General features: G+C 33.1%; 8 protein-coding genes, 2 long non-coding RNA genes and 1 pseudogene across 20 annotated transcripts; 6 read left to right on the top strand and 5 right to left on the bottom strand.

The window, feature by feature from the left end:
• Nucleotides 1-11879: 11879 nt before the first annotated feature.
• On the top strand, nt 11880-13046 carry LOC146924119 (F-box/kelch-repeat protein At3g23880-like). Its single transcript, XM_085710929.1, has one exon. It carries the CDS (start codon nt 11880-11882, stop codon nt 13044-13046), a length of 1167 nt encoding a protein of 388 aa, XP_085567055.1.
• A 15112-nt stretch (nt 13047-28158) lies between these two features.
• Nucleotides 28159-35318, bottom strand: LOC146924118 (auxin transporter-like protein 1). Of its 5 annotated transcripts, none has more exons than XM_085709143.1 (9): nt 34718-35318; nt 34344-34538; nt 33870-34055; nt 33499-33611; nt 33205-33388; nt 32567-32664; nt 30730-30937; nt 30198-30455; nt 28159-28714 (listed from the first exon to the last, which is right to left on the bottom strand). In XM_085709143.1, the coding sequence occupies exons 2-9, from the start codon at nt 34515-34517 to the stop codon at nt 28496-28498; spliced, it is 1440 nt and encodes a 479-aa protein (XP_085565269.1). In that variant the 5' UTR covers nt 34518-34538; nt 34718-35318; the 3' UTR covers nt 28159-28495. The 5 variants fall into 5 exon arrangements, with proteins under 5 accessions (XP_085565269.1, XP_085565268.1, XP_085565271.1 ...); XM_085709142.1 differs by having other exon boundaries at nt 34344-34522; XM_085709145.1 differs by having other exon boundaries at nt 34344-34507.
• A 5720-nt stretch (nt 35319-41038) lies between these two features.
• LOC146924116 (uncharacterized) lies at nt 41039-45747 on the top strand. The gene is made up of 3 exons (XR_015010039.1): nt 41039-41487; nt 43516-43836; nt 45508-45747. It is a non-coding gene; the product is annotated as an uncharacterized LOC146924116 (long non-coding RNA).
• LOC146924117 (uncharacterized) lies at nt 43304-45614 on the bottom strand. Of its 6 annotated transcripts, XR_015010036.1 has the most exons (7): nt 45475-45602; nt 45087-45117; nt 44815-44850; nt 44565-44721; nt 44339-44464; nt 44127-44248; nt 43304-44018 (listed from the first exon to the last, which is right to left on the bottom strand). XR_015010036.1 is itself a non-coding variant. In XM_085709136.1 (6 exons), the coding sequence occupies exons 2-6, from the start codon at nt 45105-45107 to the stop codon at nt 44205-44207; spliced, it is 384 nt and encodes a 127-aa protein (XP_085565262.1). In that variant the 5' UTR covers nt 45108-45117; nt 45475-45602; the 3' UTR covers nt 43304-44204. The 6 variants fall into 6 exon arrangements, 2 of the variants coding, with proteins under 2 accessions (XP_085565262.1, XP_085565263.1); XR_015010035.1 differs by having other exon boundaries at nt 43304-43807; nt 45087-45511; XM_085709136.1 differs by having other exon boundaries at nt 43304-44248.
• A 16152-nt stretch (nt 45748-61899) lies between the features above and the next one.
• Nucleotides 61900-64818, top strand: LOC146924115 (large ribosomal subunit protein uL10-like). Its single transcript, XM_085709141.1, has 5 exons — nt 61900-62328; nt 62775-62843; nt 63814-63912; nt 63997-64389; nt 64480-64818. Exons 1-5 carry the CDS (start codon nt 62071-62073, stop codon nt 64624-64626), a joined length of 966 nt encoding a protein of 321 aa, XP_085565267.1. The 5' UTR covers nt 61900-62070; the 3' UTR covers nt 64627-64818.
• A 20044-nt stretch (nt 64819-84862) lies between these two features.
• LOC146924114 (uncharacterized) lies at nt 84863-89484 on the top strand. Its single transcript, XM_085711828.1, has 5 exons — nt 84863-86239; nt 86620-86866; nt 87314-87947; nt 88080-88847; nt 89004-89484. Exons 1-5 carry the CDS (start codon nt 84863-84865, stop codon nt 89458-89460), a joined length of 3483 nt encoding a protein of 1160 aa, XP_085567954.1. The 3' UTR covers nt 89461-89484.
• Nucleotides 89485-93021: 3537 nt separating this feature from the next.
• On the top strand, nt 93022-94659 carry LOC146924113 (nematode resistance protein-like HSPRO2 pseudogene; annotated as a pseudogene). Its single transcript, XR_015010034.1, has one exon. The product of XR_015010034.1 is annotated as a nematode resistance protein-like HSPRO2 pseudogene (transcript).
• Nucleotides 94660-102891: 8232 nt separating this feature from the next.
• LOC146924112 (auxin response factor 17-like) lies at nt 102892-105575 on the bottom strand. The gene is made up of 2 exons (XM_085710928.1): nt 104627-105575; nt 102892-103486 (listed from the first exon to the last, which is right to left on the bottom strand). The coding sequence occupies exons 1-2, from the start codon at nt 105563-105565 to the stop codon at nt 103049-103051; spliced, it is 1377 nt and encodes a 458-aa protein (XP_085567054.1). The 5' UTR covers nt 105566-105575; the 3' UTR covers nt 102892-103048.
• A 4931-nt stretch (nt 105576-110506) lies between these two features.
• Nucleotides 110507-113050, top strand: LOC146924111 (uncharacterized). Its single transcript, XM_085709134.1, has 2 exons — nt 110507-111900; nt 112738-113050. The coding sequence occupies exons 1-2, from the start codon at nt 110882-110884 to the stop codon at nt 112991-112993; spliced, it is 1275 nt and encodes a 424-aa protein (XP_085565260.1). The 5' UTR covers nt 110507-110881; the 3' UTR covers nt 112994-113050.
• A 1657-nt stretch (nt 113051-114707) lies between these two features.
• On the bottom strand, nt 114708-119498 carry EPC1 (Nucleotide-diphospho-sugar transferases superfamily protein). Its single transcript, XM_085709135.1, has 5 exons — nt 118910-119498; nt 117182-117578; nt 116338-116501; nt 116149-116219; nt 114708-115194 (listed from the first exon to the last, which is right to left on the bottom strand). Exons 1-5 carry the CDS (start codon nt 119113-119115, stop codon nt 115034-115036), a joined length of 999 nt encoding a protein of 332 aa, XP_085565261.1. The 5' UTR covers nt 119116-119498; the 3' UTR covers nt 114708-115033.
• Nucleotides 119499-122277: 2779 nt separating this feature from the next.
• Nucleotides 122278-123064, bottom strand: LOC146924109 (uncharacterized). The gene is made up of 2 exons (XR_015010033.1): nt 122586-123064; nt 122278-122554 (listed from the first exon to the last, which is right to left on the bottom strand). It is a non-coding gene; the product is annotated as an uncharacterized LOC146924109 (long non-coding RNA).
• Nucleotides 123065-144179: the final 21115 nt, after the last annotated feature.

Below are 144179 nucleotides of genomic sequence, written 5' to 3'. Positions count from 1 at the left end.
AATCTATCACACTTTAGAATTTAGTTAACATTCTCATATCTTTACCATTGAAATTTTTTATGATTTATAAGATAAATTTCACCTTAGTTGAAAAAATAAAAATCATGATGTTGTCGAAAGAAATAAGAAAAACATGAAGCTCCAAAATATACATTGCAGGAAAAAAAAAATTGTTGCAAGTGGGTAAATGACTAGTTTCGGTCATTGGAGATTGCATTCTTGTTGAACAATTTGTTACTAACCTTTGAGACACAAAAAGTGTTTTGATTTGAAAAATATTAAGGTGAGAGAATGCTCCCTTCAATCTAAGATAAGGAAGATCTTAAAATATAAAAGATCGTTGACGAAAGTGTTTATATTTACCTCGTTTCAAAGATAATAGAGGAGCTTGAACCAAAAAAAAGAAAGATCAAAAACATGTATTTTACTAATGGATTAAACTTTTTTTTTTCTTTCTGAAAATCATAAAGTTAAGAAAAAAAATATATTTGAATTATATAATTTAAATTGTATCAGCACAGAGACAGACAATTATAAACAGTTTAAAGACCCTATTAACAATTCGGACTCAATGCTCCAATGTGGTTCTTGTGTTTCAGGTCTTGAAAGTGCACATTTATAGTTTAAAAAAATTACCAGTTTTTGGGCGATTGTGTCAGTTTCTTTGAAACTTGCCAATAAAATCAGGAAGGAAAAAAAAAGAAGGAAAAAAAGAACAAGAATCTCTTAGAAGGGACTTCTTGTGGGACTCCCTCGTTAAAATCCAAAATTACAAATAAGGAAGAACAACGTACAATGTTGCCTTCTTTGTGACGTTTTTGAGTATGAGAGAGTGTTATTGCTTTGCAAACATTTCGTGCTAACAAATGATCCTTGACACTTTTTAAGAATTTTAAAATAATAAATTATTTTATTTTATTTTTAAAATAATAAATAAATTATTTTATTAAAGAGTCAAACATTTCAATTTTTAATATATTGATTACACAAATTTTAATTAAGAATTATCATTTAAAAATCTTAATAAATATTCCGGACACTCGGTAGCATTTCCCTTCTTTAAAATCCACAGAGTTTTTTTTTTGACAAAAAAATCCATAGAGTTGGCATATACTATTCTTCTGATTTGGATGGGTTAATTTACTTTCATAAAAAAATAGTCATCACTTTTAAGTCGATAAGCATTGACCTATTGGTGGATAACATTAATAGTTTTTCCTTTTTTAAAAAAATCACAATTTAAATAGTAAATTTTTTAAGCATTGACCAATTGGTGGAAAGGATTAAAGTTTTTTCCTTTAAAAAAAATTACTATTTAAATTAAATAGTAAATTTTTAAGCATTATTGGTGGATAGGATTAATATTTTTTTCCTTTTTAAAACATTTACTATTTAAAAAGTAGATTTTTTAAGCATTAACCTATTGGTGGATAGGATTGATATTTTTTTTAAAAAAAAAAATTACTATTTAAATTGTCAAAAGTTTATTCTTATGCTATGTTTTTTTTAATGATATTCTTATGCTAATTTAAAGGCTAAGTAATTTCAATTTTCAAATCATACATTATTATCGAATAGAAATTTTTTGTTTTGTAACATCATTAACTTTGTGTAAATATGTAATGGGTATTGCTAGAAGCCACCAACTCAAAAGTAAGAATGTGTGTTTTAGCAAGCCACACCTCAAGGTGTGATTATCAACTTTTTAGTTATAACTTGATAAAAGACACCTTCATAAAAATTAGTTGGTGTCTTTTAGCAAATGTCTATAGGATAACTTGCTAAAAGACCCCTTCATAAAATGTGTCTTCTAGCAAAACTCATATGTAATTATGTCTTAATAATTGTGATATGATACGGCAAAATAGAGAATTTGTTTTGGAAGATCGGCTTAAAACAATTTTACATTTACAATATGCTTTTTTATACACTCGGTGTCCGATTTGCAAGACGAAGGATTGAAAAGAAAAAAAAATAGAATCATTAAAATAAGAGATCAGCTTAATAAAAAGAGAACTTAATAATTAGTCACTATATTTTGCCGTTTGATCCTCTCTCTTTATAACTTTCATTGTCTTAGGATCAAATTTTACTTATGCAGAGAACTTGTTCCTTTTGTCACATTTGCGACACACTTGGATTCCACATTGCTCTTTTCAAGTAAAGCCACCAAGCTTATGTTCTTTTGCAACTGTACCTGCAAAATTAGCATAAGAGCCAATTCTTCATTTGCACGACCAAAATTGGGTGGATATGCATGTTTCTTGTAGCAAGTTTCTGTTGTGTGTCCAACCTTACCAATATGCATACACTCTACTATTGCATCTTTCTTGTGAAGCCACATTTTGATAATCATCATTCAGTCTTATCCAATCCAGAATTGAATTATCCTATCCTCTAATCCTCGCATATAGAGATCCTAAGATTGTTACACAAGTCAAATGTGTTCTCAATGAAAACAATGCTTTCCGAAACCAAAGGCGTTTTTGAATTAACAATCCACGAATGCACCAGATTATTGCAACTTTCCCACAGAGCAAAATTGAGATCTCTTTCCTTCCGAATTTTAATCAAACCATCAACTACCTAAACCTGTTCTTCGTCGTACGAGTAGTACAACACATCTTTATCGCCCAAACGTGATAATTGTCACTGGACAACGACAACGAAACACACACCGTCCTAGCGTTTTTCGGCTAGTGATTAAATTCTGACTAATTAGATTTTTTTCTTTACCTTTAATAAGTTGTTTTATTTTATTTCATTTTGTATCTAATCATTTGATGCTATTGGGTCTCAATCTCATAAATGGAGTCTTACTGTGGTGGTTAAGAGGGTTGTCGTAGATGTTTATTTTCATGATTCGAATTTTTAAAATTAAGATTTGAATGAAAGAGGAAGAGGGTGTAGAAAGAGTTTTGTTGATTGATTAATGAAATTTAAGTTGAGAATCCTCCCAAAAATAGTCTTTTTGAAATTAATTTGAGGATTTTTGGATTTGGGAAGGAAAAATACGATGAAGAGAGAATATGATTTCAAAATTTGATGTTGGAGTTTATGCTTAGACTGATCGAAGGAGGGAGAGGAGGAAGATGAATTTTTCGATAATTTTTGGTTTTTTATGAAGTTGTGAATTTTTTGATGATTTATTTTTCGATTTTTGGTGATGTTAAATTTCACTATCAAACTGGTCCCTGATAAGTTTCTCTATTAAATTGATCCTTGCATACGTGAGAGGTGATGTGAACGAACGCGTCATCGTTTAACAGTGCATGTTAGCATGTCTAACGTCTCAACTTGATGGAGGGACCTATTTGATAGACGAGAAGCAAATTGAGGGACAAATTGGCTATTTTATAAAATTTGAGGATCAAGTTGATCGATGGGTACAAATTCAAAGACCAAACAGACCTATTCACTCCTCATGGTTTGTTAATGTTTCGATGTGGGACTTTTTTTTTTTTTTTGAAAGGATTTCTATGTGGGACTTGAACTTCACTTATACTATGGTATACCTGTTATACCCTAATTTTGGACCTAAAAATACTAGCTCAATTCTTCTTTTCTTGCATTTCAAGTCATTTGAATTTGTCTCTAATCAATTGCATCTTTCTCTGCATTTTATTTCAATGTTATTTGCAAAATTCATGAAGAAGGGTATTTTAGTCATTTCCTGTATCCAAACTCATTTTAGTCCTCTAAAAAAATTGTTTGAGTCTTTCCAAATGGTTTGAATAAGTCTTTATTTCAATTCCCTGTCAAAATCCATTTCAAAAATTACATTTGAAGTCATTTTGAGTCAGTTTAGCCCCTAGGGGCATTTTAGTCATTTCCTATGTTAAAATTTCTTTCAATCTTTGAAAAGTTGTCCCTGAGTCCTTTCAATTGGTTTGAATGAATTTTTGTTTAATTCCATGTTAAAATCCATTTCAAAAATCACATTTGAAGTCTTTGAGTCAATTTAGCCCCTAGGGGGCATTTTAGTCATTTCCTGTGTTAAAACCCTGTTTAATCCTTAAAAATTGTCTCTGAGTCTTTTAATTTTGTTTGCATAAACTCTTGCTCTAATTCCATGTCAAAAAACCATTTTAAAATTGCATTTGAGTCGTTTTGAGTCGTTTTAGTCCCTAGGGGCATTTTGGTCTTTTCACACGAAATTTTGACAGAGAGAGGTTACTTTAAAGTACCTCATTTAAGTAATTGGTTCGTTTTAGTCCGTTTTTTCATTTTTAATCGTTTCACTTTACGTTATTTTCAAATTACATTTTTTACCAATTTTATTTTAATTACATTTTTAGTCCTTTTGTTATTTTTGCATTTTAGTCCTTTATTTTTAGTTAATTGCAGATAGGTCCAAAAGTTTGTTACAAGTCCAGTACAAGTGGCAGTGTCTTATTGGTCCAGAGTGCACAAGTGGCAGCCTATAAAAGGCCACCTCATCAGTCAAAGTCACGGATCCATTCACTTTTGTACAACTCATCACAAACACTATTACTCTTTCTCTCTCTACTTTTCACAGATCAAACACCACCAAAAGTCACAAAAATCTCAAGAACATTCAAGAACACTCTTGAATATTCATCACAAAATCCTAACCGAATCATCTTCATCAATCACATAGAAATCCAATCCAAACACATCACATCGTCACTGATTCACCACTGGTTTCACAAGTTTCGTTAATAACACAGATCAAAAAAACGAAAATCAGCAACCAATTCTCAAGAACTTGCAACAAATTCTGGAATCTTCATCAATTTCATCACGAATTCCAGCATATCAGCTTCGCTGCAATCATAGCAAAAACGAACAACAACAAGAATCAATCAAAGCAAATCAAGGAGGAACAGATCGGGAAGAAGCAAGAAGAAGAGGTAACTGTGCTAATCTCTTGTACTTCTCCTTTTCTTTTTCGTTTTCATTTGAACAAAATTTTCGAACTCCAAAAGTCTAGATCTACACCGATCCACAACTTTCCTTTGAAAACAAACTTTAAAATCAAGAAGAACGCAAAAGGACGAGTTTAACGGTGTAAGAAGATTGTGGATCGGAGCAGATTTCGTTTTCCGGCGACGGCGACGGCACCGGAAGGTGACCGGCCACCGCGCCGGAAATTTGGAGAAGATGAAGATGCTTGCTGCGTTTTGAGGAGAGAGGAGAGAGTTTCTCTCTCTAAGATAACCTAGAGAGAGAAACGTATGTGTGTTGTGTGTGTCTCTCTCTGTAAATTGCTTTTATACCATGCCTGTGTGTCACACGCGCGCGCGTCCATGCCTCCTGCCATGTTCCCCTACGTTCTGAAGCGTTGGATCTAGGGTTTTGGCTTCCTGGATCAATCCAACGCCCCTGATGCGTTTGGATGATCCAGGATCCATCTCCCTTTGGGCCTGGACATTCTTTCTTTGCAGTTTTTTCGTTTTTGCTTGTTTCTTGCTATTTTGTGCATTACTTTTGATAATTGCACCTCTGATGAATCTAAAATCTCTTACAAAAATTCCATAAAAATTCCTAGATACTTCTTGATGTATTTGTGATGTTTTTGTGATGATCTTGCATGATAAAAATTGATAAAAATGTGTGTAATTTTTTTCCTTGCTTATGTGATGTGTTTGTGTTAAATTTGTGAAAGTTTTACACGTTCTTGAGTCTAAAAATCTTTTAAAAAACTCTAAAAATTTTCATGTATATTTCTTGATAATTTTGTAGTGTTTTTGAGATGATTTTTGCATATTAAAAAATGATAAAAAAAATAATGTGTTGATTTTCTTACTATTTTGTGATGTTTTGTGTTAAAAACTTGTGAAATTTGCTTGATTCTAGATCCAATCTCTTGATAAATGTTTGTGATCTATTACCATATGATTTTGTGGAGTTTTAGCTACTGTTTGTATGTGTTTTTGCTGCATGTGTGTGAATTTTGCTTAATTGCTTGGTTTGCAAGTTACATTTGTGAATAAATAATGCAAATATGCCTAAATTTACTTTAAAAATGTCAAGTTCGTCATATTGCCTTAATTCTCATTTTAAGACCTGATTCTAAGCCTTTGAAAAATGTATTAGAATGTGAGAATTTTAGGCAATAGGATTCTTGCATTTTGTGAGTAAATTTTAGCTATATTTTTGCATTTTTTTGGCTTTATTTTGTGAAGTTTTCTATGCTTTTGTCTTAATATTTTACTTGCTTTGATATTACCCTATGCTACTAACATTTTCTTGTTTCATGTTTCATACATCATAAGCATATTCTCCATCACACTTTCTCATCCCATTTCTTTACATTTCTTTTGCTTTTAATTCATTTGTGTGGGATTAAGTTCTCACAAGGAAGTAGTGTGTATGTAGGCCAATGATGTAAAGGACAATGGACTCTAATGATGTACACCGACACATGCACACACATCACATAGATATTTTTAGATGTATGGCTAGGATATGCATGTTTAGATGTATGTTTAGGGTTTGAATGCTTTAGATGTATGCTTAGGATTTGAAACTTAGCAAAAAAATCATTTTCCAAAAAAATATGAACAATATCACTCAAATCACTTTCTAAATAAACATTGGGATCAAAATCCCATTGTATTTTCCTTTTATTTTCTTAATAGAATTTCAATGAATTTTAATCATACCTTGACTTTCTTTTGCAAAATAACTAATTCAACCTCACAATTTCACAATCTTATGCCCTTGAGGCCTCTCTCTCATTCTTCAAAATTCCATTTTCCAAAACTTAAAATCAACCAACAAAGACAAAAACATTTTTTGGAAGAGAACTACGGTGGATTTGATCCCTTAAAAGGGTACGTAGGCAAGGAACCAATATTCCTTCAATTCAAATAAAATAAAAATTCAAACGCTTTCTTCTCCCTCCAATTCTACATTTAGAAAACTCTTAGACTTAAATATCACTTTTCAAATAGCATTTAAAAATAAAGCGCGCGCGTAGAAAGTAAAGACAGTTCCTATAGGATACTATAGTCGTTATGGGTGTCTAACACCTTCCCGTAGCGAAAACAACTCCCGGACCTCGATTCTCAAGGGTTTTGCTTATTTTGTCCCTTCCCAAGAAAAAATGAGATATCACCAGTTAAAAAGGTTCAAACGTAATCAATGTTTGACACCCAAAAACCAAGATAAAACAATACCGTATCGTTTTGACAAGTCACTAGGCACAAACATGATGTAGGGCATTAAAATTGTTTGTTCATTCTAAATAGAATCCTCTTCTTTTTTTATTGAATGACCACTAAGGGTGTTTTGGTGTAGCTTTTTTCTGATAGCCATGGTATTCTTACGGAATATTAGCATATTGTCTTTGAACTCTTTAATTAAAGTGGAGAGTTTTTTAAGTGTGAGATTTTTAAGGGTTGAATATATCAATGTTGTAGAGTTCAGAACATATCAACGTTCAACAACAAGAAAAAATAGAAACTCTAGCATCATTGTATAAAAAGAAGAAATTTACTTACTTATATGCAATAGAGTAAGGATGAAAAATATTTTGATTCACTCTTTAATCTTTTATAGAGATTGATTGAACATCCATGATTGTTTGTGGGTGAAAGAGGGTGAAATTCTAGAGTAACAATGAATGAAATCAATGTTTTAAGAAAATTTATATAAAACGACAATTTTGGTATTATTGTAAAATTTTAAGTAAATTTGAGTGTAACTAGGGTGTGAGGAGAAAAACTCTATAACTAAATAGCTAACTTTAAGCAATAACAATTTTATTTACCTTCTCTTAAAAAAAAAACAATTTTATTTACTTTAATGGTATTCAAAATAATTATAGACTTTGTTTATAGCATTTATGGGACACAATTTTATTTTCAAGAATATACTTAAGATATTGTCACAAAAAATAGTTAATTTGAATAGTATAAATGCAACTTAGACACTGATGAGTCAATAATGAGTCATTAATTAGTGTCTTTTAATTAATATTTAAGTTTATTTTATTTAGATTTAATATGTTTTTATTTCCTAATATTTAAGTTTATTTTATTTAGATTTAATATGTTTTTATTTCTTTCTAGAACTATTTTACTTCAATTGCAAGTTATTTTATTTTAGGAAAAAATATTTGAAAGATGGAGTCTTGAGCAAAAGTGAGAAGAATTGGAGCTGATTCATGCCAAAAATATGAAGATCTCATATAAAAATATCTTGTCCAAGAATTCATGTCAAAAAAGATTGTTCCTTTCCACTTTTTGCAACTATAAAACCTAAAATTGTGGCAGGATTTTAGCATCCGGCTTTCAATTCAATAAAAAAGGCAGCAGCGTAACAAATTGGAAAAATAATAACCAACCCTACAGAGATATCGCTCTCATGAATCTTTTTCAGCTTCATTAGATCCAAATCCTATAACGGATTTGGACAAGTTTGTTAACAGATTGTGAGTTCAATGTAGAACTCTTCGACTTGAGTTCTATGTAACAAACGTGAGTGCAAGACTACTAATACTATGTTTTTATAAATGTAAACAATTCAAATTAAAAGTTCATTTGATCATTTTTGTCCCTTACAAATTTCATATGCATGTTTTCCAGGGTGCACTTATGTTGCCAAAAACATTTGTCTCTGATTTTGGTGCATCGCTAGGTGATTACGCAACTTTTATCGACCCTAACAACAACCAGTTTGAGGTTATGGTTGAAAGGATACGTGATAGCGTGTTTTTAAGTTCTACATGGTATGGCCCGTGCGGTAGCACGTGTCAATAGTCTAGTTGATTTAAAAGCCAGATTCGATGAAACCTAAAGCTACTATTATAGAATCTAAAAACCCTATTCAAACCGTTGAGAGTAAATCGAATAATCTTATCTCTAATTTGAAACTTCACTTGATTACTTTAATTTGTTAATTAACATTTAGAAATCGAATTTGCAAGACGAAGGATTGAAAAGAAAAAAAAATAGAATCATTAAAATAAGAGATCAGCTTAATAAAAAGAGAACTTAATAATTAGTCACTATATTTTGCCGTTTGATCCTCTCTCTTTATAACTTTCATTGTCTTAGGATCAAATTTTACTTAGGAAAATGCTACTTCTCAAGAAAAATAGCTTCAAGAATTTTTCAAGACACAGTTGGCAAATTTTAATTGGATGATTTATTTGTCCACTTCCTATTTTTCAGCCACACCTCCTTGAATTGTGGCAAATAGTGCATTGTGATTGGTTATTCTTTATTCTTGAAGAATTCTTGATGTTATTTTTCTAGAGATATAGCATTACTCTTTTACTTATGCAGAGAACTTGTTCCTTTTGTCACATTTGCGACACACTTGGATTCCACATTGCTCTTTTCAAGTAAAGCCACCAAGCTTATGTTCTTTTGCAACTGTACCTGCAAAATTAGCATAAGAGCCAATTCTTCATTTGCACGACCAAAATTGGGTGGATATGCATGTTTCTTGTAGCAAGTTTCTGTTGTGTGTCCAACCTTACCAATATGCATACACTCTACTATTGCATCTTTCTTGTGAAGCCACATTTTGATAATCATCATTCAGTCTTATCCAATCCAGAATTGAATTATCCTATCCTCTAATCCTCGCATATAGAGATCCTAAGATTGTTACACAAGTCAAATGTGTTCTCAATGAAAACAATGCTTTCCGAAACCAAAGGCGTTTTTGAATTAACAATCCACGAATGCACCAGATTATTGCAACTTTCCCACAGAGCAAAATTGAGATCTCTTTCCTTCCGAATTTTAATCAAACCATCAACTACCTAAACCTGTTCTTCGTCGTACGAGTAGTACAACACATCTTTATCGCCCAAATGTGATAATTGTCACTGGACAACGACAACGTAACACACACCGTCCTAGCGTTTTTCAGATAGTGATTAAATTCTGACTAATTAGATTTTTTTCTCTACCTTTAATAAGTTGTTTTATTTTATTTCATTTTGTATCTAATCATTTGATGCTCTATTGGGTCTCAATCTCATAAATGGATTGTTTATCTACGTGGATCTTACAGTGGTGGTTAAGAGGGTTGTCGTAGATGTTTATTTTCATGATTCGAATTTTTAAAATTAAGATTTGAATGAAAGAGGAAGAGGGTGTAGAAAGAGTTTTGTTGATTGATTAATGAAATTTAAGTTGAGAATCCTCCCAAAAATAGTCTTTTTGAAATTAATTTGAGGATTTTTGGATTTGGGGAGGAAAAATACGATGAAGAGAGAATATGATTTCAAAATTTGATGTTGGAGTTTATGCTTAGACTGATCGAAGGAGGGAGAGGAGGAAGATGAATTTTTCGATAATTTTTGGTTTTTTATGAAGTTGTGAATTTTTTGATGATTTATTTTTGGATTTTTGGTGATGTTAAATTTCACTATCAAATTGGTCCCTAATAAGTTTCTCTATTAAATTGATCCTTGCATACGTGAGAGGTGATGTGAACGAACGCGTCATCGTTTAACAGTGCATGTTAGCATGTCTAACGTCTCAACTTGATGGAGGGACCTATTTGATAGACGTGAAGCAAATTGAGGGACAAATTGGCTATTTTATAAAATTTGAGGATCAAGTTGATCGATGGGTACAAATTCAAAGACCAAACAAACCTATTCACTCCTCATGGTTTGTTAATGTTTCGATGTGGGACTTTTTTTTTGAAAGAATTTCTATGTGGGACTTGAACTTCACTTATACTATGGTATACCGTATCTTTTTGACAAGTCACTAGGCACAAACATGATGTAGGGCATTAAAATTGTTTGTTCATTCTAAATAGAATCCTCTTCTTTTTTTATTGAATGACCACTAAGGGTGTTTTGGTGTAGCTTTTTTCTGATAGCCATGGTATTCTTACGGGATATTAGCATATTGTGTTTGAACTCAATTAAAGTGGAGAGTTTTTTAAGTGTGAGATTTTTAAGGGTTGAATATATCAATGTTGTAAAGTTCAGAACATATCAACGTTCAACAACAAGAAAAAATAGAAACTCTAGCATCATTGTACAAAAAGATGAAATTTACTTACTTATATGCAATAGAGTAAGGATGAAAAATATTTTGATTCACTCTTTAATCTTTTATAGAGATTGATTGAACATCCATGATTGTTTGTGGGTGAAAGAGGGTGAAATTCTAGAGTAACAATGAATGAAATCAATGTTTTAAGAAAATTTATATAAAACGACAATTTTGGTATTATTGTAAAATTTTAAGTAAATTTGGGTGTAACTAGGGTGTGAGGAGAAAAACTCTATAACTAAATAGCTAACTTTGAGCAATAACAATTTTATTTACCTTCTCTTAAAAAAAACAATTTTATTTACTTTAATGGTATTCAAAATAATTATTGACTTTGTTTATAGCATTTATGGGACACAATTTTATTATCAAGAATATACTTAAGATATTGTCACAAAAAATAGTTAATTTGAATAGTATAAATGCAACTTAGACACTGATGAGTCAATAATGAGTCATTAATTAGTGTCTTTTAATTAATATTTAAGTTTATTTTATTTAGATTTAATATGTTTTTATTTCCTAATATTTAAGTTTATTTTATTTTGATTTAATATGTTTTTATTTCTTTTTAGAACTATTTTACTTCAATTGCAAGTTATTTTATTTTAGGAAAAAATATTTGAAAGATGGAGTCTTGGAGCAAAAGTAAGGAGAATTGGGGCTGATTCATGCCAAAAATATGAAGATCTCATATAAAAATATCTTGTCCAAGAATTCGTGAAGAATTCATGCCAAAAAAGATTGATCCTTTCCACTTTTTGCAACTATAAAACCTAAAATTGTGCAGAATTTTAGCGTCCGGCTTTCAATTCAATAAAAAAAGGCAGCAGCGTAACAAATTGGAAAAATAATAACCAACCCTACAGAGATATCGCTCTCATGAATCTCCCACCACCTAAGTTGCAGCTTCTGCCTAAGACGGCATCATCGCCGATAATCCTCCCTTACGAACTTATCATAGAAGTGCTTTCTTTCCTTCCCGTGAAATCTCTAATGCAGCTGAAGTGTGTGTCTAAGTCATGGAAAACCCTAATCTCCAACTCTTTCTTTATCAAATTGCACCTTCAACGATCTATACAAAAACCCCAGCTCGTAATAGTGTATATCAATAAACAATATATAGAGGGTCGAAGTGTTTTACCAATCTCCTTGAGTTGTTTGTTGGAAAATTCGTCGATCACCCTTACCGATGATCCTTACTATCAATTGAAGGATAAGAATTGTCACGAGGTTGTCGGTTCCTGCAATGGATTGCTATGTTTGCTCGGTCATTCTTATACATGTAAACTTATGTGGCTTTGTTTTTGGAACCCTGCCACAAGGACAATATCTAATACATTAGGGTATCGTTCTACTGTCTCATTCGACCCTTTTGAGTTTACATTTGGTTATGATGATTCAACAGATACTTATAAGGTGGTGGCCTTACAAGAGGGGAAAGTTTTTAGTTTAGGCGATAATGTTTGGAAAAATATTCAAAGTTTTCCGGTGAATTATAAACATCTGAATAAGGGAGTGCATTTGAGTGGTAGTATTAATTGGTTGACACTTCACAATTACGACAGACGCAGTTATAATAGCAAGTATATTAGTGTTGAACGATTTATGATTATTTCACTTGATCTGCATACGGAAACATACAAGGAGTTACGTCTCCCTCAAGGTTTTGATGATGTTCCATTGATTCAACCATCTCTATGTGTGTTGATGGATTGTCTTTGTTTTTCTAATGTTGTTAAAGTAACTCATTTTGTTATATGGAAGATGACAGAGTATGGTGTTGAAGAGTCTTGGACTCAACTACTTGAGATTAATCTTCAAATTATATATCGTAAATTGGGGAAAATAATAATTCATTTTCGGTGGATGCCATTGCACGTTTCTAAAAATTGTGATACATTGATATTGGCAAACTGTTTTCAAGACCTACTACTTTATAATTTGAGACATGATAGTGTAGAAAGAGCTAGAATTACCAACCGTAAATACAAGTCGCAGGAGGACCATATAACAAATCATGCTGAAAGCTTGGTTTTGAGTTATTGAAAGTAAGATCCTTTCCAACTAATAGATTGAATTTTTGTTAATTCTTATATGTTGTATAGTATGTTTTTTGTTTTGATTTGATTTTTTTTTTTGCTACCTATTGGTAAAGGTTTGATAGTCTTTCCATCCAATGAACTTCTTTTGCTTTTGTATTTAAGCTAATTTGTTCCCCTGTTCGTAGGGGGATATGGCTGCCTTCCCTTTTGAGCATTATGCAACTTCTTGCTTTTGATTTATTTGTGTTTTGCTATTTCACTCTCCAATCTAACACAACTCATTTTTGAATTGTAGGTCAGAAATCTCAACTTCAAAGATATAAACGTTATTGATGGTACATGGGTGGAATGAGGAAATGACAGGAAGAAAGACATGAAGAAAGAGGCTTACCGTAGCTACAATGGATTCAGTTATAATACTCATTTTATGTTTTACTACTCTACTCTTTGTTGAACTTCAAGTCTACTCTTTTATAGCAATTTAAATGCACTTTTTTTTAAGACCATTTGGGTATGATATGAATTTTGTTGTCGTTGAACAAGAAACACTTGGTAATTAATTAACAATAAATCTATGGCGGGTGTTGATAGATAATTAGCAAGTGTACTAATTAATATCGAAGTAATAAAATAATTCGTATCCACAGGGACTGTTTTGATTTCGACTAAACAAGAATGCTATTGTTAAGATGTGTAAATATGGGGTTGCCCTAGGCAGTCGGGTTGATTTCAATGATAATTTGAAATAACAAAGTAAATAAGTTTGGTTTAAAATCAATTTAGAAAGATGACTAGGTCATTCGATTCATCTGTATTTCACTTACTAGCAACCTGATCCTTATTTTTTTACGAATATTACAAAGTAAACGACAAATTAACACATTAACTTAGGTCAATCCCTTGATCCTAAGTTCGCTTATCTAATCATAATTCCCTAATTCCTTAGGTGAACCTACAATCATCAAAGGCTATTGAGTCCGTTAATTCAACTATCACAATCTAACAACTTTCCATCCCTAGATCATCCGTTAGATTGAACAATATAACTATGTCCGAGTTTCAAGCTATTATCAGTAGTCAAGTAAACCCTAGGATCGATTATATAGTGTCAATATCATAAAAACATTAAGCACAAGTTATATTGAATAAACTAGATTAATATTCATAAAACGACAAGAGTTTCAGGTTACATCAGTGAAGCTAATACAGAATCATCTCAAGACCTAGTCACAATAGATCTAGCTACTCATGGCTAAAGCACAAATAACTAAATACAAAAGAGAATTCATTACATGTAAATGATGACCGGCTATGAGTTTTGGTGGGATTCCACCGTTTGCTCAGTGATCCAGCTCCAAAAGTGTGATTTCTTCTCCAAAATTTCGAACCCCTCTCTCCCAGAAAACAACTTGGCTTTTATAATAAAAATTCTGGGTTCGTCAAAATCGGAGCCCGATCTGCCAAATCGGAGCCCGATTTCTCATTAAAGCTTGGTCAACCAGGTCTGACGCTCCTTCATCGGAGCCCGATGTGGTCTCATCGTAGCCCGATTTTTTACGAAGCAAAAGCTTTTCAATTCCAGCATAAATCGGACTACGATGACATAAATCGGAGTACGATTTCCTGCTTTCCTTAAACATCAAAATTGTCTTTTCTAGCCTCAAACTCATGCTGAAAACACCTGAACTCAGCTAAAAAATTACATAAAAATAGTTCTAAAAGTAATGTATGACCTAGTGTCATCAGGTGTTCTTTCATCTTTATTTCTATTTTATTTGGGTTGTCTGTCAAATAAATGTCACATTTTATAGTGGTATTTTTATATTTTTTTAGATTTTATTTGATTGAGTGAAATTACACATGAAAGAAATAGAATGGCAAAATTGTGTTCCTTCTATTATAAGGCTCAACAAAAACTCACCAAGAGTATTGATCTTGTCACAATTGATTTAAAAGCCAGATTCGATCAAACCTAAAGCTACTGTTATAGAATCTAAAAACCCTATTCAAACCGTTGAGAGTGAATCGAATAATCTTATCTCTAATTTGAAACTTCACTTGATTACTTTAATTTGTTAATTAACATTTAGAAATCGAATTTGCAAGACGAAGGATTGAAAAGAAAAAAAAATAGAATCATTAAAATAAGAGATCAGCTTAATAAAAAGAGAACTTAATAATTAGTCACTATATTTTGCCGTTTGATCCTCTCTCTTTATAACTTTCATTGTCTTAGGATCAAATTTTACTTATGCAGAGAACTTGTTCCTTTTGTCACATTTGCGACACACTTGGATTCCACATTGCTCTTTTCAAGTAAAGCCACCAAGCTTATGTTCTTTTGCAACTGTACCTGCAAAATTAGCATAAGAGCCAATTCTTCATTTGCACGACCAAAATTGGGTGGATATGATGAAAGTTTTAGTGTTTAGCCATAGATCACTAGATACAAATTATAGCATATCATCAATTACAAAGAAGGAACAAGAAATTGTGTACCTTTTAATTAGGTTGATGAGGATAACCGTAGACAACGCTAACAACTATGAGAGGGGTAACTACCCTCATTCCGTCTAGCTCTAGGTTTTCACCATGACATTCAGAATAATTAACCGTCTAATGGGATGACGTTTAAATAGCTAAACGGCTGAGGGCAGGGACCTCTCATTGGGCTTATCTAGATGGTCCAACCCATCACGGTCCATTTAGTAACAAAAGCCCAATCACTCAAATTCATCATATAATTAGTGCTTAACACAATAGACCATAATTTATATTATGACACCGACTTATAATAATTGATTATTGTCAATCCATAATTGATTAATTAAATAATTAATCCAACAATCTCCCACTTGGATGACAATACTCAATTACTGAAAGAATAAAAATTCACTTGTCATAAAGAATTTAAAATTTAAAATTACATGTATGGTCAAAGCACTAATCATTCAAAAAGAGAAGTAAGCTTTAATGCTGCAGAAATTGAATCCGATAGGGAAAACAAATCATACAGATCAAATACTCACTTTTCTAACAAATGATGAATCTATAGTGACACGTTTGAATTAAAAAAGAATATGTCACTAAATGGCCCAAGCATTTTAAAAAATGCTGTAACAAACTCCCACTAACGCAAAATAACATAGACTTAATCAAATCATTATGAGTTACAATACTCATATATATAAGTCTGTGGTTATATATGAGTTACAATATGAGTTACAATACTCATATTGATATGAGAATCATATGTTCTTTTAAATCATGCATTCTTTAGATTTGAGTCTAAAATATAACACTTATGTAAATTATTCTTTTAAAGTGTTAGTATTGTGAAGAATCTTTAGACTCAGTCTTATATTCTTGTCTCAAATATCTTGTATAAACTAATATATTTTGAGAATTGTTGATATTGTATTTTTGATGCATGAATTTCAAAATTTTGTCAAATCTTGTAAGGATTAGATATCAATTAAATTGAGAATAATTTATTTCAAATCATGTATTCTCAATATTTGAGCTTAAACTATTGTGAATTTTTAGAAGGTTCAATTTTATTAATTCTAATGCCAAATATATTGAATTTAATATATTCTTTAATTCATATTGTCTTAGCATAAAAATCCAAAGTTCACTAATTGATCATTCTTTTGGCGACATATTTGAACTTAGACACTTGTGCCTGATTCTTGTCACAAATTGATTTAAAGGGTCTTGATAATATTTTGTTTTCAAAAGGAGTATAGTAAGTTGTATATTATATATGTCATTTATATTAATTGAATCTAAAATTGACATATTTCTCTTTAATATACATTATGTTTTCTGCTATACTCTCTAATCTAGACCCTTAATTTATTACTCTAAATTTTGTGACAAACACCATTAACTATCTAATTATGTGTCTTGTCGCAATTAAATATTTGGATCACAATTATGTTGAACCATGAATGAGGCGTGGTTGCATTTTTTTATGCTAAAATTCTAATGATGAATTAAAATTTGTAAGCCTATTTGTTGTTTATCTGTTAACTATTATCATAACAACTTGTTAAGAATTGAGGCAATTTTGAAAATATGTATCATCCTTATATCTGAAGTCTTATAGAAATCATATTGATTTATAATTAGAGTCTCACATATGTTTATTTACAATTGCTTATTCTCCATTGATGAATATTTTGAGATGACTATATTATAAGATATTCTCGTTAAGTCATCAACAGTCATTGACTCTAAGTATAAGGATGAATGTCACACTCTCCGAGGTATGTTGTGATTTAATTATTTTATCCTCTTGTGACTTATTGCTTATTATTGCATATATGAAGAAACTTAGTCTTTCTTCTCTTTTGTTGAGCAATTATGATATCCTATATAGAAGTGAAATCCTTTTCCAGAATATTCTAAACAGAACTCTGTTGTTATATACTATTTTCTTACTATAATACTCCATTTTGTATTTATGTTCTTTCTAATTTATAGTGGGAGTATTGAAAATTTTATTCTAAGAGTTCTATTCTGGATAAATTAGAAAACTATTTGACACACTTCTATTCCAAATGACAATTTTTGTTATTATACTACTTCATATAAAAGAAATTCTAAAGTCATATTTATGATGTGCTAATTTAAAATTTTGTTAAGCACATTTTTCTATCGTTTGAATATGACCGAAGTTGAGTAAATTAAGTACAATTGTTTATGCATGATATTATTATATCATATTCTCTTAAGCATAAAAATTATTTATTTGTATAATTGTAATCTCACCTATCGTGGGTACAATTATGCGAATTTTGTTAAATAGATTAGCATTATATTGGTAACAGTCATACCCTATCGGTGTGTTGTTATTAATATAATTGTTATTATTCAATGTACCTAAAATGTTTATACTTATGTCAATTATAATTAGAATACTTTATCAATGTTTAAATTTTGTAAGACATAAGAATGGTACATTGTGATGATATAGTTCTTACTTATTATCCTTAAGATCCTTGAATGAGAATAATATAAGTAAGTTATTTTTGTTAAAAGACATGTAGAAAATTGTATAAATTTTGCAATCCAATATTATTATATTTTGAATTAAATTTATAACTATATGTGATTTTTTTTTATATATATAAATATTTTGGATTGCTACTATCCCTTTGTTATGTGAGTGACGGACATACCCTATCGGTGTGACGTTACTTAACATATCATTTTGTGATAGAGAAATAGTTGAATATTTTATTTAAAATATCTTTCAAACTTTTTAATTCAACTATCATTGTCTATTCTCTATCAAGTGGGAGAATCATTGCTATGTATTGTGTAACGTGATGGACATACCCTATCGGTATGACATTACTTAACATAATCATTCTTTTGTGGGTAAGATAGTTTAACTATCATTCTTCAACAAGTGAGAAAAATTCTACATGTCAACTAACTATATCTCATAAACAAATATATTTATTTGTTTTTCATATTTTAGATATGAAATTTTTTGTAGAGACTTATATTGAGGATATTAGTTATGTTATTGCTATTCTTTAATACTTATGGAAGCTTATGACTATTTTCTCTTATATCCTCAATAATAATAAAATATAAGTCTTGTGTATTTCCGCTGCTTGTAACCTAATTGTTTCTCAAATTTGTGTAAGTATAATTATAACATTTGAATTTTGAGTGAGTTATTAAAATTGTGAATAGAGTCTCATATCCTATTTTATAATAATAGAGACTTATCTCACTCATATGATGATAAACCTTTTATATAATCATCATATTTTGTCGTATAGAGGTTACTATATTTATAAAATTCTTTGGAATTTTAATTGTGAAAAAGGAGTTTTTATGTTATAAATTTCTTAAATGAAAATTTACATTCTCCTTAATTCTAAATGCAGAATATGTGGTTAACTACGAAACCCAATTCTTGATAATATCTGCCATTGATAAAATATGTATTTATGGGGTTTCATATTATCTTTGAGTTACCACTTGTGTTAATAATTCTGCTATGCTCATGTGCAAAATATGTGGTTGAGTTCATGAAACTCTATTGGCTGAAATTATATAACCACTTATGTTGATAATCTTGCACTAGTAATTGAGTATCCCACTGTTGAATATTACATTATTATAATATTTTGTATCAGTGATCACTAATGAGAATTCCACTTACTCTTGTTTATATATATGTGGGATCAGTGGTGGGAGTGTGTACACAATATTATATATTATGAGCTCAAATGAGAAATCTCACTCTTGTTTATATATATATGTGAGATCAAGAGAAATGTGTACACAATATTATTGTCGTTATCGCCATATACTCTTGTGCACACTATAAAATATGGCATAGCTTAAGAGACTTTAAACTTTAGTCTTATTCTATTATATTGAGATATAGGTTAAAATTCTATCGATCTCAATGAGCATCATAATTGGATGCTTAAGTCAATTTTGTTGGAATATGCACAATAATTTCTTGGCATGCAAATATACATTGTGCTTCTGTTTTACCAACATTCCACATTTTATGAGGTCATAAATAGTAAGTACAATGTATAATATCAATACTCCTATCGAGTATGATATTGTGTTTTTGTGGTACTTATAATTTGAGATAATCATAAATGTTCTTTTGTTAATTGACATTCTAGTGGCCACATTAATCCACATTTTTTTCTTTAAACTAAGTGTCTATGTTAATCCAATTTGGGGATTATTGAATTTCCTATTTTGCTTTTATGGATTTTCATAGTCACGTTTTTTTATAAAACTTGGATTAATTGAATGTCGTAGAACATTTATTGATTTTGACTATATGTAATTACACTCTCTTAATAGGCTATCCCTATAAGTAATTACTATTCGTGTACCTATGTGGATATATGACTTCTGTAATATTGAAAACTCATTGGCAGAACCACTAACCACAGACTTATATATATGAGTATTGTAACTCCATAATTGATTAATTAAATAATTAATCCAACAGGATATGCATGTTTCTTGTAGCAAGTTTCTGTTGTGTGTCCAACCTTACCAATATGCATACACTCTACTATTGCATCTTTCTTGTGAAGCCACATTTTGATAATCATCATTCAGTCTTATCCAATCCAGAATTGAATTATCCTATCCTCTAATCCTCGCATATAGAGATCCTAAGATTGTTACACAAGTCAAATGTGTTCTCAATGAAAACAATGCTTTCCGAAACCAAAGGCGTTTTTGAATTAACAATCCACGAATGCACCAGATTATTGCAACTTTCCCACAGAGCAAAATTGAGATCTCTTTCCTTCCGAATTTTAATCAAACCATCAACTACCTAAACCTGTTCTTCGTCGTACGAGTAGTACAACACATCTTTATCGCCCAAACGTGATAATTGTCACTGGACAACGACAACGAAACACACACCGTCCTAGCGTTTTTCGGCTAGTGATTAAATTCTGACTAATTAGATTTTTTTCTTTACCTTTAATAAGTTGTTTTATTTTATTTCATTTTGTATCTAATCATTTGATGCTATTGGGTCTCAATCTCATAAATGGAGTCTTACTGTGGTGGTTAAGAGGGTTGTCGTAGATGTTTATTTTCATGATTCGAATTTTTAAAATTAAGATTTGAATGAAAGAGGAAGAGGGTGTAGAAAGAGTTTTGTTGATTGATTAATGAAATTTAAGTTGAGAATCCTCCCAAAAATAGTCTTTTTGAAATTAATTTGAGGATTTTTGGATTTGGGAAGGAAAAATACGATGAAGAGAGAATATGATTTCAAAATTTGATGTTGGAGTTTATGCTTAGACTGATCGAAGGAGGGAGAGGAGGAAGATGAATTTTTCGATAATTTTTGGTTTTTTATGAAGTTGTGAATTTTTTGATGATTTATTTTTCGATTTTTGGTGATGTTAAATTTCACTATCAAACTGGTCCCTGATAAGTTTCTCTATTAAATTGATCCTTGCATACGTGAGAGGTGATGTGAACGAACGCGTCATCGTTTAACAGTGCCTGTTAGCATGTCTAACGTCTCAACTTGATGGAGGGACCTATTTGATAGACGTGAAGCAAATTGAGGGACAAATTGGCTATTTTATAAAATTTGAGGATCAAGTTGATCGATGGGTACAAATTCAAAGACCAAACAAACCTATTCACTCCTCATGGTTTGTTAATGTTTCGATGTGGGACTTTTTTTTTTTTTTTGAAAGGATTTCTATGTGGGACTTGAACTTCACTTATACTATGGTATACCGTATCGTTTTGACAAGTCACTAGGCACAAACATGATGTAGGGCATTAAAATTGTTTGTTCATTCTAAATAGAATCCTCTTCTATTTTTTATTGAATGACCACTAAGGGTGTTTTGGTGTAGATTTTTCTGATAGCCATGGCATTCTTACGGGATACTAGCATATTGTGTTTGAACTCTTTAATTAAAGTGGAGAGTTTTTTAAGTGTGAGATTTTTAAGGGTTGAATATATCAATGTTGTAGAGTTCAGAACATATCAACGTTCAACAACAAGAAAAAATAGAAACTCTAGCATCATTGTACAAATAGAAGAAATTTACTTACCTATATGCAATAGAGTAAGGATGAAAAATATTTTGATTCACTCTTTAGTCTTTTATAGAGATTGATTGAACATCCATGATTGTTTGTGGGTGAAAGAGGGTGAAATTCTAGAGTAACAATGAATGAAATCAATGTTTTAAGAAAATTTATATAGAACGACAATTTTGGTATTATTGTAAAATTTTAAGTAAATTTGGGTGTAACTAGGGTGTGAGGAGAAAAACTCTATAACTAAATAGCTAACTTGACAGGTCTAATTCCACAGCCTATTTACATGGGGCTCATGTAAAGTATGACTTAGCTATGTTTGGACATAACTTTGTATGGGTTTGCAGAGGGCCAATTGAAAATATGCTTGTTTAACTCTATTTTATTTAGGGAATATTTATTTAACTCTTTTGCAAATGATCTATCACACTTTAGTATTATGTTAACATTCTCATATCTTTTTTTTAGTAACATTCTCATATCTTGACCACTGAATTTTTTTAACGATTTATAAGATAAATTTCACCTTAATTGAGAAAATAAAAATTCTGATGTTGTTGAAAGAAATAAGAAAAACTTGAAGCTCCAAAATATACATTTAGAAAAAAATATGTTTGGAAGTAGTAAATCACTAGTTTCACATTGGAGATTATATTCTTGTTGAACAATTTTTTTACCTACCTTTGAAGCAAAAAAAGTGTTTTGATTTGAAAAAATTTAAGGTGAGGGGATGCTACCCCTCAATCTAAAATAAAGAAGATCTTAAAATTTAAAAATCATTTACAAAAGTGTTTACATTTACCTCATTTTAAAGATAATAAGGGACTTGTCAAAAAAAAAAAAAAAAAAGATAATAAGGGAGTTCGAACCAAATAACTTTTGATAAAAAGGATGTCTTTTATTAATAGATTAACCTTTTTTCTTTCTTTCTGAAAATCATAAAGTTAAGACAAAAAAATCATGTAAAGCATATGTGGCTTTTGTCATTCCAATTTGAGTATTGAAAAAAAAATTCCTACCTTGCTCATAATTTAAAAATGTCCTCAACTTTTATAATCTGAAATGAGATTTTTTCCTATACGCTCTACTTCGAAGCATGTATAGGATGCGGCCGGATTATAAAATTTGAAATGCTTGTTTTCTCGGGTTTTAAAATCCGAACATCTTCTGTACACCTCTCTTGTGCGAAACATTAAGGGAAAAGTAGGTCCAGATTATATAATCTGAACTTTATCAGCACAAAGACTTTGCTTGTTTTGTGACAATGATAAATAGTTTAAAAACCACACTAACTATTCTAGCTCAATGTTCCAATGTGTTTCTTGTGTTTCAGGTCTTGAAAGTGCATATTTATAATTGAAAAACAAATTACAGTTTTTTGGTAACTATGTCAGTTTCCTTCGAAACTTGTCAAGAAAAAAAAAATAAGGAACAAGAATCCTTTAGAAGGGACTTCTTGCGGGACTCCCTCCTCAAAATCTAAAATTCCATCTTTTAGATCAATATTTCATTGTTTTTTTATTTTTTGTTCATATTCTTTAAAAAATTCAACAAAAAAAATTGCATTACCTTGATTTGATTTTTAGAATTTTATTGTGGCATTTATATATTTTTTTATTTTGTTTGATATGTTTTATCATTTTTCACTTTGTTTTTGTGATGGTTTTGAGTGAAAAAGTCGTAAGTGCCGAAATGAAATGAGATTCTGATTGTTATTTATATATAGCTATGTTTTAGATTATATAATCTAAACTTCTTTTTCAAAGCTTTATATAATTCAAATAATACAAAATAAACCTCTTAGTAATTAGACTTTGTGCGGCCTAACCATAAACAACAACCATTCAATCTTTTCCAATTGAGACAACACACAACTTTTTGAACTTTATTTCATTTCTACAAACCCAACAGCTGTTGGCTTTAATCGAGTTTATGGTTATATCCAAAATGATTATCAAAAACCAAATTAAATTATAAAAATATTGCCTTGCTACACAAGGAACACCAGCATTAACAATAGGCTTAATAGCAGTTTTGGCCCCCTATGTTTACAGAAGTTGCGATTTTGGTCCCCTAACTAAAATAATTTGATTTTGGCCCCCTATGTTTTGCCCCCTTTGCACTTTTGGCCCCCTAGGCCAATTTTGACCAAGTCAATGCTAACGTGGCGCCACATGTGTAATTTTTTATTTTTTATTTATATTTTTTTAATTAAAATTTTTTAAAGAAAGTATTTTTTTATTTTTTAATTAAAAAATAAAAAAAAAGTATTTTTTTTAATTAAAAAGTATTTTTTTATTTTTTTAATAAAAATAAAAAAATTACACATGTGGCGCCACATTAGCATTGACTTGGTCAAAAGTGCAAAGGGGGCAAAACATAGGGGGCCAAAATCGAATTATTTTAGTTAGGGGGCCAAAATCGCAACTTCTTGAAACATAGGGGCCAAAACAATAATAGTGTCTCTATTTGCTCTTGCGCCTTGGTCTTTCAGGAGCGACACTCTTCCCGATCAACTCCTCTATATGTTTAGGTAATGGTGGAGGTGGAAAGTATATGAGGTCCACATTGTCATCATCACTGCTAATCCATCCATGGCAAGGTCTGTACCTACTTTGTGGAAGCTGGTCACTTTTTTTTTAGGATTCAATCATAGAAGGCTTCACAAAAGTGGTTTCAACAGTTGTATCCTAAACACCTACAAACATTTCAACCATTAACATAATAATAATAAGGGTTAATTATGTTTCTAGTCCCTATAAAATAGCGACCTTGTGAGTTTAGTCCTTATTTAAATTTAATAGCATTTTTAGTCCCTAATTTTGTTTTTCTGCACTGAGTATTAGTCCCTACTCAATTCAAATTTGTTTAATTTATGCTTAAACTCTTAAATTTTTGAACAATTTTTTGCAGACATGTTTAGAACATTACTAAAAGTTCCTCCGCAAAAAATTATCGCAAAATTTGATTTCTACATCCAGATTTTATTACTTTTTATCTTTAACTTTTGTCGTTTTAAAAAATTCATATTTAATTCATTTCATGTCAGAAAATTCTAAATTTTAGTAAACGAACCTTTCATAGTGTTCTAATCTTGTCTTAAAAAAATCGTTCAAAAATTTAAGAGTTTAATGATAATTAATCAAACTTTGTTTTAGCAGGGACTAAAATTATAAGTAAATTTTTTTTATAGGGACTAAAAATGCTATTAAAATTAAGTAAGGACTAAATTTACAAGGTCGCTATTTTATAGGGACTAGAAACATAATTAACCCTAATAATAATAATAATAATAATAATAATAATAATAATAATAATAATAATAATAATTACTCTTGAAAGAAATCCAAAAACTAAATCAAATCGAATATTGGCATTGTTTAGAAAAACCGAACGGTTTAACCAAACCGAACCACATTGAACTATGATCGACACTGAATATTTAAGTTATTTAACATATAATTCAGCATAAATTTAAAGTAAAATTAGTATATAAAATTTTATTTGACGAAAAAGTTAAACTAAAAATTTATAAGTATTATTGTGTAGTTTTTGCTAAATGTGTTTATATACATACCTATACATACATACATACATACATACATACATACATACATACATACATACATACATACATACATACATACATATATACACACACACACACACACATATATATATATATATGCATACTTTTCTTTGAAGGAAATATATATATACATATATATATATATATATATATATATATATATATATATATATATTAGTTGTATTAATATGTTTGGTTTTACGAATAATATAAAGTATATATATGTAGTGTGTGTGCACGCGCGTGCGAGCGTGTACGTAGGTTTACTACTAGTTTATAGGCTTGGTTTTACTACTACTTTGTTAAAAGTTGCATAAGATTTACTACCAGCAGTAAACCTTTCAAATTAAATATCATCTTAAACAAAATGTCTTTTTATGTTTTTATCCTACTTTGCTTATATAGTACTATGAGGAAAGTTTATAAGAACCCCTTTCAAGTAATGATAAGTTTAAAGATCTAGAGATATTTGGGATCTTAAAGTCAATGAAAACTTCATCCAAGTAGGTGTGGATTAAGTTGCCAAAGGTGAACTAATTGGCAATAATTTTACCAAGAAAGTGTGGAAATATATATTGCATAGGTACAAGTATATTGGTATCCGGTATGATGTGGGTATCGATACCAGAATACGACAATTTAAAAAAAAAAAAAAGGTACAGATACGTCAATAAAATCATAAGTTTTGTTATATAATATAACATGACAGCTAAATTCTTTAACTTACAAAAGAATATCATGATAAAAGTTTAAAAAATTCGAAGACTAAAGTTGATTAGAACAACAAAAACACTATGCACGCATGATATTATATTATCATATTAATATTATAAGAGAAAATCATAGTTTTCACTCAAAATAGAATAATGAACAAAAATGAAGTACCACAAGTACCGTACGTGTACCAGTATGAGTACTTCACCATTTTACAAGCACCTCAGAGAGGTGGAAATACTTTGTTTTCCAATTTAATGGATATTTTTTTATGGCAGGACAAATTTAGGAATATTAAGGAGCTATTGAAGGACAATACTTAGGTTAAGAATACGTTTGAAAGCACGAAAAGGATTTGAAGATGATAGTATAATTTAAATGTAAAACACAAATATGTTCCTTTGGTGAAGTGAAAGAACAAACAATCAATATGTGAGTAGTAAAATGAATGTTGAAGGCATTGAGAGTACGAAGAAATGGCTTCATAGTGGTTCAGTGCAAACTTTCCATAGTGTGAGGTATGTACCTTTTGTTGTTTCCAATATTATCTATTTAGGGAAGATGACAACAAAAGGGTGCAAGTAAGGTTTAGAAAGGAAGAAGACACTTGCTGTTGTTAGGGTATAAAAATGAGTAGAATATTTGCTATTTTGAAGGGCAATCTATGCGAAAGACAAGTGGAGAAAAGAAAGAAAAAATTTCTAATGATTTGTTTGAAAATTTTAATTGAAGGATGATTTGTTGGGAATCAAACAAATTTCCAATAAATAATTTAAGTGTGAAATTTCAATGCTTGGTAAAAGGGTGATGAATATTTTATTTTCTTAGAAGTTACTTTCTTTGTCCCACAATAACTATCGAATTTGACATGTGATTAAAAAATATGCAAAATGAAAGAAAGAGAATTAATGAAGATTTTACTATATTCTTTTTATCAAACATTGGTGTGTTTTTCATTAGCATAAATGCAAAGTAAAAAAATTAAACAAATTGTAAGTGATACACATAATAATTAGATTGTACACTTGAAGAAGGAAAAAACTACATTGAAAAAAATACACGGAACACTTTTTTTGAAACAACTTGTTTACAAATATGACAATTATTATGGGACAAATTAAGTATATTATTTGAACATTGTGACATGCGCAATTAACTTAGAATATTGAATTGGGAGTTTCTACAGCTTAATGAAATTGTGGAGATCAATTAACATCCCTCTAATCACTTTTTTTGGAAAATGTCACTCTCTTCTCTAAATAAAGTATTTTGAAGTGTTGAAGCATCTCATCCAAGAGCAAGAGAGGAGAGCAAGTATGTGTGATTTCACTTGGTTGAGATTCTCATCTAGCGAGTGTGTTATTATTTTCAGTAACTACGTGAGAGTATTCAATTCCATTTTTTTTGTTTGTTAAAACTTAGTATTCGGTTCAAAACAGACTAATATGAGGGATCCAATCCACCATCCACTTGCGGGGGTCATTTAAACAAATACAATCCATATTATGTTGTTAATATGGAAATTTTGTTGATAATTATTCTGTAAATACTTTACAAACGTGTTTTTGAGTCTTGAAGTTGAAGATTGTTTGACTCCAATGAGTACCAAGATTCAACTCACATAAATTTTACTATAAAAAAATGTTATTTGCACATTGTATCCTGTTTTTCTATTTGTGCTGCGTGTTTGAGGTATAAAAGTACTTTCAATCCTATTTATATCAAATAAAAAGAGAGGAAGATTCTTTTGCATGCATTTTTTATTAGGAAGAAAATAAGAATATTTTTCTGTTTTCCTCTCAATCAATCTAAGGTCCACTTTAGGATTCTATATTTCTAAACAATCCTCAAGATTTAAGGAAAAGATAGAACTGAAAGGGTCGTGACAAACACTGGCTAAGATTCGGGGAATAGAGATAAAGGTGAAAGATACAAACACCTAACTCAAATAAGCCTTTACAAAACCTTCAATTATTGCCAATCAAATTCTATAACTTTCCATGTCACACACACCCTAATTTCCTTTGACTAGCTAGTCAATCATATAATATATATCGTTATAACTTTTTTTTAAGGAATAAATCATTATAAACTTAGACAACAATTCATGCAGTCCATTTAAATTTGGTGGATCCATATGAATTTAAACCAATCAAAAAGGTGTTGAAAAATGTGTGTTAAAATGTGTGTTGCTAGCATTTCTCTTATAATCTATACCAACACATATGTCTACTATAATAATAGTTGATATGTTGAGGGAAAAATATCAAATGATTGTACATAGTCTTATGTATTGGATAGTGAACTATTAGGAAAATGCATGCTTCACTTGATGTTGCTAAATGCCAATTACCAATCACCAAACCCAACATTTGTTGGCTATAATCAAGTCTATGGTTATATCCAAAATGATTATCAAAAACCAAATTAAATAATAAAAAGATTGCCTTGCTACACAAGGAACACCAGCATTAACAATAATAGTATATCTATATGGTGATTAAACAAAAAAAGAGGGAAAATATGACTCAAACAAAGAAAAGACCACAGTTTTTTTTCCTCACTTTTCAGTGATGCATTGTGTGGTTGGAAGCTGGTAGTTTTGGTGGACACTGGTAGCATTTAGCAAATAATCCAAATGTGTCAACTTGTTTGATGAAGTTTGTCATACTAGCCCACCCTCCAAATCCAAAGCCTACAATAGTAACCCATATCACCACAAACGCATTGATCACATACATTAATGTCCAGCTTGGAATAACTTTGGGCAATTTCTCTGCAGCATTCTGAAAAGAAAAAAAAAATTAATCAAGTAAATGAATAAAAACCGAATCAAATCGAATATTGGCATTGTTTAGAAAAATCGGACGGTTTGACCAAACCGAACCACATTGAACTATGATCGCTAGTGCACAAACGGAACCAAACTGTCAATCGTAGTTGATTTTGGGCGCGGCTCAGTTCAATTTAACAGATCTGTTTCATTTTTAGTTTACTAAACAGACCTATAAAAAGGCATCAACCATATTTGACTAAAATTCTACACAATATCAAAGATTGTGACCATTACCTCAATTTTAAACCTTGATGAGGAGGTTTTGAAATATTGTTATGGTTTGAAGTTTTTGAACATTTAGTAAGACAAAAAGTTCACAGTTACAAATTGTTGACTAATAATGAGAACATGTCACTTAGGATTAAGAACATTAACAAGAACAGTGTTTTGATCACTGAGTACTGTGTAAGGATACTTGAGTTGATAGTGTTAGGTTGTGTTAAAATGTGGGGCATGTGACTTAAATAGTACCAATGGTACTATATGACTATAGCATATAACTGAATGACAAAGAAGTGGCACCAAACTAATCATGTATCATAAAATGTCAATTTGAATGATTTATAAAATTGGTGGGACTAGAATTTATACTGCCATTAATATAGGAAGTCACTTCCAAGCAGCATATAATTCGTTTGTTGTACTACTATGGCAGCATATTAATAATTTAATTGTCTAAGAGTAAGTTTAGATAAAAATTTCAACAAAAATTAGAGAAAAGTAAACAATGATTATGAATCTTCTAACTAACAAATTATAGTATAAGTTGAAATTAGCTTATCAATCTCAATATTCTCATAAGCTCTCCCATCTAACCTTTCCATAACCATCAACAAATTTATGGTGGGTTCTACGGTGTACCATATTGATAGGTAGTCCAGGGTGGACAATTATTTAATTATTGTCTGAAATTTTAACAATGATTGATGATGCCCCTTTGAAGTAGAAACTCATAGTCCTCCTCGTCTTTACGGCTAAGAAAGTGATTTGGTCGGCTTCAATTCGACAAAAACATGGGAAAACAATCACGAGTTGAGTTTTGAGGCACATATGTTCGGTTTTCCATGTTTTAGTCAAACCAGTACTGATCAAGTCACCGTCTCAACCGTGAGGACAAGAAGGACCATAAGCTTCTACTTCTAAAAGACACTTGAAGTTTCAAACAATTATCAAATATTGATGAGCGGTGTACCACCGTCCTATCAAAGCATTTCACAATACAATTTGCCTAAATTTTTAATGGTTTCATTTTAGCTAAAAATCAAATACTTATATCAATTGAAAAGCTCGTATATATACAAAAAGTTAAACCAAATTGGACCTACAACATGTCAAAATAGTGATTATTATTGTATCTTATGAGTAAAATCTCAGTATGTATTGGATATGTTATAGGAAAAAAGACAAAGATGTGGAGAGATTGGACAGTTTACCTGTCTTGCTGAAGCAGACCTATAAGTGAGCATATGAGCAGAAGCAGGGATGACATAGACAGTGAAACTAACCAAAAGAGCCCCTACAGCTGAGTTAATGGGACCAAAGAAAGGGAAGATTATAGCCAAAAACCATATTGGTATTACCACAGGTAACCTTGCTAGTGCCCTCAAAAATATGCTCTTTGTGTCATGCATTCCTATCACTTTCTCCCATACAAAGTACAATGGTGTACAAGCAAATCCAAAGGTGATAAACTGCAATTTACATTTAAATAAAGCAGGTCATTAGTCTCTAAAACAACATTTATTTTAGCATCAAACATATGTACAATAATACAATGTAGTGTCACACAATTTGATTATGACATTAACAAAATTTTAAAATAATCTCCGGAATGGAAAATACTTTAGGCTTGTTTGTTACACTTTTTAATCGTAAAAAAAACACTTTTAAAAGTTCTCATATGTTTGTTGGCTTTTAAAACAATTAGAATCGAAGGGGGGGAATGGCAAAAATATAAATATGAACCTGGTGAATGAGCATCAAGATTACACCAGCATCACGCCATCCATTACGAGGAAGAAGAGAGAAAGCATTGGAATGGTCTAAAAGTTGGTCACCAAAGGCCCAATAGACAGCAATTGCAGATGGTAGGGTAAGTGTGAACACATAAAGAGTAGCAAAAAAATAGATAGCTTTGAACTTCTGAGGTTTCCACATTGCATGCATGATTTCCCTGTAATAATAGTCACATGGTCCATGTTAGTGTATGCTCAAACATCGTCAAATTGAATATGCAAAATCACCCATAAATATATGCTCTACTTTTTCAAAATCAAAATTTTGACTGTTTCTTTTTCCACCCTATGAGTTTCTCACGCGTCCTATGCAGTTCGTATTTTAAAGTCCGAACTGCGTAAAAATCCCGTAAAACCTCCAAAAACATGTTGAAATATTTCAAATTTTAGAATCCGAATAGAACGTACGAGAACCTCATAGGGTGGGAAAAGTAATGGCCTCACATTCCTACTATTTTTACTAATATGCCTCAAATTTAAAATAGGTTTTCATGTTCATGTGATATGTCCAAATGAGTTGGAATTGTTTTCTAGAATGTTTTGTACCCTATTTTGTTTTTTAGTCAAATGCATTGTATTACCCTAAAAGGTTAAAATATATATACTAAAAAATATGCAAGCTTGCCTAATAGAGAAGTTTCCCAATAAGGCAAAGAACAGTGTATTTTTAGTACTATGCATTTTTTTATTTATTTTATAAATCCATGGTCCCATGCATGAATCATCTGAGCTGTCCAATTTCCTCATAGATGATACCTTAAACAAGAACCAAGTGCATATGTAAAAAATATTCATAAATGTGTAACAAAAATTGATAGAAAAATGAGTAAATATTTTAAACTATGCACTATCTGTCTCATTTTAAATGTAATGCGCTCATCTTAAAAGAATTTGCATTGTACAAATTGTGTTTTGACTATAATATCCTTTTGTTATCATTTATAACAGACCATCCTGCATTTCCAATTGTTTTAATCAAAATAAGGTTAATTTTGGAAAAACATTTCAATATTTCATTACCATTTTAAAGTGGCAAACAATGAGACACAAATATTTTAAATGTGTCATTTACTATAAAACAGATGAAAGTATAGATAATAATAAAGTAGTCCCTCCGTCCCATATTACTTGACCTATTTAGAATATTTGCACTATTTATGTAACATGTTTTGACTCTATTTTTCTATTAATATATAAAAACAAAATATAGCATATAAGATGTTGTTAGATTCGTCTCGAGTAATATTTTCAAAATATCAAATTTTCGTAATTTTTTCTACTAGATTATTAAAGAAATTTAAGTTTAAAATTGTGCATTGGCATACGTGACAGAGTCAACTAGGTCAAGTAATATGGGACGGAGGGAGTATGATACAAAATGCCCCTAGATAGTAAACAAATATAAATATAAAAATAAAAATTAGTACACACATCGTGAGGCAAAATGTCTCTTAGGGGGAAGGCATAATCTTAATTCAGAGCTTATATTAAAAAATTAAAGTGTTTGAAATATTTTAAAGCTAAAGTCAGAGAATAACCGTTAGCCAAGACAATAGTGTAGTGGGTGTTAAAAAGTGCCAGATTTTACTGTTTTGTCTTACATAAGAAGTCCTCATTAAAATGGAGGCAAAAGCTGCAACCATAGTATAGAAAATATATTGTCCGTGCAATAAACTTCTCTTAATAATCTTCAATGTTTCATTGTATTGAGACAATAAACAAAACTATGATGATTACTTTGTCTAAATGAATAAGCAAATTAGATTAAAAAAGATTTGGTGGATTACACTGTCACTGCGTGCCCGCCGAAAGTATAGAGTATGTTTGTGGCGCCAGTGAAATACCAAACCATTTTCTTTGGGCCCGAGTGAACCACATTTTCAACCTGCAAGAATAAACCAAGGTTTTTCTTAAAATAAAAAATTTTCAAAGAAGAGAGACCCCTCTTCCTTAACCAAAAAATGGACCCCACTTGTTGAAATTCAATTTGAATGAGACTTTTGGGCTATGGTTTAATTTAATCGGTTCAACTATGATTGAATCGGATAAAAAAAAACCGATTGAATCGACTGTGGTTGAACAAGGTGCAACCTGTTAAACTTTAATTTAATCAGATTCAACCAGACTACGATATGATCATGCACAAACCAACTAATGAACTAGTTGATGCTAATTTTTGGTTCAACTGATTGAATTGTGCTCGGTCTAGTTTATAAGACATCGTTAAAACTATTAATATTTTAAAATAATACTTAAAATGAATATCATCGTTAGTCATTTTAGTACATGTGAGTTGGATTTATTCTTGAAATTGTTAGAAAGACACTAATGTCATAGATGAATTTCAATTCAAATTATACCACTCCTACAATTTTAGGGACTAAATTAGTAATTTGACTGAGAAAATCAAGACATATGTATTTACCTGGCCATGAACAATGGCTGCAATGGTCATATACCAAGCTGTGTATGTGGTCATTCCAAGGCCAAGGAAAGACCAAATCCTATAGTTATGGAATGAAGGTATGAACACTGTTGTAGCACAACAAGCTCCAAAAATGTAAGTCCATGTCCTCTTGTCCAAGTGATCATTTATGTAGTATATGTTACTGCATAATGAATACAAAAACCAAAAACATGTTATCAAATCCACAATTCAATATGGTCCTTCAATTATCTAATCAAATAAATAAATGTTATAAAAAAATAAAATTCATACCTTGCACAAGCTATGAGCTGGATAACAGATCCAAAGAGAAGGAAAGTGCAGTTGAAAGCCAATCCAATTGCTTTCCAATAAGGACCAAGTAAACCCTCCAACACTTCAAACCACTAGACAAAATGAAATTTAACCATCAATGTCTTTCTTCAAACATTTTAACCTAAAATTTTTAAAAAATAGTCTGCAACTGCAATAGCGGCCGTGACCATGAGACTTTTTATGTCTCCGCTACAATAATTCCGATCACATCGATTTGACCAGAATATTTTGAGATATCAAAGATTACGATGTGACTACAATTAAAAACCTTGATTTGATTTTATTAGAATATTTTTTTTCTTATATTATTTTGGGGGGTGTGGTCTCACCTGAATGACATGATTTTTGAAGCTGACATTCTCTTTCTCCTTTCTGCTTCTGTACTCAACATACAGAATGCTAATCAAATAAGCAGTCCAACTACCCATCAATCCATAGAAGACTTGGAATATGATGCCTGAAATCATTCCTAGCTGAGAGAATGAGTATGGTAGTGTCAACAGAACCTGAGCAACCTGCACAACACAAAACCAAAAATTAAATTAAAAAATAAAAAAAAGAATCAAATTCTCTTCCACACACCAAAAAAAGGTCACAGTCAAAGAATCTTAGTTCCAATGATGAGACTGATTGGATATGGATGTACAGTGAGTTTAACGAAATCACGGTGACACTGTAAGTCTCGAACTTCATTAAAGCTTTATAGCGTAATTTCTGCTAAAATTACAGTGACTCACCGTGATCTGCTAATTTCACTGTGAATGCAAACATGCGTCGAAATCTAAAAACTCATATTTCTTTACCTGATTTGAGGCACAGCTAAACCAAGCATCATAAACAGAACCACCATGCCAAAGAAAATTCTTGAAACCAGAAGCAGGACTTCCTCCTTTCTCTTCCTCTCTTTCTTCATTCAGCTCAGTTGTTTCATTAAGACTTGACATCATTGTTTCTTCACCTTGTTTCTCTGATAACATTGTTTCTGTGATTATAAAGATCTTCAAAATTCAAACAGATATACATAAACAGTCACATCAAACTATTGAGTTAGACATTTACCAAACACAAATCAAATCAAATCAAACTCAAAAAGAAAACAATTTTAACATGAAAAAAAAGAAGAGATTTTTTTACCAACCCATGAAGAAAAAAAGCATAAAGGGTCATCAAAACTCACCTAACCTTACTCAATTTTCTTCTCTTTTGTGATGAAACTCAATAGGCTTTCTCAACAAGATTTTATAACACAAAAACAGAGGAAAAACAGAGTATATTTTCTTTTCTTCCTTTTTTGCTGTTTTTAATGAGGTTTGTGTGTCATCATGTGAAACTTTCTCGTAACTGCTACTATACACAACACGTTACTCTTCTCAATCAAGGCAAAAGAAAAGAACCAAGGTAACAAAACCACACTATAGGTCAATTGTTGCGGTAATTTTTTTTTGAACTTTCACTCTCTCTTCTATTTGTTGTGTTATTCACCAATAGAAAGAAAAGAACAGTGTCTTAAATATGCTTGTTAAGGTAAATGAATCAGAGTCTTAAATGCTTGTTCTGTGGAAAGAATTGGCAGAAAATAACGGTTTTCAATACATAAGATATGATACTTATATACTCCAGCATGCAAGAAACAGCATTAAGATCTGACAAAAGGTAGTATAGTTGAGAGAGAGAGAGAGAGAGAGAGTTGAAGAATGGTTGAGATATAAATAAGGGAAAAAAAATAAAGGTAAAAATGGAGAAATGAAAGTTGAAACTATGTGTTTGGTTTTATTGTTAAGAGTTCAAAGAGATGTTTGGTTTTTATAGAGTGTACTTGTCTGTTTCATCTCCTTTTATCAGTTATGAGTTTGTGTTGGTTCTGTGCTGTGTGTTTTCTGTTTGGCTGTAAGGGCTATTGAAAATGTGTAGTGTACGAGGGAGGGACAGTATAGTATACTGTATGAGTATACTATAATCAATAGTCAAATTACCATTATGTTGATAGTATTCCTTACTGTATAGTATAATGTTGATAAATTATTGGTGGGGTGAAAACTGAAAAAGGAAATCAATAATAATCACGAGTAAACTCTAATCAATAGTCAAATTCCAACCTCCCTAAAAAAAAAAAAAAAAGTCAAATTCCAGCTTAGGGAGATATTTATATTTGGCATATATGACATGATAATCGACCATTTGAAAAATGTAAGGAATACTATTTTTTTCAACATTCATTCTAATATTAATTTCATTTGGGTCCTGCTAACCGGTGTCCCCGGGGCACTGGTTAAGCATATCATAAAAAGGAATTATTACCATAAAAGGAAACTGTTTTTGACTTTATTATAAATTAATTACACAATTTCAATGCATTAGCTACTATATAATTTCCTTTTCCATATCCTTAACCAATGCCCCGGGGGCACCGGTTAGCATTTCCCATTTCATTTTAATACTCTCTATGGTCTTTATCATGAGAAAAATTTCAAAAAAAAAAAAATTTGGTCCAATTTATAAGAAAGTGTTACAACTTTTGAGGCGTAGTTATTGCTTAAAAGACTTTTATATCCCTCATTTGATCTTCTCTTTTTAATATTAGTGGGTGTATCTAATGTTTCACAATTTTTTATGAAGGTGTATTTGTGAAAATAATCAAAACGTTACATTAATTAATGATTCTATTGGTTTTGATGTTTTTTGATTTTTTTTCTTATGACAAGGATCGGATGGAGTACTCACTAATACACGAGGCAGTACTCACTTATATACCGGATGAAATCAATATGGATCTCACATTTTTACGTAAGACTTATTTATAAATTAGAAGACTCATATAGTCGTATTGATTTCACATAGTAAAAAAGTCAAAATTAAAAAGATTTCAAATAATAATAATAAAAAAGTCAAAATTAAAAAGAGAGTGTTATTAGTAATCTTCTACAATTAAAGCTGGCCTAAATAACCTAAATTTTTTACGTAAATAAATTTCCCTATTTTGAAAAAACAATTTTTAAAAAATAAGTAACTTGTTCCAAAAATAATATTTTTACAGAAAATAGAATATTTCCATAAAGGAAAATTTGTTTTTTGAAAACTTTGTTTCTACAAAATTACCTCAAAACATTATCGACTAGAAAAAAATGGGCCATGAAATCCTCAATCTAGGCCCACAAAAAGTATCTGAGAATATGAGGTTATATTTAAGAAAAATGCTCTTCTTCCAACAAGTTCCTTAGAGAAATAGTATTTATAAATATATTTATATTTGGTATCTGATATGATAGTTGAGCATTTGAAAAATGTAAGGAATACTCTTTTTTCAACCCTCATTTTAATATTAATAAAAAAATCTAATTTTAATATTCACTTATACATCGGTTCTTCCAACAACTTCCAACTTAGAGAAATAGTATTTATAAATATATTTATATTTGGTATCTGATATGATAGTTGACCATTTGAAGGAATGCTCTTTTTTCAACCTCATTTTAATATTAATAAAAAAAATCTAATTTTAATATTCACTTGTATATCGGATAAAATCAATATGGATTTCACATTTTTTACGTAACACTTACTAGTAACAAACCCGTGCTGACGCACGGGTACAGTAAACGTTTGTTATTTGTTAAAAATTATGAAATGTTTATAAGAGTTTTGATGCAATTTAATTATTAGTTTATGTAATTAATTTGGATGTGATGGCCAAATATTTGTGTATTATATTTTTGATTCAACAATAATATCCACTTATATTTTTTTTTCTCCAAATAAAAAATATAATAACATGTCTTGGAGTTTTTTCCTCAAAAAATATATAATTTTGGAGTAGGTTTGCTAAATTAAAATATTAACTCGAAAAAAAAAAATTAGTAATGAAGTCTTGTCTTTTGTATAATAATATTTTTGTAACTTTTCAGAAACGACAACTCGTCTTGTGCATTTCTTTTAAAATTCAAACTTGTCTTATGCGTAATAATTATTTCAAAATATCATTAGCAACGACTTGTCCAGTGTATAATCAATGACGATTTGTCCCGTGTATAGCAATAATTTTACATTTTTAGTAGCGACAATTTGTCATATGTAAAATGTTTATTTTAAAACTTGGATCACCAACAACTTGGCTCATGTATAACAATTACTTTAAAATTTATATCATTGATGACTTGTCTCGTGTATAATAATTATTTTAATTTTTTTTATCAATGACAACATGTCATGTGTATAATAATAATTTTTAAATTATGAGCAGTGACAAATTGTCTCCTTTATAACAACTATTTTAAAATATGTATCAACGACGATTTAGCCAATGTGTAATAATAACTTTTAAATTTTAACAATGACAACTTGTCATGTGTATAATTATTATTTTATAATCCATATCGCTGATGACGTGTCATGTGTATAAAATACTAATTACTGATAATTGTTGTGTGTAACTAATTTCCACTAATAACTATACACTAATTTATTTATTTTGATGGACTTAGATTTTTAGATATTGTTAGTAAAAGTAGATGCTGGTGGATTTGTATCAGTGAAGATTTCGCCAGTGTATAATAATAATTTTTAAAGTTAACAGTAACAACTTGTTTCGTGTGTAACAAATATTTTATAATTATATATCAGTGATGACATGTCACATGGTTAATAATTATTTTGAAATTTATATCAGCTATAACTTGTCTCCTTCGTTATAATTATTTTTAATTTGTACTCAATGGTAAAATGTCCCGTGTATAATTCTAAGTTTTTAAATTTTTAAGTTAGTTTTTCACTTATATTATGGTTAATAAAAAAAGGAAAATGCCTGTTATAGCGAGTTTTTTCCTCGCGAACTCATCACGACTCGTTGATATATATTATAGCGAATCTAATTTATTTGATTTTTAAAAAGCTAATTACGGATAATGGTCATGTGTAACTAATTTCCAGTTCTAACTATATACTAATTAATTTATTTTGCTGGATTTTGATTTTTAGATATTGTTAGTAGAAGTAGATATTAGTAGATTTGTATCAGTGACGATTTCGCCCATGTATAATAATAATTTTTAAAGTTAATCTGATCAACTTGTTTCGTGTATAATAAATATTTTACAATCTATATCAGCGGTGACTTGTCACATGGTTAATAATTATTTTAAAATTTACCCTAAAAAAAAATTATTTTGAAATTTATATCTGTGACAACTTGTCTCTTATGTTATAATTATTTTTAATTTCTACTTAATGATAACATGTATCGCGTATAATACTGGTTTTTTAAATTTTTAAGTTAGTTTTCCACTTATATTATGATTTAAAAAAATGGTGAATGCATGTTATAACAATTTTTTCCTCATGACTCGTTTATATATATATATATATATATATATATATATATATATATATATATATATATATATATATATATATATATATATATATATTATAGCAAAACTGAATTATTTATTTTTTAAAAAATTAATTGCGGATAATGATCATGTGTAACTAATTTCCACCTATAACTATACACTAATTTATTTATTTTGATGTACTTAGATTTTTAGATATTGTTCGTAGAAGTAGATGTTAGTAGATTTGTATCAGTGAAGATTTCACCAGTGTATAATAATAATTTTTAAAGCTAACAGTAACAACTTGTTTCGTGCTTAACAAATATTTTATAATATATATCAGTGATGACATGTCACATGGTTAATAATCATCTGAAAACTTATATCAGCTATAACTTGTCTCCTTCGTTATAATTATTTTTAATTTGTACTCTATGGTAAAACGTCCCGTGTATAATTCTAAGTTTTTAAATTTTTAAGTTAGTTTTTCACTTATATTATGGTTAATAAAAAAGGAAAATGCCTGTTATAGCGAGTTTTTTCCTCGCGAACTCATCACGACTCATTGATATATATTATAGCGAAACTAATTTATTTGTTTTTTAAAAAACTAATTACGGATAATGGTCATGTGTAACTAATTTCCAGTTCTAACTATACACTAATTAATTTATTTTGCTGGATTTCGATTTTTAGATATTGTTAGTAGAAGTAGATGTTAGAAGATTTGTATCAGTGACGATTTCGCCCATGTATAATAATAATTTTTAAAGTTAACCTTATCAACTTGTTTCGTGTATAATAGATATTTTACAATCTATATCATCGGTGACCTGTCATATGGTTAATAATTATTTTAAAATTTACCCTAAAAAAAAATTATTTTGAAATTTATACCTGTGACAACTTGTCTCTTATGTTACAATTATTTTTAATTTCTACTTAATGATAACATGTATCGCGTATAATACTGGTGTTTTAAATTTTTAAGTTAGTTTTCCACTTATATTATGATTTAAAAAAAATGGTGAATGCATGTTATAACATTTTTTTCCTCACGAGCTCGTATATATATATATATATATATATATATATATATATATATATATATATATATTATATAGCAAAACTGAATAATTTATTTTTTAAAAAATTAATTGCGGATAATGATCATGTGTAACTAATTTCCACCGATAACTATACACTAATTTATTTATTTTGATGTACTTAGATTTTTAGATATTGTTAGTAGAAGTAGATGTTAGTAAATTTGTATCAGTGAAGATTTCACCAGTGTATAATAATAATTTTTAAAGTTAACACTAACAACTTGTTTCGTGTATAACAAATATTTTATAATATTTATCAGTGATGACATGTCACATAGTTAATAATTATTTGGAAATTTATATCAGCTATAACTTGTCTCCGGTGTTATAATTATTTTTAATTTGTACTCAATGATAACATGTATCGCGTATAATCCTGGTTTTTTTAAAATTAGTTTGCAGGACTTTGATTTTTAGATATTGTTAGTAGAAGTAGATGTTAGTAGATTTGTATCAGTGAAGATTTCTCCCGTGTATAATAATAATTTTTAAAGTTAAAAGTAACAACTTGTTTCGTGTATAACAAATATTTTATATTATATATCAGTGATGACATGTTACATGGTTAATAATTATCTGAAAATTTATATCAGCTACAACTTGTCTCTTATGTTATAATTATTTTTAATTTGTACTAAATGATAACATGTTCAGTGTATAATTATAATTTTAAAAATTTTCAAGTTAACTTTTCACTTATATTATGGTTAAAAAAAGGAAAATGTCTGTTATAGCGATTTTTTTCCTCGCGAACTCATCACAACAAATAAAAAATATCAATGGACACAGATAGTTCATGAACGCTTCACGATAATATACTGTGCGACAAATAACAATATTCTTAAAAAGATTCATTTAATAAAAAATTCACAAAAAGTAATATTCATTTGTTACATAATAATGAATAAATATGATTCTTCAAAACCAAAACAAAATTATAGATGAAAAAAATAAGAGGATAACTTGTTATATATATATATATATATATATATATATATATATATATATATATATATATATATATATATATATATATATAAAGGATATTGTCATGGTTAGGCCCAAGGCATGTAAAAAATTGATCCAGTATATTTCTAAAATAAAAAAAACCAATACATAACTTTTAATAACAAAACCCTAAATAATATATTCTCTATTTGCCAAAAGTCACCGAACTCTTTCTTTATTTCTCTCTGTGCCTGTTCCACCGTTCTTCTCCTCTCCCTCACAAACCACCACAAAACCCTCTTCTCTCTTCATTTGCAACAAACTCCGACCACCATACACATAAAATAAAACCGTCATCTTTATCCTCTCATCATCCTCTACAAAACCCACTTATTTATATTTAGATCAAGGGAAGTAACAATTTTGAGTTCAGCTTCTCTCTCATCGTACGGCCACCATGATTCATCTCCACAATAGAAATTCCCTCTATCTCGCCGTCATACATGCAACAACAACAATCAAAAGATGAAATTAGATGTTCAACATGCTTATTTTCAAGAGATGTAAGAAATTTTGTTGTAGATCAACAAATGTGTTTCTGATTTTTTAGATCTGACACTAATATTATTCTTTTTTGTTGTTAGAAATAGAAATTAAAACAAAGAATGTTGTTTTTGGTAAATCATAACTTTTTATTTTCTGTTACCACGATATGGACTGTCTGTTATTTTCTTTTTCTGTTAATCTTTTTATTAAATTAAAAAAAAAAACTAATCAGGATGCCATCTTTCTCACCTTTCCTTTCAAAACTGATTTTTCAATTTAGTTATTATTTCTTTATTATATAGATAAAGAGAAACAACAGAAAATTAATTTTAGATATGACTTTTCTATCTGTTTTATCATTTTAGATCTGTCTTTTTGTAGATCTGAAAAATTGGTATAATAATAATAATACTAATAATAATATTCATAATTTTTATTTTGTTCCAAAATTTTTTCTATGATTTGAAATGGAAGTAACATTTTTTTTTGTCAAGAGTAACATTTTAAATTTGCTTGTTTAATGATCTGGTCTTTTTTGTACACATTAATTATCTTTATGAAACAAAAAAAATTGTCAACTTCTATTTTTAAATATGATTTGGTGTTTTCTCTGTTTTATTTGTACATCCTTTTTCTTTATTTTGTTTTCCAGCATCAATGGTACTTGTATACAAATTGGGATCATAGCTATACATATATTATAGTATATTTTAAAAAGAAATCCAAAATTGATGAATCTATATAAATTCAAATCATCTGAGTTTATAAAAAATAAAGTAAATCTAATCTAAGAGTGGAGTTCAGTCTAGTGGTGAGTTTATCCATGTTATTTCTTCTTAGATGTACTTTTTTTCTAATAAGATTGGCCTTTTTCGTTTTTGTTTTCTAGTGGTGAGTTCAGTGTAATAAGATGTACTTTTTCTTTTTATTCCTCATTTCATTTATATCATGTTCATTGTAATAATGATGAAGAAAACAAAAACAATGTTGATATTGATTAGCTAGTTGTAGAATATACGATAGAACATAACATATATGTATATTGTTTCTTATGCATTCATGTAGAATCTTACAAAAAAAGAAGCTTCATTTAACATGTTATAGTTTGTTAGAGATTTGATATGTAGAGGAAAAAAATTTAAGACAATGCACAACCAAAGAATGAGTTCATTATCATCTTCATACCTTTATGAAGATAAAAGAAGTTTCATTTATCTTTCATGTGTTCACTCTTTTTCTGCAAAATAGAGATGATGAAAAATGGTTGTTAGAAAAAATTGAGAAGAACAAAAAAGTATACATAAAACCAGTGAAAGAAGAAAAAGGGAGAATGATATAATAGTGAAGGAAAGTTAGTTATTTGCAATATTTGGTATACTTAGTGTAGATTTTCTTTTTGGTTGATGATGATAAAGTTGAACAGACTAAGTTGTTTGCCTCTTTCAGTTGGTTCTTTATTTCATTTCTTTCTCTGCATCTGTCCTTCACATGTTAATAGGTATTGTATTTTAAGGAGCAATGTAAGAGAGGGATTTGAAACATTTTATTATTAGTCAAAAAATGGTCATGAGGCATTTTACTTGAGTTAACACTTTATAAGAGAAAAATGCAATGCAACAAAGTGCATAATTAATTTATATAATAGAATTAAGTGACTCAAATTTCAGTTTTTGGAATAATTGGATTAAAAATTAAGTGTTATAGTTAAGTAAGGAAGGGTTGCATAACAATGTTACCTGAAATGATGTAAGATGATCATGTTCATTATATAGTAGTTTATAAGCATAATAGCATGATTGACCTTAGTATTGTATAAAAGAAGATATAAAAAGGGAACAACAAAGATAATTAAGAAATTCAGATTGCAGATTAAGAGTAGGCCATAACCATATAAGTTTCATATAACGTAAAAGGAGACGTAGTTAATAAGTAAAAGTCTGGATTCAGTTGGCATGAGTGATCAAACCAAACTGAACTGTATAAAGTTAAGTCATATTACACAACTTTGAAGAATCTAATTAAACATCTGTATGATCGTTATGCAGGTTCCTTTATTTCTTCTCGTTTGATAAGCTTCACCCTCTTGGATGAAGAGTGTTTAGCAGGCGTGATCTCGTTATGGCCACAAGCATATGCAGGAACATCAGTTGGAGCAAACTGATGAGGAGTACTTTCATCAGCATGAGGTTCAGCTGCAGCAGCATAATTGAAGGAACCTGGTGTGAGCTGAGAAAGAGTCTCGCAACTCAAAGAATGCCCAGCATTTTTTCAGCCACTGATTGGTGTAAGTTGGCTCAAATCATCAGGGTCATACTCAGAAGATGCAGATAGGTCGTGCTGTAAAGACAGATATGACAATAAACCAGGTTAGTATAAGAACTGAATACTCACATTACATGGTCATAACACAAAGTAAATGTTTAATTCATTTGTTAAACAACTGAAATACAGTTGTCATGGTAACATCATCATTAGAAGAGGATGGATTAGGAATTATGTTGTCCATCATAGCATCTGTGCCGAGATTTGCAATTTCTGGTGCAGCTTCCTTATACGATGGAAAACACAAACAATTATAGTGAGGGGAATAAAGAGTTGAAAAGATACATCAAATATAATAGTTTAACCTATAAACAAACTTATATAATAGTCGTACCACAATATTAGGGCAACTGAACATGATTTCCACCTTGGCTGCCATTTCACCTTAAAGACCATAGTCTTTTCAGCAAGGTCATCCATCATGAGAGGAAATTCGAAGCGATTTATAATACCAGCCTGTTTCGACATAAGTTTGATTATTGGACATTGTGTTAAGTAGGAAAACAAATAAGTTTGAGATGGGTGTGATAGTGCTTGAAAGTTAACCTGTATCATGTTCATGCGAAGTTGCGCACCGGAAATACCCAACCCAACATTTGAGTAACCTCACGGTCCCATACGACAAAAACAGTTTTGTCATCATCATAGGAAACATCCATCTCAAGTTTGTACCTACAAAGATTGTATAAATGGGATAAGTAATTGGATAAACCAACATAACTGTAAAAATTAGTACAATTATTACGAAGATAGTGTAAGATATTTAACATACCTGAAAATCTCGGTCTCAGTGTTATGACCATCTTCACATGTATAAGGAGGTTTGTCGCCTTTAGCAATCTTAGGACACTTGTGTCAACAAAGTGATACCATCCATTTTTGGTCGAATTCACCTTGTCAATTTTAGCAATTGTGACACAGTAAATGATCTGAATAATGCAAAAAAAGTGTATAGATTAAAATGGGAAGTTAAGTAACTATGTATGACAGTAGGTGCTTAAAGGTGTTTGCAATAATCCTACCTGGTCAAGCTGGATAAGCTGAGAAAGTGGCAGAATCTGGGAATTAGATAGAAGCTCATATTCAGTAGCCACTTGGTTAGAAAAAGTTACATATATAAGAAAGCAATAACATATCTATAGAGAGCAATAATTCATCAGAGAACAATTCATAAGAGACATTGTCTTGATTTAATTTATAGAGCAATAATATATTTTTTTGGACCTCTTATCTATATAGATCTATAAAAGTATGTTTGTAAGAAATACAAAACCATGAATGATGTTTTGTATACCTTGGATGTAGAACATGTCATGTTGAATCAGCTGAAAAAAAGTGTAGTTAGTTTTACATGATAATATGAAGAAGAAAAAAATGAAAATACTTTTTAGCTAAGAAAAAAAGTTTATTTTAAAAAGAACAATGAGTGAAATGGAGTATTGAATCTTAGATAATAGTGTGTTGAATCTTGTATAAAAAGTGTGTTGCTACAAAGTATTATTTCTGTTTTACTTTGATGTATTGTGACAAAGTTCATAGTTGTGCAAATATATATTTTGTAGTGAAAAAGATTAAAAATTTGTTAAAAATGTTGAAGATAATTATTGTAGCAAGGTGGAAAATTTTGTTTTGGTATGTTATATATTGAAGTTGTTTGTATTTGAAACAAATATGTTGCTTACCTTTTTTTCTCCTGTTTTCGGTGTTTATTGCAGATGTTGCTCATTTTGTATTTGAAGCTTGAAGATGATAGAATAGAAAAAATCTTCATGATTTCTTCTTTTTCTGTTACCACTTTTCTACTCATGTGTAGAACATTTTTTGAAATGTGTTGAATGAGAGAAGATGAAAATAAGAGAATGGTGAGAGAGATAGTATATGAGGATTCATTTGTATATATATTCAAACTAAATTTGATTGAATTTGAAATTTGAATTTGAAAACTTGCCCCCAAATTTGGTTGGTAAATGTGTAGAGTACACAAAATATATTTATTGATTTGAGACATGACTCAGTTTGCTTTTTCAAGTAAAAGCAAACTATCCTCAAAGTTGTTTTAGTCAGCTTGAAACCAGGAAAAGAAATTTGAAGAGCAATGAAACCAAAGAACATAACTTGGTACTTAGATGACATCATGTTAGTTAATTGTGGTGATTTGGTTGAATAAAGTAATTTATGGACAGACTTTACCCTTACTTTGATGATTTGTCAATAAACCAGGCTGGGGCAATAAGAGGTTTTCCACAACATCTTCTCTTCTTATATTAAGAGAGATTTATAAATTAGAAGATCGTATAGTGTCATTGTGAGCTTAGCTCAGTTGGTTTGGACAATGCATAAAATATGCAAGGTCCGGGGTTCAAATCCCGACCACCACAAAAAAAAATGACTTGTATAGTCATATTGATTTTACATAGTCCCCGTGAGCTTAGCTCAGTTGGTAAGGACAATGCATAATATAATATATACAAAGTCCGGGGTTCCAAACACCACCAAAAAAACAAAGTCCGGGGTTCCGAACACCACCAAAAAAAAAATTATTGATTTCATATAATAAAAATGATGTCAAATGTCAAAATTAAAAAGATTTCAAATAATAAAAAGTCAAAATTATCCGGGGTTCCGAACACCACCAAAAAAAAGATTTCAAATAATAAAAAGTCAAAATTATCCGGGGTTCCGAACACCACCAAAAAAAAAAAATTATTGATTTCATATAATAAAAATGTCAAAATTAAAAAGATTTCACATAATAAAAAGTCAAAATTAAAAAGATAGTATTATTAGTAAATTTTTTACCTAAATAAGTTTCCAAATTTTTTGAAAAAACAAATTTCTAAAAATATGTAACTGATTCCAATATTAAATTTCCAAAAATAATATTTTTACAAAAATAGAATATTTCCATAAAGGAAAATTAATTTTTTGAATTTTATTTTAAAACTTTTTTTCTACAAAATTACCTAAAAACATTATCGACTAGAAAAAAATGGGCCATGAAATCCTATATCTCGGCCCACAAAAGGTTTATGCAAATATGAGGTTGTATTTAAAAGTTTAAATCTTATTTAAATTAAGGCCCCACTAAACTTCAAAATATAGCGTCACTCACGATCATTTTACAATTATTTCAAATAAGATTTAAGCTTTGTTACAATCTTAAATTCACACCACCAAACTAACACATCACAGGCTATAAGAATAACACTATGTTTTTATTAATAAACCGAGATTAGTAAATTGAAAAACTACAGATTGTATGATAAAAATGTGATATTGTTTGTCTTGATCATCAGCGTTACAGAAAAAACAACTAGTAATCTAGAGTTTGTTAGGGTACGATTAAAATCTAATGATAAAAAAAATTGTTCTAACCAATGTTCAAATTCAGATACATCTAGAATGATTTAAGAATAAATTATAGGAATTTTTTTTTTGAATCATTGTAAATTTGACACTTGTTAATCATTTGCATCCAACTAATTGGTTATTAATTTTATTGTTACATTTTTATAAAACATGTGTCTAAGCATGTATAGTATAGTGTAAGTTTACTTTAAGAAAACTTATTTTGTTACATTTTTATAGAACGTGTGTTCTAACTTGCTAAAACGTTGGCTAGGGATGATGTGTTTTTAGAAGGAAAAAAAGTACAAATAGTTCCTATCACATTTTTATTATTTATGAAAATGCAAGAAATTTTATCACTTTAACAGCACTTGTTAATTAATTTTTTTTAACGGAAATGTTAATAGTTAGTTGTTAGACTAATATCCACCCTTTCCTCCAAGTTTAAACCATAAATCTCTCACTACTTATCTCTTTGATCAAACCAGTTGAATTATCCATTTCTCTAGTCTAAATAATAACATATAAAACTAACATAAATTTTAAAAATGGAAATAAAAAATATTTTCACGATATAAACGAGACCTAATAGAAATATTTTTTTAATTTGTTCTTTAAAGAATGATGTCTATATCATTTCATTACCAAACAAATAGTTATACATGTTGGTATATCAATGAAAGTATTAAAGCTGGTTAAAAATGTGGCTTTCCCTAATAGCGCATGAGCAACCTCATTTGTTTGTCCTCGATTAAACTCAACACAAGAGTTTGTAAACTGAGAAACAAAACTACATTCACAATCTAATAAAACATAACTAAACTTCATATTGTCCTCTCTCTCTTTTATTGAATTCATCCACTATTGTTTCTGTATAACACTTAACTCAATGTTAACAAAATGTAGAATATGGATCCAGTTAATGGCATGAAGTAGACTGAGTACTTCACCAGGTCATCACTACACGCTGGTGATATCCACGTGGTTTTTGTGAGCACAAAAGCACCTTCATTATCCCTCAAGCACATGCCAATACACGTCAAATTTTGTTGTAATAAAAATGAAGCATCTATATTTCATTTGTACCTTCCTTGTTGCGACTTTTGTCATCGAACATTGTCTACTTTGTTTGTTGCACTATCACGGTCTACTACTACAACAGATATGTGTGAGCCATGCCTACCTATATTGGGTGTGACATTGGCTATCGACTAGTCCTCCAAGAGGCAAGCAGCTTTATCGACGACATGTGCTCTAACTTATTCACATATTGCCAAACCTTAATGTTGTGATGCTTCTAAAGACTCCATAAAGTAATGGTCGTGTGCTTAGCATGAGGTGAAGAAAGTTGTAGCAATAATGAGAATATAGTTGCGACTGTTGTGATTGTTTTCAAGACTGCCTCACTAATCTCATTCCATAACCTAAATGCCCACCAAACTTTGATAGAAAAAGGACATTAAAAAATAACATGTCCAAGATCTTCATAACTATAGTCACAACTTACACAATTAGAGGGGCAATGTATACCTTTGAATTGTAAGTGTGCTCTCGTTGGGAAGCACCCTCGACACATGCGCTAAACAAGATTATTGACTTTGAGAGGAACATTTAACCGCCAGATACCAGACCAATATCCATATCGCTATAAATGAGACGTGTCCACAAACTCTTACACATAGTCTATAAGCACTCTTAACATAATAACGTCCTTGCTTTTTTGCTTTCCCTATCAATTTATCATCGGGTACTTGGACAAGAAGATGTGTTTTTAGAATTATAGGCGTCATAACTTCACTAAACACATGTTACACAACCTCTTGATTTCAGGTCTTACTTGCATGAGCAATCAAACTATGGACCATCACATTGTCCAAGTCAAAAGCACTTGTTGTAGAGCTTGAAATTCGACCTCTATCAATTAACCAAGGTTCATCTAGAATAGAAATATTTTCAATACATAATTTCTATATTTGCTATACTAACATATTCTCTAAGAGAAATGTGGGATTCAGCGACAAATTCGTTCACGATGCATTCACAACATGTGGTGGCAATTTCTAATTGGCCCTTTAACAACGATCTTCCTTGTTTTCCGCCAAGGTAAGATAGTAAAACGGAAAGCAATTAAAAAATTTACACGCTCGGGATGTTTTCGCTATGAAAAATTCGCTATATATAACACTCGTGATTCTCTAATAACACATGTTAACATTTTTCCTATATTAAAATAAGCAACCAAATTTATTGCAAGATAGTCTATTTGAATTCTCACTTGACAACATTGTCATCAACTTAATTGTTACAAGGACATTCAACCCTTTTGTCACATCATCAAAAATCATACATAAGTGAAATAAAGAGACATTTTAGGAGAAAAAAGGGTATTGTAACAACCCTTACATATTTATATTTTAATTCCTTTTCAATAGTTTACCGTAAGGTTTTTTAATCAAAGAAACGTGGAACTTTTAGTTAAAAATACTGGTGAACGAATTAATTAATCCTTTGATCGGTCAAAAGAAAGGAGATAGCATTGGATGTATTCTTTTGTTTATATATATACATTTATCTATCAATATCAACATTAGCTTTCATTATCAAATACACTAAATTAACATGCTTAGTGATTGGAGGGACCACTCTCCCTTGTTCACTCGGTTTCTAACTTTTCCTTAATATGCTCCTTGTCCCCCTTTTCCTCTCACTATTGACTCATTATTTGATTCAAGATTATTATTAATTTGCACATAGTTGAGTGTTATCGTCTATCATATTTCCTATTGAGCATGTCAAATCCACCCTCTTTCAGTGGAGGATAATTTGTGCATCTCTAGGTAGTTCCAATCACCATTACTAATTAAGAATATCTGATCATTAGGTAAATATATATGAACTTGTCTTTTTCCTCCTAGTATATTTATAGCTACTATTTTCCAACTATGTATCGTAGTCCAAACAGTAACATCAAGGCATTCATGCATTCAATCATGTAACCTAAGTCATACAATTTTGATCGGACGATTTGTATTTTAACTTGTATAGAAATCAATTAGAATTTCAAAATAATTGACCTTAATAGTGGTGAGAATTTAAGAGATCTTTTCAAATTAAGGTCATGAGTGAATTCGAATTTTCCTCGACACAACTTTACAAAAACAAATTTGGAACAATATATTGAAACATGCTTAATCGGAGTATCATGATCTGTATTTTTTTTAACCATGTTATAAGTGTAAAATCTTCAATGATTTTGTTGAAGTCTAATGTTTATTGGAGAATGTAAGTGACCACCTTTAATGAATTAATTTCGTCTTCAAACAATGTCTTTTCTCTATTCACAATTTTCAAATTTAAGATTTTGCTTAAAAGATCCAAATTCAATTATATACTCAAAACAATATTTTTTTAAAAAAAAAAATATAATGTTGGTATATATATCTACCGTATATATGCATAATAAAATAATACAGGTAATTGATTTTCATTTTTTTAAATATATATAGGTAATCGATTTGTGTATGATGTATGAAGAAATTAAATATTATTGAGTACAATTAAAGTATCGAAGCCATGCATTAAGTAGTATACATATTCCTCTTAAACTTGATCACTTATTATTGACAATAATGCAAGAAGGTTAGGTAACAAAGCAAAAAGAATGGGAAAAAGAAGAAAAGTTTCCACTTATCTATATTTTCCCTAAAGTTTCAAACTAAAGATTTGATAATCCATAATGCTTGGTAAACATTTCGTGTGTTCAAATCAACAACTATTAACATTTCATGGATAATAACCTAGTGAGTACCACAACTACAAATGGGAAGAATGCACTACCTTTCTAATCAATATACCAATCAATATGACAGTATAAGATACTTTGTATGCCGCCGTTAGATTTTGTATTTGAGTAGCATAGTGAGAGTAATCCATGAACCATAGGGTCCAAGCATAAAATGATGATTAGAAGGAATTTTTTGAGGTACCCACAAAGAGAACAAAAAAATTCATAGAAATACCAATGATCTAAAAGGAAAATATTGGATTTATTTGGCTTTCTCTTATCTACAAAAGCATCTTTTTGAATGTTATCCCTTAAAAACATTTATCATATATATGCAACCTTTCCTTTGCTTTTTGGAACTAAATTAAACCTCATTTCTCTCACTTTCCGTCTATGGAATCGACTTTATTAAGATTAGAAACAAGCATCCTAGGACACGCTTATGGTCTTTAGACCCCACAATTATGTTAATTAAGGGTTCAATCATGCATCTCATTAAAAGAATTTTTTGAGGGAGAATTTTTTTGTTAAATGTCTGTCTATTTATATATAATGTGGGTGAACAAAATGAATACGTTTCGAATTCATATAGATTAGTATATTACATCAAATTATTATATCAAGAAAAATAAAGTATTACCTCAAATTATTATGTCAGGAAAGAAAACCTAATAAATTGATAATAGATCATACAACTTCAAAAAAAAAAAAAAAACAGCTCTAGGTGTATGGTAACCGACCCTAGTTTTTTTTTACTAAGAGAAACTCCTCATTCTCTCTAAGTTTTCTTTCTCCTGGGTGATTTTATGTCATTTTTAACCTAGAATCACCCATCTGCATCTTTTTCCCCTTTCTTTCAATTTAAAAAAGTGATTTTCACACGTATCAAGTTTTTTATTGTGTTTTTTGTGATTTTATCGTCTGAGTGCGGTGTTGTGTTGTTCGTCGTCCTGTGCGGTGTTTGATTTCGCGTCTTGTTGTGGTGTTCGTTTGGTTCATATTAAAAAGATTAACTTCAGTCAATTACATATTCAATCAATGATATTCGGAAGCATGAGTATTTCGATGACTTAGAATTTATCATACTCCCTCCGGTCCTATTTACAAGAGAAATTTTGGTCAACAAAAGTTAATGTATCTGGTTAAAAAATTGGACCAAATACATTCACTTTTGTTGACACAAATTTCTCTTATAAATAGGACCGGAGGGAGTATTATTTGTAGGCATTTTGTCTTTGTATGCTATTAACTTGGGTGTTGTGAGCTTGTTCGCAGATCCTCCCTTTACGTTTTTAACGATGTTGAATATAGTATTGTATCTGATGTACTGTCAATTTAAATGAATGAGTATCGTTTTCTTTTTTTAGAAAAAAAAATCATACAACTTCGAAATAATTAAATGTTAAGTAAATGACCTAAAACTCTTTTTATTTATTGACTACACTTATGAAACTTGTACTATAGTGGGATAATAATGACCGTAGGACCATGAATTATGAATGTCGAGCATGGAGCTTGTATCATGTATGTCTACCCTAAATTCCATAGCCACTAATTAACATTCTACATAGTGCTCAATCCAAATTTTGGATGATGCATGGTAACAATATGATTGATTCTTGCTTTTTCTTGGGATGCAATTCAAAGTGACAAATGAGTTGGACTATATGTACACAATCCATTAAATGAATTAGGTGGCTAAGTTTAGGAACATCGTCCTATACACACAAACTTTTTATCTCTTTCATGATTTTTTTTGGCAAAGAGGGGTTGTAAATTTATTTTTTTCCATTATGTTAATGTGGTATATGCTATCATTTTCGTTACGGCAGCATGACTGTCAAGTAATCACTACTTTACTTATTGGAATTATGCCATCTTTTCTTCTTCTTCTTCTTCATTTTTTTTGGTCAACATATTCATTCTTATAATCTACTAATTTGAACTCGATTGGTCCTACGATGTGGGTTCGGAAAATTATGGGATTTTGGGTCCATTCATCATTGCTATAATTGGTTTGATTATTAGGGGCTGTTTAGTGCTATTGTAAAGGAGGGGAAAGCGTACACTAGACTAGAGAGATCATTATTATTTCATAAAATCTTACAAGAGAATTACAAAGGGGGAAGCGAAATATATACCGCTTCAAACCAGTGAGAATGTTCTTTTTCATGTTAGTAGTGATTACATGCACACACCTTAAGTGTGAAAAAAATGTATAATTTAGAGTTCGAATCCTAACTTCTACGTATCAATGGCTTTACAATTATTAACTTAGTTGTATTTACATGACAATATTTTATATATGAGGAACAAACGCCAGCCTTTCTAAGTGTAATATTGGAGTACTGAAGCCAAAAGCCCATGATTTACAATCAAAAATAAATAAATCAAACAAATGAGAAATTGTTATTTAATTCTGTGGGTGGGGTCTACTGCTTTAGTTCACAATACCCAGCAATAAGTTACAACAATTACCAGGTCACAAATCTAAGCCATCCAAATAAAAAACTATTAAATCTATGGTTGTGGTTCAACTTTCCCATGATGGGAAAGAACTTCCCTTTCCCATGCTAAACTCCACCATAAACATATATACTTGAAATTTTAGTCACTCTTTGTTGCCATCATGTCATTCAACTCATTAGATGGAGCTGCTTATAGACAGAATTGCGCTTAGGTGTGAGAATAATAGGTTGTGAAAAATCAAATCATTCTAAAACTTTAAAACATTTATCTATGCTTGAATAATTTGAGTTGAAATTTAAGTAATAGCAGTGAATCAAATTATCGCATCTTATGTGAAATAAAGCTAGATACTATTAACAAATAAGAAATTACACATATTAGGTAGGTACAATTGAAATTGAGTTCGAATCATTTAAATATAATCTCAAGTTTAAGTTTTGTGAATGAAAAGCGTAATTGGAATGAGAGATCTGGAACAACTGAGACCCCACTTAAGATAATCAATCAAAATTCTTTAGCTAAGATTATACTATAGCTGGTCATCAACAAAAGTCAGTTAGTACGTTGCACCAATATAATAGTTAAAACAAAAGAAGAAACCCCATTAAAATTATAGTAACAAAAAAACTAATTTTTGAATAGCTTTATCTAATGTTGAGAGTAGGAGAAACTTTAGAAAGATTAAAGTAAATTTAACTCAAGTGTTATTTTGCTTTTGATCAAACCGGTGCTAATGCAACGGTAGCAGGAACGGTACATTAAGGTATCACCCTCATATATTCTGGTAGCACTTTGGTGCCATTAATGGCACCGTGCCATTAAATCTGGACCACAAAAACACATTATCATTGCATCTAGACCACACAACACATCTATCTTGGTGCCATTAATGACCCAGATTTAATGGCACGGTGCCATTAATGGCACCAAAGTGCTGCCCCATATATTCAATAACTTTATGGTACAACTACCCTAAGATATTGCTAGATTTCTTATTGACTATTGTGTGTGACCCAATGACAGATGAACGCCAAACTACACTTTTTTTACTTCAAAATTGAATCAACACTACATTTATGTGTTTAAATAAAGTAGATATAATCAACAGAGCACACAACAATTGACTAAAAACCTAGTGTAATGTCCCCATCTTCACAATTAAATTAGAAAATGAACTAGATATAAATTTAAAAATAGAATGGAGGAGAAAGCAGATCAAAGTGATTTTTTTAAGGAGTATAATCAGCATCCTCTTTGCTTCAAGGGAAACATTTAGATGCAATCATACACCCTTTCAAATAACATTTACCTTTTTTTTTATATAACTAGTTTAGAGACCCGGCGTTGCCCGGGTTAGATATTAAATAAGTTTTATAAGTTTGTGTGCACGAATAGACGTGTCAGTATATTAGATTGAATTTATTTAAATTTACAATTATAATAATATCATAAAAATAAATATAAATGATGAGATGAATGTCCAATGCAAGAATAAAAAGCGTAACAAAATCAATAATGAATTAGTCCAAGTGGTAATAGTTTTGGGTCCCTTTAAACATGTGGTCATGAGTTTGTTTCGTGGCCCATGCGTATGAGAGAGAAAAATTGACTGAAAGGGAAGAAAGTGGTTGAAATATATATATATATATATATATATATATATATATATATATATATATATATATATATATCAAAGTATATGTATGAGAAATAATAAATTTGGTGTTTGGCAAACCTGAAGTAGGAAAAATGTTAGATGAAAAGAAGGTTTGGAGTTTCTGCTTGTGCTCAAAATATGTAATTAACGAAAATTTATTTATTTATAGTTAACATTTGCATTAGAATATGCTGCTAAAAGATAACATAATAACTAATCGGACCTTTTTTATCAAAAAAAAAACTAGTCGAACCTTTTTTTATCAAAAAAAACTAATCGAACCTTTTTTATCCTCAAACATAAAAACTAATTGAATGATATAATGCTAAAAGATTAGTAATAACTAATTGAAGCTTCTTTTCCTAAAAATAAATAAACAAATTGGAGTCTTTTAATCATAAAATAAGATCGTATATGTAAACTTTGTTGAAAGAATTATGAGTAGTTTGTTGAGATATTTCTGCTACATAAAATATTAGAAATTCAATAAAAATTTAAAGAAAATATTGAGTGGATAAGATCAAAATGTTGTTGAGATATTTATGTTAAATAAAATATTGGTTTTTAAAAATAGAAAAAAATAATAAAAATATTGAGAATGAATGTGGAAGTGACATGTGGCCAAAAAAACCTTACTTTATATATATACTATTGATTGATTTAGAAATACTAACGACTGTGATTGGTTTGTTATTTAGAAACGACTGTGTGTTCCTATACACTATTGGGTTCACGGTGTCCGCTATATTGGCATGCACCAATTATGAATGGTGCCAATACCTATTGCTATAACGGCACACACCAATTATGAATGTCCGTTATACTGGGTTCACGCACAAAACAACATAAAAGATCAACATAAGCAAAAATACATATTGCTAAACTGCGGAACTGGTGAAATAATAATAATAATAATAATAATAAAATAATAATAATAATAATAATAATAATAATAATAATAATAATAATAATAATAATAATAATAATAATACAAAATAGGAATGGATGCCACAAACTCAATTATGAATTATGAATAAGAATGGAGAGAAGAGCGGTACTGTTGAATCGGAAAAAGAAAAAGAAAACAATAGTATAGGTGTTAGTTCAAGGACCTGAAACAGAAACAATAGTATAAATGTTAGTTCAAGGACCTGAAACTCGTAGGTGTTTGTAATGGATACCAGAAACAATAGTTCAAGGACCTGAAAGAAAGAAAAAAACAATCAGTAAACTCACTCGTAGATGTTAGTTCCATCTTATATTATATATATAAAAATAAAAATCTAAGCATAAGTAGAAGAAACGATAGTATAGGTGTTTGTCAAACATGAAGAAAAAAAAGCTTAGATCAAAAGAAGGTTTGAGTTTCGATTTCTGCTCAAAATATGTGATTTTGGTGATTAACAAAATCTCATTTATTTATAGTTAAAAAAAACAAACCGAAGCCTTTTTTTCCTCAATGAAAAAACTAATTGAATAATATGGTGCTAAAAGATTATATAATGTAACTAATTGAAACTTCTTTTCCTAAAAAAAAGAAGAAGAAAAAAGGAAGATTTAATGGATAATATTGAAAGTATTATATATAGTTTGTTGAGATATTTTGGCTACATAAAATATTAGAAATTAAATATAAAATTAAATAAAATATTTAGTGGATAAGATTAAAAGTTTGTTGAGATATTTATGTCAAATAAAATATAAAAAAATAATAAAAATATTGAGAATAAACGTGGAAGTGACACGTGGCATAAAAAACCTTACTTTATATATATACTAGTTTAGTCCTTGTTGTGGGTGGTTTTTTAAGGGGTTTTTGTTCGAGCCACACTTTTATGGCAACCGATTTCCCCTTTTGTAATTTTTTTTCTCCACCCGAGCTTATTAGTGCGTCTTGCACGGGCTCGTTGGTTAATAATATTTGCCATTTCAAAAAAAAAAAAACTAGTTTAGAGACCCGGCGTTGCCCGGGTTAGATATTAAATAAGTTTTATAAGTTTGTGTGCACGAATACACGTGTCAGTATATTAGATTGAATTTATTTAAATTTACAATTATAATAATATCATAAAAATAAATATAAATATTTCAAAAAAAAAATTAAAAATAAATATAAATGATGAGATGAATGTCCAATGCAAGAATAAAAAGAGTAACAAAATCAATAATGAATTAGTCCAAGTGGTAATAGTTTTGGGTCCTTTAAACATGGACTATTACTTTCCCACCCTATTGCCTTCTCCCGCGCCCTGTAAAATTTCTAAAAATGCCCTTGTGCATTTCGGATTTTAAAATTTGGATTCATGTTTACTATTTCGGATTTTATAATACGGACAATTCTTATGTATAATCAGCCATCACACTCTCTCACATTTCAATAGTTTTGAGTTTTCCTTTTAAAAACAACAAAAAACTAAGTAAAAAATGCTAAAAACATGTCAAATAAAATCATAAAAATATAAAAAAAATAGTACCACAAAATTCTAAAAATCAAATAAAACTAATGGAAATTTTTTTGGATTTTTCTGAGAATATGAAAAATTAATAAAAATGAAAAATGAGTCTAAACGATGGAATTTTGGATTTTGAGGGGCGGAGTCCCGTAAGAAGTCCCTTCTACGGGAGTCATGGTCCTTGAATTTTTTCTGATTTTCTGGGAATGTTTCAGAGCAATCCGATCAAGTAGTCCGAAAACCCGATTTTTGTTAAATAAAATATTGGTTTTTAAAAATAGAAAAAATAATAAAAATATTGAGAATGAATGTGGAAGTGACATGTGGCATAAAAAACCTTACTTTATATATATACTATTGATTGATTGATTGATGTGTAGTTTGTTGAGATAAAAAATACTGAGTGCATAAGATCAAAAGTTTGTTGAGATATTTATGTTAAATAAAATAGAAAAAATAATAAAAATATTGAGAATGAATGTGGAAGTGACATGTGGCATAAAAAACCTTACTTTATATATATACTATTGATTGATTGATTGATTGATGTGTAGTTTGTTGAGATAAAAAATACTGAGTGCATAAGATCAAAAGTTTGTTGAGATATTTATGTTAAATAAAATAGAAAAAATAATAAAAATATTGAGAATGAATGTGGAAGTGACATGTGGCATACAAAACCTTACTTTATATATATATACTATTGATACTATTGATTGATTGATTGATTGATTGATGTGTAGTTTGTTGAGATAAAAAATAATGAGTGCATAAGATCAAAAGTTTGTTGAGATATTTATGTTAAATAAAATAGAAAAAATAATAAAAATATTGAGAATGAATGTGGAAGTGACATGTGGCATAAAAAACCTTACTTTATATATATACAATTGATTGATTGATTGATTGATGTGTAGTTTGTTGAGATAAAAAATACTGAGTGCATAAGATCAAAAGTTTGTTGAGATATTTATGTTAAATAAAATAGAAAAAATAATAAAAATATTGAGAATGAATGTGGAAGTGACATGTGGCATAAAAAACCTTACTTTATATATATACTATTGATACTATTGATATACTATTGATTTTCTCATAGAATTTATGAAAATTATAATGGTATAACATGTTTTTGAGCTTTTAGTTTATGTTTTATAAGTTCATTTGATTAAAAGAGACTCATTTGGTAACCATCACTTTCTCACGAGCTTATAACTTATTTTACTAAATTATAATGGTTTTTGATAAGTTAATTCAAATAGCTTAGCTTATCATTCATTTATCTCAATTTTACCCTACAATCTTAATTGAAAAAACTTAAATATTCATTTTTTTTAAAGGACCATCAATATTAATTAAATATAGCATTTTTACATCATTTCATATTTATAATATACTTCAACCATTAATTTTATCAAACACTACCAATATGAACAATTAGTTTATCTGCTATCAACTATAAATTAGTTTATAAGTTATCCGCTGTAAATTAGTTTATCAATTATTAACTATTTTTTCATTGAATTGAGTCTAAATGTTGCCAAAAAGTATAATAATAATTATAATAAAGTATTTTTTTTGAAGGAAATAATTATAATAAAGTATTATCATTTCAGTTTGTTTACTCTTCTGAAGGTACGTGTCAACGCCGTAATTTTATGCAGTTTGTTTGGCTTTGTTGTGTGTGGATTCTATGGCACGAAAGAAATAATAGAATCTTCAAGAATAAGGAAGCGACATTCATCATTTGTTATAAAAAATAAAGATATATACTCTTTTAGGTGGATGAAGGTCGATAATTTTAATGTTAGCTTGAATTTTCATACATGGTGGTCAAACCCGTTTGTTTGTCTGGGTATCAGATAATCACTTTGTGTTTCGGCTCCCTTATGACTAGTTACCTTGTATACTTTTGACGTTTTTATTGGCACACCTTATGTTGATAAGAAGTCTTTTTGTTAGTAATATATTTCATTTTGCCTTGTTTAAAAAAATAAATAATAATAGTAATAAAATGAAATACATGTTACAACCAACTTTCCTAGCTTCTTCGTGCACTAATCCAATTTTCTTTCTCCGTTACTTTTTTACCTTTTCCATTCTAAGTAGCATGATAGCATTGCATTGCCCTGGTCTTATCCTGCCATCTCAACCAACCTTACAATTTTAGCACCATCTTCAGCCTGTTTTTTGGTAATTTCCTCCCCATACCTAAACCTAAACCAATTTTGACTATAAATACAATCACATTTCACATCACATAAGAAATTCACATTTGCCTCTTTCAAAAACCCTAGAGATCAGTGTGGAGCTTGCACGTATGCTCCTAATTATGGTGAAGTGAAACTTTCCATAATTATGTATAATGGTTTTTTCTGTGAACCATATAGTGTAAATGTAAACAACCAGTATGCTCCTAATTCAGTTTACTACACTTAATTAGTTGAGTTTGAGGCAAAGTAATTTGTGTTTGGAGTTTGGACTTACTTTCTCCGTAAATAAGTATGAAGTGAAAAAGTTCAACTTAATCTATAAATTTTTTGTTTCACTTCTTGTGAAAGACAAGAAATTCTACTTAAGTCATCTAATTAAGCATTTCTAGAAGGGTATAAATAATTTTGTGATTTCAAAAACATGTTTGACTGTAACAATCAATCACAAATTGGAGTACCTTTAATTACTTAAGTGTTCCACTAAAGCATATGGTTGGCTATTGAATACTGTACTAAGCATGGACAGTTGCCTGTTGTAGCTCCTAAATTTTATTCTTGTACATTGTTTTACATTCTCTTTTTGTTTATTTTCCATCTTTACTACCTAATATAATATATTTTGGTTTCAGTATTTTATTTTTTCTGGCTCAATTTGATGTTTTAATTTATTGTCAATATCATCATTCTAAATCTGAATTATGACAATTGCTGCATCTTATTTGTTCACTAGTCCTATTAATTTATAGAATTGTGTTTTATTAAAATTTGAGTAAGCTCCATGTTTATGTCTTCTCTCATCTAATGTGGATTCTTTAACACACACACCTCCCACACATGACTGGATATCTCAGGCGGGACTAGATTGGTTTGATAGCAGTGACATGATAAATGGTGATCAAATGAATCTTGATAGACTCTGATACCATATTAGAATTTAGATTATGCTTAATTAATTCAACTTTAACTTACAAACCCAGCTTGACGATTACAATCACCTATAGGCTCATGTTCATGCGAGTCTAGATTGGCATCTAGTAACTATTATTGGTTCATTAGCCCTAAGTGCATCACCATCAGCTTCCCAAGTCAAGCCTTCTTCTCATGTGACCAAATAATCTTCCAATATTCCATAATTATCCTCATTTTGTTGCAATCATTCATAACAATTATCAATATTGTTGAGGAGAATAGGATCAGTTAAATCACAACTATTAGTGAAGAACGTGACGAACAATTTTGTTAAACGGTGTCGTTTTCATTTTAAAATTCGTTTGTTGATTCATAGTTTTCATTAGTTTTGTTAAACATTAGTGAAGAACCGAATGAACATTTCTTAGAGAACTTTTTATTCAAGTATTTTTCCCCCTTTTTTTTAAATCATTCAAGTTTTTTCGTAGAAAATTCATTCTAGAATACTAGTTATCCACCACTTTTTTTTAATATAAAAACTTTAATGATATGTATTTGTAGAAAATGTCTTCTTCATGGCAAATGCATAAGCATAAAACTTGATGGGTTCCATATAGTCAAGTTCAGATTTATTTTTTTTATTTTCAAAAAGTGCCTTCTTCATGACAACTATATGAAAAACATAAGACATAAAACTTTAATAATGTTTATTTGTAGAATAGAAATGATATTTCAACAATCATTTTGTGACAATTTTTAGGATAGTTCTTTCTCATAATTACATTATCTTATAACTTTTTCTTTCTATTGCTTTAGTTTTTGTACATAAACCTACGTTTCTTTGTATATATTGGTTGTTTGTCCCATAAATGGTTGTTCAAATATCATTCCTCTTTAAAAAGAGAGATGTTATTTGAACAACCACTTTCGTCGGCAACTGGGACAACCTAAATATAAAAAAATATGAGTGTTGATACAAAAATTAAAGCAATAGAGAGAAAGTAAAACATAACGTAAGTATGAAAGCAAAGCAATCATTAAAATTGTCAAAAAATAATTTTTCAAATATAATTTCTCTTCTAGAAACTGCGCTTCAAATCTAAAAAATATAGGCACTTTTGGTACTTTTGCGGTGTTAAATAGCAAAAATAAAGATGAAATGAGCAATATTTTGGGCCTTAAAAAATAACCCACCACCCACAAACTCAAAACCCTAATTTTCTCTTCTTTCTCTCACCACTATATAAACATCTTCTCACTCTTTTCTCAATTCTAGGGTTTCCAAATTTTCCACACTCTCTCTCCCAAAAACCAACGAACCTCCACAAAACCAGAGGTTAAAGCGACGGCGCTGCTGCTGTCCGCCTTGACGTAAACCTTCGTCTTGGCCCTCAATTTTGCTCTCATCAAAACCCTAAGAAAAAAAAACTCAATCCTCATCATCAATGGCACCAAAACCAACCAAAGCCGAGAAGAAACAAGCTTACGACGTTAAGCTTTGCCAGCTTCTCGATGAATTCACTCAGATTCTGATTGTTAATGCTGATAACGTTGGATCTAACCAACTTCAGAATATTCGTGGTGGTTTACGTGGTGATTCGGTTGTTCTTATGGGGAAGAATACTATGATGAAGAGATCTGTGAGGATGCACGCTGAGAAAACTGGGAACAATGCGTTTCTTAACCTTATCCCTCTCCTTGTTGTAAGTTTTCCAATCTCTAGTTTTTGTTGATTTGATGATATTGAATGATTTTGATTGATTTTGAGATATATTTGATTAATTAAATTATGTTACGATTTTATTTTGTCAAGGGCTAATTTGTTATGATCAAAATTCTGATTTTTTAGTTATTGGTTATTATATTAGAATAGATTTTAAGTAGTTTTTATCTGAAATATGTTAAGGATTGCATAATGTTTTGTGAATCTTGAATGAATCATTGGTTAGTTCTGAATCGGTATTATTGAAAAATTTAGGATTTTAATTTAGGTTGTTTTTGGGATTATTAGTTATTTGATTTTTTTTTTATATTTGGTTATTATAATATTTATTGAAATTAATTGGTTGGTTATACTGGATTGAAATAACTATATTTATTTGAGATTTTTTTATAGATTTTAATAATAGTGCCATGTCCATTGAAACAGGGAAATGTGGGTTTGATTTTCACCAAAGGAGACCTCAAGGAGGTCAGTGAAGAGGTTGCCAAGTACAAGGTAAACTTACCTTTTTGTAATTGTCATGTAAAGCTTGGATATTAAGCGTACCATATGCAATGCTTTTAGTGTAATGCCACTCTTTTTCATTATGATTTTTTAATTTATATGACAGATTTGCTACTTGTAGTATTTAAGTGTGTTTGGGTGGATGTTTGTTGGAATGAATTTGATGGAGTTTTAGTTTGCAAAATATGATTCATGATTTGCTTAAAATTGATTTTGATATAAAAGTAATTTGTGATAATGGGTTTTCTTGATAAACTGGTGGTGAAGTAAAAACTAAGTTAAGTTCTTCATACTCTTAAGGGCCTGCCTGGATTGACTTATTTGAATATATTGACATTAGTTTTGAAAAACTGTTTGGGAGAACTTATGAAAACAATTTATGACAATTTTTTTTATCAACATTTTGTCGGCTTATTTTCATATGTTCTTCAATATAGGTTGTTTAAACAGCTTTTAGTATTTATGGAAACTGTTTAACCCTATGTTATCTTTTTCTATGAAAGTAGCTTATATAAGCTTTTGCATAAGTGCTGATCATGATAAGTGCTTCTGCTCTATGCTGTGCCCGAAATGTTATTTTTTTACTACTGCTAGTAAAGCAACTTAAATATTCATGGTCAAAGTCAACTTATGACTCCCAAACACATGTTGGTCTCCACAGGATCTAAACAAGCACAAATTCTATTACTTTCAATAAATTATATGGTTGGCTATTTAATTTATATCTAATGCAGGGGCAGTGGGTCCAAAGTTTTGCTCCTAATTTTTATTCCTACAAATTGTTTCAATTGAATTTTGAATTTTAATCTTTGAAACCCTGGTTATTCTATTTTTTTGTTCCTTGGTTGTCAATATGCTCATTGTGAATGCTGTTATATTTTAGTATGATGAATAACAATTCAACATCTTATATGCTAACTATTCCTATTAATTTCATGATATTTCCTTTCAATTGGAATAGGTTGGAGCTCCTGCTCGTGTTGGTTTGGTTGCTCCAATTGATGTTGTTGTCCCTCCTGGCAACACAGGGCTTGACCCCTCCCAGACCTCTTTCTTCCAGGTGTGTCATCTTGTTCCATTGGTATATGAGTATTACTGTAATGGATTTTATACTCAATACTGATATTTAACTTTGAAATTTTAGGTGCTCAACATTCCCACAAAGATTAACAAGGGTACTGTGGAATTCATTACCCCTGTTGAACTCATCAAGAAGGGAGACAAGGTTGGCTCTTCTGAAGCTGCACTGCTTGCCAAGCTAGGCATCAGGCCCTTTTCATATGGACTTGTGGTCCTCTCTGTGTATGACAATGGCTCCGTGTTTAGCCCTGAGGTTCTGGATCTTACTAAGGATGACCTTGTTGCGAAGTTTGCCATTGGTGTCTCAATGGTTACTTCACTTTCTTTGGCCATCTCTTATCCAACACTCGCTGCTGCACCTCACATGTTCGTGAATGCATACAAGAATGTTCTTGCTGTTGCTGTCGCAACCGAGTATTCTTTCCCTGAGGCTGACAAGGTTAAGGAGTTCTTGAAGGTATTGACTTATCTTGGACTCTTAAATGATCGTACACTTAGAATATTCACTAGTTCCTTATTTCTTACTCCTTAATCTTGTATAATGCAGGACCCAAGCAAGTTTGCTGTAGCTGCTGTTGCTGCCCCAGCCGATGCTTCTGCTGCTGCGCCTGCTGCTGCACCTGCTGCTGCCAATGAGGAGCCCGAAGAAGAATCTGATGAGGACATTGGTTTCGGTCTTTTTGGTGATGACTAGATCTAGCAAAATTTACCATCAAGTATTTTGGTTTGTTAGATTTGCTGAACCATCATTTGTTCGATCTTGAAGTTATTTAGTTTTACTTAATTCCTATTTTGTATTTTCCATTATGACTCCTTTTGGTGATGTTATTTATAATTTTTGTTAACTTTATATTTGAATGACAATTGAACCCGGAACTTGTGCCTACTCTATCTATAATCTGCTATGTTATATTTTGATGTTCAAATATACAATTAAAGTAGAATTACTCTATTAACTCAGGGTAAACTATAATTTTTAACTTTATAAAGCCAAAACCTGTAGTTTTTTATCAAATTTTTTTCATCTTCCGCTTGGAAGATAAGTTTTGTAAAATTTTTGGTTGTCCGTCATTGTCTGTCAATTTGGTCACGTACCTACTGTTAACCTTTGGGTAGAGTAAGCAGACCCGTTTGATGTTGTGCCCTGGTTCTCTATCTCTGTTGACTTGTTTCTGCGGTTACTACTTGGTCTTGTTTGGATTGCGTTTGTGTCGAGTTGTTTGTTGAAAAAAATTCTGTTGACAGAAAGGAAGAAAAACTTTGTTCACATTTAGTTAAAATGATTCTAATCTGATATTGTTGTTGTATGCTCCGACTCCTTGTTTACTACCATGTTTTAAAAATAGGTATATTACAACTTACAAGTAATCTTTGTTTTTAGTTTTTACTGAATGGCTCACTCTAATGCACCCCTACCTCATGCTTTTGCCTCACGTGATAACATCTGCTGTAGATGCTGTATGTTCATATGTTCATCTTCTTACCCCTCACGCTCAAATCCTAAAACATGTTGTTCACATCAGATTAACACTACTTCACATTGAAACAGTAGGATCTTTTCATATTTTTCCTGATAATAACCATCTTAACATGATCTTCAAGTGAAATCAAAAGGGTGTGTTACAATTTCATCGTGTAAAACAAAATTTGGAACCATTGGCTTAAAGAAGAGGCTTGGTGATGATGAACAACTTCAAAACAAAATTGAAAACTTGGCATGAGTAAGGGTATAAAAACCTTCTTATTAGATAACTTTTCCAATATATTTTAAACAAATTAAAGTGAATAGTTATTTTTGGAAACAAATTAAAGTGAATAGTTATTTTTGTAAGGAAACATGTTAATTTAGATATTATCACTTCATAAAATTATATATAGGCATATTTGCAGAGATTAAAAAAGTAGGGATGGCCATGATCACACCTATGTGACACGCCTTGCCTACGCCCTTGCAAGTTTTTTTTTAATATCAAAGGTTAATATTTATACGGTTTTGTTAGAAGACACTCATGAAGGTGTCTTTTAGCAATCCACATCTCAAGGTGTGATTATCAACTTTTTAGTTATAACTTGTTAAAAGACACTTTAATAAAAATTAGTTGGTGTCTTTTAACAAATGCATATAGGATAACTTGCTAAAAGACACCTTCATCAAGAAGGATATCATCTAGCAAAACCCATATTTATACATGTACGTTAACATTACGCCCCTGCATGTAATGTATATATTTCACTGAAGAATCAATGATTCATTATCTTCTTTGAGAGAAAAAAAAGTTAGGACTCAATTTTGTTATGGAAAAGTAACAATTCAACCTATGGCGAGTAATAATCTATGGCCAATTCTACGTCTTCAAGGTATGACGTAGTCTGAACTATTCCTGTTCCTACATGACAATGAATTTAAGGGACACTTTGATCTCTAGCGATAATTATAAAGAGACATAGATTTAGACATTTTCATAACTCGCTAATCACATTATGAATTAGTGTAGGTGCTTCAAGTGCTACTACGCATGGAAATGGTGCCACCCCATCTTTGCAAATGTGGGGAAAAATGTCATTTGTTCATATTGTAGACTTGGATAAATCTAGACATATATTTCTGTTGTAATTTTTGAGATCATTTTTATTTCAAAAGTATTTTTGTGTTAAGTGATTTGACCACGTGAAACTATTAAACTCAAATATTAACTTGCTTACTTGTTAAAGAGTTATGTGGCCTTTATTAACGTCTATAATATATATTATGTACATGCTTTAAAGTAGGAACGGTCACTAACTCATCAAGTAACATGTTATCCTTATTTTTCTCTTTAGAAAAAAACGGTCATGACTATATATTCTTGCAATTAGTAACACAAGATAATAAGAAAACACACGTACTCCTCAAATAGAAAAAAAAATTGTTTTCTTCTCCTCGATTTTACCTCCTGAGATAAACATCAGCCTGATAAATTTGTGATTCTTGTTGTTATGTTACCTCCATAACTGGGAGAATAACCTGTTGAATACTTGGGAGTTTGTGCACATTGAGGCGGATAAATTCCAAGGACAGTCCTCATGACGCCTCAGGTTAATACTAATGTGTTCAATTTTGCAGGTTTACTTTCTAGTTCGTCTTGCAAAATCTGGTTCGTTGTTATTTGAAGTTGCGGTTGCTGTTTGCGTTCAAATCAATATTACCGACCCATCAAGCAGTTGTTATTTGAATTTGCGGTTTCTATTTACGTTCAAATCAATATTACTGACGCATCAGGTGCAACACCTCGATAATATTTATTTGAAATCCTCGATAATATTGATTTGAACGCAAACAACAACTACAACTTCAAATAACAACTACTTGATTCATCAGTAATATTGATTTGAACACAAACAACTACCGCAACATCAAATAACAACGAATCTGATTCTGCAAGACGAACTAGAAAGTAAACCTACAAAATTGAACACATTAGTATTAACCTGAGGCGTCACGAGGACTGTACTTGAAATTTATTTGCCTCAATGTGCGCAAACTCCCGAGATTCAACCGGTTCTTCTCCTAGTTATGGAGATAACAGAACAACAAGAATCACAAATTTATCAGGCATATGTTTATCTCAGAAACTAAAATGGAGGAGAAGAAAACAAATTTTCTTTTTTCTGTTTGAGGAGTACGTGTGTTTTCTTGTTTTGTATCTTGTGTTACTAATTTCAAGAATATATAGCCATGACTGTTTTTTCTAAAGAGAGATAAGAATGACACGTTACTTGATGAGTTAGTGGCAATTCCTACTTTTAAGCATGAAAGACATGTGCATAACATATTATAGACGTTAATACATGCAACATAACTCTTTGACCAAATAAGCTAGTTAATCTTTGAGTTTAACAATTTCACGTGGTCAAAAATTACAACAATTTCTAATTTTTTTTTTTATAAGGCTCCAATTTTTGTTACGTACATTTGTGTTGTTGATGCCAAAAGATGGGTGACACCGAACCTAATTGAGTTTGGTGTGAAGGTTATGGAAAGGGTGAAGGTTGTAGAAGAAAAAAGAGTGCTAAATAACTGAGTGATGATAGTGGTGGAAAAAAGAGACATTAAAAAACGCCAACATTGCCCATACCATATCAATCGGGATGCATTCGTGATAGAAATTGTCGTTGTATTTAGCATTATTGTTTATTATATTTGATGAAAATATTTCTCTCTAGTAAATACAAATGTTAATTAAATGGAGAGAATTAATGTAAAGAATCTTGGATTATTGTCTAGGTGTAAAGTTTCTTAAGCAAACACCTTAGGTCTTTCGAGAAAGAAAATTCTACATGATAAAAAGGTTTAATGTAGTCATGTCATTAGTCCATGATCCTTTTTTTTAATAACATGTTGGTATGCTAATTATCAATGTTAGGTTTTTTTTTTCTTTGCTCAAACTTTACCCTGATTTCTAATTCTTAAAACCTTAGTCCTCAGCTCAAACTAGTTGAGCTATCTAACCCTTTGAATCTATGGCCCTCTATATTCCAACATTTCACAAATATAGATTAATAAAATCGTATTTAAAATAATTCAAGAATTATTATTTTATAGTAGTCTATTATGCACTTTTCCAATATATTCCAGACTTATGGGGCATCAAGATTCATACCAATCTCTATAAGAAAGGGATTGATATTATACACACACATTGAGGTCTAGAGGGATGAGTGAGAGAGAGTGGAGTCTCGAGAGAGAAACAAAGGGGGGGGGGGGGGAAGGGGTGGGTCCACTTGGGACAAAAAGAGAGGTGGTCCGGCAGCATGGAAACAGAAAAGGAAACTAGCGGAGATGGATAGGAACTCAACGTCCTTCTTCTTAATTGAGTTTCCTGAAGATGCTGTGTTGACAGTTCTATGGAGAGTGTTTATGAAGTTTGGTAAGATCAGGGAGGTGTTTCTGGCTAAGAAACGAGATCAGAAAGGGCGGAGGTTTGGGTTCGTGAAATTTCTGGAGGTGGCCGGAGTGGAGGAGTTGGGTCACCGGTTGGAGGATGTGTGGTTAGGTGACACTAAGCTCAAGGTTAATCTGGCACATTTTGGGAGGGAGAAGGAGCAGGCTAAGGGTTTTACCAGCAGGAAGGAGGTGATTGATGTGAGTGGCGGGAATGGCGGTGGTCCGACAGTGGTGACGTTTAGAGATGTGGTGGCCAATGTTCGGATTCAGAAGCCGGCTTTAGCTTCCATGACTTCAAAAGTGGTGTTGCTCCCATCGGAAGATCGTTTAAAGATGCTCGAACGGTGCTTTGTGGCGGAACTGCGTTTCCTAGGGAAGTCGATCAGATCAGAGATTGTTTAGTGATGGGTGGTTATGCAAAGGTTATGGTTATGTATATAGGGGACAATATGGTGCTCCTAGAAGAGGAAAACCCTTTGGTGATTGAAGAGGCAGAGACGAAGCAGGATGAATGGTGGAGAGGCATGTTTAAGAAGGTGGAGCGTTGGTCCCCTAACAGGCTGGCGCGCAACCGGAGAGTGTGGCTCAAGGTGGCAGGTCTTCCTCTACACGTTTGGGAGGAACAAACCTTTAAGCTGCTGGGTAATGTTTTTTGGTCCTTCTTGGACTTTGATGAAGAGACGATTGGCTTCAAGAGACTAGATTTTACCAGGATTCTTGTTAACACTTCAAGGATGGCCTTTATTAGTGAAGTGGTGCAGTTAGAGGTTATGGGTGCGCAGTTTGCGGTTTTGGTGGTGGAGGAGGCTGGGTACATGGCGACGGTGAAGAGGTTGGACGGACATGACTGGGAGGTGGCCTCGTCGAGGTCTTTCCATGGTGGTGGTTTGGGGGAGCCGGTTGTTGTGTTGGAAGAAGAGAGTGATGTCAGTCCTAGGGAGTACACTTCAGTACACTTAGGGCCTGAGGAGGGGTCTGTAAAGGCTAATCTACTTTTAAGTCTGAAGGGTCCTTTGGGGAATGAAGATATGGATGATCTTTTGGGTCAGGAATATGTGTCTCCTTCAAAGAAACCTTGTTCAAACTATCCTATGGATGCCTTACATGTGGAAAGTGAGGGTAACACAAAGCAATGTCAGTCTGTGGGTAATGGGGTAGAGTCAACTCAAGTGCCTCATTTGCCTTTGGATGTGCAACATGTGGCAGCCCAGGGAGCTAGGGAAGAGGAGCACGTGGACTCGCCATCTGGGGAGGGAGAGCAAAATGTGGAGATTCAGCCTACAGAAGTGGAGCGCTTGGCTTCTTCTTTTCCAGGAGAGATGGAAATTGTGGTAGGACCCACAACAGTACAGGAAGTTGGGCCAGATTGTGGTAAACCTCTTAATGGGGGAGGTTTTGGGGGAGGATCAAGAAAGAAGGGCATTGCAGAAAGTGAAGAGGAAGTCCAGGAAGAAGGCTGTAGGGGGAGGGAAAATAAATCCCTTGGTGTCATCTAATTTTTTGCAAATGGCTGAAAAATTTAAAGGTAATAAAGGGAAAGGGAATAAGATTTATAAAGAGCGGTATTCCCCGAAATTGGAAGGGCCAGAGTTACCTATAGGCGTGCCGGAAGTGGAGGTTAGTGCGGCTACTCGTGGGACTAATGTTGTGGGACTAATGTTGAGGCCGTGTATGTTACGCCCTCCCCTCCTTCCGGTTTGCACTTGATTCTTGAGGAGGATGGGTTGAATGCGAAGGGGTCCTCCATGGTGGCGCCAACTGATGATCCATTGAAAAAGTTGGAGGCTAAATCTTTGTGTGGTATTCAAAATGTGCTTGGCTTTTCATTTTCAACGCCGATTCAAGATCACATGGAGATTTTGGAAGTGGTTGATGTCAAGAATAAGGCGGTGGGGGTTACTAGTTTGGTGGATCAATGATTATTTCAACCTTCAATATTAAAGGCCTAGGGGGTGCGATCAAGCGGAGGAAAAATAAGGAGCTTGTTCGCAATCGTTTTGTAATAGTCTTTGGGGAGGGGAGGATTGCGATTGGGCTTATCTTCCGTCGAAGGTAATAGCGGAGGTATTCTTTCTCTTTGGTCTAAATCAAAGTCTTCCTTTAATTTTTTGTTTAGAGTTGAAGGGTATGTGGGTGTGTGTTTGGATTGGGGTGTTTTGAAGCATATGTGTTTTGTGATTAATGTTTATTCCAAGTGTGATCTTCCGGCAAAGAGAAGGTTGTGGGATAATCTTATTGCTTTGAGGAGAAGAATGGGGGAGGGGGCATGGTGTATTTTAGGGGATTTTAATGCCGTGGGGGGTAGGGACGAAAGAAGAAGTGTGAATGACGAGGTTTCTTCTTCTCAAAGGGAAGAGATGTTTTGGTATAACAATTTTGTGCGGGAGGTTCAATTGGATGATTTGAATGTTTTGGGGAGAAGATTTTCTTGGTATCATTCAAATGGTAGATCCATGAGTCGTATCGATAGAGTGCTTATATCCGAAGAGTGGGTTTCTTTTTGGGGAGACAACTCTCTTTGGGTGCTCCCTCGTGACGTTTCGGATCATTGTCCGCTTATCTTTAAAGAGGAAGGTTGGGATTGGGGACCGCGGCCGTTTCGGTTTAATAATTTTTGGTTGGAACATCGTAACTTTAAAGAGGTAGTAAAGGGTGTTTGGAATGAATTTCCTAGTAATGGATGGATGAGTTTTGTGTTGCGGGAGAAACTCAAGGCTTTGAAGTTTAGAATTAAGGAGTGGCATAAGGAGGAATATGGTGATATGGAAGCGAAGGTTGATAAGTTGGTAGAAGACATTCATGTGTTAGATGTGAGGGGGGAGGAGGTTGGTTTGAGTGGGGATGAGATCTTAAGGCGTAAGTCTTTGTTTGGTGATTTATGGAGATTATTGAGGGCAAAGGATGCTAATATGGTGCAAAGGGCGAGATCAAGATGGCTTAAGAATCGAGATGCTAATTCCAAGTATTTCCATAAGTGTGTGAAAGTGCGACATAACCGGAATGCTATTAAGGCCTTGAAAGTAGGGGATGAGTGGGTTCAATCTCCTACGGCGGTTAGAAGAATGGTCGTCGATTTCTTTACTAATCATGTTGAGGCCTTGGAGTGGGACCATCCTTAGCTTGATGGTGTTCCGTTTGAAAGGTTGGGGGCGGAAGCTAATGAAGGCTTGGTGTTTTCCTTGGAAGAGATTGAAGAGGTTTTAGAGGATTGCGATGGGGATAAAAGTCCGGGTCCAGATGGGTTCAATTTTGCCTTTGTTAAGAAGTTTTGGTACTTGTTCAAGAGTGAGATTAGAATTATGTTCGATCAATTCCATGGTAATGGGAGGCTTCCTAAGGCTACGTTGGCTTACTTTGTTACTTTAATTCCAAAGATTAATTCTCCGATGGAGTTGAAATATTTTTGCCCTATTTCCATATTAGGGCTTCTTTATAAACTTTTGGCGAAGGTTCTTGCAAGGAGGTTGGCAAGGGTGATGAGTCCAATCATTTCTAATAATCAATCAGCTTTTTAGAAAGGTAGGAACTTGGCGGATGGTGTTTTGGTCATCAATGAAATTGTTGATTTTGCAAAGAAGTCAAATGAAGAATGTTTGATTCTTAAGGTGGACTTTGAAAAGGCCTATGATTCGGTAGATTGGGACTTTTTAGTGTACATGATGAGGAGACTTGGTTTTTGTGGTAAATGGATAGAGTGGATGAAGGCTTGTGTGTGTGGGGGAAGCATGTCTATACTTGTGAATAGAAGTCCAACAGAGGAGATTAATATTCAAAGAGGTTTGAAACAAGGAGATCCTCTAGCACCTTTCCTTTTCCTAGTGGTGGCCGAAGGTTTTAGCGGTTTAATGTCTAATGTGGTGCGTCTCAATCTCTTTCAAGGTTTCAAATTTAAAGAGGATGGGAAGGTTTATTCTCACCTTCAATATGCCGATGATACTATTTGTGTGGGGAAAGCAACGGTAGATAATTTGTGGACCTTGAAGGCTTTGTTAAGGGGATTTGAATTGGCCTCCGGATTGAAGATTAATTTTCACAAGAGTAGTTTGTTGGGGATTAATGTGACGTCGGAGTTTATGGATATGGCGTGTAATTTTTTGAATTGTGCGCAAGGTAGATTACCATTCATGTATTTGGGCTTGCCGGTGGGGAGGAACCCGGCTAGGGCTATCACTTGGGATCCTTTATTGGAAAAGATCTCCAAAAAATTGTTCTCTTGGGGAAATAGATATCTTAGTCTTGGCGGAAGAATCATTCTCCTTAATTCTGTTTTGAATGCGGTTCCTATTTTCTATCTTTCCTTCTTTAAAATGCCGGCTTGTGTGGCAAAAAAGATAGTAAGAATCCAAAGGAAGTTCCTTTGGGGTGGTATGGAGGGGGGAAGGAAGATTAATTGGGTGAGTTGGAAGGTAGTGTGTCAACCTAGAGAAGTTGGAGGTCTAGGAGTTAGGGATGTTTGTAGGGTGAATTTGAGTCTTCTTGCGAAATGGCGATGGAGATTGTTGCAAGATAATGATGTTCTTTGGAGAAACGTTTTAGAGGAAAGATGTGGTGTAAAGGTGGGAGAGTTGTTGGAGGATGGTGTGGATTCGTGGCCGAGGAATGCATCAAGGTGGTGGAAAGATTTGGTGGTGCTATCTAAACGGTCGGGGGCGGATTGGTTTAATGAGGAGGTGGTGCGTAGCGTGGGGAATGGATCTAGTACAAGTTTTTGGAGAGTGGCATGGAGAGGAGATGTGCCTTTTGTGGTGAAATATAATAGACTTTTTTCATTAGTATCTAATAAAGACACAATGATTCATGAGTTGTGGAGGCCGAATTTCCAAGGCGGGGAGTGGGTTTTTAATTGGAGAAGGACTCTTTTTGTGTGTGAAAACAATCTTTTCACGGAGTTGTTAGGAGATTTGGAAGGTTTTGTGGGGAGTGAAGTCGATGATTCTTGGAGGTGGAAGTTGGAGAATGATCACTCCTTTTCGGTAAAGTCAATGTACTCGAAATTGGAAAGGAGGGAGGTTTTGGAGGTTACTAGTCCGGAAGGGGAGAGGAGGGTGTTCCGGCAAATTTGGAAGACCGCGACTCCTTACAAGGTGAGTGCTTTTGTTTGGAAGGCTCTCCTAGATCCAATCCCTTCGCGTGTTAATTTGGAAAAACGAAATTGTTTACCTATTGATGTTGGTAATAATTGCGTTTTGTGTGGGGAGTTGCCCGAATCTTCTTTGCATCTCTTCCTTCATTGTGACTTCGCAAGGAACGTTTGGTTGAATTTGATGATGTGGATAAATATCAATTTTGTAATACCGCCAAATTTGTTTATTTATTGGGATTGTTGGTGTGGTGGAAACGTGAATAAAAAGGTGCGGAAAGGTTTGCGAATGATTTGGGAGGCCGGAATTTGGGTGCTTTGGAAGGCTAGGAATGAGCGCATTTTTAATAATGTCATTGCAACTTGGGAAGAGATTGTGGAGGAGGTGAAGGTAATGACTTGGAGGTGGATGCTTAGTCGAACCAAAACTCCGGCGTGCATGTTTTATGAGTGGAGTTGGAGTCCACGGGATTGCTTAGCACGTTAAGGAGTTGCTGCCTCCTTGGGTTGTTTTGGTCTAGCGGTGCTGGTTGTCCACTGGCAGCGCCTGCTGTCATGACAGTCCAGTACCAGTTGTTGTGTTGTGCAGGCAGTTTTTTGAGGCTGGCCTGGGGTCTTTTGTGGCAGTTTTGCAGGGCTGTTGGAGGCGGGACTATGGGGTTGTTTTTTTGGTCGTTCGAAACATAGTCACATAATTCGTAGTTCCATTGGAGAACCGCGAATTGGTTCGCGCGAACCGATTCGCGGTACTTTCGCGTACTGGTTCGCCGGAATTCGCGTGAAAATTCGCAGCCGCAAGCGTACCGGAGAATTCGAAGAAAATCTGGAAAAATAGATCTAGAAATAGGGAAGAGATAGTTTCTGAAAGTCATGATGAAAAGGAAGCAATAGCGATTTTGTACGAGAAGAAGGCAGAGGCAGAAGATAGATCTTGAATCTGGAAAAAGAGGAGCCGCTGCTGTCAGGAGGAAGAAGATGACTTCTGATTTCTGAAATTAGGTTTTTTCATTGGATCTCTGGAGTCAGGACATTAAATGGGCCTTTGTTTGGATTATTTGTATTAAAATATAATGAAGTTGCAATTCCTAATCATACCCCCTTTCACAACCAATTATAATCTTACCCATAATATTTTATTTAAGTAAAACTCAATTTTTTTAAGTAAAATATTTTATTTATTTTTTTATAAAAATTCTAGTAAAAATAATTTATTGATGGCTTACTATATTTAATTAGGAAATATTAGTATTACGAACCGAAGCGTACCGAAGCTCTATACCCCTACACGTACCGAATTCTTCTAATGTCGCGTACCGCGAACCCGTACCCGTACCGCGTACCGAGCGAATTGCGAATTATGTGACTATGGTTCGAAAAGTTGTGCAGGGCTGTTGGAGGCAGTGCTATGGGGTTGCATTTTGGTGGTTCGAAATTGGATTTTAGGGCCATAGCTCAAGCCTTTGACGTGTTTTGCTTGGTTGCTTTTTGTGTTTTTAGACTTCAACTATTGTTAGGTTGTGTTTTTGGGTGATGTAACGCCTATATGCGGCATCGTTGTTTTTTGTCACCGTCTCTTAGGTGTTGTATTTTTCGGGGTGGTTTTTTTAAGGGGTTTTTGTTCGAGCCACGTCATTACGGCAACCAATTTCCCCTTGTTCTGTTTTATTTTTTTTCCACCCGAGCTTATTAGTACTCTTTGCACGGGCTTGTTGGTTAATAATATTTTGTCATTTAAAAAAAAAAATACACACATTTTTTTAGGGGTGATAGACACTTTTATCCTCATCGTTAAACGGCTGTGTTGCCCAATTAATTGAGTAAACGAAAGAGATTGATCAAAATAGAAGTGTGATATGCTTTTGCTTCCCTAAAAGACACTTTGCTCGAAAAGACAAGCAACAAAACTAAATGATTATTTTTCTTATGACATGCCACGCTTCATATAGATAGATTTTTTTAAAGGATATATATAGATTTTATTATATAGTTTTTATTTTGATAAATCATATATATAGATTTATGATGTTAGATGGATGCATGTTGTTTTGACAATGACGAAATCAAATGTCAAATGACCCAATTTATTGGGCATCATGATTCATACTAATCCAATATCCATATATTCTATAAGAGTGGTAATGGGACAAGTGCATGTCACTATATTCCTTTCTTAGATGCTCTCTCACCTTCACCTATGTTGTATCGTTTTCACTTCTTTTTCTATCAAAAGTGTAAATTCATTGTGAAATGATGAATTCTATAATTTTTTTTTTTAATGAAAATGAATTCCAGACTTGAGTTGCACGCTACTGCCTCCATCTTTCAGTATAAGCTTATTTTGCACTTTTGCTTAAAACGACCAATATGTTTTTTTTTTTTGAATTAAAAACGACTAATATGTTAATTTGTTAGTTTTTCTTGGACGTGAGAATCGAACCCGATCACACTTTTATCGCTTCACTCATTAACTATTCTACCCCAGCCGCCATATCAACATTATACCTTATCCACCTAACTATTTTGGTCCATGAATGTGTAACAAATATCCACAAGAGTTCTTTAATGTATCAAAATTTTAAAATAGTCCATAATTATGCATGTGTTAGTCAAAAGAGTTAATGTCAACACTGAAAAACTATTTTAATGCGAGAGACTATTTTGACTAATGAAGTGTCAATGATCTTCTCTAACATGAGAAAAGATGAAAACTGAAGAAAATGATTATCATTGAATGAATGAATTCAATTACAAAGTGTAGTATATATACAAGCTAGAACCTAGAAATGACAGCTCATCATAACTAACTTGTAACTAAATGTATGTAAATGCAAATGAAATATACACTCAAATGATATAGCTTGCGCTCTAAGCTAATTGTGGCTTATATTGCAAACTTGTTCTTCCTTCTCATTTTTATTGTGTGCTAATAAAATGCACAATCATTGACTATTTTGTAATTTTGATCAATAAAGGAATATTGTGGCTATTTATTAAACATTCATGGATGAAAATGACTATAAGTATAACCCTATGTTTTATTTCAAAAGAAAAATATGTACCGTTTGTTTAAAACTATAAATTATGGTCATTTATGCATGGATGTATTTATTAGTAATTCAAGTGCTTCATTGATATTTTTTTTTTTTTAAAGGAGTGCTTCATTGATATGAACAAAACATTTTGACAACATCCATTTGATTTTGGCCAAGACAAAGCCACCATTTTCATCTCTAATACACACGCCAACATCAATCTTATTACTATTGAACTCAAAGGATGCATCATAAAAAGCAGTTTTTCTCCGAACATTGCAACTGTTAAAGCACCTGAAAAAAACACGTAGAGAATCCTCAAGTTGGAAATCACATAACACACAATTGGTTTGACAATCCACACTTGTATCATTAATAAGTTAAAATCTAGTAGGAATGAAATTCCTAAAAATGCGCTATAAAATAATTTTAAACTTCTGAGGAGCTTGAATTCTCCAAATATTATGCCATTCACTAGAGACGAGTTATTGAGTGCAAAAACGCCTATCATTGTCAACTGAATCAAATAGTGATGTAATAAAAATCCTTGCAGCATTAGCCAAATAAAAAACTATTGTAATAAAAGGGAATATTTCAAGCTTTTTGATTAGGGAATCAAATCAGCCACACAAAGATCATCAACAGATAAATTAGATTGAGTAGGTGGCATTAAGATTGAACCATCACCAAGCCACTTCTTATTCCAAACAATAATATGTAAAATTTCTTTCAGTACTCTCAAAATTAAAAATATATATTAGTCAGAACTATTCATTTCTCATTCTCTCAAATAATATGTAAAATTTCTCTCTATTTTCACCTTCTATCCTCCAAACTTCTAAACAAATACATAGTGTAATTAAGCACAATTCCTTTGAACCTATAACAACATAGAACCATGTGTTGTTTTACAATGTGCTATCTTATAAATAAAATAGAGAAAATTATATTTTATTAAACTGCTCTTATAAAAAAGTTAATGTATTAATCATTATCATAAACGTAAAGTAAAATACGTCGTCTTAAAAATAATGCAAGTAATATGAACCAGAGAGAACAATTGAATTTTTTTAATAAAATTATATTGCATTAGAAATTAAAAGAGTCAATTTAAAAAAGGAAGGAGAGAAATTTGTTATTAATGTCAATTTAAAAAAGGAAGGAGAGGAAGGAGAGGAAGGAGAGAAATTTGTTATTAATGTCAATTTAAAAAAGGAAGGAGAGGAAAAAAAGGAAGGAGAGGAAGGAGAGAATTAATGTCAATTTAAAAAAGGAAGGAGAGGAAAAAAAAAGTTAATGTGTTCATTATCATAAACGTAAAGTAAAATACGTCGTCTTAAAAATAATGCAAGTAATATGAACTAGAGAGAACAATTGAATTTTTTTAATAAAATTATATTGCATTAGAAATTAAAAGAGTCAATTTAAAAAAGGAAGGAGAGAAATTTGTTATTAATGTCAATTTAAAAAAGGAAGGAGAGGAAAAAAGGAAGGAGAGGAAGGAGAGAATTAATGTCAATTTAAAAAAGGAAGGAGAGGAAAAAAGGAAGGAGAGGAAGGAGAGAAAAAAAAGGAAGGAGAGGAAGGAGAGAAATTTGTTATTGTTTTTTTTTTTGTGGTGGTCGGGTTTGAACCCCAGACCTTGCATATTTTATTTTTATTTTTTATTTTTATGCATTGTCCAACCAACTGAGCTAAGCTCACGAGGACGTTATTAAGTTAATATGACACTAATAAATATTTTACAATATCATCAAAAAGTTTAACACCATACTTTGAGATTATATGACTAATCAACTGATACATCTGTTTCAAAATACATGTCGCAGTCAACCACTTTCATATTTCAATGCACAATTTTGATCATTAATATCTTTAATTATTCAAAGTAAAGAATTATAAAAATTTAATATTTTAAAAATATTTATCAAGACAAATCGATCAATATCTTACGTGTTAACATTTATATTTATATGTTAGGTCTTGTTAACTAGTGTCCCACGAACAATGGTTAAATAATCTATAATTAGAAAATATATCTTGGAAATATAAATTTTTACGTTTGATTAAGTAATGATTACATCACTTTTTATAAAAAAGTTACTCCCTCCGTCTTATTTTAAATGACCTAGTTTGAAAATGTGTAGTGTCGATGTAACATGCTTTGATCTTATTTTTTTTTACTAATGTATAAAGACAAAATATAACATATAAGACGTTGTTGTATTCGTCTCGAAAAATATTTTTAAAATATCAAATTTTCATATTTTTTCTAATAGATTATTAAAGATATTTAAGTTCGAATTTGTGTATATACGCGATAGAGTCAACCGCGTCATTTAAAATGGGACGGAAGGAGTACATGTTTTGGTTGTGTAACCAATGTCCTAGAAGCACTATTTAACATTCTCCTTGTATATAGAGTAGTTAAAAACTACGGTTAAAGTAAATTATACAAATTGTACACACGGTAAAAATGACGCATATTTTAAAATGGAGGGAGTAGTATCTCATGTGCAAAAAATCATTCATTTTAAGACAAGTTATTTTTACATATGGGTTGTTCATAGTGAAATGCAACAAATATTTCTATATGTTGGAAATATTTTTTTTCTATGAAAGACTGCAGAGGCTCAAGCCATTAGAGGACCTCTCATGTCTCCACCCCTACCCTCACCAATGGGACATAAATACTCGTACATATATTCATTATTATCCACACTTTAACTAAGATAAATAATTACAAGATTAAGATATCATATGCATGTATTTTTAAAATCCAATCTTAAAGGAAATATACTAGTATAAGCTTACAACAACGATAAATAAATATCTCTTAATTTCATATACTCAATAAATAGTGGTGTATCCAAGACCCTGAGTCAGGGGTGTATAATTTTTAATTTTAATAATTAATATTAATATTAAAATTATAAATTTTTATATATGTGTATATATGGTTACCAAAATTTGATCTAGTCATATTTTTTAGTATTTAATAAATATGTATGAGCCTTAATACATTTATGGAAAACTAAAAGTCTACCAATTACAGTAAATAACATTAAAAGTCATTTTTATGGAAAAATTAACAGCATTAAACACGTCATTCATGGAAAAATTAGTAGCACTAAACACACCAGCTAAATTGGCATAGTCTTGTGAGGAGGTGCAAAACTAAAATCTCAGGGTGTGCATATAGCAATAAAACTAAGAGTACTGGTGCAAATAACAAAGATCCAGGGTTCTGCACACCCTCAAGCATAGCTGGATCCGCCCCTGTCAATAAACACTTCACTTTTTTTTAACTCTCTTCCTATAAAATCATCAAATGTTACATATATCACATCGCTCTCATTTTCTCTTTATTTCAAGATGTACACACTCACACAATGTGTACACAACATTTTTCATAAGGTTATCATTATCAAAAACATAAATGAGATTCATAGTGATGCCATTTTCGTTCCCCATGTGGCAATATGTATGGGCTCGGTAGTATCTTATGTTGTGGCTGTGCACCGCCAGTGCAACCTGATCTGTCCACCTTTGGCCGACAGGGTTTGGTGCAACACGTGCTTTCCACGGTACCTGTTTGGGTCTGTACAGATGGCCATAAAATCTTTGCTGATTTGGACAAACAAAGATATGTAAGAACAACCATAAAGGCTAAAGCACAAAGGGAAATTAATTGAGAAGGAATATAAGTTTCTCTCTTCATTACTCCTTATCTATCCCTTATTCTTTATCCTCTTCACCGCAGCCTTTAAGGTTTGAAAGGGTTAAATACGATCCAAAATTTAAGATATAGTTTTCAAATAATGAAAATATTCAAGTGTTACAATAATAATATAAACTTCATTATATTTTTGTATAGATATAGTTTGAATTTGAATGGATGGATATGTACCTTTCATTTAATCATTCAAGTTTTTTTCTAGCACATCTTGCACAAAATAATTAGAGGACCAAAATTACACAAGTGCAAATTAGAGGACCAAAATTATAATCAAACCAAATAAAAAATTTAAACTAATTTTCTTATAACATTGTTTTGGATAATCCAACAAAATATATGACTAGACAAAGTTGCCACTGTTTTGGAATACAACACAACATATCAATCTTCTTCAATGTATAGATTTGATTTACTTTATGTTCCTTGTCGTTAGGAAACAAAATCTTTTAGCACTAAAAATATCTGAATAAACAATGTTTCTGTTCTGCTAATTTTGATGGCTTTTGCACCGTTTGCTTTTGCATTAGATTGCTACAATGGATGTGATGTGGATATGGTATGTGAAACAAAACAAAATAAAATAAAGCCGCAGAAATGGAACAAACCTTAGCCTGAAAAGGTAAATTAAGCTGATTAAATTATTAATGCTACAGTATATTTATAATATATTATTTTTGGAAAATAACGTTTGAACTTTGAACATCCATATACCCATTTTACACTTTGAGAAAGAAAGAAATAAAGGAAGTAATGTGATATATTTGTGATGTAATAAAAGTAAGAGATAGAGCAAAAATGAAAGGTTAAAGAGTGTAAGGAAAATTGGAATGTTCAAATATCCTTACCATTTTTTCTTAATAGCACATATAGGCGGTTAGGGAAATGGATTTTCTCAGAATTATGGCTCTATTTGTAAGTTGAAACTCCAACTTATAGTGAATATTTTATAACATATAAGTTCATATTTTTTATTTTATGTTTTTTTTTATAGATAGATGAAAGGGTTAATTAAGTTTTTAGTCCCTATAAATATTTACAGTTTGGTTTTTAGTCCCTACAAAATAAAATCACACTTTTTAGTCCCTGTGACATTTTCCTTAAGCATTTTAGGGACTAAAAATGCTGATGGAAAATTTTATAGGGACTAAAAATACTGATGGAAAAATTTTATAGGGACTAAAAATGCTGATGGAAAATTTTATAGAGACTAAAAAGTGTGATTTTATTTTGTAGGGACTAAAAACAAAACTGTGAATATTTATAGGGACTAAAAACTTAATTAACCCTAGATGAAATGATAAAGATAATTGAAAACTCACACAGAAAAGTGTGAAATGATAAAGATAATTGAAAACTCACACAGAAAAGTGAAGAAGTCGGGTTCTTAACAATTATCTTTTCATGAACGTATATTTGTTTTCACAAAAGTTTATAACATTTTTTGAGATATTACTTTAAATGACGTTTATCTTATCACAAATTATTTTTTTCTCCATTACCTTAAATAAATAAATAAAAAGTACGCTTAATTGAAACTTTTTAAATAAGAATCATCAATAACTTTTATATCATTTATAAATAGTTCAAACTTTAATTCTGCCAAGTTTATAAGCTGACAACTAATTTATTAATTTATTATCCTTTATTAGGTCATCTCTTCATTTGTTAGTAGCTAGTTCTACCATTTTTATCGAATAGAGCCTTAGTGTGTTATGTTAATTAGTTAGGGAGTTAAATCCATAATCTAAATGTTTTACTGCATTCTTTCCTAAAAAATACAATATTAACTAATTTCAGAGAAAATTGATAGTAGTATTAAATATGTTCAAAGTTGGTACTAGCTAGTATTGTTTTTATAAGTTTATCCTTCAAAAGATAGAGTATGTCATTCTCAATTCATAACAGTAGGAACAAATTATTAAGAGAGCATCATGAGTACAAAGTGAGACATTGGAAAAATTACCGGAGACAATGAATTGATTTTAGGTTGTGAAAGGTGAAAATATAAGCGATCGTGATTAAACAAAAGTGTACTTGACACTGAAGGTTAAGGCTGCGTTGTCGGCAACCATGTCATAAGCACACAAGAGACAAAGTTCCAAGAGAAGTCATGAAGGAGACAACCACAACGTCATTGTGGTCAAAGTTGGATTCGTTGTATATGACCAAGTTGTTAGCTCATAGACAACTCCTGAAACAACAATTCTAATCATTTAGGATTGTGGAGTCAAGAACTATCACAGAGCAATTGGCGGAGTTCAAAATCCTGGTCGATTTAGTGAATATTAAGGATGAAGAAAAAACTATACTCTTATGTGTGGGGCTCATGAAACCATGCATGAGACGCATGAACTGTTGTCGATCGTTGTATAAAAAATGTACGAGGCACACAAAAGGATTTTTATTAGTGGTTGCTTTTGTCTCAGGTGCGACTTACATGAAGCCAATCACAAGGCGTTGGGTCGCAACCTGTTTTATAAATTTGTGTTTTCATCACTGTTTTGAGAGGTGCAAGGAACACTGTGATTTATCGAAACAGGGGGTTCATAGGAGATAAAAGGCTAAGAATCGAGTACTTTTGGAGTATCTATAGGGTTGTGAAACAATCTAAACACTTTGGTGATGAGGACATAGGCCATCAAGACATAGGTGATGCAATCCAAAGCTTAGGAGGTCCTATGACAAGGGCACGTGCAAGAAGAGTCAATGAGGCTCTAAACCAATTCATTACCAAGTCACTAAAAGGCCTGGAACAAGTGCAAGGAAATGAACCAAAGTTTATACTTCTCATCCAAATACATGACCAAGACGTGACATATGGGCTTGCTGCCCCATTTTGATGCTTTTATTTGAATTATGATGTAATAAAAGTGTAAGGGACTAATTTTGGTCCAAAAACACTAAAGTTTGAATTTTCTTTGTGTTAAATCCATTTTAAAGCCTCCAAAGCTTTAAATGGCGTGTTTTTTTGTTTGGTGTGTTTCTTTTATGGAAAATAAAGGCTGAATCAAGAGAGTCAAAATATGATAAAAGAAGAGCAAGAAGTGGGCGTACAAGAGGAGAGAGGGAGCTGCCAAATATGGGAATAAATGATTGCCACTACTATTGCTATTCAATATGGTATTCAATTCTGAAACTTTCCTTTCAGCTCTAACTTCTCCAATTCTGAAACTCCTCTAATCAACAATCATCATCAATGGCAGCCCATGAGTTATTCTCCATTTTGTAACTTTTCTTGTAATTATTCAGCCTCCAAATAATAATGGCTAAAGTCTTTTTATTTTCTAGGAGTTACATTATGCTTAAATCAGAATCAAAATGCCATTCCTATATAAGGGGGGCGTGTAACTCACATGAAAAATAGAGAATTTTGCTAAATTTTTACACTTTGTGTAATTTGAGAGTATTTGCTCTTAGGTTCTGGATTGGACCATTATCTGATCTTATCAAGAAACCACGTTTCTTGTGACGATCATATACTAGGCAATCATATTCCTTGGGTTGGGAATTTGAGTGTCTCCATCTTCTATCTCTTTTCCATCATTCTGAGTCTTGTTATCTCTAAAGCGTCACTTTCTGTCCAGTCCACATTTTACACGAAAATCCATCAAATTTTCATTAAATTTCGTCATCCATAAAAATCACAAGTTCATATTATCATTCAAACAACCAAGAATTGAAAGAAATCAAAGCAAGACCAAGTGCCCAAACTGGTTGGTCATCACGTGGTAATCAGAGCAAGGTTCGAATTGAACCTTTGTTCAAAAATTGTGATTTCAGGTTCTTCATCACTTTTTATTTCCATTTGAGTTATTAAATTCGAAAAAAAAATATTAGAAAAAAAAATTCGAAAAAAAAATCAAAAAAAATATATTGAGATTCTGGTTGTTTAAATTGTGATTTTTCAACAAAAAAAATCATTGTTGCTGCCACACTCTAGTCCTTTTAAATTTTGTGAGCTAATTGTTCTTATCTCACATTTTTTTTTCTGTTTCTATTTCTCTTGTCTTTGTGAATTTTGTTTTTTTTTCCTGTTATTTTAATTGTTTTGTTTCCTTTTGGTTGTTTAGTGTGTGTTTGTCATTTTGAAATTTAGTTTCTTGTGTTGATTGATTTTGGTTTCTTTAAAGAACTAAAAGAGCAAATTGAGTGAAAATGAGTGAAGAGTTTAATCCACAAAATAAACTGCTGTTAGATGCTCTCATGACTCGTATGACAGCAATGATGAGAGAAGAGACTCAAGCCATTCATGAGAAAATTGAGAACTTAGAACAGGCCCAACAAAATGGGGCAGTGATAAATAATGGAGGACCTAGGCATGATGATAATAGGCTGAGTGGTATCAAAATCAAAGTACCATCTTTCATTGGGAAAAGTGACCCTGAGGCATACTTAGAGTGGGAAACGAAAATTGAACAGATTTTTACTTGTAACAATTATACTGATGTTCAAAAAGTGCAGGTTGCTTCCATTGAATTTACAGAATATGCATTGGTGTGGTGGGATCAATTAGTGAAAGAAAGAAGGAGGTCCAATGAACCATCCATAGAAACGTGGGAAGAGATGAAGAGGCTCATGAGAAGAAGGTTTGTGCCGTCCTATTACCGTAGAGATTTGCACAACAGGTTACAAAGTCTCAAGCAAGGCAACAAAAGTGTAGATGAGTACTATAAGGAGATGGAGGTTGCAAAAATCAGAGCCAATGTAGAGGAAGAAGATGAAGCAACCATGGCGAGGTTCCTTAATGGCTTAAACCGTGACATAAGTGACATAGTGGAGCTGCATCACTATGTACAATTGGAGGATTTGGTACATCAAGCTATTAAGGTTGAACAGCAACTCAAGAGAAAGAGCCAAATGAGAAAGAGCACTACAAATTTTAATTCTACAAATTGGAAGAGTAGTGTTAAAAAGGAGGGTGCATCATCATCATCATTTAAAGAGGCCACGGTTGAAAACAAAGGTAAAATTGTTTCAACCAATCCTTCTCAAGTTGTTTCAACTAACAAGGTTGTTAAATGTTACAAGTGCCAAGGCCTAGGCCATATAGCTTCTCAATGTCCAACAAGGAGAACTATGCTTGTGGAGGTGGTTGAGGAAGGTTACAATGAGGAGTTTGAAGGATATGAAGAGGATTGTAAAGAGGAGGATGAAGAAATACCAAGTGGAGAATTTTTCATGATTAGGAGGATGTTGGGGAACCAAGCCAAGGAGGAAGAAACAAATCAAAGGGAAAACCTTTTTCATACAAGATGTCTTGTGCAAGGAAAGGTATGCTCTCTAATTATTGATGGAGGTAGTTATACTAATGTTGCTAGTACACGCTTGGTGTCTAAAATGGAGTTAGAAACAAAACCTCACATTAGGCCTTACAAACTTCAATGGCTTAGTGAAAATGTAGAAATGCTTGTTGACAAACAAGTAGAGGTTTGTTTTAAAATTGGGAAGTATGAAGATGTTGTGTTGTGTGATGTAGTACCAATGGAGGCGTGTCATTTGCTGTTAGGGAGACCTTGGCAATTTGATAGAAGTGTCCATCATGATGGTCGTACCAATAAGTACTCTTTTGTGCATTTTGGCCAAAAGATCACTCTTGCACCATTAAGTCCTAGTGATGTTAGAGAAGATCAAAAGAAAATGAAAGAAAAATATGAACAAGAAAAAGAAAAAGAAAGAAAAGAAAAAGAAAAGAATGAAAAAAAAGAAGAAAAGAATGAAAAAAGAATGAAAAAAAAGAAGAAAAGAATGAAAAAAAAGAATACAATGAAAGTCTAATGGCAAAAAAAGGAGAGATAAAAGATGCCATTGCTACTAAACAGCCCCTATATTTGGTATTTTGCAAAGAGGTGGCCTTGTTGAATAACACTCCTAACACTCAAGATTTGCCGAGTTGTGTTGAATTTCTTTTGCAGGAATTTGAGGACTTGTTTCCTAAGGAGATACCAAATGGTTTACCCCCTATACGAGGTATTGAACATCACATTGACCTCGTTCCAGGAGCATCCTTGCCTAATAGGCCAGGCTACCGAAGCAATCCACAACAAACTCAAGAGATTCAAAAACAAGTTGCTGAATTGGTAAGTAAAGGATGGGTAAGAGAAAGTTTAAGTCCATGTGTTGTTCCTGTTATTTTAGTCCCCAAAAAAGATGGTAGTTGGATAATGTGTACTGATTGTAGGGCTATTAATAACATTACCATCAAATATAGACATCCAATCCCTAGGTTAGATGACTTACTTGATGAATTGTTTGGTGCATGCTTATTTTCGAAAATTGATTTGAAAAGTGGGTATCATCAAATAAGAATTAGGAAGGGGGATGAATGGAAAACTGCTTTTAAAACAAAATATGGTTTGTATGAGTGGTTGGTTATGCCTTTTGGTTTAACTAATGCACCTAGTACATTCATGAGATTAATGACCCATGTTTTGAGAGAATTTTTGGGAAAATTTGTTGTTGTCTATTTTGATGATATCTTGATCTATAGCAAAAATTTGGAGGATCATTGTTGTCACTTAAGGTCTGTTTTGCATGTGCTAAGACAAGAAAATTTGTATGCAAATTTGGAAAAATGTGTCTTTTGCACCGATCATGTGATTTTCTTAGGATTTGTTATAAGCTCTAAAGGTGTCCATGTTGATGAAGAGAAGGTTAAAACAATACAAGAATGGCCAGCACCCAAAAATGTAAGTGAGGTAAGAAGTTTTCATGGCTTAGCTAGTTTCTATAGGAGGTTTGTAAAGGATTTTAGTACCTTGGTTGCACCTCTTAATGAAATTGTCAAAAAAGAAGTTGGTTTTAAATGGGGTGAGAAACAAGAGCAAGCCTTTGCTGCCCTAAAAGAAAAACTCACCCAAGCACCAATACTTGCATTACCAAATTTTTCTAAATCTTTTCAAATTGAATGTGATGCTTCCAATGTTGGAATCGGTGCTGTTTTGATGCAAGAAGGTCATCCAATTGCTTATTTTAGTGAGAAAATAAAAGGGGCTGCCCTAAATTACTCCACTTATGATAAGGAATTGTATGCCTTAGTTAGGGCATTGCAAACTTGGCAACATTACCTACTGCCCAAAGAATTTGTCATTCATAGTGATCATGAATCTTTGAAACATTTAAAAGGGCAAGGTAAGTTGAACAAGAGACATGCCAAATGGGTTGAATTTCTTGAACAAATTCCATATGTGATTAAGCACAAGAAAGGCAAAGCTAATGTGGTTGCGGATGCACTTTCAAGAAGGTATGTTTTACTTTCTACTCTTGAAACAAAAGTTTTTGGTCTTGAGCATATTAAAGAGTTGTATGAAAGTGATCTTGAATTTTCTTCAAAGTTTTTAGCTTGTGAGCATGCTGCCCTCAATGGATATTTTAGGCACAATGGTTACTTATTTAAAGAAAAAAGACTATGTGTGCCCAAAAGTTCCATTAGAGAATTACTTGTGAAGGAGGCGCATGAGGGAGGGTTAATGGGGCATTTTGGGGTTTCTAAAACTCTAGAATTTTTGCAAGAACACTTTTATTGGCCTCATATGAAAATTGATGTTCAAAAATTTTGTGAAAGATGCATTGTGTGTAAAAAGGAAAAATCAAAAGTTATGCCTCATGGTTTGTATACTCCTTTGCCTGTGCCTGAATTTCCTTGGATTGACATTTCCATGGACTTTGTTTTGGGGCTTCCTAGAACAAAGAATGGAAAAGATTCTATTTTTGTTGTTGTGGACAGGTTTTCAAAGATGGCACATTTTATCCCATGCAAAAAAGTGGATGATGCTTGCCATGTTGCTGATTTATTCTTTAAGGAAGTTGTGCGCCTTCATGGCTTACCAAGAAGCATTGTCTCAGATCGTGACACCAAGTTCTTAAGCCATTTTTGGAGGACCTTGTGGGGTAAGGTGGGAACAAAGCTACTATTTTCCACTACTTGTCATCCCCAAATAGATGGGCAAACTGAGGTAGTGAATAGAACTCTTTCAACTCTCCTTAGGGCTGTTCTTAAAAAGAATTTAAAAATGTGGGAGGAATGGTTGCCTCATGTAGAGTTTGCTTACAATAGGGCTGTCCATAGCACTACACAACATTCACCCTTTGAGATTGTGTATGGTTTTAATCCTTTAACACCTCTTGATTTGTTACCATTGCCTAACACATCTCTTTTGAAGCATAAAGATGGAAAAGCTAAAGCTGAATTTGTGAGAAAATTACATGAGCAAGTAAAATGGCAAATTGAAAAGAAAAATGAAAGTTATGCAAAAAATGCCAACAAAGGGAGAAAGAAGGTTGTGTTTGAACCCGGAGATTTGGTTTGGGTACATATGAGAAAGGAAAGGTTTCCATCACAAAGGAAGTCGAAACTTCAACCTAGAGGAGATGGACCTTTTCAAGTACTCTCTAGGATCAATGACAATGCCTACAAGATAGAGCTTCCCGGTGAGTATGGGGTAAGTGCTACTTTCAATGTCTCTGATTTGTCTCCTTTTGATGCAGGTGATGACGAGTTCAATTCGAGGTCGAATTCTTTTCAAGAGGGAGGGAATGATGAGGACATAGGCCATCAAGACATAGGTGATGCAATCCAAAGCTTAGGAGGTCCTATGACAAGGGCACGTGCAAGAAGAGTCAATGAGGCTCTAAACCAATTCATTACCAAGTCACTAAAAGGCCAGGAACAAGTGCAAGGAAATGAACCAAAGTTTATACGTCTCATCCAAATACATGACCAAGACGTGACACATGGGCTTGCTGCCCCATTTTGATGCTTTTATTTGAATTATGATGTAATAAAAGTGTAAGGGACTAATTTTGGTCCAAAAACACTAAAGTTTGAATTTTCTTTGTGTTAAATCCATTTTAAAGCCTCCAAAGCTTTAAATGGCATGTTTTTTTTGTTTGGTGTGTTTCTTTTATGGAAAATAAAGGCTGAATCAAGAGAGTCAAAATATGATAAAAGAAGAGCAAGAAGTGGGCGTACAAGAGGAGAGAGGGAGCTGCCAAATATGGGAATAAATGATTGCCACTACTATTGCTATTCAATATGGTATTCAATTCTGAAACTTTCCTTTCAGCTCTAACTTCTCCAATTCTGAAACTCCTCTAATCAACAATCATCATCAATGGCAGCCCATGAGTTATTCTCCATTTTGTAACTTTTCTTGTAATTATTCAGCCTCCAAATAATAATGGCTAAAGTCTTTTTATTTTCTAGGAGTTACATTATGCTTAAATCAGAATCAAAATGCCATTCCTATATAAGGGGGGCGTGTAACTCACATGAAAAATAGAGAATTTTGCTAAATTTTTACACTTTGTGTAATTTGAGAGTATTTGCTCTTAGGTTCTGGATTGGACCATTATCTGATCTTATCAAGAAACCACGTTTCTTGTGGCGATCATACACTAGGCAATCATATTCCTTGGATTGGGAATTTGAGTGTCTCCATCTTCTATCTCTTTTCCATCATTCTGAGTCTTGTTATCTCTAAAGCGTCACTTTCTGTCCAGTCCACATTTTTCACGAAAATCCATCAAATTTTCATTAAATTTCGTCATCCATAAAAATCACAAGTTCATATTATCATTCAAACAACCAAGAATTGAAAGTGATCAAACAATGAGTGAAATCATTGAATCTCATGGGAAAAGATTCGGAAAAATATTAGAAATTAAGGATTATTTTTTAAGGTTAATTTCTTGTAACACTTGTATCTCTTTGTTACAAACTCTTTGATGGTGGATTGCAGAGATATCTCTTTTATAGAAATGGATGAAATTTGGGTCATGTTGAGTGAACATATATAATTAAGTTTTTCCTTCTTCTCCTTTGTTTGTGTTTTGTTTGATCACATTAATTTTTTTGTGTGAGTTTTAATCGAACTCACAACATTTGTCATCCGTAATATTTTGTGTAGGTTTCAATCCTCTTGTCCACGGCCAACCAACAAAAGGACTTTTTTATTTGTATCATTTCATTCTTATTTCGAAAATACAGAGAATAAAAAAAATTAGGGACAAAAATAGAGAATATTTCTATCCAACACAACTCTTTGAAGTCGATAATACTTTTTTGTTCACTTTATTTTTTTAGGGAACTTATTTTTTCACTTTTTTTTCCATTTGATTTCTTTTTGTTCAAGTTTTTCCATTTGACTTAACTTACATGGATCAAGAAAATACACAAAAACAGAGACAGTGTATTTTTGTCAATTTTATATATCCATTCAACATTTTAATATTAGTTTAATTTGTATATACGAATAATGTAAAACTAGTTTACACATGCATTCAATCAAGTCATTCTATTACACTATATTCTTAGGTTAATTTCTAAAACACCTCTACAAATATATATTTGTTGTGATTTTATGGGATGCATGTGCAAATTAAAGAGTTTTCATAGAAATTAATCTCATTTTTTAAAGGAACATAGAAATTATCTCATGTTATTATAAAAATGTTTAATAGATTTTATTTTTTGTTGTGGTTAAAAAATATTAACAACCGCTTTGGTTAAAACATAGATTTTTGTATAAAAAAGTGAGTCAATCTAGATAAGTTTTAATGGGATATGCATAAAAGTATAAAAATATGGGTAGGAAGGAGAGAAGTATGGTTGTTATCGTGTACGTAGAGGAAAGGGGCAAAATGTTCGAGTAGGATTCCACATGAGAAATGTCACATATGAATCCAAAACCCCAAAAACTATACATTTAATACATGTGATACTAATGCAATAATATATTTGAGTGAAAAAAAGTACAATAATATATGCAATATACTAATTACATGCGACACCAGATAAGTGAATCTTTTAAATATGATGTTATGAGTTTGATCTCTGACATATATTCGAAAAACCAAAATCGGCTCAAGGGTCAAGCTACCCAAATATAGGTTTTAGGCCTCAAAATTTTCGGCCTCTAACATATCTCTTATGTTTAAAGTGATAGGTCTCTTAAATGAATTTATGTACCTCGAATAATTAGTCTCTAACTTTCGTTTGCGATACCTTAAACAACAAAATCACATGATACTAATGTGTAACGTGGCTATTGGGGAACAGTAATTGGTAAGTGACCGGCCACAAGGTTTTGGAGAGGTAGGAACCGAAACACCAAAGGAGCTTGCAAAACGTTGGTGTACCTAAATAAGAAGGTTCAACTCAACGACTCCACTACTAATTTTTTGGATTCCAAACAAAGAAAAACGGACTTCTTCTTCAACTTCCTTTCTTGTCCTTTTACGTTAGGTATTTTTGTGGATAAGATTCATGTGCTGCTTCCTTTCCACCATCTTCCCTACTTTTCCCATTTCATTTATTAATTCAATTCAATTTTACCGTCAACATATTCTATTCAATTCAATTCATTTTTTTTATTATAAATAAATACACATATTCAAGAATGTCCTTTTGTTGCCCCCTCAAAGCTACTTCTTGTTTATTGGAATAGTTTTTTTTTTTTTTTTGGTTCAATAGCCTAGTGGCTAGATTACACTTTTTTTTTTGGTTCAATAGCCTAGTGGCTAGATCACACACTTTTTAAAGTGTGGAGAAGTAGGGAATCCGGGGTTCGAACCCCGGCCCCTGCAAACATTGTCCCTGGTAGCTACCAACTGAGCTACACTTACGGGACGTAATTATTTTCTTTTAAATGTTGATAAATGAGTACAAGTGTTGTTTATAAACTATATTTAATCTCCATTTTCAAGTAGTATATATCTTTTTGGTGTACCAAATTATAGTCCCTCAAACAAGGTTAAAGAGCTAAAAGGTCAGTCGGTCTTTGTGCATAACTTAAACTCTATAAACACTATCAAGTCGATATAATGATTGAGATTTATGAAAGATTTAGAATGAAGCGTATATTCATAGAAATGATTCAAGACTTGTTGAACAAATGATTTTGGATCTGAGTCAATCCTAAAGTTATTTTCAAACACGATAATATATGATAAAGTTAGAGTTCAATGTCGATTCACTTTTAGTCCGTATAAAATAATTTTACACCAACATTCAATAAAACTCATAATATTGATGGTGAACATATTTTAATTTTATGATGCATTTGATTTTTTTTTCATACAATATTGACCTTACGTATTTTAATTTTTTGATCCATATCCCAATATTTTTCTTTTAAGAAAAAAATAGTGCACCCATATTTTACGTTTGAAATTCAAATTAAAAATCATGCAACATCCCACACGCCGTAATTTTCAAATTCCTCGTTCTTCATTTTGTGCTTTTGTCTGATTCCTTCCCAGTCCACACGTCTTTTTTCTCCTAAAAAAGAATTCTAATTTTTTTCTCTTTCACATCCATATCCACATAGAATTATAAATACCCTTTTTCTCTCCCTTGCCTTCTTCAAACCAGCACAACTTCAACAATTCAATTCATTCTTTCATTTCATTCACAAACTATACAATATTTACATACACTATCTTTTCTCTACCTTTTCCAAGATGGTTGATTTAGAATGGAAATCAAAGATGCTAAACTCAAACATAGCCCCTAAATCACCAAAACTCTCTTTACCCACTTTCCATCTTCCTCTTCCACTTACACCAAACGACATCACAACAGCTTCATCCACACTTTGCACAACATATGACAACTATCTCCACCTCCCTCATCTCCAAACCTTTTGGCACTCATCAACTTTCCCCAAATGGGCCAACGAGCCCATCATAAAACCCGCTTTAACCGCTCTTGAAATCACTTTTCGTCTCATAACAACCGTCTTATCCGACCCAAGACCTTACATCAATAAACGTGAGTGGACTCGACGTTTCGAGTCCCTCGCAAAATCCCAAATCCACGTCATCGCATTATTCTGCGATGACGAGGAACAAAACACTGATACATGTGGCAAAGCTCCGATACTTGAGCTCAGGAAAATATACCAAGACCAATTCAGAAGCTATAGCGAACAAAGCTTGCTACCAAAACTAGCCACGTGGCAGAAATCGAAACAAATAGCACAGAGGTTATTTTCCACCGTGGAATCTGAAATGATGACGTGTAATTACACGCTTGGTTTAGGAGAACAAAATTTTAACGGTAAACCGATTCTCCGTTACGACGACGTTTGCAAACCGAATTTCATCCATTCATTAGAAACGACACCGTTTGATCATATCGGAAACCACGAGAACAGAATTCTACACGCGACACACCAGATTTTCGAATCATGGACACGCGCCGCGCGTGTGTTACTAGAGCGCGTGAATGATTCCATAGATAACAAAACATTCGAGAAAGCCGCGAGTGAGATTTACGCGGTGGAGCGAATCTGGAAGATTCTAACGGAAATTGAAGATTTACACATGATGATGGATCCAGAAGATTTTCTGAAACTGAAGAAGCAATTAGGTTTAGGAACAAGAACGATGAATGAAAAGAACGAAAATCACGAAACGGTACCGTTTTGTTTCCGTTCAAAAGAGTTTGTTACGATAACAAAAATGTGTAGAGATTTGAAACAAAAGGTGCCGGAGATTTTGGAAGTTGAAGTTGACCCCACAGGTGGGCCAGGGGTAATGGAAGAAGCAATGAAGGTTTATTCAGAGAAGAAAGAGTTTGAGAAGGTTCATTTGTTGCAAGGGTTGCAAGGGATTGAGATAGAGATGAAGAGATTTTTTTATGGTTATAAACAAGTTTTGGTTGTTATGATGGGAAGTAGCGAGATGAATTTGGAATGTTTGAATAGGATTTTTCTTGAACCTACTTGGTTTCCTAGTTTGGATGCTGCTAAGACTTTTCTTGGGTATTATTGGGAAAATAGTGAGAATAGTAGAAATACTTGGTGAGTCACTTGAGATTATGTTTGATATTAGGATGTATACTTAGAAACATACATGTTTGAAAAAAAACACTATTCTTTCCTTTTTTATGTGGATTAAATTTTGTATTAGGTGTACCAAAAAATATTGCAATAGATTGTTGTGACATGTAACAATCTTTGTATGTAAGATATTTATTGTTTTGGAGCATAGTTTTACAATCTTTGCAATGTCGCCTATAAAACAATTGCATTGATCATTGCCAATAGGATGATCCATTGTGGAGTGGACGGTGTGATGATTGATGAGTGTTAACCAATCATATTTTGTGCATGATGATATAATAATTTTTGCAACATAATACAGTTAAAACTCTATAAATTAATAATGTCAGGACCGAAGAAATTTATTAATTTAGAGAGTTATTAATTTATCGATAAATTAATAATTATTAATTTAAAGAGTTTTTAAGTAATTATATTGTACATACCAAACAAAAAGGCAGCGAACCTTGAGACTCAACGTAAATTAGTAACTAATGTGCTCATATGCATTGGAAATCAATAATGACTTTTGAGGTACACTAAATGTAAACAAGAGGAACAAATGTGTTCAATGTATTCTTAATATATTTTATCGAGTTTTTCAATTTTTTACACTGCCCCAAGTCGGGACCGGACAAATTTATTATTTTAGAGAGTTTATTAATTTACCGAGTATTAAATTAAAGAGTTTTTACTATAGTTAATCAAGAGGTTATGAGATTGAAGAGGGTAAATAAGTTATTCACATGGAGATTGATTTTGAAAAGGTATTTGATCTATAGGATAAGATGGATGTTTGTAGAGGTTATGGACACAACTGTTAAGTTGAGATTACTATCATTGAATTGTGATATCTACAAGATTTGTCAAAATTGTTAAAAAGAAATGAGTTTACTGAATGGACTCGTCGTAATAATCAGAATTATATCAGTTTTAAGTTGATTTGACTATAATTTTAGTAAATTCGAAAATGAAGCCGACTTTACTCTCGTGGACTTGTAGCAAACTCCTAAGAGTATACATTAATTTACTGCTCAAGAATGGAGACTGCTATTTAGGATTGTGAAATAAATGCATTTTTTAGCATCAAGATATGAGAGGATAAGAACGAATTTGGAGCAGAGATATTCATCCATACATGCATGCTCTGACCTTCTAATAGTTAAACCATGTGTGATTGTATTGGTTACTCATAGAGAATCAATGGGTATTAAAAATGAAATAGTGTGGGCTTGTCATCAATGAAGGGAATGCAGCACAGCTTAATTCAAATTAACCAATCACACACTCTTTTCATGAAGTTTTCTATTTTTACGAAATCTTTTTCATGAAGTTATTTGTTGCAATGAAGAAAATTTTCCATTTTAATTTTGGGTCACTTTGATACGGTTTTTCGTAAAAACAAAAATAGTCACATCTAGGAGTTATCATCTATTTATTACAATAATTTTTTTTTAAATTTAAATTTTAAAATTCTAAAAACTTGATCAAATGAGAATATGTTTTGAATAACTCCTCTAAAAAGATTACTTTTGATAAATGATTTTAAAAATAAAACATTTTCATCATGGTTAAAAACATAAAATAGCTTGTTGCTTCATAATCTATTGGTGTATAAAAAAGTTTTTTCATTTGTACCAAAATGATATATTTTTTTTTATAATGTTGAATTCTAGCAAATTCGAGGTGATGTAAATTTATTTGATGAAAAGGCATGATATTTTACTAGAAGGAAGACTTGGCGAATAAAAATTTATTTTTTGTGAATTAGATAATCTTATACGTACAATTGCATAGACTAATCACTTACGTTAGGTAAACCACAGTCCTATAATTTAATGGGTTAATTTAAGGAGCCTTAATTTAATTGGGGAAAAGAAAAAAATCATCGGATACATATACTAGTCCCTAGTCAAATATGGCAGGATAATGCTTTTGGAATGGACAATTTCCCTGCACTCTAGAGAGCATAGTTTTTCTATTTTGACGGATATAGACTCTAGAGGAAATTCAAATATAGCTTGGTCGACAAATTAAATATGCAGTGTATGAATTTTCAACGGTCCTTCTAAGTTTTTCCTTTTTATGAATTATATATTCAAAAATAGTAGATGGATACTTTTTTATTTTTTTAAGAAATGAAAAGAACTACTCTCTAACATAAATGTGCAAAGAAAAGTAGAACAAAATACAACAAAGTATCTTGAATAAATACAAAAAAGACAGTCAACTAATGTTCAAACAAACAAGAGGTTGTTGTCACCACATTGATTGACAGTCTCTTTTTGGGATTACTCTCAGCTCCTAACAAAAAAGACAATCAACCAAAGCTCAACAGAAGTGGCGAGGTTTGTGATCCCTCCATTGTTGGGAGCTGAGAGTAATCACTATTCCGTTGAGTCAGCCTCACGCGGTATCCTTTTGTCTAGGATCAACAAGAATTTGTCTTTCACTCAGGCCTCATTGATCAACTCTCAACTTGGACAAGACAAGCCAAAAATTGCAGCTTCATCCCCAACCTAATAAAACTAGAACCATGTTCCCCCACTATAATGCCCTGGCTCGAGTTACAAGTTGGAGCTACCAAACTTGTCATACTTTGATTATTTGTAAATAAGAATCATTTTTTTTTATAGCGACTAAATTGATTCTCATTTATTTTATTTTATTTTATTTTATTGAAATGAAAATTGCATCGAAGAATGATTCCTCAACTTCTAGTTGCTTAACTCTCCCTTTGCTCTATCTCAATTGTCTTTCTCCAAAATTCTCTCAAAAACGAATTCAGAGCTTTATTTATATATGAAGGTAAGTGAAATTTTGCTAAGCTAATTGGTAATCGCTTAGAGAAATGGTCTTTCTTCACCATAATGTAAATCCAATTGTTTTTCTCAGGGTCACTAAATTGTCATAACAGTGAATTTATCAACTTTCTAAGCTAATTTTCCCTGCTTTACTTCCCAATTCATTGCCTTCAATTTGCCAAGTCATTTGTAGCTTGTTAGCGAATATGCATTAAGTTCTAAATCTTCAATATTGGGCTCAATGTTCCTATCTAACTCTTTCATTCTTTAGTGTGTTTTCTTCAAACCCTATTAAAACAAGAAGATATGGAAAAGGGTAATGTTAACCGGTGTCCTGGGCCATTGGTTAAGAAAGCAAATGTAGTAAGTATTGCATTGGAACATGTGTTGTCAACTACTCAAAAACATAAAAAGTGTTATTTTCATTTTAAAATTTCCTTTTTTAGGTTCCTTAACCAGTGCCCCGAGGGCACCGGTTAACATGACCCTATGGAAAAGTACATATTGTCATACATAAAAATTGTCTTACCATAGGTCATTTCATTAGAGTAATGGTCAAATTAACATGATTATAGACCTATAGAAAGTTAATTTGATTATAGATTTAAATTGAACTTTCTTCCAATTAAAAGAAAGGTCAAACTTTTGTTGGCCAATGGATTGTCTAACAAAAGTTAACTAGAAATGTCTTACTATAAGTCAATTATGCGAGTAATGGTCAAATTAAGATGATTATAGACCTACACAAAGTTAAATTGATTTAAAAAACCTTAAAATTGAGTTTACATACAATTAGAAGAAATGCCAAATTATCTACCCAAAAAAAAAAAGAAGAAGAAATATCAAATTTTGTTGACCAAATATTGGACTATCTAACCATAGTTAAGTATGATTGTTAAGAAAAAAAATTACTATAGGTCTTTTGATTAGAGTAATGGTCAAATGATTATAGAAAAAATCAAACATTTGTTGACCAATGAATTATCTAATTATGGTTAACTATTAGTTCAAGTTACTGAGTGCCTAGAAAAGTATATAATGAACATTTATCGACTCTCCCAAACTTAAAACTTAGTTTTTCCTAAAAATAAAAGTCTTACAAAAATAATTTAAAACATGGTTCAAACTAGGCATGGCAATGGGGCGGGGTGGGGACGGGTTTTACATTCCCCATCCCCATACCCGATTCTCATATACTTACCCGTTACCCTACCCATACCCAACGGGGATGAGAAATTGAACCCCATCCCCGTCCCCGACGGGTTCGGGTATCCCCGCCCCATCCCCGTCCCCGCATTGAATAATTTTTTTTTAATAAAAAATAGAATTTTTTTTGCAACCCCTAGAGAAATATTGCAATGCATTATCCAACAATGTGTCACTTTAGCATTTGTTAGACCGATTGATTTAGTTGCTCCTTTAAACATCAATGGTAGTTTTTGTAACACGACAATTATCAAACAAAATAACATGGCATATCAACATTAAGTAATTTTCTTCATTCGGGACGGGTTTGGGTATGGGTTCGGGGTGGGTACCTATATACCCGTTACCCGTCCCATACCCGTGTTTTGAAATCGGGGAAAACTCAAACCCATACCCAAACCCAGTCAAAACGGGGAAAACCCGTCAAATTGGGTTTGGTTCGGGTGGGTAACCACGGGTATGGGTTTTGTTGACATGCCTAGTTCAAACATCACTAATGCACAATAGACATTTAAGATTTGTATGCAATCAAACACTTCAATTTTTCAATCCTTTTCAAGCTTGCAAAGTTCATAAAATTAAATTAAATTAAATTCAAAGAATTCTTGTGATATCAATGAATCAAATATTCTAATGAAACAATTGTTAAATCAAAGTTTGATGTTCTAAAATTCCAATCAAAAGTTAAAAACTCATGATCAATTCCTTAGAAACAATGTTTCATTTAATTCGTGCAATGAATTCACAACAAATTAGTTTTGATAGTCATCTGTGCATATATCACAAAATATGTAATGTAGTATAGACTTCGAAGAATCATTGTTTTTCTAGGTACGTAAAAGTCTAAGGTTAAGAATCGTTCCTTTTTCTCGCACTCAACCTTCTTGGTGATTTTTTTTTTGTTTCACTTGACATTTTTTTCTTTTCTTTTCCACTTTTACTATTAAGCCTAAACTTTTATGATCAAGGCATCTGTTTCTTAACTTTGATCATATCCATGAATTACACACATAGTAACTAGCAGAGATTAAATCAAAATCAACCGTGTAAACACGATACTGACTCACAATTTATATAACATGAGATACACAAAATTCTTATAGGGGTACTCTAACTTATAAAAGATATTACATTTTAAATTAATTGTAAGAAACATAAAAGGTTACCCCATCAATCAGAATAATATAGTCCTAAGTACCTCTTCCATTCTATCTATGAACCATCCCCAGACATAGTTTTGATTAAGTTGGCTACCTCACCTTTGAAGATTATTTTGTTCCACATGTTCCATAAGCACCAAATAACAACATGCCAAATAATATAAATTTCCTTCTTTGAAATATTTGCATTAAGTAGAGAGTTAAAGTGTAAGAAGTGGTGATGACATTGTAAGACTCCATTGCAACACCCAACAATTTATAAATTTCACACCAGGCCATATAAGAAAATGAGCAAGACAGGAAAATATGATTTACTTCCTCCTCCACATTGAAACACAATACACAAGAAGACATATCAGGGTCTAAAAGACACTTAGGCTTTGTTTGGGAGTTTGGAGGGGAGGGGAGGGGAGGGTTTTGGAAAAAAGGAAGGAGCAAGTGGAAGAAATAGAAGACATTGGGAAGAGAGGGCTTTGGAGGTTAATTTTTTACTCATAATAAAAAATCCCCCTCATTTGGGGGAACTCAAAAATTGCATTGGGGGAGGGTTTTGGGGGGTTATGGAGGGTTATATGAATTTTTCAAATTCAATCTATGTTGTTATAATATTCTTGAAATTAAAAGTATATTAATCATAAGTATTAGTTTATCATTCTCTAAAAACTGTTCTTTCAAAAAAAATTGAATTTTTTGTCCATTTTTCTATATATTTCCAACCCCCCAAAACCCTCTCCTCCCTTCCCCTCCAAACTCCCAAACAAAACCTTAGGGTCTTTTGAACAAAAAGTTGAAAAGGGAAAATCTTGTGCGCGTTATAAAAGATAAATGACATAAATGAGGCGCAGATAAATGACTAAATTGTTATAATATATAAGATAAAGGATAGTTGATGAATTTTTTTCGTATGTTCAAAATGTGAGTAATGGATATGGGTATAAGTACTAAGATACCCTAAAAGTACGAGTACGAGAGTATTGGTGTTGCTACTCCCACGGTTACGTGTATCTTCTTTAACTGTGGGTATGAGGACAAGCATGCACCATGACACCCTTCTCAGATCCTTTTTTTTGGAATGGTAAAATATATTAATAAAAAGATAAACCAAGATACATATACAAATGATTACGATTCGCAGAAAGACCACATCTCGAAATCGAAAAAAAGAAAAAACAACACCAGAGGAAAAAGAAAACACCGACGTCCAAAAATGAGATAGGAGAAGCACTCCACTCCCGCAAAAAGGCAAACAAGAAACCCCCCTCGCGGGAGATGAACCACCCTTCTCCGACCCTATTCATTGTAATTTCTATTTTGGACTTTGGTATATTAATCATCTTCTAAGCAAACTAATCACATAAATAATATGATTAAAAAATTATAACAATAAAAAATAAAATACCACAGTTTTGTTAACAAAAAACTGACATGCGTACATATGTCAAAAAAAGCTGTTAATAAGTTAGTCGACGTATATGCAATGGACATTTGGGGATTTGTTAAAACTTATGACAAAACTTAGATACAATTTTTTAGGTGCTTTTCCTATAATTTTTGCCTAAAAATACACATTTTTCTAGATATAATAAACTTTAAGAAAATCATGGATTTGATAAAATTGTGGTAAATTTAGTTATAAACCATACAAAAAACACCTAAGAAATTTATAACTCTTGGGGTTATACTCTTTCAATTTAATGAAGTATTCCATGGTTATTATTATGTTTACTTAACACCTATGAAGCACCTTCTTTCTTCTCTCTTTTTCAAACCTTAACCGTCACCATTTTTCTTCTTCTTATCTACCGAAAATGGGTGATTTACGATAATTTTTGACCCAAAATCACCTCTCCGAATTGTTTTTCCTTCTTTTTTAGTCAAATAAGTGATTTTTTTATATATTTTCAGTCTTCTTTCGTTTGTTTTTGTGATTTTGTCGTCTTTGCACGACTCTGTTTTTTTTTATTTACCGTCTTTGTTCAGTGTGATTGTTGATTTCCCGTCTTTGTGCGTGTTTATTTGATTCCGGTTGAAAGGCTAGCTTTGAGCAAGCACAGATTCAGTCAATGACTTTGGCGTTGTCAACGATTCAGATATGGCGACATGGTTATTCTGGTGTTAGCCTCTAATTTTGACAGACTCATTTAATATGGTCAACATTTGTTTGACCTTTAACTTTGCAGGAATCGAAGGCTTTCTCATTTCAAGTTGAGGATTTCGACAGGATGGCAAGCCTGGCACACATAGTCAGAAGTTTGACAAAGCAAGGCTGGAAGCGTGATCGCGTCGAAGTAGAGCAATTAAGGCGGGAAAGACATGATTTCAAGTTCAAGAGTGGTTCCATTAGTGGAAACGTGGGACAAGCGGTTGTCTGGAGGAAGTGCTAATCATGGGGTTAGTGGTTCGCCAATTAGGTTCTTAGTATAAATAAGTGTTTCCAAGTCGGAAAATGGGTCGAAAATCTTTTATAAAATTCTAAAACACTCAACCTACCAGCATCTAGGGAAACGAGTTATACAGAATGTATGTAAACTGATTTGTAGACCACCTTTATTTTTAATGCAATGCATTTTACCTTTCCTTTAAGTTTATGCGGTTAAACTTTTACCCTTTCCTTTAAGTTATATGAAATGCGTTAATTTAATCCATATAATATATAAAATTTCTCTATTTAGTCCATAAAATCTAGAAGAGATTAAATTTAAAGATTTTATAAATTTATTACTTATTATATTTAGGGTTAATAGGTCTTTACCCCATTGTAATATAGGTCATTTCTGGTTTTCCCCCTGTAATTTTTTTTTTTTTTTGATTTACCCCCTGTAAACAAAAATTGTTTTGATTTACCCCCTCGTAGGCCAAACAAAAACCAATTTTATTTTATTTTTCAAGAAATTTTCGTTTTTGTTTGGCCTATTAGGCGGGTAAATCAAAACAAATTTTTTTTATAGGGGTAAATCAAAATAAAAACTTTACAGGGTGGAAAACAGGAAATGACTTATATATTACAAGGGAGATAAAGACCTATTAACGCTGTAGTTTAAGTACTAAATTGAAGATATAGTGATAGTTTAGAGGATTCAACTATAATATCTTATTCTTTAATGAATGATAATTATAAAAGAGATGTTATATATAAAAAATAATAATAAAGAGATAAATTGGTGTTATATATAAAAAAAAAAAAAAAAAATTAAGAGATAAATTGGTGTATTTCCTAATTTGTGAATAAAGTTAATGATTCTATAACACAAACCCGTGGTACTTGAGTTTGAGACCAAAGAAACATTACATCTCCACAACTTTTGATGAAAACCAACATAACAAAGACAACTAAAAACCAAAAAACAGTTATTCCGAACCATCCTCTCCATTGATACGAGACTCATGCAAATCCTTTTCAACAACCTCTATGGTCTTACCAAATAGCTTAATAGAACCATGATTAACTTTTTTGGTGTTGAGGTTGTGGGTACCTTCAACAAAACCATTGTCATTATCATTCAAAGAGTTGGAAGAAGTTGAGGCAGAAAAAAGATTAGGTATGGTTCCCTTCATGCTATCAAGAAAAGCATCATAATTCAACGACGATGGGTTTAAGAAATTGAACTCTATCTCTGGAATGGAGGGTCTCTCTATGTTAGTTGATAAGGCAGAACCCTGAGCAATTCTAAGCTTTTTTTGTGGGGGGAATTGTAGAGGCAGTGCTGGAGTGTGGGAAATAAGTTCAATCTGCCAAGGACTTACTTGACTTGGATTTTGAGAGACTTCAGATTCATCCCAGTTAACCTATGATATTAAGATGAAAAGTGGTAAGGATGATAAATAGTCTCTATAGCAAAAAATTAAAAAATTGAAAAAATAATATAAGGATGATAAATACTCAAATAAATATAAGAATGTTGTAGTGGATGAGTCATTATAAAATACTCATGTTATCTTAAATTATAAGTCATTTTAAGAAAAAATTTGTCGCAAAATATAAGTTGTTTTATAATATATCAATAAAGCATCAAATGTTATTTTTCCTATTATGCACATAAATTAATTATCTTTTTAATTTGTGTGAACTTTTTAAAGTGATTTATACTCCAATTTTAGGACACCATGTAGGTGTGAAATTATCTTTTTCTGATATACTTTTCCTACAATAAGACCGATCGAGTACTAAGTTTTAGGACGTGCAAAAGTAGTACTAACAACACCTTAGTACATATAAGCAAGCAAAAAGCCAGGTAGGTTTATGAAAAACCTTTGATGTCAATAGAAAAGGTTAATGTCTCTGAGTCAATGGATGTGTGCAGTATGCCATCTTTTTGGACAGCATGCTCCAATGTGTACAACTTTATAGTTACGTACAGATGAAAGAGATGGTACAAGCCCTATATTTAAGGGGTTGAAGATGGAAGAAACACAAGATAATAGGTGTAAATTAAAGGGTCGAGGGGTTCAGCTGCATCCCTTAGATATAAGTCGATTCCGACTCTAGTCTTATGTATACACATCGTTCATTTCTAATTTTTTGGTTGAGAAAATTCTTGTATAATTTTCCTTAATAATAATATCTAATAAACATTTAATCACTCTAATACAACACCTCTAAAAAATTGTTTAGATGGGTCTCACCAATAAATTTAAACATTTTAAATGTTATGAAACCCACTGTGAGAGAGTCATTGATTGAGCACTCTTTCTTTGTTAGAATAAACAAAAATTTGCCCTAGTCATAATTTTACAAATAATGTTATCACATTGGAACTCATCCTATACTAGTTGCAAAGCTACTAATTTAATGAAACCATGCATCGTCTAATTATGGAAAGTTATCTATCAACTTCATCTGTAATAACATTTATGGAACAAAAATATATACTACATATAACATTATATGCATGTGAAATAATATAACACCAAAACAAGAAATCATACCTGAAGCATGCGCCATGGATGATGAGAAGGATCAGATAAAGCAGATACTGTCCCTTGAAAAATTGAGCTTCTCTTTGAAGATTCATCAGTCTTCAAACAAAGTTTAACTCTCATTCCAGATTGCCAATTAATTTGCATTGCTTTCTTTACAACTTCAGCTTCCACCACAAAATTACACCAATGACTAGCCGTCGGATAATAAATAACTTCAAAAGTCATGTCCTTATCCGCCAATTCTGCTGCCTCCATAACGGATTTTTCCGTTATCTTAGCAGCAGCACTTAACTTGTGCCTGCGGATTCCGATGAAGATCTCATCTTTATCTTTATCTTTAGAATTTTTTATTAAAACGAGGGAATCGCCGCCAATAATTTTCTCTGTGTCAACGAACTTACTCCAGTTAGTGGTGATTAGGTGTCGCTTGGGAGACCCACGGTAGGTGTGGCGAAAGTTCCAAACAAAATTGTGGATGTCCTTGACCGGAAGTACCTGAGACGGCATTTGGGATTGTAGGTCAAGTGGCGGGAATATCAATTTCGCGCATTCAGAAGGTACGGAGAATGCACCACCGTTATTAGCATCAGACGGGGTGAGAGTCTTGCCAGAAAAAACAAGCCCATCACCACCTTGTTCGTCTTCATGAACCTCCTGAGGAGCTTCGTGAAAACCATTGGTGATGGGAGTTAGAAGCAGTTTTGCAAAGACTTCATCGGTTTGAAGATCAGCTAAGAGATCAACGTGGGAGACGACGCAGGGAATGATGGGACGGTAACCATTGATAAGGGAGAGTGTCTCGGTGTTAGGGGAAGGGCATGCATGTTCCAAGTGACCTAGTGGAAAGTAAAAAACTTGAGAATTTAGTTTCGGAATTTTGACCGATGGTCCGGCCAAGCACTGCCAGATTTTTCGATCAACACGGGTGGGTTTCTGAGGATCCATGGGGGAAGCGATAAAGCTATCGGAAGAGAAGAAAGAATTTGTTAGAGAGCGCCAGAAAATATGATTAGGGTTTTTCAAACAAGTATAAATAAGCGATTAAATATAGGAGCTAAGTTTGTTTTTTGAAAGAAAGATCGGTGCATAGTTTGTTATTATCTTTATTTTTTTAGGACTCAATATTTGCTTACATGACTGAAATCGGATCAGTTAGTTACAAGTCAACATAAAAGAAGTCATCTTGTCAAAAAAAAAAAAAAAACATAAAAGAAATCATTTATTTTTTTCTCTACAACGCAAAGTCAATTTTTTTCCTTGATGGACAGTCAATTTCTTAAAGTATTTAACTATTTTTCATGATATTTTTTCATATAATAAAGGTATTCACAATTTTTTCATGGATATCAAAGTATTCTACTTGTCAAAAAAAAATCAAAGTATTCTCATTCATCTTGGTCTTATTATTATCTTACTAACGTTTATGTATGCACTGACACTGTTATATAAACAAAAATAAAAGATTATGGGTTGATTTTTTAATTATACTAATTATATCCTTAAACAAATCATTTTATAATTTCTAGCGAAAAGACGGGCACTAACGTCTTTTCGTTCTTTTGATTGCGTTAACATTTAAAAATTATAAATGTGTTTTTTTTTATGAAATTTTGATTTTGATTAAAAATAAAAATGTTTGTTGTTTTCAAGTTATAACAAACCAAACGAGTCCTCGTGAGCTTAGCTCAGTTGGTATGGACAATGCATAATATATGCAAGGTCCGGGGTTCGAACCCCGGCCACCACAAAAAAAACCAAACTAAGCATGATTATTTATTTCAACGTCAACGACAATATAACAAAAATATATAATATAAATTCTGATTTTTTTAATGACACCAGCAACAATCTTTATTATAGAAAAAGTTGTTTAAGGGTATAATTGAGATAATAAAAAAAGCAAGTATAGATATACTCATCTAGTTTGTTACATTTTTTAAATGATAAAGAAAAAAACTAGACATATATATACTCATATCATGTTTGTTACACTTTTTTTGTTACATTTGTTACACTTTTATTAAATTGTAAAGTGGGGAAAATTCTGTTCCTGTATCTTGGTTTGTCGATTGGAGGAGATCCTCGTAAGTTAGCATTTTGGGAACCCGTGATAAATACTATTAAAACTAGATTGGCGGGGTGGCAAAGTCGCTTCTTATCCATCGGGGGCCGTTTAATTCTTCTCAAATTTGTCTTGACCTCGCTTCCTGTCTATGCTCTTTCCTTTTTTAAAGCTCCGTCAGGTATCATTTCTCTCATTGAATATATTTTTAATACATTTTTTTGGGGAGGGTGTGAGTCTAACAGGAAAATTTCATGGATTGCTTGGAGCTCTATTTGTTTAAAAAAGGAGGATGGTGGTTTGGGGGTGAGGCAGTTGACGGAATTCAATACCGTTTTGTTAGGCAAGTGGTGTTGGAGGATGTTGGTAGAGAGAGACGGTTTGTGGTATATGGTTTTAGTGGCGAGATATGGTGAGGAGGCAGGGAGTTGGGGGCCGGAGTGTTTCATCGTGGTGGAGAGAGGTAGCGAAGATTAAGGATGGAGTGGGCGAGACTAATGGGGGCTGGTTTGCAGAGAGGGTATCGAAAGTTCTAGGGGATGGGAAAAATACCTTCTTTTGGTTGGATAAATGGGTAGGAGATGTTCCCTTGTGTAGGAGGTTTGCTCGCTTATTTGAACTTACAACAAATAAGCTTATCACAGTGGCGGATATGTATGCCCTTGGTTGGGAGGATGGTGGTGCGGCGTGGAGTTGGAGGAGATGTTTGTGGGTGTGGGAGGAGGAGTTGGTAGAGGAGTGTAGGATTTTATTGACTAATGATGTTGTACAGTTGAATGTTTCTGACAAGTGGCAATGGGAGCCGGACAAACATGTCGGTTACACAGTAAGAGACGCCTATCATGCTCTAACATACATGGCAGTCCCCACTCTCGACGAGACAGCAAACCTGGTATGGCATCAGCAGGTTCCCTTGAAAGTTTCCATTGTTGTGTGGCGGTTGCTGAAAGACTCCGCCATAAGATCTAAAGACTCCGCCGCCACTTCAAAACCAAAGACTCCGCCGCCACTTCATTGTAAAACCACACAATAGCGAAAGTTGGCCAACACCGAAAGTTGTAAAACCACACAATAGCGAAAGTTTCACGAACGATGTATTCATACATTTTTGGCTTCTCTCTATTTAATTTATACCTTTCCAAAGCAACCAACTCACTTCTCAAAATTGAAGCACAACCAATTCACTTCCATTGTGTGTGTCTTTGTCTATCCCTCACCATCGTGTGCGTCTTTCATCGATCACGCCACGCCAGGCATGCGTAGCTTTCATTTGTCGTCCTTCATCATCATTGTTTGTTTGTCTTCGCTGTCGTCGTCGTTCCTTTATCATCACGTTGTTGCCTTGGATAATTTTCTTAAAAAATTTAATTGATTTGTGTATGCTGTGCTTTACGTTCCATAATTAGTTAATTACACATGCAAGATCAAGCAAGGATGTTTGCTATTGATTTTCTGGTTTTTTTGCTAGTTACTTGATTGCACAGTCTTCAACTCATGTTTGTCCCTGGAAGTATTTTAATTTTCGGACTGCTATTACCAAAGTGGTTGTGTCATAAAAACGAAATGAGTATGTCTGAATGAAGAGTTGTAGGGATACGAGTCACCAGCAAAGAACTTGTGATAAGTGGTGGGAGTCTCTTTTAGAGTCTTCGGTCTTATGAAATCACGGTTGTTCGTAAAAAAAATGGATCCAAGACTGGTCGTGAAAAATTCGGGATAGATGTTTTCGCTATAAATAGCACTACTAAAAAGAATAAAAACAAATTAAAATTAAAATAACCCTTATTATTAAGTTATAATTGTTCAAATTACCAAAAAGAATTATTATTAGGAGTCTATTTTTAATATTAGAGCGTGAACTCTAAATTTAATTGAATCGACACTCATCATAAGTGAACAAAGAAATGAATGATCAATAACATAAATAAAAAAGAATGATATCTTATCCAATTAATTATCAATAACATGAAGGAAAAGAATGAACAAAGAAGTGAGAGTTGTTCATACACAACATCCACATTAAAAGTACACACATCTCTATCAACAAGAAGGAAAATAAGCAAAAATGTAATTTTAATCAACAATTTAAGAAATTTCAAAACTCATTCAAACCCGGAGCAGTTTTTTCGAACAATGGATTTAAGATCTAAATTCATGAATCCGCCACGGACTCAACATGTTAAAAAAAAAATGTGATTTTTTAAAAAAATTGTTAATATTGTTTAAGATTTTTTTATTGACAAAATTGTTTAAAACTTATATACTGATTTAGAAGTACTTCATCAATATAAGTTTTAAAATTTTAAATTGTAGAATTTAGTATTAGTTTTGAAATTTTCATAAAAAATAATGTCATTTAATTACATTTTTTAGAAAATTTCTTTTAAGCCTCGTTGCTCGGAAACACCTAGTGCTAAACACATTGAGAGAGATGAAAGCGCGACCCTTTCGTTATCGTTATTACAACCTTATTTTTTTATATCAAAGACCAGAAGATGTGCGCTAATTCTCATTAAAGTCATGAAACATGTAGATGGTATTTTTTTTTTTTAATAAATCAAAATGATATAAAAAATTCAAAGGACTATCCTCCCGGCACAAGGTGTACCGGAGAAGAAAGCCAAAAAGCCAAAATTTACAACAGTATTTCAAACAGCAAAAAGTATGAATTAGCCAATAATGGGTTTTGGCACCAATTATGAAAGATATAATGAAAGACAACATGATGAGCTTTAAACCACCAAAAAGACAATAGCTTTACTTTTGTCCGTCCGATAAAAAAAAACTTTACTTTTGTCCAGGAGCTACACGAGATAGCTCTCTTTACCACAGAAAATTCTTTCATTTTTTTCTTCCAAATTACGCAAACACAAGCAAACCAAACCAGCGCCACCAGAAATAATACCAAACTGATGAAAATGATCAACAATATTAAAATGATTCGCAGAGTAAACACATAGCCAGCACCATATGCCATATCTGACCAAATAAGGGACAAGACAGTAAAAGATTGTTCTCTGTTTCCTTATAACTGCAACCAGCCACACACATCTGAACATCGGATGAGATAATGCCTCTACGTTACAAATTTGATTTAGTAGGCAAACGATACAAATTTGATTTAGTAGGCAAACGAAATTGTAACAACCGCCAAGTGAACCCAGTAATCTTCAAAGGAATTTCCGTCCTCCATAATAGAGACTCGAAGACATGAACACTGGGAAGCGGCCTCGCAATGAGAAGCCAGTATGCCCCTCTAAATGTATACCCAACAACCGGGTCTGGAATCCACCTCCGCACGTCACTGCCGTCAACTTGTAACATAACAGACAATAACAAATTTCTACACTCCACTAACATCTCCTCCTCCCAAACCCAAAGACTCCGCCGCCACTTCAAAACCAACTCACTCATCACTATATTGAATTTTTTGAATTTTAAGAATGGACGTGGCCAAAATAAACCCGACCCGCCTCTTTATATACTTTAACAATCCTTCCAAAAATCCAGCTTTGCGGTAGTTTAGAATTTAGTGACTTACCCATCCCAAGTGATCTAGTTGCATATGACTAGCATCACACACAATTCGGATCAAGAACCATTCAAACCCAAAAAGTGCATGATCCTTAACGAAAAGAAAAGTGCATGATCCACAAACTTATCAATCAAAATATCAAAGCAAAAAATCCATTAAAAAGTCACAAATTCACACCAAAAATAAATATCTCACATACTTTATCTCATTGCCACGTTTGTTAGAGACCCCACGTGTTATCCACTCCACTTTTCAGCTCATCAACCTTGTACGGTTTCATCATAACTTCAGTATTAACAAAAACATCCTCAAAAGTCAAAAACTTGCCTCTTCTCTTAGATTTTTTCATGTTTTTTACTATAAAAGGATATTTTTTTCTTCACCCTTTTTGTTTGCATTTCTCATTTTATAAAAAAATTTAGTGATCTTATTAGACTTTTGATATCAAAAAGAGAAAATTTTTATGTAACCCTTTTGAAATTTCTCTATTATATGCACGGATTTCCCTTGATTGTGATTAATTTCTATATAGATATTGCTCATAAAATAAAATAAAAAAACTTTATAGATTTGATCAAATTTCCTTTTTGGGTGAAAGGGTTCTTTAAGTGTAAAATTCATCACTGTTTTTTCTTTGATCCCTTGAAAAACTTTGTAACCAAACATGGCTTCAAGTGTCTCTCCCAAACTTGAATATTGGAAACTAAGAACCCTTTATTCTCTTCCTTCTGATTCATTGAAATCACCACGTTCAGTTTCTTCTCTGCCACTGAGGAACAAAATCAATGGTTTTTCCTTCTCAAGAAACTTGAGGGGTAAAAGAGTAAACCGTTCTTGTTCTTGTTCTTCTTCTCTTTTTGATGATTTTCATTTCCACAATAATGAAAATAAAAGAGAAATCTTGGAACCTTCTTTTCTTGGTATTCAACCTGAACCACCTAGTTGGCCAGAGAGAGAAGAGATTTTGAGACTAAGTTTTGAAAGAAAAGTGAAAAGTGTTGGGATCCCTTTATCTATAAGGATGATTAAGAAGAAGTTACAATTAGAAGAAGGTTTGAAAGATGAAGCAAGTAAACTGAATAATTGTTCTGTAAAGAAGAGTTTTTCATCTATGTTGTTTATGCTTCATGAACTTCAAAATCATGCTTTGCAAACAAGGGAGTTACTTTGTGGTGAAGACTTGGAAAGTGTTATGGTTAAGCTAAATAGAGAAATGGATGATTCATTTGTTTGGTTGTTTCAACAGGTTTTCAGTGAAACACCAACTCTTATGGTTGATGTTATGGTTTTTTTAAGTAATTTTTCTTTGTTTTCTATGAGTAACAACAATAACACTGTTAAGGATGTTAATCCTTCATCATTGATGAATGAAGTTCTACATGGTGATGTTGTTCAAGATGAGTGTGTAAAGAAGGAGTTAACAGAAGAGGAAGAAAAGTTGTGGAATTCTTTGTTGGAGGAAGCTTCAAAGATGCAAAGAGAATTGAGGGGTGAGGATTTGGATCATGAAACAATGATAAAGTGTGTGAGTCCTGTTTCTGTGGAGATTGAAGGGGATCAATATGAGGAATATGAGAAAACTGATGCTTATTACAAAAAGCATACAAGTCTTGCACCTTACAATTCACTTCTTCTGTCTAACTATGCACAGTTTCTCTTCCTTGTCATGAAGGACAATGATGGGTAAGTTCTCAAAATTCAATTGTGATACAATTTGGCTAGAATTAGATGTTTTTGCATTATATGGTTTTAAATTGCAGTCGCTGTTATGCTATAAAATGCGGTCGATGTTGTTCATAGGCTTCAAAATCCTTTATATTGTGGTTGCAATTTTGTTGTTGCAACCTGCTAATTAAAACCATGTTCTGTATTAAGAGAAAAATATACTTAGAAAAGAATCATATGATATGCTTGTTTGTTCCTTTATGCAATGAAGGGGTGATTAATTTTTTATTTGTTTTGAAGCTAAAATTAGTAATTTTCAGTGTATTTGTTTTGGCCTAAAGTGGGTTGAAATGACATTTTTAAGTGTTGACAGACAAATGAGTAAGAAAAAAATGCTAATGAATATTATGATTGCTGTCCTTAAGTTTTATTATATAGACATTATGCTTCTGTATGTTAGGTACAAAAAAGGACCTGAATTGTGTGTAATCACAACCCGTGATTGCGCATAGTTAGCCACATCTAATCAGACGGTTTAGATTTCAAGCTCAGCATTTTAGATTTTAAAAAATATATATCAAAATCTGCGTTGAAATATGGATCATGTACATGAGGTTAACTGCGTGCAGTCACACCGCACACAATCCAAATCCTATGCAAATGTGTGATTGGTTAGTTTTGAATAAGCCTTCAAAATACTTTTAGCTCTTACCAAATAGCAATGCTATATATAATAAGAGTGACATACTTTTAGTTCAAATAAATGTGCATATGCATTATTCTTTGAAGTTTTAGAAGTTACATACTTCATTACTAATTTAATTTCCTTATTTTGTACATTTGATATGGTTACAGTGCTGAAGAATACTACAAGCAATCAGTGCTAGTGGAGTCACCAGAGGCTGAAGCTTATTGTAGATATGCTGATTTCTTGTTGTGGATAAGAAAGGATAATTGGGCAGCAGAGCTGAGATATCTACAAGCATTGGAAGCAGATCCTGGAAACACTTACTATTTATCAAAGTATGCTAGTTTCCTTTGGAACACTGGTGGACAACAAGAGAATAGTACTAGCTTTCCTATAGAAGAATTAGATAACTTACAAATATGACAATTGTCCATATTATCCATCTATATATCCCACTTTAATTTCAGTTTTTTTCCTTGATATTTTTGTTTTGTGGAAATTTGTTTATCAAAGTAGTTTTTTGTCCAATTACAGCTAGTGAGTGATTCATGGAACAGTTGTATATGGTTATATATAAATGGATAATGCTCCTCTAAAGAGAGCAATTCACTAGGGAGTAATATCAGTCGCTGATAAGCGAATCAATTGTTGATATTATATGCAGATGCATAACAAATCGAGAGTGGTTAAAACACTGATAAGTGATTTTCTCACTTTACTAATTACTTTCTTTAGCAAAAAGTAGGAAGATTGATTAAAATGTGCATTTGCATCGACTGATTCAATCCCTCCTTAGCGAAGGCATCCGCTGCTTGATTCGCTTCCCAAAGGACATGAATCCCCTCCACACAACCAAACTGCTTCACTATTTAACATAACTCTTTCCAAGCTCACCAACATGGATGATTGGACACACACCCGGTTTGCATAATACTTAAAGCCTCTATCGAATCGGTTTCAGTCATAATCTTTGAAAAGCCTTTGTCTACAAGGAAAGCCTTTGTCTACAAGGAATTTTAAACCGTAGAATACTGCAGAAAATTCTGCCATGACAGATGTTTCTCGCGAAACCAAGAATGTACTCGCCTTTGCTGTTGCGTATAATACATCCACGTCCAGCTTTAGAACCGTTATCCACCACCATGCCATCAGAATTTAATTTGATCCAATCATCACGTGGTGGTTGCCAAAATAAGTATCAGGCTTAACTGTTAGCTGCAAATTGTATACCTGGATCAGCTCATGACTTCTGGTTTTAATCTCCTGGCAGAATCTTCAAAATTGTGAGGACAATTCTCAAAAACGTTTTTGTTCCTAGCTCTCCAAATACAGTCCAAAGCAACAACAAAGGTTCAACTATGTTCAAATTCCTCCAAGCAGTTCATCATCAAAAAAATTGTTTCCAGGCTGTAGCAGAATTGTGTTCCATATCTGTCTTGCATAATTGATGTATAACAGTTTCAGGTTCTCTATCATAGTGTACAGTTTGGATTAGTATCAATGTGTCTCAACAATGCAAACTACATAGGTTTTCGATTACATGTTAATATCAATGTGCGGCACCAATCATACTTTATGAGCTAAGACCATATGTGGAGGGCTGGTTATATTACCTCGTTAAACACCAATCCGTTCGGATGTACTGTTCCAGATGGACAAAAAACACGGTCTTGTTCGGATTATCTATCTGTCAGCATGAACATGGTGTTTTTTCCGTCCGAAACATGCATCTAGATGGGATCGGTTTTTAAGAAAGGGTGGTGAGGGGACAAAAGTAGCTCTCTAATATGTGATGCATGTTCTGCTCTGTAAAATCCAGTGGCAGAGAAAACACATCAATGTTCAATTACATTTTCTAAATGATATCACAAGAGATGAAAGTATTGTGTTAGTTCATTGTGAAACACAAGGTCAGATTGCTGATGTGATCGCCAAGCTGTTGAAGTTGCACTCCATCAACAAACATGTGCAGTTTAGAGCGTGTTAAGTACTCAATGTAAACCAACTGAATTAGATGCTTATTTTTCTTTCATGTTTCAGTTTGAAGAAAATGTTGGTCATTGATATTTGTACATTCTGACTGGTTTGATTTACCTGTGTTAACACTTCATCAATTCTGTTACCTCTACACACAAGATGAAGTACAATACTAGAAGTTTAATATCCTTCAATATTCTACAATCAAATTCTTATTCTGTGAGACAAAAAGCATCCTAACAGAGGATGCTGCATTAGATTACAATTCAATATTACAAGAAATCAACCTAAGGAATTTGCTAAATCAGGGCCAAAAAGCAAGAATTGTGTATAAAATTTAATATCATACAGCTATAAATGACTAACGTGAACGTGGTAACTCAACTAGCAACTAAACAGAGTAAAAAAAAAAAAAAAACTAGCTACTAAACAATAATTGACAACAGTGGAATATCTAAAAATGCAATGAAAATTACAATCTACCAATCACCAAAACCAGACATTGCGACTATCAACGGCTTTCACTGACGTATATACTAAGGGCATCCGCCCATACACAGAAGTAAATAGGTTGACACAATCTGATCTCCGTTCACTATGACCTCCCAAACTACTAATTCCAGTTGATCCAATCTCATATATTTTACCTGTAACAAAGGCAAAATCCACAATGTAAACATCATATATATGTTTGTCAAAAAAAAAAAAAAAAAAAACATCATACACATGCATCTTCTTTGTATGGGCGACATGTATTAACATGGTTTAGAACCAACGAGAGCAATGTTTGATTTGTATTATCATGATTGGCAGCATAAAACCTAACATTAGCATGGAACTTCACAATCAATACTAAAGATTATACAAAGCCTAACAAGGTGAGACAGTGTACACAACTTGTCGCAAAACACTGGGTAGCATGGTCATTGGTTTCAAAAATAAATTTCATGGTGCAACACAAAATAAGCCAAAACAAATGAAATCACGATAACTGAAAACATGCTATGATAGCTAGGCATCATTGCACAATTTGGTCCACAGAAAGGAACAAAAGAGTCCATACTTTAACTTCCTTAATTATAAGATAAACATATATGCTATGTTCAGTTGAAAATAATTTCAATCTCAGTTTTACATGAGTTAGTACATTGTTGTACTAATTGCTTCAATGTACAGGGTGTAATAAAGGAACAAGAAGTCAAGGACTGGAAATCTGAATTGCAGCTACATCCTTTTGCTATTGCTATAACTTTTATGTATGTTAACAAGATAGCAAACACCATCTAATCCAAAGAAGGAGGGGGAAGAATTTCATTCGATTGATCACGACAAACTACAACTGCTTCTAGCAGCCAATGAAGAATATGAAAATGTGGTTTGCTTTAGTGTTTCTATTGACCATACTAATCATGTATCATTCATTGGATCTCTACCATAAATCAATCTTACAAATGTCAGAAAGGAGAAAGACGGGAAAACAAGTGCATATACGTTTTGAGCTAGTGAAGTTGAGGAACTTCTGAACTAAACAGGAAAAATGAAAATAGAAAATTCATGCAACTCCCGTTCAATAATTAAAAGATACGGCATTGTTAAATTACCTTTAACCCATAACGGGGGTGCACCAGTTGCATTTGCGACAAGAAAAGACATTGCAATATCTTCACAATTCCTGGTAAATCATTTGAATTATTGATCAAATAACAAAATGGTTGGAATTAAATATTGAAAGATTGAAGTCTGTAAATAAATAAAAAATTAGCAGGGGGATGTTTAGTTCAGATAAAAACCTGTTCTTAGTTACAAATTCTCTAATTGATGATGGCATCTCATTTGTGTAGAGACTGAAATACTTTTTGTGAAAGAATGCTGCCTTGGAGAGCACCATGCTATATGTACCCGTCCACCACACAGACCACCATCCACCATATCTAAATTTGTTGTTGTCGCCATTCTGCAAGAACATTGAATAACTTGGAAGATTAGCCTTACAAGTTTTTTTTTTTTTTAATATTTTTATCTCTCTGATCTGAACATGGGAAAAGCGATAAACGAAATCTAAACGACATTAATCATAAGTTCACATCAGATTTAAAGATGCATCAAACATGACTAGCAGCTACTTAAAGCATGGATTTAAGAGATGAAACAAATGTTCAACTTTCTTTACCTTTCAGTTAGATCCACAACAAGGACAAAATAACAGGTCCTCATATAACAATGAGGGTCGGCTTCAGAAACTAAATTACACGTGCGATATACAAAATGTGTTATTTTTGTTGTTTTATGGCAATAAGGTTTCATGCTTAATTTTGAAATGGATCTGCATACCATATGTTTCACAATAGTATGCTTTCAATGTTTTGCAAAACTACATCTTAAAAGGTAAATACTATTGGGGATTATGGCTGTTAGAGGGCAAATGTAGCAGTTCAAACAAAGAACAGGAAATAATGCATGAAGATTATTATAAAAAAAACGAATTTCCCTGCTCCAAGCTTAATTAGTTATTCACATTTTAGCTCATGTTTTAGTTCCAAAAGCAGAGGCATAAAAGTAATAATGTGTAGTCAAAATATCAAGGATAATTGAAAATCATGGAGTGAAAAATAGATATAAATAAACCATACATACCAACGAATCTAACCAATGGACACGAGGTACAAATCCCACCATTGCATCCGGTGCACTTTGCCAAACATCAAATGCGAATTCCACCGAAGAGCAGGGAAATATGACATCATCGTCAATAGAAAAGACAGCATCAGTCTCCAAATCCTTAATTTCTTTAAATCTATTATTCAAACTGTCTTCCGTGTTGATATCAAACCTCAACTTCACATATCGTCCGTCTCTAGATTTGGACTTTACAACGTGGTGCAGATATTTTAGAAGACTTTCTGATGGAGGATTGGGTTCACTCCACACAATATGTACTGACTCAAGTCGAGGACAAGATGAATAATGTTTAATAGACTGCTTTAAGAGATCATATCTCTTCCACGTGTTCATTACAATAGAATATCCTTTCCTGTGAACAAAGAATAAACAACAATTAGTTCTCTGGTATTACTAGCAACAAAACCTCAGCACTCATGAAAATAAAATTTATAATTTAAAAGTCAACTCCAGATTCTGTTTTGTTTCCCTCTCTCTCTGATTCCAGGGTAAGTTAACTTTGAAAGCTTGTCAAGAAACGATAACTCTAACAACATTAAATGCCTGTTTAAATTCATGATTGAGAGGGTCAAAATTGATTTCCTTCTCTCAAGCATGACTTCAGTAAAAAAAAAATTAGATGTTTGGTTATTTTGAACTAAAATTTAGTTTCTCTCTGTACATCAATCTAACAATAAGAGATAAAAAGTGGATCTTGGGTTAACAAATTAATACTAAAATTTTACATTGAACTTGGTTTCAGGGTAAAGTTATCCAAATATATATAAATTCACTTCAAATTCAAATTTAACCAAATCAAATCATACATAATCAAGTTCATTTAAATCATGTTAGCCCAACACTGACCAAAAACACACTAAATTATCCATCAGCTACAAATTACTGATCCGAACTCCGTAGTTGATCAAATGATCACTGGACAATAGTACCAAAAAAAATTAAAAGTCCAGGTAATCGTTTCTACTTCCAGTATACAAATTTGAACAAAAGTGACATCAGAACACACATTTCTAAACATCAATATCTATGAAGCATAGATACGGACAACAGACATGACATGTACATGTCAACACCAATAATATTTGAGAAAATGACATAAATCAATGTAATTATATGTGTCATGTTGGTGTCAAATACGATACATATCCGACACCGGGACACGCCTAATCCGAGGAGTATATATGCTTCATAGATCAATATCCAAAATTCCCAACACCAAAAACTCGTTACAATCTATAAATAACACTAATCACCTTGTTATATATTCATTCCAAATTTAAATACTAAACATAAAGTCCATTTCCCTATTTTACTCTTCAAATTAAACTTTAGCACTAACCTTCAAATCAAGGCAATAAAACCTTATTATATACAAAATCCCTTTCTATTTATATTTCCTATGCAAAACAAACAAAAAAAAGACAGCAAATAAAACCCAAACAGAATCTTAGTCCCAAACACATATATAGAAATTCCATAAAAAAAACCGAAACTTTGTATTTTTCCAACAACAAAAAAACATTTCCATAAAAGAATTTCCCACCAAAAATAAATTTTGTATTTTCTTAAATGCAATTATATCACCCTAAAATAGAAACTACAAAACTAAACTTTCATCATCATTAACTATCGCAGTGAAATAATTAAACGATAAATTAAATTCAAGAATTAAATTGAACGAACCTTGAATCAGTGAAACTGGGAATTTGAGGGGTGTGATTAGTATTATCCCATAATAAGAAACTTGAACCAGTAGAAGAAAACGCGAGAAGCGTTAACGCGACGCAACAAAATAACAGAAGCTTGATCTTGGCTGATTTAACGGTGGAGATCGCAAGTAACCGAAACCTCTGTTCAATCCGACGGTTCAACCAACAGCTCCCTCTCATCACCGCCGCTAATAACAACAAAATCTCTAAATAAAAAAAAACCAAAAGCGGTTCGGTTCAGTAACGAACCAAGAAAACCTTCATTTCGAACCGGAGCTTCTGATTAGTTTAAGATTTTAACGTGTCTTGGATCATGAAAATGGAAGAGGATTCGTTTGTTTTCGTTGATGGTTAAGGAGACATGAATCAGGTGATGGATGACACGTGGATGGTTTTATTGCCGTTTGATTGATTGGATCAGAAAATGAAGAAACAGAGGAAGATGGTGTTTTTCTGAGAACGGTGGTGTTTTTTGTTCGGAGTTGAGAGATTTTGGTTGATGCACGCAATATGAATGGAAATAAATGAAATTTCATCAATTTTTATAGTTATGTGTTTGGAATGAAGGAAAATGAATGTTTTTATTGTTTGGTGTCGTAAGTGAGAGGTAAGAAAAGAAACATTTGTTAGTAGTAATTGATTGATGGAGACACATAATATGTTTGTCGTTTACTTGGTTAAAATAAATTTTTGTCATGTTAGGCTTGAAGTGTGTGCAATCAAGATCTAGTTTAAATAATAAGATACTCCCTCCGTCCCGGTATAATTGACCTACTTTGGTTTTTCACACAGATTAAGAAAAGTGTATAAATGAAGGGAAAAGTGGAATATATTGTATTGGGAATGATAAAAGTAGTATTATTTAGTGTTATACTCCCTCCGTTTTTTAATATAAGCAAAATTGACTTTTTAGGTTCATTCATTTAATGATGAATGTGGTCCATATTATAAACCACATTCATCATTAAATGAATGAACCTAAAAAGTCAATTTTGCTTATATTTAGAAACGGAGGGAGTATTGTATTGGGAATGATAAAAGTTGTATTGAAAATTGAAATGAGTCAGTTATTTTGAGACACTTTTTTTTAGAAAATGGGTCAGTTATTCCGGGACGGAGGGAGTATGATTTTAACGAAATCTTTTTAACACTGTGTTTGGTAGAAGAGAATTAGGGAAGAGAGAAGTTGAGGCGAGAGAAATAGAAGAGAACTTGGCAACTTCTCCTGTTTGGAAACCAAAGAAATAGGGGAGAGAGAGTTAAAACACGTGGGACCCACATGTTTTTTATTTCTCTTCTCATGAGCGAAGAAAGAGCTGAGAAATGGGAACTTTTTCCAGATTTCCATATTTACCCTTCCTTATCTTATTCAGTTTCAAACTCCTTTTTTTACGTGAGTTTTCTTTTAAGTTGTGAGTTCACTTATTTTTTTTTTTGACAAGTTCCTTTCTTATTTTTTGTAAGGCGTGAGTTCATTTTTTTTATTAAAACATTAAAGTTATCAAATTAATTAATAATTAAAATAACTAAACTATATAAACTTTTAATTAATAGGTAATATAAGAGGTAGTTAATTAATCTAGTTACTTAAACTACTCAAATTTATATCATTGAATTAATTTAAACTTTTAATTAATAAGTAATATAACAGGTAGTTAAATTAATCTAGTTATTTAAACTACTCAAAATTATATCAAGTGATTGAATTAATTAAATTATTTTTATGAGATAATTTTATCTCAAGGGTATTTTTGTACTTTTTGATTCAATCAAAACTTCTCTCTTCTCTATTTCTTTTATCTTTCTCTTGAATCAAACAATCCTTCAAATCTACTCTATTTCTCACCTTTTTCTCTCTTCTCATACTCTCTCTCATCTATTTCTCTCTTCACAACTTCTCTTCTAAACCAAACATACCCTAAGTGAATATGATTTACAAAACATCAAGATTATTTTATCCTAACTATTGTATGTTGGTACCAAGAATTTCTTTTTACTCTCCATGAAAACTTATTAAAAGAAAAAACAAAGGTGTGGGCAAAGATCAAAAACCATGGAAAAATTTATGAAACAAACTTGTTTACGTCTAATAAAGAATGATTTTGTCAACCGAAATTGATCGATAGAAATTAAAGAACTAGGCGAGTTATCCTTAGTCGATAGAAGGTTAGGCAAAGACTATGACAGCCAAATTAGGGATAATTAGTTTCTTCAAGTCGACGGACAGGTATGTGAGTCAAAGCTCAGAAGAACTTGACAATCATGCATCAAACTCAAGATTCTTGTTTATAGTGTCACTAACTGCATTGAACGAGGAGTAAGGATGCATGTTTTGAGGAAAGGTTGTGCATTATGGACTTTGTCAACATATCATGTCGTGAAGTGGGAAGCTCGCAGTCGACCCTGGGGCACTAGGGAAAAACTCACGCACTATCCCTGAAGTTAATCAGGTAAAGCTAGACAATTTAGATCACGTTATATTGGTCGGTAGAATAGATTTGTATGATGTATCAAACAAACAATCAATGAATCAAACATATGTTCAGGGCCGGCCCATAGCCCGTCGAGGCTGGGCGACGACACCGGGCCTCCAATTTTTTGGGGCCCAAAATAATTTTTTTTTTTATATGTAAGACACGAAAATAATGGTTATATACCTATTAAAAGCGAATTATTTTAGTTTGTACAGCTTGCTTTAGTGGCATGGCCACTTTTTGTTGAGTGTGAGGTCATGTGTTCAAGACCTACCAAAGTGTGTTTTATAATTTTTTTTTAAAATGGCTTATTTATTTTTTTTGGGGCCTGGAATTTAATTTTTTTTGCATCCCTTATAAAATTAAAACCGGGCCTATGAATTTGTTAAGACGGCCCTGCATATGTTATTTTTGCTATTTTTATTTCTTTATCATTTTGCATTTATCTTATTTTTACATACATTTCTTAGTCTAGTAGAAGAAATCCAAAAACAATTGTACTTAATGCTTTACTAAAGCAGTTACGAAACCCAAAGTGGAGGGACATAATTCCTTCCTCAAAGTTTAATTGTTTGAGGAAAGAGAATCAAGGTTGAGGATATCATGTGATATATCAACAAATTTGACACGTTCGGTGGAAAATACAAGCTTTACCACTGAAGAATCCATTTTTCTGATCAATACTATGTTTGGAGTATGCACCTGAGATCCGGAAAGACTTTTGGCATAAAGATCAACTGTCATCATCAATATCACAAAGGTAAAGCCAACAAAGACCAAACAAGCCTTCACAAAGGGTAGGAATGACAACATTTATGGCTCCTCGTTTCTAAGGCACCACCAGTTGATCCACTTGAAACACCGGTAGTAATGATAATGTCTTTCATTGAACAAAAGATTAACATGGAGATACATGACATTAAATATCAAGTCTCTCAAAAACTTGATTACATTTTTAAACTCATGGTTCATAATGAGGTTCAACAAGTCAAGGATTTGAAGGCCAAATAAGTCAATTTTGTCACCTACACCCTCACAAGGAACTCATGAGAACCAAGGTCTAACGAGCGTTGTTAATCAAAAATAGGTGGTCGTTGTTTTGGTAAGACCTCAAAAATTTCAGTTGATGCCTATACATCAGGTACCTTCTATCTTTTTTTTTTTTGAAGCAGGTACCTTCTATCTTTTACAATTCCCTGCCTGGTATTTTTGCAACGATAATCTTGGGGGTGGGGGGTGCACCTAGCGGTAAATAATATGTACAATCATACTAATCTTCAAGTTGGATAGGTACATATGGCAAGAAGGCTACCTAATGCAGTGAGGCAGATTGTATGTTGCAAGTCTTGTCTTATGGCAACATTTTTTTTTTTTTTTTTTGAGAGATTGTCTTATGGCAACATTATGCTAGTGAAAAACATGTCTTACGCTGGAAGATAGGTCGGCCTACACAACGTCATATTGTAGCCATGGGTGAATTGTCCACCTATATCGGTTAGTCCTATAATATATTTGTCACAACTTGATGTACTAGTATCACCCCATGTGGGTTTGAAGACACCTAGGCTATTTGTTAGTTACACTTAGGTTTATAAAGACTAGATGCATTTGTACACTTAAACTAAACACATGGAAGATTTTAAATCTGCCGGATAATATATGGAGCTTTTTTATGACAATCAGTCACTCTAAAAAATTTAGAATTGAAAATTCTTTAATTGAGTTTAATATGTGACCGGTGCAAATAGAAAAAGCAAGAGAAGTACTCCTTTCCTCTTGATTAGTTCATGTATGAACTGAAGAAAAATAATCTTATTATCAAAACGCAATTGATTTCGACTGAACCAAGTTGTACTAAAGATATTAATAACTACAACAAGCAAAACAATTTGTAATTCATCATTCCAATCAATATGAACAAAAGTCAAAGTAGACAATATTATAAGTATTAATACAACAACCAATGGAAGTCTATTTCCAACATCAAATGTCATAAGAAAATGGACAGTTGAGAAAACATGATTAGAACGAAGATGTTCACCTATAGGAACTTTGTTATGAATAAGTATTCAAAGCAAAAATGATTTAGAAGTGGGAATGTAAGAACTTCAAATCAATTTAGACTAGTCATGAGTAGAAAATTTGGCAAAAATTATGGGCATTATTCGCTGAGAGAAAACATGAAGAAGATCCATTCCAAGGAAGAAATTATGCCACATGAAACATTTGAATAGGAAGCCACACAGTTTCTCCAACCAACGAGTGAGTTTTCAGTTTTCACCTTGAAGTCATATATTAGGTTTGCCAATAATGTTTTAACTTACAATTAAAAGAAGAAAAAAATAGAAAGAAATATTACTACACTATCATTCACCAAAAAAAAAAAATTAACCAAAAAAAAAAAAAAAAATCATAAATATCTTATTTCAAAACAAACAAAAAAAAACAAAAAAAACTATCAGATTATTAAAATCTTTAATTGTAACTACTTTTGAGGGTTGCTCATATGATTAATTATGATTAATTAGACTCGAATAATATAACTTAAAGGAAAAAAAATCAACAATAACACATTGAAAATTCTATCATTGACCTTTCAAAAAGATAACCCTATCGATCATAGACGGTTTCATTAGAATTATATGATTAACATTTTATTCGTTAATAATTTATTTACTTTTTTGAAAGAAAATCCTATTCGTTAATAATTTATGAAAAGTCTCCAACCCGACTTGTATTTCCTGGATAAAGATTAATTATTTGTTTTTGAGATATGTTTATATTTTTTTATGATTAACTACTCCTCAGTTTTATATAGATTAATTATTTGTTTTTGAGATATGTTTATATTTTTGTTTATGATTAACTTCTCCTTATATGTGATGTAGGATAAGGTAAAGATATGCTAACGAAATTGTTTTTCATAAATAAGTTTTATCCATAAATATAATTTTCACAATAAGTTTTCATAAAATTAAATTCTTTTCCTTTTTATATATTTTAATAAGATAAAGGTTATGTGTTTTTTTTTTGTACAATTTGATTTTTTTTTTTGTTGAGCAAAGTATACAATGTGATTTAGTACTTAATAAAGATTAAAACTATGATTCGTAGAGAAGAAGTTGCGACGTGCAGAACAAGAGGAAAAGAGACGATGGATAAATAGAGTGATTGATTGGAGAACGATAAAGACGGGTGATGTCGACAGTGTCGTAAATTCTTTTCGGTTATTTCTTTTTTCTTCTTGTTTAAATTTTTTACTATGTGTAGTTAATTTTTTTTCATTGTTAGTGTGATGAGTACTATTCTTGTTTTATGATTAGACATTTTCACAATTGAATAGGTTTTATTGAATTATCTTCTTATAATAAAAATCTAGATGACAATTATTGTTCTATAACTTGACCTTTTGACAATTGAACAAGTTTATTGTATTATTTTCATATAAAAAAATATAGCTCAAATGTTAAAAAGATTTCGAGGGACATTAGATACTGAGGGGCGTGGATCTGAACTAGTAATTATACATTTCTTTGCATTTAGTGTTATGAGTTTAGTCATTTGACTCTTAGAAAAAAATTAAAATATAATAATTTTTCAAAGGTAACAATTAAAAAAATTGGAAAATAATTTTTCATAAATCAAAAGTCTAGTATGTTTATTTTTCTTAATGTTTGGAATCAATCATCTAGAAAAAAAAACACAAGAGGAATAAAATAATTATGTATGACTTACTTAAAAAATAGAAAGGCACACATCAAATTTACGTACGGGTGACAAACAAGTTTATCAGCTGAGATTTTTTTTTAAAAGTTGAATAAGCCAGAAAGATAATATAGATCACTCTGCTATGATACGGATGACTATAAATAACAGATAACTTATATTAATCATGACATGAGAGCAACATAAATTACTTAGATCCTACTTTTCAGGAATTTATTACTTATTTAGACACTATCTTTTGTCATTCACTGACTATATATTAATGACTTTTTTTGGTAGTGGCCGGAGTTTGAACTCCGGACCTTGCATATTTTATGCATTGTTCCAACCAACTGAGTTAAGCTCACGAGGACATATATTAATGACTGTAATTGCGTACCGGTACTTCGACTCTTTTTTAAAAAATTTACGCGAGAGAATCTTTCAAACCCTTATAAATTTAATATCATAACCTCTTTAAAATTAGTATTATAAGGGTCTTACTAACTTGTATCCTAAGGATACAAGATAAGTAACTAAACTTAGAAATTTAATATTGAAAATTGTATATTCATAATTTTAAAAGTTTAAAAACTTATCTTTTCAATGAAACATTTATTTTTTAGTTCTATTTTTAGGTCCTTATCTTATGTCTTTAATTAAGGCACAAGTTAGCATTTTCCATATCATAAAGCGACTTTGAGCATCTTCTTTTGGATTTTATAATTTATTTAATATAGATTATTTCAGTCGAGTATAATTCTATTTGAGACGTATCGGATTTAAAATATGAATAATTCTCTTAGCGGGGAATTGTATCCTAGTGTTTGTTTGGGAGTGATTTTTTTTAGGGTTTTCGAAAGATGAAAATTTAAAAGATTAAGTGTGTGTTTGGTTCTACGGTGAGAATTGATTTTGACCAAAAGCAGTGGCGGTTCTAAGGCCTGGCGAGCCCGGGCACTTGCCAGGGCTCCGACCCAAATTTTTTGCAATTTCTTATGTAAATTCCCCTTAATTTCTTATATAAACCCCTATAGATTGGGCAATTTCTTTAGATTTTTGATTATTTGCTTGCAATTTCTTATGTAAACTCCTATAAATGTGTTGCAATTTTTTTTTGCCTAGGCTTTATAATAATCATGGTTTCGCCACTGATCAAAAGTGAATTGAACATAAAGTAATTTATGTTTTGATACATTTGCAATAAAAGTGATTTGTATAAAAAAATATATTGTTTGGAAAGTTTATATCAAAATTGATTAAAAAAAGTCTTACATATAAGATTATAAGAAATATATAAGATATATCCCACCCCTCGCTATTATGTTTTAATGTTTTTGTTGGGAAAGTTTGTCTATAGCATTTCGTCAATAATAAGTCTGTACAACGGAGGATATCAAAATAAATGTTAGGACTAGTTAATAATGTAGTCTCTCCTATAAGTGCATGTGCTACCTTATTTACTTGTCGCCAATTAAACTCAGACCCGAGAGTTTGTAAACTGAGTAATAAAGAGATGTTTGCAAACTATAATAATAATATGACTGAATTTTGTAACGTCATCCCGATTAGAATGAAAAACATCATTGGTTGTTTTTTAATCCACCACGAAATCGACATTATCGAATTGCATGTCGTTCAACCATTGCAAAGGTGAAACAAACACATCACTTCCCTGACATCCACGAGGCATACATGTGAAAATCTCATAGTTTTCGCCAAAACAAAAGCACCAATGCCATCGCGCGGCAATGCAAATCGTGAATTTACAGTATGCCAAAACGAATGGCTTCCATATTTTCGAGGGCAATTTATAGTATGCCAATCATCCATTAAATGGAGTGCTCTGTCAACAACATTAGCGCACATCTCATTTTCATCCTTCCATAACTTGAAGTTTTTGTGTTTCCATAAACTCCAAAATATGGAAGCCATTCGTTGGGAATGTTCATGTGGTAGGTAGAGTTTGCAATAAAGAAAAGATGGCATTAGCAGTTGAATCGGTGGTGAGAACAACATTGTTAACATCATCCCACAAACCTCCCATTTGCCACACTTAAACAACGAAAGAACAATCGAACAAAACATGTGCGAAATCTTCATGATTAGAATTACAACTTACACAATTCATATGACACTACAACCCTTTATCTTGTAGACGAAATCGGGTTGGCAAGCATCCACGACACATCCGCCAAACCATATGTTTTACCTTCGGTGGCACTTTCATGCACCAAATATCCGACCTAAAACTCGGACGTCGTAAATGAGAAATGTTGACTAACTCTTCGACACATAGCTGTTTTATCTTGGTTTTCGGGTGTCAAACATTGATTACGTTTGAACCTTTTAAACCGGTGATATCTTATTTTTTCTTGGGAAGGGAAAAAGTAAGCAAAACCCTTGAGAATCGAGGTCCGGGAGTTGTTTTCGCTACGGGAAGGTGTTAGGCACCCATAACGACTGTAGTATCCTATAGGAACCGTCTTTAATTTCTACGCGCGCGCTTTATTTTTAAATGCTATTTGAAAAATGATATTTACACCTAAAGTTTGCTAAGTGAAGAATTGGAGGGAGAAGAATGTTTTTGGATTTTTATTTTAGTTGGATTGAAGGAATTTTGTTCCTTGTCTACGTACCCGTTTAAGGGATCAAATCCACCGTAGTTCTCTCTCAAAAAGATGTTTTTGTTTTTGTTGGTTGATTTTAAGTTTGAAAATAGGATTTTGAAGAATGGAGATTGAGAGGCCTTGAAGGCATGAGAATTTAAGAAAAGAGTGGGGTTTGATTAGTTATTTGCAAAAACAAGTCAAAGTATGATTAAAGCTTATTGAAATTTGATTAAGAAAATGAAAAGGAAAATCAATGGGGTTTTGACCCCAAGGTTTATTAAGAAAATAGTTTGAGTGATATTGTTTATATTTTTTGGAAAATTGATTTTTCTAAGTATAAAGCCTAATCATTCATCTAAGCATACAATCCTAAACATACATCTAAACATGCATATTCTAACTATATACCTCAAGTGGTGTGTGTGCATGTGTCGGTGCTTGTGTCGGTGTACATTATTAGAGTCCATTGTCCTTTACATCATACCCTAGATACATTCTATGGCCTCTTTGCCAAGAAATTAAAAGTGCATAAAGGAAAATATTACAAAACTCCTAAGTGTTTACATTCTAACTTTGGTACAAATTAAATTGCAAGAAAAAATAGAGATGAATATGGGATGAAATGGAGACGCTTATGAAATGATGAAACATGAAATGAAAGGAGTTAGTAGCACATGACAATATCAAAGGAAATAAAGCAAGAGAAACACTAGAACATAAAGGATAGAAAATGAGTGCAAACATGGCTAAAATTTGTTCATAGAATGCAAGAACCATATGACCTATAATTCTCACATTCCAATACATTTTTAAAGGTTTAGAATCAAGTCTTGGAATGGGAATTAAGGCAACATGATTTACTTGGCATTTTAAAACAAACTTTAAGCATTTTTGCATTATTTAACTACACAACTAACTTATAAGCTAAGTAACTAATCAAGGTTCATACTCATGCATTAATATCAAACACAAACAGTGGCTACACTCTATGGAATCAAGTGGTATAGGTCACAAATATTCACCAAGCAATTTGGATTAAAATCAAACAAAGTTTCATTCATTTTTAGCACAAAATATGACAAAAATAGTAAAAGAATTAGCCACATTATGTTCACCAATTTTTAATATGCAAGATTGTCACAAGAACACCACAAAGTTATCAAGAGATGTGTATGAAATTTTTAGAATTTTTTTAGAGAATTCTTAACCACAAAAACACATGTAAACTTCACAATTTTAACAAACAATGGTAAACTCTTAACAAGAGAATACTACCTATTAAGACTTAGCACATAAAAACACCAAAAATCGTCAAGAAAGCAATCAAGAACACCTAGAAATTTTTAGGAATTTTTTTACAAGAGTTTTGGGCAGACAGGGGTGTAAATAGCCAAGGAATAGCACAAACATGCAGGAAAGGGGGGGTGTATACAGCAAACACACACAGCAAGGGCCTAAGGAGAACGAAAATGGGCTACAGAGGCTGGGTATGGGTCGGTTAGGGTTCAACCCATGGGTTGAACCGGTTTGAAGGCATATATATAGCCTGAACCGGTCCAAACTCCCATTTTAACCCTCCTTTTCTCTCTCTAAAGTTTAAAAAAGCTCTCCCTTCTCTCTAGGATCTGCAGATCGGAGAAGAAGGTGGGACGGCGGCCGGACATTGCTCCGACGCGGTGGTTGGCCATGGCCGCCGCCGTGTCGGAGCTTAAACTCCATTTTTTCTGAAATTTTTTACACCGGCCTCTTCCTCTTCTCCTCCTCGTTACGGATTCATGCTTAGATTTCACAAATCAAGCTTCGCATTGCCTAGATCTACAGAAAATTCGAAGAACCAAAACGAAACAAAACGAAGAGTGAGATGACGTTTGTTACCTTGTTTCTGAATGCTGGAAGGTTCCAGAACGTTGATCTTTGCTTGATTCATTCATGTTTTGCTCTTTTCTTTCCTTCGACTTGTTTTCGGATTCTTCTTTCACGATCTGGACTTGTTGTTGCGATGTTGTTGCGGCTTGTGATGAAACCCTAGGGTTTTGGATTGACTTTGTTTCGGTCTTGATGGAACCGGTTTGATCTTGATGAATCTGCTCCCGTTGGGCTTGATTCGTTCTTGACGCTGGTTTTCTTGATCCTTTCTTCTCTGATTCACTCCAAACTTCGAATTCCTCTTCTTCTCTGATCTAACACGCGCCTCTGTGATCGGTGCTGGAGTTTGTTACGCTTCGTAACGAATTCGCACCTTGAATTGCAGAGTTGATGCTATTTTTGCTCGATGATGATGATACTTCTGAGAGTTTTCTGCAAATCTTGTGGAACCTTCGGAATTTGTTATGAATGATTCGAAATTTTTTTTTTTTATTTCTGGAATTGGTGAATTTTCGTATTGAATTTTGGGCGAAATTGCTATGTTGCTGAAAAATCAGTGGTGAATTCGAGTGAATTTGGCCTGGATTTGTGATGATTCTGGAAAAATTGGTGAATTAGGGTTGAAGATGAAGATGAATCTTCATCTTGTTCTTGCTGGTTTTTCGGTTTTGATCTGAATGGAAGAGAGAGAGAAAAGAAAAAGTTGTTAGTGCTGAGTTGTAAGAAAGTGAATGGTATCCTTGACCTTTTGACTGTGATGTGGCTTATATAGCTGATGACTGTACTGCCTGGACCAATGACAAACTGCCATGTGGCATAACTAACTCTTGGACAAATTAGGACCTGACACGTGGCACCGGACTATGACTTGGACAAAAATGGACTAAAATGCAAATTTTAGAAATTTAGGACTTAAAAATAAAATAAAATGAATTAAAATTGGTAACCGGCAAATAACGTAAAGTGAAACGATTAAAATTGACAAAACGGACTAAAACGAACCAATGGCCTAAATGAGGTACTTTAAAGTAACCTCTCTCTGCCGAAATTTCGTGTGAAAAGACCAAAATGCCCCTGGAGCTAAAACGACTGAAGATGACTCAGATACAGATTTTAAAATGGATTTTTAACAAGAAATTGAAACAAAAGTTTATTTAAACCAACTTGAAAGACTCAGAGGCAATTTTAAGGGTTTAAACATAGCTTTGACACTTGAAAAGACTAAAATGCCCCTAGGGGCAAAGCTGACTCAAAATGACTTCTAATGCAATTTTTGAAATGGATTTTGACATAGAATTGAAATAAGGACTTATTCAAACTACTTGAAAGGACTCAAACAAAATTTTAAAAGACTGAGAGAAATTTGACATAGGAAATGACTAAAATACCCTTACATGTGAATTTTGCAAATAATATTGAAATAAAATGCAGAGAAAGATGTAATTGATCAGAGACAGTTCAAATGACTTATAATGCAAGAAAAGAAGAATTGAATAAGTATTTTTAGGTCCAAAATTAGGGTATAACAGCTGCCCCTATTTAAGTTTCTTTGTCCGGAGAGTCAAGAGACGAAGTCTTAGAGTTGACGGGACGAAGATACTTAAATATTAACATTTGCACTGCTTTTGGACATAAAAATACGTTTTCAGATTTTCAAGAACATGAATGCCATGCAGTACTTTGATCATGAATGCAAGACAAACAAACTGGAGTCTATGGAGCCTGTCATGTCACTGGGGATTCAGGTGGACATTAACAGGGTAGACGAACCAGGGAGTAGAAAATAAGGTACAAGTTGTTCTTTGGGTCGAACTAGCCACTTGACCAAGGAATACAAAACAAGAGATAGGTGCAAGTTGTTCTTGGGATCGAACTTGGCACTTGACCAGAAACATAGACATATAGGCAGATACAAGCTGTTCTTTGGATCGAACTTGACACTTGGTTGAAGATACAAACAGATAGGCAGACACAAACTGTTCTTGGGATTGAACTGGCCGTTTGGCTGGAGATATAGACAAAAAGGTAGATACAAACGGTTCTTTGGATCGAACTGGCTGTTTGGCAGGAGACATAGACAAAAGGGTAGATACAAACGGTTCTTTGGATCGAACTCGCTTGTTGGATTATCACCACGTCATGTGGGAAGGTGCAAACTGTTCTTTTAGATCGAACTTGCCATTTGACCAATAACAAAGCATGAGCTGGGTACAAACTGTTCTTCAGATCGAACTTGTCGTTTGTCCGGAGGTATAGGTATATAAGCAGGTACAAGTGGTTCTTTTTGGATCGAACCTGGCACTTGACCAGTAACAAGATATGTTGGAAGTCTGGTTTAACAAGATACCAATTGAGGGTAAATTGTCGTTGACTTGATTTGGAAGTAGACATGACCATTTTTGTTGGCCCAAGAGCAAATTGAGAATAAATTGACATTGATTTGAATTGGATTGAAAGTTGACATTGAAAGAGAGATTGAAAGTTGAGATTGAACAGAGACATAGACATTGGATTGGAGAGTTGCAATTGACATTGAGATTGGATTGGAATTGAATTGAAAGTTGAAATTGACATTGACATTGGATATTGACATTGACATTGACATTGACATTGGATATTGACATTGACATTGAGATTGGATATTGACATCGGAGATTGACATTGAAATTGACATTGACATTGGATATTGACATTGACATTGGAATTGAAATTGGAGATTGACATTGAAATTGACATTGACATTGGATATTGACATTGACATTGGAATTGAAATTGGAGATTGACATTGAAATTGGAATTGAAATTGCTTCGAATTTGACATTTGATTGAAATTGAGATTGCTTCGAATTTGACAGTTGACATGATTGGATTTGACAGTTGGAATTGAAATTGAAATTGAAATTGAGTTTGACAGTTGAAATTTGGATTGAATTTGACGATTGAGAGTTGGATATGCAACATGTATGTATGGTATAACAAGATTATTGGATGTATGAGCACATAAAATGCATGATTATGCATGTATGAATGCTTGAAATGCATGATTGGTTGGCAGTTTGACAAGGAAGTTTCACAGAGATAGACAAAACATTGGAAGATTGGGCACGTAGTGGCTCGTGCTGCAACATGTTCACAGGGGAAAACCTCTTTGGAGAGACCGTCGTTGAGAGACGTATCGAAACCATGGCTGAGGGCAATAAAAACTTGTAAAGGAGGGACCCTTGGAAGGTTCTTGGATACAGGTCGCCGTTGCTAGGCGTGTCAGTGCTGGGTAAACATTGGATGTTCGCATCTGTGGTCAATGCTTTTCAATTTTTTTTTATTTTTCATTTTTCATTTTCAAACCCCATTTTTGCCTGAACCGCCCTTTCGGGTTTTCGATTCACCGGGGAATAAGATTCTTTTCATTGCCCCATTTTTGCCTGAATTGCCTTCATAGGTTGTCAATCAGCGGGGTGCTCATTTTTGCCTAAGCCGCCCTTTTGGGTTTTCAACTTAGCGAGCTTTTCATTTTCATTTTTTTCAATTTTTTTCATTTTCATTCTGTTTTTTCATTCTTGCCATTGACCACAGATCATCTTGGGGAGTAACCTGCTTGTAACATGTATTGAAATAGACATTGACACTCATTCATTCATGCATGTTTCATTCAAATGTACCCTATTGCTCAGGTTTGCTTTCAAAATAGACAGAAAAAGATTTTTCAATTTTCAAAAATGTTTGTTTCAGTAATTGACATTATCAAATGGAAAGAAATATTTTGTATATAACATTGAAAGTAGAAAGAAAGACAGAGTTTCAAACAATAGCACAGGCTCAAATTGATGTAGAAGAGTGAGAATCAGCCAAAGGCATGACTTCACGGATTTACAAAGCTTGGAAAATGGTAATTTTATTGGTTGGTGATACATTGAACACGATGACCACTACATTTCATAGAAATTTTGAATTCACAAGTACAGAAGCCTCTGATGAAGACGATCATTGACAGTTGTAGATGCCCCAAGGGTGATGGTGATTTGCCATATATAGTTACTTGTCTTTCATTGTCAAGCTCCTTTTTGCATGAACCGCCCTTTCAGGTTTTCGGCTCATCGAGGCGCTCATTCTTGCCTGAGTTGCGTACAATCTCAGCGAGCTTTTTCATATTCATTTTTTTTGTCCCTAACTTTTGCCTGGATCGCCCTTTCGGGTTTTCGATCCACCGGGAAGCGCATTTTTGCCTAGGCCGCCCTTTCGGGTTTTCGACCTACCACGCTGTTCTTTTCTTTTTAGACAAAGTATTTCTTGACTATATCGGCATTAACAGGATTTGGGAGTTCAACACCATCCATGTGTGTAAGAATCAAAGCACCACCAGAGAAAGCCTTCTTGACAACATAAGGACCTTCATAGTTAGGTGTCCACTTGCCCCTTGGGTCGGGTTGCTGGTTTATCCTTCTTTTCAATACAAGTTCGCCTTCCTTGAATTCTCGAGGTCGGACTTTCTTGTCAAAAGCATTCTTCATTCGCACTTGATACAACTGTCCATGAGCCATATCATCCATACGCTTCTCTTCAATCAGATTCAATTGATCATACCGACTTTGACACCATTCAGCCTCAGTTAATTTTGCTTCCATGATTACTCGAAGAGATGGAATCTCCACTTCCAGAGGGAGAACTGCTTCCATACCATACACAAGAGAGAAGGGAGTTGCCCCGGTTGAACTGCGTACTGTAGTACGGTAACCATGCAAAGCAAAAGGTAGCATTTCATGCCAGTCTTTGTAAGTAGTGACCATCTTCTGAACAATCTTCTTGATGTTCTTGTTAGCGGCCTCAACTGCACCATTCATCTGAGGTCTATAAGGAGAAGAGTTGTGATGTTCAATCTTGAATTCTTCACATAAAGCTTGCATCATGCTATTGTTCAGATTGGAACCATTGTCAGTGATGATCTTGTTGGGAACGCCATATCGACAGATGATGTTATTCTTGATAAACTTGACAACCACTTGCTTGGTCACATTGGCATAGGAGGCAGCTTCAACCCACTTGGTGAAATAGTCAATTGCCACTAGAATGAAACGATGTCCATTGGAAGCCTTTGGCTCAATTCTTCCGATCATATCAATGCCCCACATAGAGAAAGGCCGTGGGGAAGTTATAACATTGAGAGCATGTGGAGGCACATGAATCTTGTCAGCATAAATTTGACATTTGTGGCATCTCTTAGCATGTTTATGGCAGTCACGCTCCATAGTTATCCAGTAATAGCCGGCTCTTAACAATTTCCTTGACATGGTGTGGCCCGAAGCATGGGTCCCAAAAGTATCGTCATGTACTTCATGCATCAACTTCTCAGCTTCTTGTTTGTCAACACATCTCAGCAAGACCATGTCATAGTTCCTCTTGTATAGGATTTCTCCGTCCAGAAGGAATCTGCTAGCCCATCTTCTCAAAGTCTTTTTATCCCTGTTGGAAGCACCAGGTGGATATTCACGATTCTGCAAGAATTGTTTGATGTTGTAATACCAAGGCTTTTTATCATTCACATCTCTATCAGCTTGATCTGGCATATTTTCAATAGTAAACACATGAGCGGGTCTATCAAGACGCTGCACCTTGATCACAGGCACATCATTCCAGTGATTCACACGAAACATGGAAGACAGAGTGGCAAGAGCATCAGCCATCTGATTTTCATCCCGAGGGATGTGGTGCAGCTCAACCTTGGTAAAATATGTCAATAGACGTCTCGCATAGTCACGGTAAGGGATCAGCTTCTCATGATGAGTCTCCCATCCACCCTTTATCTGATTAATAACAAGTGCAGAATCTCCATAGATGTCAAGGTGTTTGATTCTCAGGTCAAGGGCTTCTTCAATGCCCAAGATGCATGCTTCATATTCAGCTATATTGTTTGTGCATTCAAAAGTTATTCGAGCAGTGAAAGGAATGTGGTGCCCCTGCGGGGTTACAATGATGGCTCCAATCCCTTTACCATAAGCATTAACAGCACCATCAAACACCAGTCCCCACTTGCTATTGGGGTCCGGCCCTTCATTGATCAGTGGTTCTTCACAGTCTTTTGCTTTCAGATACATAATCTCTTCATCAGGGAAATCAAACTTAATCGGCTGGTAATCATCAAGAGGTTGACAAGCGAGATGCTCAGCAAGGACACTTCCTTTGATTGCTTTCTGAGCTTTGTACACAATATCGTATTCAGACAACAACATTTGCCAACGTGCAATCTTTCCAGTAACAGCAGGTTTTTCAAAGATGTACTTGATTGGATCCATTCGGGATATCAACCAAGTTGTATGATTCACCATGTAATGACGCAGGCGTTTGGCAGCCCAAGCTAAGGCACAACAAGTCTTTTCAAGCATCGTATACCGAGTCTCACAGTCGGTGAAATTCTTGCTCAGATAGTAGATAGCATGCTCTTTCTTACCAGTCTCGTCTTGCTGACCGAGAACACAGCCCACTGAATCATCTAACACTGACAGATACGTAATCAAAGGCCTTCCTTCCACCGGCGGGACAAGGATAGGTGGCTCCAACAGGTATTCTTTAATGCTATCAAAAGCTTCCTGACATTCATCATTCCATACAACGGGCTGATTCTTTCTGAGTAATTTGAAAATTGGACCACAAGTAGTAGTCATGTGAGATATGAATCTTGAAATATAATTCAGACGTCCGAGGAAACCTCTGACCTGCTTCTCAGTTTGAGGGGCTGGCATCTCTCTGATAGCTCGAACTTTGTCAGGGTCAACTTCAATGCCTCTTTGGCTGACAATGAAGCCTAGCAACTTTCCAGATCTTACACCAAATGTGCACTTATTAGGATTCAACCGCAGCTTGTACTTTCTTAGTCTTTCAAACATCTTTTTCAAATACACAACATGCTGCTCTTCATCACTTGACTTCACAATCATATCATCAACATATACTTCAATCTCTTTGTGAATCATGTCATGAAACAGAGTGGTCATACCCCTTTGATAGGTGGCACCAGCGTTTATCAAGCCGAACGGCATCACTTTATAACAGAATGTTCCCCATGGAGTGATGAAGGACGTCTTTTCTCTATCTTCAGGTGACATCCGTATCTGGTTATAACCAGAGAAACCATCCATGAAAGAGAACACTTTGGATTGAGCAGTACTGTCAACAAGCACATCAATATGAGGCAATGGGAAGTTATCTTTCGGACTGGCTTTATTCAAATCTCGGTAATCAACACACATTCGAACTTTCCCATCTTTCTTTGGTACTGGTACGATATTGGCAATCCACTCAGGATATTCAGCTGTCATAAGAAAACCCGCATCAATCTGCTTCTGCACCTCAGCCTTGATCTTGAGAGCCATGTCTGGACGAGACCTTCTCAATTTCTGCTTGACAGGAGGACATTCAGGTCTTGTCGGTATCCGATGTTCCACAATCTTGGGATCTAGACCCGGCATATCTTCATAAGACCATGCAAAGACATCTGGACAATCATGGAGAAGCTGAGTGATCTTCTTTTTCACTTCTGGCTCAAGTGCAGCACCGATCTTGATCTCTCGCTTGTTCTCTTCGGTGCCCAGGTTGATGAGTTCAATCTCTTCCTGGTGAGGCTGAATGGCTCTTCTTTCTTGCTCAAGCAGTCGAGTGATCTCATACGGTATCTCTTCATCATCATCCTCATCTTCAGCTTCATATACAGGGAATTCAAAATTTGGAGGAACCATAGGGTCACTGTGTTCAACGGGTTTATTATGGTTCAATCTGCATAATATGATTGGGATGATTTTAGAAAAAATGTTTTTTTTATGCAGATTTTTAAAATTAATAAGAAAATACAGATGTTTTGGTTTTTTCTGGCATTACCATTATTTCCAAGAAAAAGGCACTAAAAAGTAAAAAACAAGGAGTCGTGAGAAAAACGACAACTTTTATTGATAACGGCAATGCCGAAACAAACATGCACTTACAATGATATCACTTTCACCTCGGGCAGAGCGAAAGGATTGTTATTTTGAAAACAAAGAAAAACATGAGCAACAAGACACATTACATGGAAGCATGCATGACTAAAGGAACATCAATGGCCTCCCAATTTCTCACAGTGCCTCCTGGTACAACAAATGTAGGCACATGACTACCTCCAGCAGCATCTTCAGTAATAGCGTTGATGAACCCAGCACTGTAGAAAGTTCCAGTTGAAACGCCAGAGGTTGGGGAGAATCCAAAGCCCTCTTTACGCTTGTTTTCCAGGATCTGAATCACTTTGCCCCAGCCAGCAGCTTGCCCTTCTTGAACAGCCTTCTGAGCATCTTTCAACGAAGCCATACTAGCACCAGCCCTTCGGGGTTCTGCACCCTCCACAGTCAAGCCTTGAAACGACGTCCCTTCAGCGGACCCTGCTTCAACACAAGAGAAAGATGACACTTGGCTAACCAGATATGCCTCTTCACCATGTACAGTGACAATCTTACCGTTCCTCATGAACTTGAGCTTTTGATGCAAAGTAGAAGTGACTGCCCCAGCGTCATGAATCCACGGTCTTCCGAGGAGACAGCTGTACGAAGCGTTGATGTCCATGACCTGGAAAGTAACTTGAAATGTCTCAGGACCAATGGTAATTGGCAAGTCTACCTCCCCGAGGACATCCTTGCGGGATCCATCAAAAGCTTTAACCAGATAGCTGCTACCCCTCAGAGAAATTCCGTGATGGCTCAATTGCCTTAGTGTGGATTCAGGCATTACATTCAGAGACGATCCAGTGTCCACCAACACATTGGATATCATATCAGATCTACAATGTACTGAGATATGCAGAGCCAAGTTGTGGTGTTTCCCTGCTTCGGGGAGCTCATCGTCACCAAACCCCAAGTTGTTGCAGGCAGTAATATTACTCACTATCCCATCAAACTGATCCACAGAGACTTCGTGGTAAACATAAGCTTGCTCCAGTATCTTCATTAATACTTTCCTATGAGCTTCTGAGCTCATGAGCAAAGACATGATGGATATCTTTGATGGAGTTTGCAGCAGTTGGTCAACAATCTTATAGTCACTCTTCTTGATAAGCCTCAGGATTTCGTCCAGGTTGGACTCTTCAATAGATTGGCCTGCCGGGCTGGTGTTCTTGTCAACAGGAGGAACAATTGGCGGAGTTATCGTGGCAATGGGTGTCACCACTTTCTTTTGAAACAAGGGTGGACGGACCTTCCCGCTTCTCAGAGCTGTAATTTCACTAGCAACATTGTCAACTGTAGTTGGGGATATCAGAGGCACTTCCACTCCATTCTCGACCATGGTTGCATTGTACTTGTAAGGAATTGCTTTTGTAGAGGTATATGACACCGGACCAGGTAACCTGATCACCAAAGGCTCAACATCCCTTGTCTGAGATACACTTTCAACAGGAGAGTCATGGAACACTGGCACAATCACACATACATCACTGGCAATCAAGTATTTGTCATCCATCAGACTCTGGATATCATCTCTCACCACACGACAGCCCATAGGATTTTGGAGACATTCTGAACAGGAAGCATGATCGTGATTGAACAGTGAAGCTTGACAAAGCTTGGCATGTAGTGGTACCAAGGGAGTAACGACATTGCGGACATCCAACATGGGCTCTTCTTGAGGAACAGGGATTCCTTCGAAGGCCTCGATCATGTTAACAGCGGCATGGTTTGGAAGCGGGTTGTCAAGAACATGAGGAACACTATTCTCAAAAGTCAACCGTCCCTTTTCTATCAGGTCTTTCACAATATATTTCAGAGCAAAGCAACCTTCAACATCGTGGCCTTGAGCACCCTGGTGGAATTCACATGTTAGATCCTGACGGAACCTGAGAGGTAATGGATTAGGCGGAGGCTTGCCTGGTCTAGTGACACAGTGTCCCTTAGCAAGTAGAGTTGGGAGCAGCTCACCATACCGCATTGGTATTGGTGGAAAAGAAGGTTTGGGTCGGGGACCCTGTTGTTGCTGCCGTTGCTGTTGAGCAGGAGGCTGTTGTTGTACTTGCTGTGCAATAGCATTGACGGGCACTGATGGTTGGCCCGGTGGCAGAGGATACTGTTGGTAGAATGGTGGGAAGAAAGGATGTTGAGAGTATTGCATGTAGTGATAAGGCAGAGGTAATTGTGTAGCAGCTGCAGATGGGTTACCAGATACCATCCCCACGTCAGATTCTTTCCTCTTATGGTGGCCATTACCATACTTCTTTGGTGCACTGGTTGAAGATTCACCCTTCTCAAGAACAATGATGCCTTCTCTGACAGCCTCCTCTAGACGAGTTCCCATTGTGACCATATCAGAGAAGTTGTTTGGAGCAGAGACTATCATTCTCTCCTTATATTCCTTCTTCAGGGTCTTCAGGAATGTCTGTGTTAATTCTTCCTCATCAATTCGAGGAGAAACACGGGCAGCTACCCCTCTCCATCTCTGAGCATATTCACGGAAGGTTTCATCTGATTTTGAGATAGGGCTTTAAGAGAGTCCCTATTTGGCTTCAGACGGGTATTGAATTCATATTGACCTTCGAAAGCAGCAGCGAGTTCCTCAAAAGTATGGATGTTGTCTTTGCTCAAACTAGTGTACCAATCTGCCGCGTCATCTGTCAAGCTACTCTGGAAGCAGTGGATCATCAGTGCATCATTATCTGCGTAGTTAGCCATCTTTCGGACATACCGGATGACATGGTTGTGTGGACAAGAAGTTCCATTGTATTTGTCAAATTCTGGCTCTTTGAATTTCTTAGGAACCTCAAATCGGGATACCAAGCATAGATCACGAGCTTTAGCAGGAGCACCATTGCTTCCCCGGCTAGCCTTGACCTCACGGAGTTCTCCAGCCAACTCCCTCAATTGTCTCTTCATAGTTTCCATTGCGGGATCTTGTCCGCGCGGAGTATCGACATCAATCACTTGTTGCACAGTGTGTACAATAGGGTCGGTAGCAATAGTAGTCACCTGAGGCATAGCAGTGGATACAGGAATCTGTCCTTGACCAGCAAAACCAGAGACACCAGCAGCAGTATTAGGAGAGTAGTAAGCTGAGAGGCCATAAGGACGGCCGTTGGGCATAACAAAACGAGCATCAGTAGCCACAGTAGACAGTGGGATAGAGGGAATCACCTCAGCAGTAACTGGAACAGAAGTGGCTGGTTGTTCCTGTGCAGCCATCATAGCGGACATAACGTCATGAGCCTTAGCCAAGTCTTCTTTCATAACAGCCAATTCGGCACGGAGCTGAGCATTTTCTTCTTCAAAGTTAGCCATCATCCTTCTCTTGTGAAATCTTGTTTGATGAATCCTATCTGGTTGGTAGACTTTGCGAACACGAGCCACTTTTCAGACTGCGGCGGACAAAACCAGGAGGCAATGAGCACGAGAGAAGTTTTTTGTGACCAATGAATGCATATGATGCATGAAATGTGTTAATGCATATGTAAAAGACTTTTTTTTTGTGTTATCGAAGGGTTTTAGACAAACTAGAAATTTGTAAACATTACTAACAACAATTAACATAAACGGGAAACAAACAACCAATATAGAGCTTTACAAGACAATTCCGACATAAACAAATGGACATAACAACAGGAAAAAGAAGTCCTCAAGCATAGGAAGTGGAAGCATCGTCCTCAGACTCAGACTCATAGCTGCAGTATCGTGCATAGAAGTCACGGGCCCCCCTAGCCCTCTTGGAGTCCCTCATAAGCAACCTATCTTTCTCTTCAATCTCTCTCTTAGCCTTAGCTAACTCTTTCTTCAGTGTCATCACCTCATGAGTCTTCTGCTCATCCTTTCCATCCAAAGTCATGATCAAGTTCTCAGCCTCATAATATCTAGCCCTCCACTGATGCTTCTCCCTACTCTCCATAGCTAGATGCTCCTGATACATCTCCTGGGTAGGTGGGAGTAGAGGCAAAGGCATGGTAGGAGTAGATGCAGACACATACCTCATAGAGGGGTAAGGCATACCGATCTCCTCAGCTTGGTTTATCACCCACTGTGTATAGGCCTCATGAGGAACACCGGACCTTACACCCATGTGTTTCACCTCTTTCTTCCGAAGTTTGGACCAAGCATCCATGAAATCCTCTTTTATTCTCGTGGGAGCATTGGAGTAGTGAAAGAAGTAAGGAGCTGTAGCAAGATTGATGGGCTTATCTTTCATCGGAAAACCAAATTGTCGCAAAGCAAGCTCCGGGTTATAGTTGATTCCACCCCGGGTACCAAGAAGAGGTACATTAAGAAACTTTCCACCACCAAAGATGACTTCCTTAACCCTTGAAGCGGGAGTAAGCCAAACCACTTCATTAGGAGTGAGAGCCATAATCCTCTGTGAAATAGACCAATTCTCCGGATTGGCGTGGAAAGACTCCGGAAGGTGCGAAATAAACCAACTATAGAGGAGAGGCACACAACAAAGAATATATCCCCGACCCTTGCCGGAACGATCATGAATAGCATGGTATGTGTCAGCTAGCAAAGTAGGAACCGGATTCTTGGAGTGGAAGATCATAATAGCATTCATGTCCACGAAGCCGTCAAGATTCGGAAAGAGAATAAGCCCATAGATGAGAAGTGCAAGAATAGCCTCGAGAGTGTCCTGACAAGTGGTCTTGAGGTTGGCTTTCCCAAGAAGATACTCTGAAGTGAACCCTCGGATGCGTGCCTTAGTGACAAGATTCTTGGAGACATCGGTGGTCTTGAGATAGAGATCCTTAGCAATAACCAATGGAGTAAGAGGAGGCTCAAGTCCTGAGAAAGGTACCCCCTTAGCAATAGACAGATCCATCAAGGAAGAATAAGCCTCTAGAGTAGGCACCAGCTGAAAGTCCGGAAAAGTGAAGCACCGATAGTCCCGATCATAGAATTGCACTAGAGTGTGCACAAGCTTCTCATCCACATTAGTCTGGAGAATAGTAAGTAAAGCCCCGTAACGACGTCGGAAACTAGTTGGATCCTCAATCTTGAGTGCCAAATCTCTCAAACTAGCCAAATCCACTTCCTTGAACTTGTAGGAATTAGTCCTCTTCATTCCTACAATGTTTACAAATTCAACTTGTCTAAGACCTTCGATAACAATGCATGGAAAAAGTTTATGCATGTATGCATGTATGCATGAATGCATGATTATGTTCAAGTTCAGAGAAAACATGGCGGGTTAAAGTTCAAAGTCGAGGAGTCTTGGGTGGACACGGCGTCCGGTGAATCTAGGGCTTTAGGAAATAGTAACCGGGTTCTAAAAGGTTCCCAAGTTGCAACCTCTCCGACGTATATCACGGTGTCACGAGACAATACTCGCTCCATGATTATACGTGGAAGGTCTAACTTGAGTGTAGTATCGCGTGACGACTAAAACTCGAGACAACACTCGGTTTAGCCTCCGCACTACATCCTAGAAAATGGCCATGGATGGGTTCGGTTATCTATGGTTCATAGCGTCATAGAACAATTAGAAGTAAAGTGCCTAAACGCGACAACACGCGCCGACAACATCACCCCCAAAATGCCTCAGCTATGTGGGATTGATCGCATAATCCAAAACACGAGGCAACCCCCGGAATGAATTGTCGATTATATCCCTCCTAAATCCTAAGTTCACTCAGTCCGGGTGCATGACTTTTGATATTCTCACCCCACACGTTTGCAAGAATTTAAACATTTATTCACATAGGAAAGCAAGAAAAAGAAGCAAGTAAAAATACAAGCGCAAGCGTGGAAATAAAGACTAGGCGTAACTCTCGAATCTCCCCAGTGAAGTCGCCAGCTGTTTTATCTTGGTTTTCGGGTGTCAAACATTGATTACGTTTGAACCTTTTAAACCGGTGATATCTTATTTTTTCTTGGGAAGGGAAAAAGTAAGCAAAACCCTTGAGAATCGAGGTCCGGGAGTTGTTTTCGCTACGGGAAGGTGTTAGGCACCCATAACGACTGTAGTATCTTATAGGAACCGTCTTTAATTTCTACGCGCGCGCTTTATTTTTAAATGCTATTTGAAAAATGATATTTACACCTAAAGTTTGCTAAGTGAAGAATTGGAGGGAGAAGAATGTTTTTGGATTTTTATTTTAGTTGGATTGAAGGAATTTTGTTCCTTGCCTACGTACCCGTTTAAGGGATCAAATCCACCGTAGTTCTCTCTCAAAAAGATGTTTTTGTTTTTGTTGGTTGATTTTAAGTTTGAAAATAGGATTTTGAAGAATGGAGATTGAGAGGCCTTGAAGGCATGAGAATTTAAGAAAAGAGTGGGGTTTGATTAGTTATTTGCAAAAACAAGTCAAAGTATGATTAAAGCTTATTGAAATTTGATTAAGAAAATGAAAAGGAAAATCAATGGGGTTTTGACCCCAAGGTTTATTAAGAAAATAGTTTGAGTGATATTGTTTATATTTTTTGGAAAATTGATTTTTCTAAGTATAAAGCCTAATCATTCATCTAAGCATACAATCCTAAACATACATCTAAACATGCATATTCTAACTATATACCTCAAGTGGTGTGTGTGCATGTGTCGGTGCTTGTGTCGGTGTACATTATTAGAGTCCATTGTCCTTTACATCATACCCTAGATACATTCTATG

Source organism: Medicago sativa, chromosome 5 (assembly GCF_051527215.1).
Source record: "Medicago sativa cultivar Bolivia chromosome 5, Bolivia_mono, whole genome shotgun sequence".
In the NCBI taxonomy this organism is placed as follows: domain Eukaryota; kingdom Viridiplantae; phylum Streptophyta; class Magnoliopsida; order Fabales; family Fabaceae; genus Medicago; species Medicago sativa.
This window is presented reverse-complemented; position numbering and strand designations above follow the sequence as displayed.

Excerpts from the sequence above, each read along its gene's own strand:
- LOC146924117 (XM_085709136.1), bottom strand. The coding sequence starts at position 45,107 with ATGACATGTTCTACATCCAAG. Across the intron at positions 44,851-45,086 it reads TGACATGTTCTACATCCAAG|ATTCTGCCACTTTCTCAGCT; the intron begins GTATACAAAACA and ends TCTAATTCCCAG. Across the intron at positions 44,249-44,338 it reads TTCGCATGAACATGATACAG|GCTGGTATTATAAATCGCTT; the intron begins GTTAACTTTCAA and ends ATGTCGAAACAG.
- LOC146924118 (XM_085709143.1), bottom strand. The coding sequence starts at position 34,517 with ATGTTATCAGAGAAACAAGGTGAAGAAACAATGATGTCAAGTCTTAAT. Across the intron at positions 34,056-34,343 it reads TTAGCTGTGCCTCAAATCAG|GTTGCTCAGGTTCTGTTGAC; the intron begins GTAAAGAAATAT and ends TGTGTTGTGCAG. Across the intron at positions 30,938-32,566 it reads GGCGGGCACGCAGTGACAGT|GGAAATCATGCATGCAATGT; the intron begins GTAATCCACCAA and ends CTATTATTACAG.
- LOC146924119 (XM_085710929.1), top strand. The coding sequence starts at position 11,880 with ATGAATCTCCCACCACCTAAGTTGCAGCTTCTGCCTAAGACGGCATCA.
- LOC146924112 (XM_085710928.1), bottom strand. The coding sequence starts at position 105,565 with ATGGATCCTCAGAAACCCACCCGTGTTGATCGAAAAATCTGGCAGTGC. Across the intron at positions 103,487-104,626 it reads ATCCATGGCGCATGCTTCAG|GTTAACTGGGATGAATCTGA; the intron begins GTATGATTTCTT and ends TTAATATCATAG.
- EPC1 (XM_085709135.1), bottom strand. The coding sequence starts at position 119,115 with ATGAGAGGGAGCTGTTGGTTGAACCGTCGGATTGAACAGAGGTTTCGG. Across the intron at positions 116,220-116,337 it reads GAATTTGTAACTAAGAACAG|GAATTGTGAAGATATTGCAA; the intron begins GTTTTTATCTGA and ends ATGATTTACCAG. Across the intron at positions 115,195-116,148 it reads ACCCCCGTTATGGGTTAAAG|GTAAAATATATGAGATTGGA; the intron begins GTAATTTAACAA and ends CCTTTGTTACAG.
- LOC146924114 (XM_085711828.1), top strand. The coding sequence starts at position 84,863 with ATGAGTGAAGAGTTTAATCCACAAAATAAACTGCTGTTAGATGCTCTC. Across the intron at positions 86,240-86,619 it reads CTTGGCAATTTGATAGAAGT|GAATTTGAGGACTTGTTTCC; the intron begins GTCCATCATGAT and ends TTTCTTTTGCAG. Across the intron at positions 86,867-87,313 it reads CAAAAAAGATGGTAGTTGGA|GATTTGTTATAAGCTCTAAA; the intron begins TAATGTGTACTG and ends TGATTTTCTTAG.
- LOC146924111 (XM_085709134.1), top strand. The coding sequence starts at position 110,882 with ATGGCTTCAAGTGTCTCTCCCAAACTTGAATATTGGAAACTAAGAACC. Across the intron at positions 111,901-112,737 it reads GTCATGAAGGACAATGATGG|TGCTGAAGAATACTACAAGC; the intron begins GTAAGTTCTCAA and ends ATATGGTTACAG.
- LOC146924115 (XM_085709141.1), top strand. The coding sequence starts at position 62,071 with ATGGCACCAAAACCAACCAAAGCCGAGAAGAAACAAGCTTACGACGTT. Across the intron at positions 62,329-62,774 it reads ACCTTATCCCTCTCCTTGTT|GGAAATGTGGGTTTGATTTT; the intron begins GTAAGTTTTCCA and ends CCATTGAAACAG. Across the intron at positions 64,390-64,479 it reads AGGTTAAGGAGTTCTTGAAG|GACCCAAGCAAGTTTGCTGT; the intron begins GTATTGACTTAT and ends TGTATAATGCAG.